We start from the raw sequence: 116,108 nt of genomic DNA on the forward strand, positions 1-116,108 counted from the left end.
TGATACCACCAAGGGCTGGATTAGAATGAGCAATGGCATGGGTTAGTGGAGACCTTAGTGGACCAGAACTAATAGGGACAAAAATGGACAAAATTGACACAAACACTCTTGTTTGACACACCAGGTCAACAACAGTTGCGACAACAGGTCGAAAACAATGGAGTCCTTAAAGAAAGTTACAGCGCCTTCGGAAAGTCATGTCTTTGGATGATTTTCTGTGTTATAAATAGGAGATAGGTGTTTGCCATTCATATAAACACAATGCCCCATTATGACATACCCAAAACACACTATTAAAAATGTGACACAACACAAGAAGATAAAAAATAAAAACAGAAATACCAGAACTTAAACTTACGCTGAACATAGAAATGCAAGAATTGTTACAGTTATGGCAAAAACATGAAATCCAAGGTAGACCTCTGACATAGATCTCATTATTTAAAAAAAATCTAAAGCATTGAAGTTCCCAGGAGTTTGGTCTTTGTGATCAAGGTGACCAAAAACAAAATGAACACTCGAACAGAGCTTCAGATTTTCTCTGCTGGGATGGGAGAACCTGCCAGAAGTATAACCATCCAAAGCACACAGCCAAGACATTTCTGGAGGCCACTCAAGAAGAGTCTTTGAATGTCCTTGAGTGGCCTAGCCCAGACCCCATTGAACATCTGCATAAAGACCTGGGGATAGCAGTTTACCAACACTCCCCATCCAATCTGACAGATCTTGAGAGGATCTACAAGGGAGAAAGGGGGAGCCTGCCCAAATCCAGGTATGCAAACTTGTAGAGGCATAACCAAAAAGTCTAAATTGTCATTGCTGCCAAACACGCATCTACAAATTAGTGAATAAAGGGTCTAAAAAAAACATGTGTAAATTAAAGATTCATTTTTATTTTCAATAAATGTGCATATTATTAATGAAAAATATGTTTTGGCTTTGTAATTATATGTTATTGTGTGTAGATTGACATGAAGTCTCTGTTCTCATAGTCCTTTGTGCTCAAAATACACTAGCCGGACCAAATGGACATGATGATTATATCATACATTTTAAAATGTCTTAGTTCTGCTTCTGATCCACCATATAGCTAGCTAGCTAGACCAACATTTACACACGATTTCCATTAAAAATCATAAAAACACCACATATTTCGACATATCGTTATCTATAATAGCTAAACAATCTCTTACGGTACTATCCAGCTAGCTACTTTCCAGTAAATGGTGATTATCCTCGCTACTGGGACAATCAGTGGCATTCAAGTTTTGGAACTGCATGAGGCTTCAGAACAATGAACTTGGCAAACACCCTTTACTTTTGCATCACATCAGGGATAAAATTGTAGACCTGCACAAGGCTGGGATGGGCTACAGGACAATAGGCAAGCAGCTTGGTGAGAAGGCAACAACTGTTGGCGCAATTATTAGAAAATGGAAGAAGTTCAAGATGACGGTCAATCTCCCTCGGTCTGGGGTTCCATGCAAAATCTCACCTCGTGGGGTATCAATGATCATGTGGAAGGTGAGGGATCAGCCCAGAACTACACAGCAGGACCTGGTCAATGACCTGAAGAGAGCTGGGACCACTGTCTCAAAGAAAACCATTGGTAACACATTATGCCATCATGGATTAAAATCCTGCAGCGCACGCAAGGTCCCTCTGCTCAAGCCAGTGCATGTCCAGGCCCATCTGAAGTTTCCCAATGACCATCTGGATGATCTAGAGGAGGAATGGGAGAAGGTCATGTGGTCTGATGAGACAAAAATGTAGCATTTTGGTCTAAACTCCACTCACCGTGTTTGGAGGAAGAAGAAGGATGAGAACAACCCCAAGAACACCGTCCCAACCGTGAATCATGGAGGTGGAAACCTCATTATTTGTGGATGCTTTTCTGTAAAGGGGACAGGACGACTGCACCGTATTGAGGGGAGGATGGATGGGGCAATGTATCACAAGATATTGGCCAACAACAAGGAAAAGATCTGCAGAGAAAAGTACAAACACATTGTTAATGAAAACCCGCTCCAGAGTATTCAGGACCTCGGACTTGGATGAAGATCCAACAGGAGAATGTTACTATGACAATGGCTCCGGGCAGGTCTGTGAATGTTCTTACGTGGCCGAGCCAGAGCCTGGACTTGACCATGATGGAACATCTCTGGAGAGGTCTGAAAATTTGTGTACAGTTACATTCCCCATCTAACCAGACAAAGCTTGAGAGGATATGCAGAGATTAATGGGAGAAACACCCAAATACAGGTGATCCAAGCTTGGATTCTACCACTGGCGAAGGTGCTTCAACCAAGTACTGAGTGAAAGGGCTGAATACTTACGTAAAGCTGATATTTATGTTTTTTAATACATTTTAGAATAATGTTAACGAAATGTGAAAACGGAGAAAAATTCTGAATACTTTCCAAATACAATTGTAAATAGACTCCTGACAAGATTTTATGCACACAAAAATTTCAATCTGCTGTGAGAGCATGTTGAGATTGCATAGCACTGTAAGATGGAAACAGAATCAAAGCAATGAAATACAATTAAAGCCACCAAATTCCGTCCTAGGTGCATCTGTTCTATGCAGAAATATAATGCATATAAATGTAATTCTCATCCAGGTAACCATGACATTATTGCAGCTCTAAGGGGTGACACAATGTTTGTTAAAATTCTTTTTCGGGCTCTGTATGTTGTAAGTTGTAGAGCAGTAAAACTATGTGGCATTTACCAGAATCTATGGGTAAATTACCAAATGTAATACATTCATAAAATGTGTGTAGTAATTACTGTCTAATAGGCAATTACATTACATTTTAGTAACTTAGCAGCTGCTCTTATCCAGAGTGACCTACCATACAATTTCATTCTGGTCCCCTGTGGGAATCAAACCCACAACCCTGGCATTACAAGTGCCATGACTGTAGCTACTGGGGACCATCACGGCAATCCTGTGTTAAAATAGGACTGACCAAATACTTATGTATTCAGTATTGGCAACATTTGATCACTTAATGGGCAATGTTTCACCTCACGAATAACAAAACTACATTTGTATCAGTGTTGTCAACAATTGTGCATGTACAGCCTCTGTTAGTACAGGGTCAATGTCATGTCAAATGGTCTTAATTTATCAGATCAGGATTTTGTAGACGCAGCTCAACACAAAAACACTTGGACAGCAATAGGTTTTGATTCATTTCTGTGTTTTCATCCATAACTAAAAGAGATGCAGACGCAAAAGCGTTCATAGGTTGGTTATAGGGCTTTTAATGTTTTGTACCGTAAGTCTTGGTCATATGGCAATGTATTTCTTAACATCTTTAGAAATACGTTTACACAATATTCTACTGGTCAAGGCTGTAATAATGCCTTTGAGTCATACAGGTTTTCAAAGGGGCATTGATTGAATATAAGATATTAAAATAATGAACTGAGCATGTGAAAGCAGCCAAGGACTTTGATTCAAGAACGGAAACATTTGCCTTTTGTCCAGTGACAATTTTCCTTTGAATGTTTCCTTTTTTATTTTAATTAAAAGGCTTGATGTATAAGTACAGAATTGTATGGGCATTGCTAAAGCCTGTCTCACAAAGGCAATGTTTCAAAATGTTCGTGACTTTTGTGACTTTGCGGTCTCACAAGGTTGACACTTGTGTATTTAAATTTTTTTAATTGAATTGAACTTTTCTTTCAGTATGTTGGGACTGTATTGCCTTATTGTATGGTAAGCTTATTTTTTTGTGATTTTTGTAATTTCCTTTTACCCCCTTTTTCTCCTTTCCCCGGTTTTGTAATATAAAAATGTATCTATGGCCCTGTGTCATCGTAACAACTCCAGTATCTTCCTAGGCATTCAGGTCAAGCCTTGCTGCTCTTCCAACCAGGAAGTCACATGGGTCACCATTTCTGAGGGCATGCATTACCTTACTGGTGAGAAAAAGGCAGACTGAATACATTTTTCTCTGTGGAATTTGGTTTTGTAATTTAATTCATTAAAATATTTATTGGAGTGGCGATGTATTCTGTTTTTCATTTTGTCCTCCAGAATAAAGCTCCAAAAGGCTTTGCCCAGGTGAGGGTCTCTTTACATATTGTAGATTAAATTACATTAATATTGCTGGTACCCCTTCTTCCTACCTAGATTGTGCCACAGCGCTGACTCTTTGTCTGGTTTATAGGACTCTACACATTTTGTCTGTTTGTGACTTGCTACAGTTGACTATTAAAACCAAAAGTACAACACAATGAGACAATTACATGCAAAACACAGACAGGCAGTCAAAAGAGCTATTCAATGTTTTAATTTGTAAATACAAACACTAACTAGCAGGCACGCAAAACCCAACTGTCAAGTCCACTGTCCACTGTCAAGTTTCCTAAGCGGCTCTGAAGTGGCAGTGAAGGGTGGGACTGGCAAATTCTCTCCTTCAAACTGTATGGTTACTTGAATGATCATGGCTAAGCTGACGATCAAATCAAACCTACTATACATTTCCTTATATTTGGGTATAATATTTGTGGAGGAATTCTCATTTTCCTTCTTTCTCTGAAAAACGTCCTGGGATTTTACAACAAGGATTTCTGCAAATCCTAGGAATATTGGGAAAGTTACTAGAAATGTTTGACCCTATGTAGATCTCTGAATTGATGAACTGATAGTTGTTTTTGTATTTAACTATCATGCTATAAAAATCAAATGATACAGCATTGGCTTATAATACACAGGAGTGTGTTTACGTGACAAGACCTCCTCTTCGAATAACCTCCCTCAACAGATACCAACTTACTTTGATGCCTCATCAGGCCAAGAGAGCCTCCAAGATGTTTGAAGAGCCTGCCTTTGTAATCATGTTCTATAGTTCTCTTGATCTGACAAAACAATTGGTGAGAAAAAAGTACCGTACATTTACAATTATTTTAAAAAATAATAAAGTAAATTGTGCCTTGAGGGTCCATCTTAAGGAGTCTTTTAAAGGATCACCAAAGAGTGATTATGGCAAAGTTCTTTCATGTTACCATGGAAAAATAAGGTACATTAAAGTGTGTAATTAAAAGTCAATGAGCCCTATTGCCCGCATGAAAGTTTTTTCTTTAATTTATTTTCTTTTTCTGTTTTTCTTTCTTTCTTTAATCTCTTTGCTTTGCCTGTATAATTGCCTTCAAACTGACACTTTTACAATATTATTTTCAGGACAACCAGGGCTAAATGCAGATATTTTTTTTACATGAACAGTTGTATGTATGAATTCTAGAGACAGATTATCTAAAGTAGAGAAAAGGTTTGGTCTGAAATCCATATCCGATAAGTCAGTGACAAAGCGTGTGGAATTTGTTTCCGCTAATAAACAAACTTGTTGTACAACAATATGTCCTTTGATCTCATATGATCTTCTATAATTAAAGAGATACATGCTAAATACTATTGAAACTGTCATAGAATCACACCTATGTCATCAATGTCTTTTAATAGTTCATTGCTGAAACCATTAGGGCACTACAGATCAGGCATGTGCAGGTAAGGCTCAACCTTTGCGTGCCCCTTGGCTTTCTAGTGCCCTTTCCAGTTGACGTGTCTGTCCGCCTGGGTGATGTGCGTTGCGTGCAACGACGGGCATGCGTCATCCGTCTTTTTCACACGTGTCACTCAGTCCAACACATCGTCCGTCCGTGTGAGACGACTTTATCAAATTCAGCACATGCCCCTTGGAAGGTCTGTGCACAGTACTGCTACTGACATTCAGACCCTACACCCCTCACAAGAAAAGGCTCTAATTAAAACACTCTTAAATCGCAATAATGGCTGGGATTTATGGATCTGCAGGATAAATCCACTGTTACAACACAGTCAGAAGCATAAACACAGACTTTTTAAAAGTGGTTTAATAAAGGTCATGCCAACAGACCCATGATTAACATGTGTTTATTAGAATGTCAATCTCCCTCCCTGAGCCATAATAGCCAGTGGAAGATCAGCTCTTGACCACCTGCCTTTTTAAATGATGTATTCATTTAAACATAATGTATTGGCATGTATAAAAAATCTCATCAGTCAGCTCCATACTTTATTTGTATTGGAACAGTCCTACTCATGTAATATTTTTTATCAATAGAATGTAAGAACAGAGTTGGAAAGACAGGGAAGATAGGGGGAGGGGAGTCAAAGGTCAGCTGGAAGGATTTATACATGTGCCAGGGTTAGTGGCTGAGACTGGCCATTCTGCCTAACACTTTATGACTTCCTGATGTACAGTGATGTGAGTCATACAAAAGAAAATCAGATGCGCAGTAATTCATCTTAACTGGTGGACAGACTCTGGAAATGTAATTGTCGTTTGTGTTCATTAGGGCAAGCCATGGAAAACAGTTAAAAAATATTTTGAAACAGAAAACATAAATAAGCCTTCCTCAGTTGTCCCAGTTGTCTGACCGTTTAAAGACATTTTCTTCCTGTTGGTGCCTAATGAAAACAATCCAGTTAGGACTAAGACTCTCTCCTAACTGGGTAGTCAGCTAAGGACATTCCATTGTAGGTGCAGAGCAATGCATTACTATTAATGACCATTAGCCCAAACCTCCACCAGTTTGCACGAACACTAACCTTGGTTACCTAGAAATAAAATTATTTAGCGAAAGTAATTTCCTGTTTTACTTCTGTGGGGCAATGGGGTTAACATTTGTTATTATGTGGCTTAGGTTGGGTGTTTCAGAGGTTATAATTATTGCCTTTCTGCCGGGAATGAAATTAATCTCTTACCTCACAAGAAACTCTTCTGATTATTTTATTGTTTTCATTATTTAATATTTAAGATATGGAACATTTTGAATTGGGTCAGGTATTTTATAGAAGATGGGTCTGGTCTACGTAGCTAATTTTCCTCCATTCAAACCAAAATAATTGAGGTATAGAAGTCTCACTTTCTCTACCCTCTCCCTAGGGATCAGTGTACCTCAGAAGGAAACACTTCGAATGGTTGGTGTGCATGATGTTTGCCTGGTCCAGCCTGTGTTTCCCCTCCTGAAAATTCTAGGACTGATACATTTTAAATAAATGACTAATATATAAGTGTGGGCTTAAAATTGATGTTCAGTGATTCACTTAACATAAGGAAGAAATTAATGTAATAATTGAGGGGGCTCGTGTCCCTGTGGGTAGAAAGCCTCTGTGCACTCGCACATACAGATGCTCAAATGATCTGTTTCTATTTATCTCCATTCGACAAACTATACATCCTAATAAAAAACACAAAAGGAAGGGAAATGTTCATTATTATGACTTATTTAACGACATTAAGATGGCAATGATTCAAGGAATCTCCTGAGAGCCACACACACACACACACACAACAATGTGACAAACTTCCCGGCGCCCGTCTTAGGGTGACGCTACAGTCAATTTGGGAATTACAATAAGATTTATTGTGTGGCTGCATATGGCAGAATTTTCCATCTCCCGCTGGAGGGCTGGGACTACGCAGCGAGCACCGGCGCCACACACACACACACCACAACGTGGTGAGAATGTGTGACGCCTAAACATACACGCACACATGCGAGCATCGTCACAAACACAAAATATCTCATGATAAAGGAAACAACAATAGGCTACAATGAAATCAGTTCTGGATATTATATGAATAAAAAGGGGTAATAGACAATGTTAATGGACAGGGACACTGACAGGAGACGCTACACAACCGGATAAATTAAACACTATATTTCTGTACAGTTGCCATAATAAATAAGCCAGTTCCTCCATGAAAAGTTTATGTAAGGGAAAGTACCTTTTAATCAAGAAAGGTCTTACTAATTTCCTATCCTCAATTTATAAATCCTGCTTTTTATTTCTCAGAAAATATCGACCAAATGAAGATCCTTTATACAGCCGGTTAATTCTAAGTAAAATGTCTGTATGTTCAGAATGGGTGTGAGTCAAAATTACTAAAGGCTGTTGTTGCAACTAACATTCTTTTGTTTGTGTTATATTTTGTTGGTGTTATGACTAACAAAGTTAAAAACAATTACCATCAGTACATCTGAAAATGTGTTATTATTTTACTATTGATAAATACTTCATACTCAATGATTAGATGATGAAATTGTAAGGAAATCTCAGTCTTTATTTTTTTCTGATTGTCTTTCTCACCAAGTCATACTAACACTTTTAGAGCCAACACCGGCTAATAAATATAATGAAATGTTAAAGCGTACAATTGAATTTCAAATACAATACTCAACACAAAAAGTGTGTGAACAGGAAAAAAATTCTGCTTCTGTAGGTCAAAACCGATTGGTGGTCTGAGTGACCTTTGAACTTGTATCAAGGGTCAGAGCACCTCAGGCAGCACTGGAGCTAAAACAACAATTTCTGCCTTTATAATAAAAATGTTACTAAACTGGACATTTTCTCAAATCTGGCAGATGTGACGTTTTCCTCACATTAAGTCCAAACAGCTGATGTTTTGTTTGTCAAAATTTTGTCATTGTTGTTTTCCTAACAACAACTTCACATTAGACAGTACTGAAAAAATACAATTCATATCCAGTGCTTGTGTTGCTAATAACACTTAAAACAATGTCTATGCATGAGGCGAACAGTATAACTTTACTGTTTTCTGTAATGCAAGCAGAATCAATCTATAGTCCCGAAAAAAAGTTATTTTCCAACCTGCAAAAAATCGGTCAACATGGTCATGAAGAGTTACAAATCACATACAAATCAACCAGCAAACAGAGTAACCCTAACCCGCCTAAAAAAGAGGTTGTAAAAACAGACATATTTTCAAAGTGGAGATGAGCATATGAATACAGGACTTGGGTATGACCTTACAAAACAAGTGATGGGTTTAATTGACTTTAAATATTAGTTTCAAAATATACATGCACGGCAGAACAAAACGTACCTTTTTGAAATGCTAGAGGTAATATTGACCCACTATTTTTTTTCTTTTTCTTTTTTTGTCAAAGTACCAATTAAAAAAAAAACATTTGTATTTTGAAAACCACCTCTGATGACATTATTGTAAACTGATCTGCTGTACCTACAGTATAGATATAATAAAGAAAAAAACATACATTTTAAAACTCTAAATACATGGTGGCCCTTTCATATAAATTACTGTTGGGACCACTCTTTTGTAGTTTTCTGCAATTCTGAATGCCCATAGAACTCACTATGAAAATTCAACTTTAAGACTTACCGAGCCTATTAAGATCTAACGTGTCTTAATATATGCAGAGTCTATAGAACACGTTATATTCACAACCTCTAGTTACAAACTTTTGCCAGGGAACAAAACTGATTTCAAACCACTAATAATTTATATTCTTTTGGCCCCTATTAGTTATTTGTTGAACTAAAGGACAAGTTTAGGATTGTACAACTTAGTTACTTCTTAATCCCGAATATAATATATAAACGAGCAGAAAATGTAATCCAAGGTTTGTTTTTTCTATAAACAGCCAATGCTAATGTAATCTAAAACAAATCTTTGTGATATCCTGAGCTTCCCCTTCAATGTCCTGTAAAAGACTTGGGCTAATGTTGCCTTCGTAACCAAGTAGGAGGAGGGAATTTACCAGTTTAGAAGTCGTAAATACCAGTTGGATGCAATCAAACGCTTTGAACTCGTTGAGAATTTCTCACTGGATTATGATCAACATTTTGTGTCAGCCATAAACTAAACATACAGCTATCAGCTGCTTGTAAACAAATTCTAGAGTTAAGAAAACATTAATAGGTAGCTTTTTCATAAATAGTGTTTTGTGGTAACATTGAACTGCCATTCATGCTCTTACGAAGGTAATTTCTTTAACAGATGTCAGAGGTCAGCTTGTGGGAAAGGTTGGATCTCAGGGATGATAGACTAGCTTCCTACTAGTTATTACCAGTTGGAGGGCCATTCTAGTGGATTTTTCCCAGTTACTACTTAGTTACAAACACAGCTTGAGGAGGGAGATGGAGACACTTTGTGCACAAACACAGACTTAAATAGAGGACTCCAGATGGTGTTGCCCATTTTAGTATGGACGTTGCCATAGAGTTAGATAGAGGACTCCAGATGGATGTAGCCCATTTTAGTATGGACATTGCCACAGAGTTAAATAGAAGACTCCAGATGGATGTAACTCCTTTTATCATAGACATTACTACAGAGTTAATCAGAGGACTCCAGGTGGATGTAACCCATTTTAGAATAGACATCGCTACAGAATAAGATAGAGGACTTCAGATGTTGCCATTGAGGGCTTACTTAAACCATATTAAGATAGTCACTGGATAAGGATTTCAATTTGGTTGTCTATGGCATTTAAATGGGTTTAAGCCATATTACAGCCACAATAAATAAACCGCAGTTCTAAGCACGTGTAGCTATTTAAACAGAGATTTCTCACTGATGTTCTAGAAATGCTACCGTCCGTTCCCTCAATGTTCCCCTCAGAGCAGCTGCTCAGTTCTCATCACTCACTCTGTGATTATACTGGCAGTCAAACTGCACATAAAAGACAGTTTGAACAAACTCTGCTCTCTGTTGTAAAAATATTCTGTTGCAAACATCAGCGACAACACAAGCAGTCGAGCGATTTCATGTTATTTTTTTAGGTGGGGAGTTAGCCTACGACAAGCTATTTGGTATGGAACATGTCAGAAAAACAAGACATAGACAGGCTGCATCAGCGATTTAATGTGCAAACGTATCCTATTGGGAGGCAGTTCTTTTTCAGCACCACTGACTAATACGACAGCATACCTAAAATGATTTAGTCATCATATCTACACGCTGATCGTTTTGACCAATGCAATGTACAGACTTCATAGTATATTTGTGGAATGTTCGTTCAAATCACAGCCGAATTTGAGCTGTTCCAAAGTGGGGGGACAACAGCTTGAGCACTGGTTTCAAAAACGACAGAAGAACAATGACTGTTTTAAAATGGCAAGAGCGTCGATGTGAGTCCTCTTTCTAAATCTATGGGGCTAAACATCCTCAGACAGATCTCTACAAGTGAGCGTTATAGCCTAATTAACACGGCCCTGCAGCGGCCCCATGTTGTCCACGAGCACTGAGCCTTACACCTGTGGTCCGCTGAAGGGGGGGGGGGTCCTAATATGGACACATCAGCAGAAAAAACTGACTGTATAAGACTTTTTGCAGCATTGAAATTAAGACTAGAATATTTCAGAGGGATGTGAATGTAGGTTTGGCACATTTGAGAGAAAAAAAACTGTACAATATCATGGAAAATAATAATATGAATATGAATAATAATAATATGAATAATAATAAAAGGGAATTTTCTTCCTGTTTCATTGTCAGTCTGAACATTCCTACTGCTCTCTTGTATGAAATCAAAAACACATTCACAAGCTGGCACAGCTTACCTGAGCAAGGATATAAAACCCTATCATAAACAGTAATGTAACATATTGTAAGCATTTGTCGAGAAAGGTGTAGATGTACTCAAATTATAACCTAAGACGAGATCTAAGGATTTATATTAACTTTCAAATGTTCAAGCCCTGACAGTCCAAGGTTTTACAGGCAGTAACCTGTCAGAAAAATGACCATGAAAAAAAAAAACATCATAAAAACTTTGTCACGAACATTTAAGACCGATAGCTGTTCAAGACTGATTCCTGATGTCTCAGTCTAATCCATGCATGCTTCTTAAAGAAACCACACACACAGAAATGCCATGGTTATTTCTTTGTTCTTGTTCTCTTCTCACTTACTGACTCTTACTTGCTCTTGTCTGTGTTGGATTGTCATTGTTTGAGCATGTTAACTTTCCATCTGTCCAAAAATCTGGAGGTTGTCAAGAGGTTGTCTCGGCCCAATCACTCAGCAGTGTTCTCATCCAAAAGGGTATTTCAAGCAACATGGGCGTTCTGTTAGATCTGAGCATGCTCAGTTTATGTGAAGTCTTTTCCAGAATCAATCTGAGCACGCTCAGCGCACAGAGCATTGTATCCTGGACAGGAACTGCGTCGGGAGCATGCTCAGTAACTGCGTCGAGCATGCGTTTTTTGGAACGCCCTCAGTTGGCACTGACCGGCTCCCGTGTCTCGCGGTCACTGCTGTAGTCCGATTTGTCTTCGAAGTCCTCATACATGTCTGTCTCGTCCTCGCCGTTCACCACGTGGTCGCTGGTCACCATGGCGACTGCCTTGGGCTTGACCACGCCGAACGTGCTCTGGATGACGGGGATGACGGGCTCTGGGCTGGCCGACGCGCTGGAGCAGTCCGACGTCATGTGCGGGGACGGCGTGGCCGTCGCTATGTTGATGGACCCCGGGTAGAGTCCCCCAGCACTGTTGGGGATCTGAGGCTGTGGTCTGGGGGGGGATGAGACACACCAACAGAAGGTGACAGAAAAGGAAGTAGAGCGAGAGAGAGAATGCAGAAGACAGAACAAGAGAGAGAGGGAGAGAGGGAGTTCATTAGAAAAACTGATAAATTATTTCCATGCCTGTTTTGGAACGACTCATTCATTCTAAAGCTATCTGTAACAAGTTAAACGGGAGCTAGCTGTCATCGGTCTGGGCTAGCCTTAACACACAGTTTCTACCAGCACACAGTGGTCGTCAATGTCACCCCCTGAGAAATAGATGGAATGAAGGTAAATGCATATCAGTCAAGAAAGCCCTCTGGCTCTGCAAATGAAGCACATAAACCAAGAAAATGGCTGTCAGTTTCCTCACCTAACAGTTTACCCCCCCCCCATCCCCTTCTAAAAACAATTACAGCGGAGAACGTCTGACAGACTCGTTTTCACATTAAACGGCTTAAAAACGACCCTGTTTTCATTAGACGGAGACTGGTCGGAATTGGTTATACCCTTAACATGCAGCCCTCCCCTCCCGCTTATTTGATTCAGTCCTAAGTGAAACTCCAGCCGCTACGACAAATCAGGCTTTTCTTTCACTTGACCACACACAGCAAATGACAGAGTTAAGCCTGTGACGTCTGCCTATACCACCTCTCTTTCTCTCTCTCTCTCTCTCGCTCTTTTTTCAAACATCTGCTTACGTTTCATATCCTGCTAGTATAATGTCTGTGTCCAATTTCTACCGCCCGCAAGCGCCCGCCATTGTCCTAATTTAATAAATGACAACTATTAAAAATCGCTCCAATTCAAAGCTGTGCTCCTGGTAAATCCATTTAAACATTGCCCGTCGTGATGACTTTAAACACATCCATGGCTGTTTTCTATTAAGGCTAAGCCACTGGTTTTGGCATAGCCCCAAATGGCACCCATGTCCCAATAGTGCACTACCGTTAACCAGGGCCCACAGCTCTAAAACAAGGGCACAGTTTAGGGACTAGGACACCATTGGGGAAGCACTGACGTTTACATTTTGCTCCCACATTCTGTGCATTGCCCTCCAGTTTGACACAAGAAGATAAGAAAAGCCTTTTGATGAATGGTCATCGTTATCAGGGGTTGTTTCAAGTAGTAGTTTGGACGACAAACTCAGCTCGTAAGTCAGAGGACTGCTTAAGAAAACTTCTTGCGGAATTAGCCAAACAAAAACAACCTCTGTCTGACAAAATGTAAAAGTAGTTGATTCATATGTCCCACCTGAAATAAGGAGCAGTCTATGGAAAACATTTTCAGGAGGCAAAATGTATCACACCATCACTATTTGGATATACCTTTTAAGTTAGAAATAAATGTTTCCGAAGAAGATGTTCTCTGAATCCAAAATACGTGCACTGTCTTACACAATTGGTAATGTCAAGTGTGTCTTATTCATTAAAGTGTTCATTTTGGATTGTGGCGTAGAGCTGCCTCTGATATGGACATATCCCAACACAAGACAGCTATGGAGTTTTGAACACAATTGACCAAATCTGATGTTAAACTACCCCTTTAATTCAGCGTTCTAACAGTAGCCCCTCAGCCTACAGACTGTCCAGTGGTAGATCGGTTGAGGGTCTCTCTTCTCACCCAACACTGAAGAACTGCCTCATCTCCTGCCGTCGCGAGCGCATCATCTGCTTGTACTCGCCGATGCGGAGCTTCTTCCCGTCGATGATGCAGGTTCTCTTGGGCCGGGGCTTGTACTTGTAGTTGGGGTACTTCTCCAGGTGGATCTTACTGAGCCGGGCCTGCTCCTCGTAATACGGCTGCTTCTCCTGGTTGGTCATGGACTTCCAGCGAGAGCCTGTGCAGAGACAGAGGGACAAACACACAGACAGACGCATGGGGAATCAGAGGGGGAAACCGAACTACGTCATATTGACTCAGACAAACACATTCACCCCGATGCTTTGGGAGTTCATTTTGTCTCTCCTATGAGCACACACGGCAGATGGAACAAGGGGACAGGAATGGTGCGTGGCATTCTGACAACCCATAATACACACACAACACGTCCCAACCACATCCCTCTGTAGTGCACAACTTCACACCGCTGCTCATTGGGAAAAGGATGGACTCTGTTTACCCACGTTTACCCGAACCTCCCTTCTTTTTTACAGGCAAAAGTGTCCGCGTCATGTCCCCCACATCCAGCTGTGTTATTGTGTCTGGGTTGCACGCCATCCTCTCAGGTCTAGTGTTTCCCTGAACACAAACAAGTCATTAGGTAAATATCCTGAATGGTTTGTCTCCGCCAGATAGGGGAGAGTTGTGTCCGCCTCAATTCATTTCTTTGCTCAAATTAAAAAAAAATTGGCCTAGTGGAACACCGATTCATGACAGAAAACCTTTTCACTAAGAGATCCAAGAGAATAATAATCTATGCTTGGTGTTTTTCTTAGCTTTTTGTCTTGCACATTTTTACCCCATTTTTTTTCCATTCTCAATTTTGTGATGTCCAAATTGCAGTTATCGCCCTGCCTTGTCGCAGCAACTCAACAGCAGGTACAGGAGAGTTGGAGATCGAGAAATGCCCTCCGAAGCAAATCTCCACAAACTGTTCAGCTTCTTATCACATTACTCGCCCAACCACTATGTGTTCAGCAGGACATCAGACAGCCACTGTCTACACACTGCTGGACACCCCAGGCACCGATTTAAAAACCTGGCTATTAGGTACCTCTACCCGGAGGCAGTGGCCCACTGGGCCACTTAGCGGCCCTTAAATGTCTGTGCTTTCATTTCATTTTCCACTCTATCAATAGTTTTGTCACAAAAGCATTTTATGTTCAAAATTGCAATTGCGCCCATTCTGGTCTTGGCACTTGCATTCTATTCTACATGACGATGTTATTAAAGTTCGATCCATTTTATGAGTCAAACAGCCATTTCCTGGCTAATAAATTTTACAGACAAAACAAGATCATCCAATGTCAAACGGGCAATTTGTCTGTCGACATTAATAACATGTTTACAACAATTCCTCTTTCCCTAACACCAGAAGTGATGCTTCTTTTTATTCTGCATGATTTTACTTGCATAAAACTGTGGATGGAAACGTAATTAGTGTCTCTCTCCTATAAAATGCTTGTACACCTTGCCAAGCAACATTCCATGTACATTAATTTCTCCAGTCCACGAACTGCATCTCAAATAGCACTCCGTTCCCTACACAGTCCACTACTTTTGAGCAGATGCCTATGGACCCCCGGTCAAGTAGAGCACTAGACAGGGAATAGGGAGCTATTTGGAATAAAGACACACCGTAGGACTCCAGGCTGAAGACAGTGGAGCCCTTCAGCCTTTCTGTGTACAGCAACGTTCAGTGCTGTGTGAATAGCTATCTGTTGTCAGTCAGCTAGTACCAACACAAGAAGCACTTTTTTTCACTGCACACATCCATCACCTCAGTCAAGGACCTTACAGCAGAGTTCTCTGTGTGTGTGTGTGTGTGTGTGTGTGTGTGTGTGTGTGTGTGTGTGTGTGTGTGTGTGTGTGTTCTATGGATGTGGGTGAATTCTTACATTTACATCTTAGAAAAGGCATTCTTAAATTTTCATTTTAGTCATTTAGAGTGACTTACAATTCTTAAGTTAAAAATTCAGTAATGGAATTGAACCCAAAATCCTGGATTTGCAGGCACCAGTGTCTACCAACTTCACCACACGGGAAATCAATAATCATTTGAAGTTATTAGGTAAAACATCAGACAGTTGACTAATTTACACCCTTTTTAATACAACATTGAAAGTTCAGGTGATGGAGATGCATTAGTAACAGATCCACACCCCTAAGGACTGCGTCTTTGCCGGCTGCCCGAGAAAGGCACAGAGATTGGCGCCGCTGTAAGTTGGTGGGCGGGTTCCTGGAGGGGTCATAGGTCCTCACACGGACCATGTACCTGAGTTACGGTCCGAGTCTGTGTGCCAGACTCACATCTCACCACAAATGTAAATGCATTTCGTTGTTGTACGACTGAGGAAGCCTCGACCATTTACCTTGAAAGCTACTGGGACACAACCAGGGTATTTTTTAACTGTACATCCATACTGGTGGGGAGGGCATAACAGCCTCTGTCCCAGTCTGAGACCATCTGCAATGTTTTCCCTTTCTGAAACGCTAAATGAGCTGTATGTGGTGGAACACTTTTTTGCAAATGAAAGACCCTGTGTGACTGTAACAAGGCCACAGTGTATGGAGGGAATCCCGTTGAAATGTTCAGTATACATTCATCGCTCTTATCTGCAATTTTTGCAGACAGTCAGCAAACCAGGAAAGGAATATTACATTTAAAATTCCATGTTCTAGAAGTTCTCAAAGCTTAATTACTTTTCCAGGTCAGTAATTGCATGTTTGTCTCAATGTGGATGGCTGAGCTCATGCGGATGTCTCTCCAACTTTTTGCTATTTTTACAATGCGTAATTAATATATTACATTACATTTTGTACAGTGTTAATGCTGTTATTAGTAGCATTTGAAACATGTGATTGCAGTAACTTCAAAGAGACGGAGCCTAACGCCATGACATCATATGTGTACTGATGTTCATTGTTTCTGTAATAAATAGTTCAACCAAGACGTGGCATTTCCTGTCTGAACTAAGCTACATTATCATTTGCCAGTGGAAAATGTGTTTGTTAACATGGTATTCTCATCCTCCAGCAGGCACTCATCTGTTGAAAAGTGTAGTTCTACGACAGCAGAGCCAAGGGTCTTTAACAACCAAAGCTGGCCCTGAGCATGTAAGAGGGGGGGTCACAAGTTATAGGAATGCATCTACTATCGCACATTACAGGTGCATCTCAAGAAATTGGAATATTGTGGAAAAGTAATTATTTTTCAGTAATTTAAATAAAAAAGGGACACCATATATTCTAGATTCATTACACATAAATTGAAACATTTCAGGCCTTTCAATCTTGAAGATTATGGCTTTTAGCTCATGAACATAAAAAATCCAGTATCTCAAAATATTAGAATAAACCAGAAAAATAACCAGGCAAGCCTAGTTCAGCCGGCCCGCAACTAAAAGTGAAAAATGTTGTTGCCTTCCCTGGATTTGAATCCCAGTTGTGGGGTTGTGTGTGTGAAGCTGTGTCTTTAACCACCACACCACAGAGCTGCACACTTATCAGCTGTCTATATCTCAACATTAGCGTCTCAACATTAGATCATTTTGTCACGTATTAACATCACACAGTTTGAATATTTTGTTAGACACCATTCATCATTGTGTTAAACTGACTAATGTTTCATGTTAAGTTTACTTCCACCACAAATAGCATCTATGAATTGTATGGCTTTTGCCACTGGCCGTTTTAAAAGCCTATTAGCCAGTAATATTTAGCTAGACACCATTAAGCATTGTTTTAAACTGAGAAACGTTTCTTATTAAATTTACCTCCACCACAAATATCATCTATGAACTGTATAGCTTTGGCCACTGGCCATTTAAAAATCTTATTAGCCGTTAGCGAATGACATTGATACAATAACTATCAATATAGGTGATGATAACTGACTTTTTCATCAAGTGAAATGACGAGAGAATCATGTAGCCAGCAAAGTTTCTGTCTATCCTGAACCAATCCTCTTTTGACACTGGCCGTTTTAACAGCTTATTAGCCATTCCTTTCCTTTCCAAAAAAGTAGAAAAATTATGTTTTGAATGAGGAACAGAAGGGTTAAAATTAAGAGACCACTGCAAATTGAATGCTTCTGTTTCTCACTCACAACTTTCCTTTTTCCCTTTTTTGGAAAGGAAAGAAGCTGGAGCTGTAGGTGACCATAGCTGACTTTTTTTGTGTATCCTGAACAAATCCTAATGCATCTGCATCTCCATAAAGCTTGTCAGCAGATGGAAGCATGAAGTGATCTAAATTCTCCTGGCAGACGGCTGCATTGACTCTGGATGTGATAAATCAGTGGACCAACACCAGCAGATGACATGGCACCCCAAATCATCACGGACTGTGGAAAATTCACACCGGACTTCAAGTAACTTAGATTATGTGCTTCTCCACTCTTCCTCCAGACTCTGGGACTTTGGTTTCCAAATGAAATGCAACATTTAATTTAATCTGAAGAAAGGACTTTGGACTACTGAGCTCCAGTCCAGTTCTTTTTCATCTTCGCCCAGGTAAGACGCTTCTGATTCTCTGGTTCAGGAGTGGCTTGACACAATGCGACACTTGTAGCCCATTTCGTGAACACGTCTGTGTGTGGTGGCTCTTGATCCACTGACCCCAGTCTCAGTCCACTCCTTGTGAAGCTCCCCCAAGTTCTTGAATCAGCTTTGCTTGACAATCCTCTCAAGGCTGCAGTCATCCCTGTTGCTTGTAAACCTTTTCCTACCACACTTTTCCCTTCCAGTCAACTTTCCATGGATATGCTTTGAAACAGCACTCTGCGAACAGCCAGCCCTTTCAGCAATTACCTTCTGTGGCTTACCCTCCTCGTGGAGGGTGTCAATGAGTGTCTTCTGGACAACTGTCAGCAGTCTTCCCCATGATTGTGGTTGTGTGTACTGAACCAGACTGCGAGATAGAAGGCTGAGGGTGTTAATTAGCTGATTAGAGCTTTTCTCAAGTCAACATTTCTTTAATGTAAATTTCTTATTTTAATATTTTGAGATACTGGATTTTTGATTTCCATGAGCTGTAAACCGTAATCATCAAGATTGAAATAAAAAAGGCTTGAAATGTTTCACTTTATGTGTAATGAATCTAGAATACAGTATATGAAGGTGTCCCTTTCTTATTTGAATTACAGAATAAAATGTTTTTTTTTTTTTTAGATGCACCTGTATATGAACAGAAGACATAGGCAGAACATTTGGGTCATCGGAAGATAGTACATTTTTTATTTGGGTTGTGAGCTGAAGAAGTTTAAGAAACCATGGAGTCCATGTAGGGGCAAAAAAAGGGTAAATTTCTAAATTCATCACAAACAGCACAACCTTCAGAACCTCCCTCCAACATAGAGGGATGCATTGTGGGAACAGTACTAGTGAGACACTCTTTCACAGCACCTGAGCATGGGGACTGGTTCGCTCCACGCTCTTACGCAGTGGGGTCGGGATCACATCTTTCAGAGCCCCATCTAACACAACTGTCTGAGGCATGCTCACTCCTTGTCTCCCATTTAGATTTAGAGCCTCATAGTAATGTCACTCACTGACAATTTATTAATTCAGCTAATCCAAAAGGTCTAAGTTCCTAGCTCCCCAGGCTCTACAGGCCAGCAGTAAAGTTATTACAACAAAGACACCGGTCCCCAGTTCAGCAAGATGGAGGGCATCTTACCCAGTATCTTGCTGATGTTGGAGTTGTGCATGTCAGGGAAGGTCTGCAGTATCTTCCTCCTCTCGTCCTTGGCCCACACCATGAAGGCATTCATAGGCCTCTTGATGTGGGGCTCAGTACTGTTCCTGCCCCGGGACTCCCTGAAGACTCGAGCCTCAGTGGTGCTGGCGCCACCTGTGGGAAGGGAGGGACATTGCATTCCTCAACGGCTCACTTGGTCGCCTAAAAACCTGGAACACTGTAAAATGTCACAAGTATTTACCAGAATATGTACAACTGAAAGACAGGAGATGGAAAAACAATGTGTGTGTGTGGATGTGTATGTTACCAAATTTAGGGGCCTGCATCTACTCCTGACAGCTGTACTAATGTGGCCAAACAGATAGGGACGGACCAGGGTCACTGATAGGCGATGCTCCGCGTATCGGCCAGATAACATGTCCATTTAAGCTCCTGTGTTTACAACTCTGATTTCAAACTAAGGCGTGATGAATGCTTCCCAATCCACCGTAGACTGTAAACACTGGGGGTTTATGGGAAACAGGTGGGCTTCTGGGCCGGAAAAGAGAAAAGCACCCATCCCATTTTAACTGCCTTGCTTCTGTTTGCATACTCCGGCATGGTAGAATTGTCTGAGACCCAAACAGAGGCAGTGGGTTGGAAAGAGGAGAATCTGGAATACTGCTTCTTTTCCCCCCATAGACGGAATAAAAGTTATTTAAAGGTCCAGTCCTTCATTTTAAAGACAACTATACAAAATCCCTGCCACTCGGTTTGCTTTAAAGCTGAGTGGTTATTTTACGGAGGACCTTAATATATGAACAGCTGTAAATATCACAGAGTGCAGCGGTGGACTCTCAAGTGTCCACTACGGAGGCAGAGAAGAACAATAAATATTTAGGTCCTGTGAATACCTGTGTAGAACACTGTCTGTGCTCCCTTCACAAGGAACAGTTAAAACAGGTCCAAAAAGCAACGCCACGTAACCAAAGCCCCAAGTTAGGGGTCACTGGAGTCCATGTAGCCTCAAGCAGGATGTGTCCACTTTTACACGAAACCTAACCTCTTTTCCCGTCTTCTAAATATCCGTTCAACCCAATGTCCTCCCATCGGCCTCCTACTGTCATACAGCAAGCCATTCAACGGCGATTGCATCATCATACATGTTCTTACAGACACACGGTCACAGAGGACCCCTAGGACTTACGGTGGGGTACAGAGGGCACGTCCACTAAAGCAAGGAGAATCCAAAGAGACCATTACAAACTTCAAGGAGATTAAAGAAACACAAACGTATTTGGAGAAAAGGAAGACATGAATAAGAGAAAGAAGATAAAGAGACAGAGAACAGGACAGCCATCCGGCCGGACAGAACTCACCGTCCAGATCCTCAGGTCTGGTGAGGTCAATGACCCTGTGGCCCATCTTTCCGTCATCTCCCAGCTTGCCCAGGTGCTGACTCAAACTCTCAAAGTGCATTCGCTCCTGAAAAGCAGAGGTCAAAGGTCAATTGGCGTTGGGGCCCCAGCCAAGGCAAAGGAGTGGTATGATGCCCTTATTAACGTTTTCTCATAATTGTTGGAACCATGTTGGGAACGATTATGTGAAAATAACAGGAGATCCAGAACAACCCAGTACACTTCAGGTTAGCTTATAATCTCAAATTGTTATTAATATTTAACGAACTGTGTAGAGATCAGAGAGAATAACACAATTTTAAAAAATCACAGAATCCCTCAAACCCCCCATATAAATGTTTAGCACACACAGAAAACAAGTGTCAGTCTTTCCTATGCGCAGTGGTTTGTATTCTAATTTGAGCGTTGTTGGATCGAACTCTTTGTTCTCCTCTCAGATCACAGACCGGCTCTTCATAAGCATGTTTGTGCTAACGATCGTGTAACAAACTACACTCATGCTCGCTCACACACTCAAACACTGCGAGAGAAGAGAAGGGGAGAATAACTGAAGAAAATGTGGGAAAACGAAGAGAAAAAGAGAGTGAGAACCCCCCCCCTCCCCCTGAAAGAAAAAACAGCCACAGAAGAAGACAATAGACCAGATCTGCCTTCGCGCGGTGCTACCACGTTAGCTGACTAGATGCTCCCCGCCCATTCTGCCCGCTGTCTCTGATTATTCTGCGCTCCCTAAAATGAGTCCAGCATGCAGCCTGTACCCCTCCAGCTAAAATTACCCCGCCACGCTCCCAAACTGTGGTGGAAAACAAGGGCCTCCACAATCACCACACACCGACCCTCTCCCCACCCGCCTCCTCCTCTTCTCCCCGTTCTTCTGGTGAATGAGGCATTTGGTTTGACGGAGGGAATGGTTGCCGGGTGAAGTCATGCCTCGGTAGCCGCTGGCAGCGCGGGTGGAACTTGGGGCCTTTTGTTTTTCTAGATGTATGTATTTATATGTATATGTAGGGAACCAGGGGAGGGCCAATGTCAGCACGACGGTGAGGGCTGTAATCAGGGCAGCCGCAGAACATGTGCCCGGGCGGCGCGGCGCACACCACAGAGAGCAGCGGGCAGAGCACCGCCAGGAAGGAGTAACAATGGACCCAGTGAGGACTTGGGAGGACCAGCGAGAACCAGAACCGGCCCGAGAACTTGAACGGGAGCACCGGAGGAAGACGGGATAAACGTCTTAATCTGTGGTCGCTCGTAAGTGACAGCAGTGGTGAGTGGCGTTAGACATCGGCTACACAGTCGGAGGCCGCTAAAGACACCGCGCAACTTCATGTCACTTTACGGGCGCTGGGTCGGGTCCAACGCCCAACTCGCTCTGTTTTGGAGCCTATTCTACGGCCTGGGCTTTTCCCACCGCTCGTTGGCGGAGCGCGCGCTTCAACTGGTTGCTAAGGCAGCGCTATAAACACCGCGCCGGCCGAGTGGTTTTATCAGCGCCGTGTTGATCTTATTACCATGGTGGCGCGTACAGGCAAAAACCCCGCTCCAATCGACCCACAGCCGTTTACAGGCTCCTCCAGGAGCACTGAAGTCCCTCAGCCCTCCCCCTCTACCTCCTTCTCTCTCCACACAGAAGCCTTGCCCTGTTGCCCATTCAAACAGTAGGCGATCCCGCTGCTTCACCTCCACTTCTTCTCGAAACACCTAAGGCATTGAATCTGGACACCGCAGAAGTACTTTATATATGGTCAAAAAACGATTAGCTGCTTTTTACCAATAACAATGTCTGCCAGAACGGCTTTTGAAAACCCTGTGATTAGGAGCATGGACTTCCAGTAGGTACCGACACAAAGGCCTGCTGCGGGGTGAGTGGCCTGGCTTGACTCAGTTCGTCTAGGCTTCCTGTGTTCCCCTGGACGCTCTCCTTCCCTGCGGTGTGGCTCACTAAAGGGCCGGCGTAATGAGTTGAGTGGTCCTGACAGCTGATGGCAACGATAGACGGGGCGAAGTGTGACGGGGGCGTTCGTTTAAGTACTTGAGCTCTCCTGAGTGGGGCGCACTCAACGCTTTACACGAGGGCAGCTTGTTTCCTCCAAACCGGCCTGAAATTACTCCACACACACACATGCGCCCTCTTTCAGTCTTGCGCACAAGCACAGACACACACACACACACACAGACAGACACACACACACACGGTCTCATGCGTACACACAAGCTCAGACTATCGTGCTCGGGCTATTTCAGTGTGCTTGCTTGGCAGCCGCGGGCCCTGTTGGAAGCAACGTAAGCGTAAGGCGATACTCAACAATGCCACTTGCTGGCCGGAGCTAGCGTCTGTACGCGAGGCAAGTTCTAATGACATTAACATGGCCAAGGCCGGCCCATTGCCGGGACACGGAACTGGAGCCAGACACCCTGCAGCAGAAAGAGTCCAGGATTACTTTCAGTAGTGGAACCTATAGTAGATGGAACTAAACATTGACTGATGACTAAGGATAAGACGTCCTAGCACACACACACAATTACACACACATTTACACACACACCCACACACACACACACACACACACACACACACCCACACACACACACACACACACACACACACACACACACCTCACCCCCACACCAACCCCCCACACACACACACACACACACATACTATCTTCATACTATATAACTATAATCGAATGTATAACATTTTCCTAAATAGCAGGGAAATAATTTATTTCCAGAAAAATCTTTTTTAAAGCTGCTTTTTTTAAGTTTACATAACTACAAAGCGCAATGTCTAGCATCTCCATTGCATTGTACAGTTGTATGTGTTTTCAGAATGGAGAAGGTGAGTCACGGTAACTTTCTCCATAAATTGACCAAGACAGAGACAATCATATGACCGGTGAAGAAATGCTTCCTTCTACAGAAAAATAATGCATTTCAAGCTAGAAAAGCACGTCTGAGGGACCGTTGTTAGGTAACGAATAACACTGAATAAACACTGGCTTGTCGATTTTTAAAACCGGAAACAATTACTTTGAGAGTTTCCAAATGAGTGTTTTATTAGAAGGAACGAAGCCATAAAGTAAATTGCTGCATCGCTTGGTTTGTTCTTGGTAAGTCGGAAAAATGTAGCGTTGGTACATGTGAGAGGGGAACAGAGGAGCGCTTCATTTGATGAAGAATACATCTATAAGTAGTTCATAATCTACCAGGCTCGGTTTGATCATTTGATGTTATTGCTATATTTTTTTAGGATCATCTATACCCGTCCAAAAGGAAAAAATGAAAAGGCAGATAAACAGCAACATATTTTTCTGCACTTTAAATATTTTGACCACTTTATGCTAAACAAACAACTCCCTATCAAAACCACATATCCTAGCTGTGATTAATATGTACAGTAAGTGTGGCCTAGTTGAATCTGTGGAAGAGTGGGTTCAAAGTATCCATTGCTGAAATATTAATGATTCATCTTTGCCTTCCTTCTTGCCAACACGGGGATCAATCAATCCCTTTGGAAAATGGAGCCATCATTTCTTCTTTATAAAATCTATTTTCCCTCGCGCCTGTCCATGACTGACTGATCGGATTTGATCTTTTGAGTTATTTTCAGGATCTTTTCTTGTTTTTTTAACATGGGGTCCCCGTAGGTGGAATAGTTCCTGCTACAAAGTGTCTCATCTCCTCTCTTTAACCCAGTCGGTGAGGAGAGGGGCAGATGTGGGGGTGGAGGTGCCTGAATGCCCACTGCCCGCACTAGAAGGTTTTTATTGGGTACAGACCCCCGTGGCAGAGATCACCAAAGGGCAAAAGGTGCAGCTCGGCTCTTCACACACATACACGCGCTTGCGGGCACACCAAAACCATCCCTGTAATAGGCCCAGCTGCTGTCTGTTCAAAGTGGTGGGATTCTGGGTGGCCATGACCGTGTGAAAGGAGAGATAATCTGAGGAACGCTGGCCAGGGACACAAAGCCAAAAACAGGCAGGCAAAAACAAAAGAAATCCCTTTACATTACAAGCATGAATTGAGGAGGAAAAAGTGACCGAATGACAGAATCGGGCTTTCTCTGTGAACATTTTAGAATTAGATTACAGTTCCGAAATTTGAGAATAATCAGCGCACATGCCACTTTTCAGCCTGTCGGCAGACCGAGCCTTAGCCTGTCTGTTGGGCGCTAACGGTGTTAACTGAATGTGCCACTCGGCCAGTCCCGCGACTGACCTTGGCGCCGTTGCTGAGACTCATGCCGCTCAGGGCCGTGAGCTTGGCCTCCAGGCTTTGCTGCTGGTGATGAAGTTGCTCTCTCTGGATCTGTTCCCTCATCTTCCTCGCCTCCTGGATGGCCTTCATCACCGCATCCTGGTCCCCGAACAGCGCCGTGGAGTTTAGACTGGACAGGATGTCTGTGGGCAAAAAGCAGGCGCCGTTGCTGTGTGTGTGACCACCGAAGACGTGATCGGCCAAGCGCGGCTAATTCCAAATGGACTCTTAATCGCCTACTCTAGACACGTGTAAAGCTGAGAGGTCTGGTCTAAACAGTATAGTGAAGAATTTGCCTACTACCCTATTAGAAGGCAGTGCCCTGTTTAAATACCCAGCTGTCGCAAATGTACACAGGTAGCGGGTTAGGGTCCACGGTTTTACTTGGGTTAGACAATGAAAGACCCTTTTAAACATTTTCCAATTGCAGTTTCTCTAAAAGCACCCAAAATATCCTATCGCCCCTTGTTTGTGTACACTAACTTTGAAGGCTATGTGGATAAAAAAAAAAAAAAAACAGGGGTGCAAACTTTCTGTCGCCCTCCTTGTCTAATTAGCGGATGAAAAGGAAGTGCTGTATGCTTGGGTGGCCGCAAAAAAAGGGCGAAAAATTGCACATAGGAGGAAACCCAAGTGAAGTGGCGCGTCCTCAAAGCCACCCCAGAGGAGCCTAAAGAAATGTTTTTGGCATAATGAGAGGCTTTAAATGAAGCTTAATAACAGATAGCAGAGGTAGAGCGTCGAGGTTTATGGTACAGGGCAGACAACGTTGTGAGGAAGCCTCTTCAAACCCAGTAACGTGTGCTGCGCCTCACCGCTTCCGCTGCCTGGGTTTCTATCGGGGCTAAATACAGGGCTCCGGGCGCGTTGAAATAACAGGTCTCCGTCAGGGTTCAGGTCCCGTGCCTTCAACTACCACTGACTGGGTGCAATTTGAAGGTGTTTCTCTGAATGTTCATTAGTGTGTACCTGCTAAGTGTCTGTAAATGCATGCGTGTGTTCGCTGCACCCACCCAGTGAGCCCCTGCCCACACCGGAGAGGGGGCTGGGTACGCGACCCTTCCCCAGGCTGTTGGGGCTGCTCTTGTTCCCCGGGTACAGGCTGCGCGGCGGGGAGGACGGGGAGCGGTGAGGCTCACCGCTCTTGGGTCGAGCTGAGAGGTTGAGGGGCTGCGTCGAGCCTTCTTCCTGTTGGGGGGGAGGGGCAAAGGGACAGAAGGGTTAAGGGAAGGCTGATAACACACCAGGGACTTGTGGGACACCAAGAGGGGCCGCTTCAAATGAAGACCCATTGGAAAGCGGATCAGGGGTGCATACGTGTGAGAGGGTGGCACCGGGTCTGGACGGCCCCTTATTTACAGGTCGGAGGGACGAAAAAGCTGGAGCCTTCAGACTGCCGTTAGACAAATCAATTATACCCACTTTCGGCTTGAGAACAAATATAAATGCATTTGATCAATCCAATAAAAAATACAGGGCTCTGTTTTCTTCACCACTAAACCTCAAATTTAAAAGTCTAATTCTCTCAACTGTGTCATCATCCACTTCTGTTGAAAAGCCCAAAGGACTTTTGTTACCCTCTCTCTCTTTTAATCAAAGGTACATGACCACTTTGTATCACATTGACCTGGCGAGGAATCCCTGCAACGGGACGACAACTGGATTAGAAGCCAGCATAACAACAGCGCCTGACTGTTCGGCTTGTGTGCCAGTGGGAAGGCTAACGAACTCGGGTTTCATTTGGAAGCGGGTCATGAAGACAGGCAGAGGGACGTGATTTGGGAGGGCCAGGCCGGGGGAACTGGGTGGGACTGACGGTGTGCGGGGTGTGGAGACTGGGGTTAGGGAAGGGCGGAGGTTCCAGAGTGGGGGAATTACTGTGGAGTCTATTGTGATGCTGGTTGCAGCAAACCCCACAGAGACACATGGTTCCCATTACTGTCTCGTCGAGTCAATATGAGGCGTATGCTCCCAAACTCACTCCAGTGAAGAGGCCTGGATCGGCGCCAAACAGCAGCCAGCGTCAACGACTGTGCCTGTCTGTGTGTGTGTGTGTGTGTGTGTACATACAGTACCAGTCAGAAGTTTGGACACACTTACTCATTCAAGGGTATTTCTTTATTTTTCCTATTATCCACATTGAGGAATTTTAATAGACATCAAAACTATGAAATCACACATCATGTAGCATCTTTAACAAAATGTTGAACAGATCAAAATATATTTAATGTTGTAGATTCTTCGAAGAAGCCACCCTTTTGCCTTGGTGACAACTTTGCGAACTCTTTGCATTCATCAGTCAGCTTCATGAAGTAGTCATTTGGAATGCATTTCAACTGAAAGGGTGTGCCTTGTTAAAAGTTTTACCTTCTTAATGTATACAAACCAGACAAGCTAGGGTTGGTATACAGAAGTGTAGTAGTCCATATTATGGCAAGAACAGCTCAAACAAGAAAAAATAAACAACAGTCAATCATTGCTTCAAGACATGAAAGTTACTCAATCCAGAGAACTGTCTTCAAGTACAGCTGCAAAACCATCAAGCGCTGTGATTAAACTGGCTCTCATAAGAACCCCCAGAGGAAACACAGATACCTCAGCTAAAGAGGACAAGTTCATTAGAGTTACCAGCCTCAGAAATTGGCAGTTAACTGCATGTCAGATTGCAGCCCAAATAAATACATACATTTTATTAATAGAAATATCTCAACATCAACTTTTCAGAGGAAACCGTGTGAATCAGGCCTTTATGGTCGAATTGCTGAAAAGAAACCACTACTTGAGGAGACTAATAATAAGAAGAGACTTCCTTTGGCCAAAACACACGAGATTATGGACATTATCCTTTGGTGTGATGAGCCCAGATCTCCATTTGTATGAGTGGCTCCCACCGTGAAGCATCAAGGTAGAGGTGGGATGGTGTGTGGAGTGCTATGCTGGTAAAACTGCTGGTGATTGATTTAGAATTCAAGGCCCACTCAACCAGCATGGTAACCAGAGAATTCTGCAGCGATACGCCATCCCATCTGGTCTGGGCTTAATGGGACTTTTGTTTTTCAACTTGACATTCGATGACCTGGCCTCCACAATCACCCAACTTCAACCCAATTGAGATGGTTTAGGATGAGTTGGACCACTGAGTAAAGGAAATGCAGCCAACAAGCGCAAAGCACATGCATTAAGCATATGCAGACTGTTGGAAAAGCATTCCAGGTGACTACCTCTTGAAGCTGGTTGAGAGAATGCCAAGAGTATGCACATTTGTAATCAAGATGAAGGGTGTCTACTTTGAAGAATCTAAAACAATGTATTAAGATTTTTTTTTAACACTTTTTGGTTACTATATGATTCCATATTTTATTTCATAGTTATGACCTCACTATAATTCTACAATGTGGAAAAAAGTAAAAGAAATGAAATGAGTAGGTGTCCAAACTTTTGACTGGTAATGTACCTGTCTATATCCTTTCAATTCTGGATTTAGTCTGTGATTTATAGATGAACTCGGCCCGAAACACACTGGAGCATAACGAACAGGATGGCTGACCTTAATGTGAGTGACAGGACTCGACACTTTCTTCTCACTCTTCAAGGCAGAGGGCGAGAGGGGGCCTGAGGAGTTGGGATGCTGTGGCAAGGAGGCCATTTTGGCTCCAGGGGATATCTGCATGCTGGCCAGCTGGGCGGCATACAGCTGCTGCAAAAGGAGGAATACAGTGAAATGGACAGGTTTTTAAAATCAGCAGCCACTGGTTGGAGGCTTGTGTCCCGCCTCCCTCCCTGTGTGTCCCAGAGTGTCTTTCTTATCCCTGCCTGGCAAAAATCCTGGCTACGATTTGATGTGCGTTAGCGCTAACCACACACACACACACACACACGTGTATGCGAATATGCACACACCCACACACAGACACACACACAATTCAGAGAAAAACCACACAGAGCGAAAACGCCTGCCTTCAGCTGTGTCTTGAAGCCAAAATAAGAAAACTCACATTACTGTTAACTTTTGTCGGAGGCATGTGTTCCCTTTCAAAGACAAAGCATTTACCTCAAAATTATGGACAGTCTGCACCGATTCATTCAACAGATGCCGATCTTCAAGTCAGAGATATGCATTAGGATGAACGTCAGAGTAAAGTTTCAGAGAAAGATGTTCCTACGCATTAATGGAGAACAAACCTCCACTTGAGAGAAATCATACCAAGCTTGGGTCCAAGACACTTGGTACAAAATCCAACACCCCAATGTAGAAAAAGAGAAACACAGAGCTCCTGTCTCTGGTCCAGCAGTTTAAATCAAAGCTCTGACCACTGGCTTAAACCACCGTCAACCTCCATCTGAAGACTTGACAGCATATCAAAGCCCCGATTTGATAGGAAAACCACCCAGACCAGGAGCTCCCCTCCCTCCCCCCCTCTTTACTACCCTTCTCTACTCTCCCCTCCATCCCTCCCCAGGCACTCATGCCTCAGTGTTGTGAGATCTGATTTCCCTTCAGTCTAAACTGCTGGATCTCCTGGGAGCTCTGAGGTCCGGAAAAGAGGGCGGCAGACACACGAGACAGGCAGCGGCGGAGTGGAGGACCACTGCTCCTCCTCACTCTGTGGTTCGGGGCAGGGAGTAGGACGGCCGTCTCCCAAGCCGATATTAAACACAAACAGAAGGGGCCCTCGCCGCAATGAAACAAAGCCCTGATGTCACGCTGCTTATTTTCCTTGGAGCGTACGAGGAGCGCCTGGGCCAACCTCCGGCGATATGAGATTGGCGCAAGAATGTGCTTTGAATGACTGGTGGGGCCTCGCGCGTCAATCACTCACAGCCGCAAGAGCTGCCTGCTGCAGTGACGGCCGCTGTTCATGCGACCGGGTAGGATAGGAGCTGAGGTTGAGGTACAGACAAGGAATGTCTTGGGGGCCCGCGCACGCACACACACTATGTCTCACTGAGCAAGCATTATGCGAATGAGTTAGACACTGGAAGGCCCTTGTATATAAAGACACTCACACACTTAAAACCCACATTCGTACCCCCACACAAACCAAACAAGAGACAGGCCTGCCCCTTTCAATATGGCTGCCGAAAACTACGACAAGAACTTCGCGCAGGGGGGAAAAAAAACAGGATGTGCTCAACCGTAACTAGGAAGCCAAGCACTGAAAAAGACTGCCCCACACGTCATGAGCAACACAGAGTCATCTTTTATTTCAGAACTGTTCGTGCGACACCGTCCCTATCCTTTCCTGATTGGTGTGATGCGGTTAAGAAACTGTCAAACCAACAAAAGCACCGAAATAAATGCAGGAATTGTTCTATTGCGAAAAAACACTGCTAGATCGATGGCTGCTAGAAGCCAATGTGCAACGTACACAACAGCAGGCGTACCTCTCGTTGTTCAGCAAACCCTCGGGGAAGACAATGCGGCTATTTTCTAAATTACAAATTGACAAAAAGACCCCTCGCTGTCTGACTATTGGACGGGGGCTCTGGCAGTTAGTGCTAATTTGACTTAAACAAAATAATGAGTCTGTCATTTTCCTTCGTCAAGGCTGCTTTTGATACCCAGGTTAGTGCAATAATATACAGAGAGAAAGACATGTTGTTGGGCTTTATAGATTTGTGTAGGGCTGACTGGGAGAATCCCCTTACCTAGCTTCTTTTAGCCTCGGGTTCCTATTGATCAGGGAAACAAATGGCCGTTTGTCTTTTTCAGCAGGTTAAGCAGGGAGAGAAGGAGGAAATGGTTGATTGTCTGTCTGCCTGACATTCACGAGGGAAGGCTAAATTAAGAACTTGCTGGTGTGTGTGTGTGTGTGTGTGTGCGTGCGTGCGTGCTGGTAAACATTTCCAGAATGCATGTCTATATGTTTTGCAAAAGTTTGCCAGTTTCACAGCTGAGGCTAATCAAGAGCACATTCATCGCTAGTCCTCAAACTGTGCAAATGTACTAATCTCCTCAAAGAGTCGGATGTACTCCCTTACATCTGCCCCAAAAACATTTTGATTCGATTCTCCTGTTAAACTCAAATGAATTGCAAATGTCCTGCCTCTCCGGAAAAAACAGCAAGCAACTATAAATCAGTGAAAGCCTCGATACAACACGTGTCGATGTGTCACTTCCTCACCTTCAACACTATGACACAGACAGAACCGGAGTAGAGAGAGTGAGGGACGTCTTGTGATGACAACAAGAATGTCTGCTAAGCAACTGTATTGCGCTCGCATTACCGGGACACAAAGGGGGTTATTCTTCAATTGAACTGGACCGCAGATGCAAGGCACCGGCCATAAGGACTGGAAACAATTGTCTGACGAAGTTCCCACGGTGGTACAGGACATTTGGCGTTCGTCCCAAATGGAACTCGATTTCCTATAGTGCACTACTTTGAGCCTGACCCCAATGGGCCCTGGGCAGACGAAGTGCACTACAAAGCAGCTAGGATGCCATTTTGGATGCAGTTCGTGTCTCCTAAAACATTCTACCGCTTGTGCTGGTCACAAATGAGCAAATGCAATTAGTCAATGCTCTGAATTCAAGTTATCCCATACTATGACTTTACTGCCATGTCTGGTTGATGTAAAATCAATCAAGTGTGTGGAATGCAGGAGATGTGGAGATCTGTCTCGTCTTCTATCTCTTAAGTGCTTTAAATGGAGGCAGCGTTTGATAGGATTCAAATGTATTCAGTATCTCCACGTCTACTTAGTTTCTTTCTTTCACTCAGTTTCTTTATTTCTCTACACCTCTTTATTTCGTTACTGTGACTATCTCTATCCAGTTGTGTGTCTTACTGTAGGGGGCTCCCACCAGACCACAGCTGTACCTGCGGGGTAACCAGGCACTGCCCATACACCAGCCCCTGCCATGGCCACGAGCCATCCGGTAGGCCAGGCAGACAGCCCCGCGCCCGTCCAGCTGTCGGGATGTAGGGGGCGGAGCCATGTGCCGACGTCTGTCCAATCTGCCGGCATCTGGTTTCAGACATTTCCACTGTAGCCAGATTTCAAGCCAGCTGGGGTATGCTTGCATATCTCTGTTCTACCCCCCCCCCCCATTGCAGATTAAGTTTACAACTTAACTAATAACACTTTATTTTAAGGTCCTTAATCCGTTCTAAAGAGTTTGTAAAGACTTACTATTTAGTAACCATTGTTCATACATTTGTAAGTGTCAATAAGCAATCTTATAACTCACACTTGAACATTCCATCTTGTTTACATGGGTTTTTAAAGATACATGCACTAAACAATACCTCATTCGGTTATTAACGTAGATCCTTATAAACAACTTTGCAATCGCCAATCTAAAGCATACACTATATATACTTTACAACCATTCGTAGACAACCTTTAATTGATTTATGACTCCCCAAAACCTGTCGACATTAGTAGACCGAACTTGAAGAAATACACAGGAAGACGATTCATAGTACAGCCTGAATGAACGGAGGCAAAGCTATTATGTTCAGCAGCCATCAACAACAATAACAGAAACGATGATTGACATCGCAAAGTGATGTTATTTAACCTCTTCTTCCACCCAATGTGCTTTTGATGCTGCAAAGGAGGTTTAGGGAAGCCATGTTGTGAAATCTGGATATGCCCTTTAAGGTAGAGGCCTTTTTTGTTTCGTTCTTTCGTCTTCTCTGTACTTATGTTCTATGATAACTATTACCTATAAGTGCTATTCACTAACCACAGATGTCAAACAGCAATAAAAAGATGATGAATTACCTAGGCCAGGTGTTATGCTGGGTACTAAGTCAGGACACTGAAGTGATTTATCTTATTGGCCTTTGTTTGACTCAACATGTTCAGTGGTAGGTATAACAGATAGCATGTGTCTACAAGGGGCAAGGTTGGGAAGCATTTCTGCCGACGCCATGCAAGTCTTCTCTGGTTAGACAGTCTGAGAGATTTGTAATACGATTGTCTTACTCAGATCTACCTAGTGAAAGTTATTCCCTGTGGCACAACTAATTAGACCAAAGGTGGCATCTGTGCACCTGCTGAAGACTGAATAAACCTAGTATCTGTTTGTTAAAATGCCAGCACTGTTTGTACAGAGAGAAAGCTGAATGTAGGTGTGTACCATGAAGAAGCTGAATGTATATGTGTACCGAGAGGAAGCTGAATGTAGATGTGTACAGAGAGAAAGCTGAATGTGGGTGTGTATCATGAAGAAGCTGAATGTATATGTGTACCGAGAGGAAGCTGAATGTAGATGTGTACAGAGAGAAAGCTGAATGTGGGTGTGTATCATGAAGAAGCTGAATGTAGATGTGTACAGAGAGGAAGCTGAATGTAGGTGTGTACCGAGAGGAAGTTGAATGTAGATGTGTACAGAGAGGAAGCTGAATGTAGATGTGTACAGAGAGGAAGCTGAATGTAGATACTGAGAGGAGGCATTTCACAGGACCAGCACATGGACCTACCTGTAGCTGTAGCGGGCTCATTCCTGACGCAGCTGCAGCTGCCATTGTGGATGGAATGAACTGCATTGGGTAGTTATCACCTGTCAGGACAGAAAACAAGACGGACAAAACAGGATGAGACATGAGAGTTCACCACAGCATCAACACTCCCATTTCTCATATTCTGTCTCACCCTGTCTTTCCCTGTCTGTCTCTCTAGTTCTCAACTTAACTTCAATTTAAAGGGCTTTATTGGCATGGGAAACATGTTGGCGTTGCCAAAGCAAGGAAAAATAAAAACAATACAAAAAGATAACATTTTAATCGGGAAAATCAAAAATTACACACAAGTTTTAAAAGGAGGGAGGCATTTTAATTCAACTTATATTATTAGCTACCTACAGTTGTGTAACACTGTGAAAATAGTTACAAATATGAATGACAATGAAAATAAATTATGAGATGAACATGCATTATGTATACAATATTGTTTAAGCTCCACTGGTTGCCCGTTTCTCTTACTAAGTAGTCAAGGCCATACTCAGTGAGTCTGTACATAGATAAGGCCATACTCAGTGAGTCTGTACATAGATAAGGCCATACTCAGTGAGTCTGTACATAGATAAGGCCATACTCAGCGAGTCTGTACATAGATAAGGCCATACTCAGTGAGTCTGTACATAGATAAGGCCATACTCAGTGAGTCTGTACATAGATAAGGCCATACTCAGTGAGTCTATACATGGATAAGGCTTTTGTAGCATTTCAATTTGCTCTTTTTCATTTTGTTCACTCTCCTTCTCTGTATCACTCTCTCTTTCTCTCCCACTCTCCATCTGCATGGTCACTGCATGATGTTCCCTGCCTCTCCATCTGCATGGTCACTGCATGATGTTCCCTGCCTCTCCATCTGCATGGTCACTGCATGATGTTCCCTGCCTCTCCATCTGCATGGTCACTGCATGATGTTCCCTGACTCTCCATCTGCATGGTCACTGCATGATGTTCCCTGCCTCTCTATCTGCATGGTCACTGCATGATGTTCCCTGCCTCTCTATCTGCATGGTCACTGCATGATGTTCCCTGACTCTCCATCTGCATGGTCACTGCATGATGTTCCCTGACTCTCCATCTGCATGGTCACTGCATGATGTTCCCTGCCTCTCCATCTGCATGGTCACTGCATGATGTTCCCTGACTCTCCATCTGCATGGTCACTGCATGATGTTCCCTGCCTCTCCATCTGCATGGTCACTGCATGATGTTCCCTGCCTCTCTATCTCCCTCTCTCTTGCGCCCTTTTATTCACCCACAATTCCTATTGTCTAGTTCCTCCACAGAGAAAGTCCCAGCCCCTCAACAAGCCTGTCCAGGCTTGTAATGAATTGTGGCATGAGTGTTTGTCAAAGGTTACTAATGTGTTGTGTCTGTACCCATGGGGGCCAGTTTAGTAGATGTGCCGCCGCTCCGTCTGAGCAGCAGATAAGGACCTCTAACTTCCAACCATATGGTTTCTGATTGAGATGCACTCATGAATCCAGCATGCTTTTAACAACCTCGCGCAGAAATGTTCCACGAGCCCCCGCTGTGAGTCCTGAAAGGCTTTCCATGTCCTCCTCAGTGTTAAAAATACTGAATACTGTAAACAGAAAAATAAACCATATCCTCTTTGAGGTTCACCTTCAGTACTGTATTTATTGTTCAATTTCATGTTCTCTCTGAAAGATGTGTTTAGTTATTGTGTATAGTTTTAAAATGTTATTCTAAGTAAATACTAGTATCTACTGCTTTGAGCCCCATTAACTAATCATTAGCATATATATATATATATATATATATATATATATATACAGTATATATATATATATATATATATATATATATATATACACATACCCAGACGGGTGAGAAATGTATGGAAAACCCATATTTTCCAACCACATTTAATAATGTTTGTCCCATAGATGTAAAACCAGATGTAACGTTAGTCACTGTTCCTATTCAAACACCAGCCAGTTGAGCAGTGTTTGTGACTGAGGCTCCTGCCATCCATGCCCCTATAATAAACCCTCTTCCAGAATATATATATATATATATATATATATATATGTGTGTGTGTGTGTGTGTGTGTGTATATATATATATATATATATTTATACAACAAATAAAGCGTAGTCCATATGCATTTGGATAGTGAAGTTTTTAAATTTTGGCTCTAGATTCCAGCTCACTGATTTTAAATGAAACGATGACTAAGAGGATAAAGTGCAGACTGTCAGCTTTAATTTGGGGATATCCATCCATCAACTGTGAACCCTTTGGGAATTACATCCATTTCCTTCCATAGTCCCCACATTTACATGTCTGGGGCCAGACGAACTGTCAGTGTAGGAGGCTAAACTCTGAGCAGCACACTGACGTCAGTTTCATCAGACACCAGCACTCCAAATGCTACTGCATATCCTAGATTCAAGACCAGACATTGACGCCTGCGCAGTAATGACGCAAACAAACACAAGCAAGTGTTGAAGTGAAGAGCCAAAACAAGAAAACCTATGTCAATGTACAAATATTTACAGCAGCACTACATACATAGATACACTGTATGATCAGGTCATCATGTAGAAAGATAATTTAACTCCAGCAATGAAACATCCGGTGGCAATGAAACATCCGGTGGCTGCGTGTTAATAGATTTGCTAATGGGTTATATAACAGTATATGTAATAGATTGTCAATGCTTACAAATCCTACTTAGGCCATGGAATGTGTAAAAGAATGGAACACATGAAAGAAAGAAATGGGTAAAAGAACAGAACGTGTTAAAGGCCACAGCGATAGTGGTGACTAGAATGCTGACTGGGGAATACCATTTTCTCCAGAGAGTACTGCTGTGTGCGTGTGTGTGTGATTGTGTGTGTGTGTATGTGAATGTGTGTGTATGAGTGAAAATCCCAGTTGCAGATGTGTTCTATAACTAACGTGTTTTTGTCTAGGAGTCACAGCAGACTTCCCACAGCACAGTGATTTGGAGTGTTACACCGTATACGAGTGACACTGCTGGTCAGATAATGGCCGCCTCCTTGCAGTTTCATTGGACCGTCTAGGTCTGCAGCAGATTCCGAAATGCAACGTATTGTCCCTTGCGTTTCTGTGGGGGAAGTGTTGTGTTGTGTGGTTAATGAGGCAAAACCAAACCAAGACTTGTTTCCTTGATCTGATTTATTGGCTGAGCAGAGTTATTGACTAGGAAGGCCAAGCCTCGTTGGATCCTACTTCCTGCCAATGAGGAGTCTTTCGCCTCAAACATTCTAACAGAGTCATAAATATATTTCATATATGGTATTGGGAAAACTGTAATTTGGTTAGTTTGATGGTCATAGGTCACATTTGTATATCCAATATAATTCTGAATAAAACATTACTTTCTGTTGCTGTGTGACTTTGTTTCTTTGTGAATTTTAATTTATGTTACTATGTGACTTTATATTCCCGTGTGACTTTATGATTCTATGTGACTTTTACTGTATGTTACCATGTGACTTTATGTTACTGTGGGCCATCAGATGTGGGCAAATTTTTATTTCTGGAATAAGACATTGAGGAATAAATCTGATCTTTTCATCTTCAAGATTATACATTTTTTGACATTGGTAAACCTGTTACCTATATGTTACTCAGTAGGAGGATTTATAGGTAACCTTTTGGTGCCTAGGCAAAATAATGGCCCGTTCACAAAGTCTGCATGTGAAAGGAAACTTTTAAGGGCCTACATAAGTAATATTGACTTGTTTTAAGTCAAGAACGGAGTTGGGGAGGAATGTGAAAATAGGAAAGAGATTTACTGAAAAATGAAGTTTGACTCAAAAATGGCTTTGACATAATACCTCACAACACTGTAGCCTAATTAGATTCCTCCAAGAGGTCATATTTGTAAGTAATAACTACTTCACATAAGATTGCTAACACAGTGAGAGAAAGTTATCTTAGATTCTATAGTTGTCTGATTGTGATAGAACACAATCAAGCAGGGAATCCATCTTTAAATCTCTGCTATTGCCCTTTTGGGAATGTTACTCTCCTGCCCTTTTGGGAATGTTACTCTACTGCCCTTTTGGGAACTTTACTCTTTGGGATTCTAGAAACGTGGGTACTCGTGAGGTGTCATGTACTAAAAGGTCCGTACTGCGCCGAAACAATAATCTGACTCCAGTAAATGACTGTGTGATCTGAGTATCCCTTATAAACCCTGACATTACACTGTTCTCAATAATACATCTACAGTGTAGATGGCCACAAGGATGTTAATGTCCAACTTAATAACATTTCTGTACGATAAGGTCAAAGCAACCCTTTGATATAGTGGACATGGTTGGAATGCTTAAAAGTTTAAGGGATGGTATTTTAGGACAACTGTATGATGTCACAAGGCTGATTTGATTATAACAGACCAATGATTGTTTATCTGGGATTGGGGGCGGGCTGTAGACCATCCTTTCAGCCAATGAGGGCTACATTTCTGAATATCTTCGAATTAGTTTCCCAACACGTGATTGTTCCCTTTGGACATTAGACTGAGCATTTGAAGGGCCAAAGGAGGCTCAGGGTGATGAATTATTAAAAGTATACTTGGGATTTATGCGCAAAAAATAAACACACACAGTGATTTTGTAGATATAGGGCTGATTTAAAAAATGACATTAAAAAGACTGCATGGCCACTAAAAACTTCATGGCTGAAACGACAAACAACGTCAAAATGTTGTTAATGAATTCACAAACCAAGTCATCGCTACTATGCGTCATTTGTTTGAGAGTCGTTATTAATTCATATACAACACTGACGGTAAATAGCATCTCCGTTTGAAACACCCAGTGCTAGCAACACAAACACAGTTTAATAGAGGAGATGAGGGTGACCGCAACACCGTGTCGTCCAAAATGGAACCCTATTCCATAATGGGGCACCACTCTTGGGCCCTACGAAGGGACGGGGGGTGTGACATTTAGGAGGCCCTCCGGGCTGTACAAAGGGAGAAGTCTGTGACGTTTTTGGTGAGGTCAGAACCCTGTTAGGACCTTGTCTGACAGAGCACTGGGTGGAAAAGGCTTCTGCTTATCTGGTGGGTAACAGAAGTGCAGGCGAGATACAGCTGGAGAGGGCAAGGGAGGGGAGTGAAACCCAATCGTAACTTGAAACAAAAACATGTCTTTTTGTGTAAAAGACAGTTTGTGTCAACTTGTGCATGTGTGTGAAGGGTGCGTGTCTGTGTGTGTGTGTGTCTGTGCATGTGTGTGTGTGTATATACATTTGTGTCAGTGTGTGTGTGTGTGTGTGTCTGTGTGTGCCTGTGTGTCTGTGTGTGTGTGTGTGTGTCTGTGTGTGTGTGTGTGTGTGTGTGTCTGTGTGTGTGTGTGTGTGTGTGTGTGTCTGTGTGTGTCTGTGTGTGTGTGTGTGTGTGTGTGTGTCTGTGTGTGTGTGTATGTGTGTCTACCCGGCTTGTAGGACATGTTGGGCGGAAAGAGGAAGCCCTGCTGTGCGGCAGCGGCGGCGGCCAGAGATCGCTGGTCGTGAGGAAATACCGGGATCATCAGGGGAGGCATGTGACCCTGTACCTGAGAGAGGGAGAGAGAGTGAAGGAGAGAGGGAGGGAGAGTGAAGGAGAGAGGGAGGGAGAGTGAAGTAGAGAGGGAGGGAGAGTGAAGGAGAGAGGGAGGGAGAGTGAAGGAGAGAGGGAGGGAGTGAAGGAGAGAGGGAGAGAGTGAAGGAGAGAGGGAGAGAGAGGGAGAGAGAGTGAAGGAGAGAGGGAGAGAGTGAAGGAGAGAGGGAGAGAGTGAAGGAAAGAGGGAGAGAGAGTGAAGGAGAGAGGGAGAGAGGGAGAGAGTGAAGGAGAGAGGGAGGGAGAATGAAGGAGAGAGGGAGAGAGAGTGAAGGAGAGAGGGAGAGAGTGAAGGAGAGAGGGAGAAAGTGAAGGAGAGAGGGAGAGAGTGAAGGAGAGAGGGAGAAAGTGAAGGAGAGAGGGAGAGAGGGAAAGAGAGGAGAAACTATTAAACATTTTCATTCAAATATCTCAGAATGTTTCTTACTGGGTTAATGTTTCAATGCTGAACTGTTGGACATTCTAATGAAGAGTTTGATTAAGTGCATGAGAGAATACAAAAGCGACAGAGGAAGGGAGGGAGAGTTGATGAAGAGGAAAAGATCCGATGGAACCATCATCATCATCATCACATCGGAACGACACATTTCCATCAATTCATTCATGCGCACAAACACACAAACAATAATTATAATGGTAACCCCAAAACCTAACTTTAACCCTTAATCTAACCCAAACTCCTAAACGTAAAACTAACCCTAATTGTAACATTTACCCTGAACTTAAACATTCCCATGAGGAAAACATAAACATTTTCCTCATGGGGACTGGCGAAATGTAACATTTCTCTTGTTTTACTATGCTTGTGGGGATTGCATGTCCTCACGAGGAAAGTAAAAACATGTACACACACACACACACACACACACACAGAGTGTAGTGATCAGAGAGAGTCCTGACAGAGCCCTCCAGACAAACACAGAAAGAGAGGAATAAAGTGATCAACTTGAAGTAAAAAAGAAAATAGCCCTGGGAAAGTCAACATCATGCTGTGTGTGTGCTTGTGTGTGTGTGTGCATGCGTGCGTGCGTGTTGTTTCAAAAGCCTGTACTCTTTTATCTGAGGCTGAAAGCTCCCAAAGTGGGGGTTAAGTCTGGATGAACAGTTAAAACAGTGAGGTGGTTGGTATTAAATAGCGGACTCGATCATATCAAAGATGAACCCTGAGGGACATTTCAGTCATCTTGTAGAGAAGTACTGTACGTGAGCACAGTTAATGATCACTCTGCCTCACTCCCTCTCTCTGCTTTCTCCTCTTTTCCTCTTCATCACTCTATCCTCTCACTTTCCTTTCTCTCTTTCCCTTAAAAGAAAGCTGAACGGCGGCTCCCTGTCTATTCTGTTTCTCTCTCTCCTCGATTTCTTCCTTCTCTACTTTTCTGGTGAACGTTCTGGTCTGGTCAGACCGTAGTAGAACTGAGGGGATATGAGGGGAGCATATGCAACTGAGGCTAGATTAGTTAAATGAGTGTTGTGTCTCTAGAGGTGGAACTCAAAGAGCATTGGTGAAGAGGAGAGCTTGCAGCCTCCACTGGCCGTATGTGTATCTCTGGGTAAGTGCGTGTGTGCGTTTGTGTGTCTGTTTGAGTGTTGCACGCGCATACTTCTCTTGAAGCCGGCGGATTGCTTTTCTTTTATTACCACCGCTCCGTCATATTTCTAAATAGGAACTTATGAATAAATGTGTGCTTGTCTTCTAAGAATACAGTCACCATCATATTCCCCTGAACACTTGGAAGAGACATCCTGCTGTCCTATAACATTCTCACCGAAAGGGAGGCCCAGACACAAAGACACACACACGCACGCACACCCCCGTTCCGAAGACACACACACACGCACAGAGCGCCCCCCCATTCCAAAGACAAACACATCTTGTGACACCGTCGAAAGACCGTGGAAAGAATGAAGGCGGAATAAAAACAAGTCTGTGTGGCAAGTGTGTGGGGGGGGGGGGGGGGGGGGTGAGGCAGAATGCTCCATTCATTGTGCTCCTCTGGGAATGCCTGGAGTCCCCTCCACCAAACACAAAGCCCTGGCCTTCTTCTAGGGGGACAGAGTGCTGCAAGGAGAGGCATGAATGAACCGCCCTGCTCTCCCTGGTCATAAGAAAACACAGGGCCCCCTTCCTAACTGCCCACCACACACACACACACACACACACACAGACACGTATTCACACAAGCACACACCTACCTATGCACACATGCATACACACACACACACACACACACACACGACCTAACATGGTGTTAATGGTCCCACTGTGCAACTGGTGTGTGTGTTTAGGGTCGGGGGCTGCGTGTTTGCTCCGTGTGTGTGTCTGAGCGAAAGAGAGAAAGAGGTAAAGTATAAGAAACGAAGAGAGAGACAGTCTGCACGTGTTTCCAAGATGGATTCCTGTCCGTCTGCTTTTTTTGGGTCTAGTTTAGGCCGGTTTAAAGCTACTGCTTGTATGCTTTTCTCACACAGAGTCTGGTTAAAAGCTTTAAAGTTATACTCAGTATGTCATACTGTAAGTCAGTCTAGGTCCGGGGGACTTACTCAGTATGTCATACTGTAAGTCAGTCTAGGTCCTGGGGACTTACTCAGTATGTCATACTGTAAGTCAGTCTAGGTCCTGGGGACTTACTCAGTATGTCATACTGTAAGTCAGTCTAGGTCCTGGGGACTTACTCAGTATGCCATACTGTATGTCAGTCCTGGGGATTTCCTTTATGCTCTACAGCTGATAAACCTTTTTACTGTTCATATCAGCAACACAGGACAGGAATAGAAGAGCAATGGATATTTTTTTATTCAGTGATATGTTAAGTTTATTCAGTAAAATCAGTATTCAATTTTATTCAATTTTATTCAAATAATGCATAATTTCTTCTAGAAAACTGTTGAAATTAAAATATTTTGGTATAAACATATGTACTTCTTTGTTTTGCAGTTGAAAATAACCAAAACATTGGAATAACTTACTAAATCTTAGATAATTTCACAAAGAAATCCAGACAATCTTACTGGCACCTTGTAGAGGTTTTTTGAAATTATTTGATTTCAAGAAGGTGATTTTTCTTTACTTTGGAATTAAACCTCTGGCAATATGAAAATGATTCATTATAACAGTTTAAACAGAGGAGAGGACTCATTCTCCTGTTTTATAACACAGTGTGTACCTCAATGAGCATGGAGAAAGGAAAGAAAACCAAATAATTGTCTAAGGAGGTCAGACAAAAGATTGTAGTTGAGCATGGACACTCTCAAGGCTATCTCCAGAGACCTTGAGGTTTCTGCTACCACGGTGCGTAATATTATGAAGTAATGTTTGAAGTAATGTTATGAAGTAATGTTTGAAGTAATGTTATGAAGTAATGTTATGAAGTAATGTTTGAAGTAATGTTTGAAGTAATGTTTGAAGTAATGTTATGAAGTAATGTTATGAAGTACTGTTATGAAGTACTGTTATGAAGTAATGTTATGAAGTAATGTTTGAAGTAATGTTTGAAGTAATGTTATGAAGTAATGTTTGAAGTAATGTTATGAAGAAGTGTGATGCACCATGTCATCGTTGCCAACCCCCCTCGATGTGGCCACCAGAGAAACTGATGTAAGATTGCATTAAAGGATTGTCTGAATGATGGAGAAAGCACCCAGATCAACAGGCCAACAGATTCAAGCTGATCCTCAGACACAGTATGTCGGTTGCCAACTCCAGGAAATTGACTTGTATGGCAGGAAAGCCACTACTGAGAGACATAACAAAGTCTCACTGCAATTTGCTAAAACACACCTGAACATACCACAATCCTTGTGGACAACCTCCCGGGTACAGAGGCGACCAAATTAGAGCTTTTTGGTAAAGAACATCATTGCTATGTGTACAGAAAACAAAATGAAGCCTTCAAAGAAACAAACATCTTCCCCCTCAGTAAAACTGACTATCTGAAAACCCTGTTGAACCTATTTTAAAGCCATGGAGACAAAACAGCAGTTGGGGGGCAGCCTTCAAATGTGGGAGAACTGGAGCAGTTTCAACAGTGAGAGAAACTGCCTGTACAGAGGAGCCGGAAGCACACTTATGTTTCACCCATGTCATATTTAGACTAGGGTGTCAATATTTTCATTAATTTGCTAATTTCTTGATTAGGTTTGGAATCAAAAACAAATGTTCTGTAAAATTTATAGTTAAATAGAGAATTCTGGAGACCAAATATGTTGGTCAATTACCAAAAAAATTTAAGGACAATGTGAGTTATTTTGAAGAAAGTAAAAGGTTGCCAATACTTGTGAAAAACCTGAATATTTGGTATAAAACTGTGATTCTATTGCCTAACATGCGGCATGTTTGAGCCAATGTTTGAGCCAAGTGTACAGAAACATTCGCTCTAGTCTAGACTAATCTCTTACAAGCCAATCACCATGACGGCTCATTCCAGTAATGTTCCATAGTTGCTGAATTTGTTTTAACATTAGAGTTGGCCTAATGGCTTTCTGAACCATTCTGTCCGGTCCTGGTTGCTGATGTGTCGTCAATTGGCCGTTTGCGTGCACCATTAGGTCTTAACATGGCTTTGGTGGACTAACTGAGCAGACTACAGCTCGCGTCAGCAATTCTCTTCTGGCTGACAAGACAGCTCAGTTCTTTTTATACCTGACTGTTAAGGACCAGCAGCGCTGAGTTTTTGGTTAGAATGGAGAAGGTCAGGATGGAGGGTATAAAGAAAACAAAAAGAAAAGGAAGAAAACACAAGGAGGATCAAGAAAGCCTTTGGAGACGGCAGTGAGCCTGATGACAGGGAGAAGGACGAGAGGAGGGGGAAATATGGAAAGATGGCAACAGTTGATAAAGAATCGCAAAAAAAAGCTAATGAAAAACATCAAGAGGGCGAACATGAAGGGTGGAGGGGAGGAGCAGAGTGGAGACTTGGGCAGATACACATTACCACAGAGAAGGTGCACAACAAAGGAGGAATTAACAACAAAAATGAAAGCAGGACGAGGTACAAATGAAGAAGAGAGGATAGAATGGAGGGATGAAAACAGGATGAGGAAAAGGAGGAGTATGGGTTGCAGTCATTAATTAGACCTGTTAGCTTGCGGTCCGGGCCTGCCTTAGCGGCCCGGAGGATATGGAAACACATATGAGACACATTAAGGACACACTTAACAAAGACACATGACAGTCACCCACGGCTGGGACCAAAGGTAGGGTCACCCAGGCTCACACTCAGTGTGTGTTTGTGTGTGTGTGTACATGTGTGTACATGTGTGTGTGTACGTGTACGTGTACGTGTGTGTGTACGTGTGTATGTGTATGTATGTGTGTGTGTGTGTGTGTGTGTGTGCGTAGCCCTATCTTTCACAAGGAGCCTGTCGGAAGCTTTTCTTTAACCCTTGGAAGTTCCCCACTGTTTCTACAGGCTATTTAAAACCACATGACAGGAAACTGGTGTTACTTTGAACTGGGTTCTCCTTCACAATAAAGCACAGCACTGAAAGCCACTCATTATACATAGAGATGTAAACAACATCTTCACGCTACATAAGTGCTCGTGCCTTTGGAGCAACAAAAACCAGGGAAAATAGGCTACACTTGAACTGATCCACATTTCTAGGAGTTAAACAATTAATAATCCTCAATCTGTTGAAGAATTAACACCAATCTGGGAAGTAAACCAGGTAACATTGAAAACACAAGTACAGCACTGGACGTCCCAAATGATCCCCTATTCCCCATGAAGTGCACTAATACTGACCAGGACCCATTCAGTAGGGCTCAACAGGGAAAATGTCTTCCACTATAAAGGGAACGGTATTCCCTTTAGGACACAGTCCAAAGCAGGAACCCCAAACAGGAGCCCTGGGTCAGTCCCTTAGAGTATTGGGCCCAGTAGCCTGGAAGAAGCAGGTCTGGAGTTGATAAGTAGAAGCAGACCGGCTATTCTTGTGGTGCCACTCTGCCGGAGTGTTTAAGGTCGAAACGCTTTCAACACAGCATAAACAGCCAGAACCCCAGTGACCAGGCTCTGAAGTAAATCTACAGTTCAAGGCATTGTCTGGAGCGGAGATCGTAGTATATTGGACACTGTGACATAATAAGAATGCTCTACTACTTATTCTCTTGATGACAGAATAATAGATAAAGAGAGATTTAATGCTGTGCTTTTCTTGGACCCCAAAATGTTTTTACTCTCAACTACGCATGGGTCATTGAATGTTTTAAATATGTTGAAAATGTCATTTTCCCTAGTTATTCCTTATTATAAAATAATAGCATTGTCTCTATTGGTAGAAATCGCTAATGATAATCATACATGAACTGTCAGAGACATTGCTTTGTATACAACAATCCAAGCTTAGCTCATTCAAATAGCTGAATATTTAAGAGCCAGTCTGCTGTAAAAGTATTTAAACTAGGTCTGTAGTCATTGTATTTATACTAGGTCTGTTGCAATATTATTTTAACCAGGTCTGTTGAAATAGTATTTAAACCAGGTCTGTAGTAATTGTATTTAAACTAGGTCTGCTGTAATAGCTTTTTAACCATGTCTGTTGTAATAGTATTTAAACCAGGTCTGTAGTAATAGCTTTTTAACCATGTCTGTTGTAATAGTATTTAAACCAGGTCTGTAGTAATAGTATTTAAACCAGGTCTGTAGTAATAGTATTTAAACCAGGTCTGTAGTAATAGTATTTAAACCAGGTCTGTAGTAATAGTATGTAAACCAGGTCTGTAGTAATAGTATGTAAACCAGGTCTGTAGTAATAGTATTTAAATCAGGTCTGCTGCTTGACCATAATGTTTGCCCTTCTTACCAGATGCAGACAGTCAACACCTAACTACTCTCAAAAACACCATTGCCTGAGGACACAGTAAGGTTATGTGATCATATAGAGTGGTTTTATTGTGTCACAGACAAACACACACACACACACACAAACACACACACACACCCGAGGCCTGGTCTTAATGAACTCAGATCTGTGGTTTATTAAAAGCAAGGGGGGGCGTTGTAAAAGAAGGAGGCCTTGTTAAAAGTGGAACACATCCAGATCTCCAGAGCACAAGGGACCCTGGCTCGCTGCCTTCCCCAGTAAGGTTGAACCTTTTCTGGGGTGTGGGAGAGGGAATTGCTCCACTGTGGTGGTGAAGAGTTTATTGAATAGGGAGAAAGAGAAAACATTTTCACGAAAGAAGTAAAGAGAATGAAATAGGACGAAGTTGGATAGTGGTAGCCTGGTGGCTAGAGTGCTGAGCCACGAATGGAAACATTGCTATTTTGAATCCCAAGGTGGGAACAAATAAAAACAGTATCTGTCATTCTGCTGTTAAGTGAAACCCTGAACCCTAATTTGCTCCTAGATTCGGCATTAATAATGATTGATCCCCTGGCCATGAGCCCACTCAGAGGGTGGCAGACCCAGTGATCAAGCTACGAGGCTAGTTAAATCCACCTAAAAACTTTCCAACCAAAACACAGAAAAATCCACAGGGGCAGCTAGCTAGCAAAATACCCTCTTTGGAACACTAACTTCCACAATTTCCACCATTATGAATATCTTTTTCGGCATTAAAGCAATGAATTTCTCTTAAAAATGGCAACTGTGGTTTTCAGTAGATTTTGGAACGCCAGACAGATCACATGTCCAAAATCTGCGCTTTAATTGAAGGATTGGTAAGAAACAAATACCCACTAGATGGCATCGCAACTCTTTTGTTCCCCAAATAATAGAATGTGTCTAATTGTCACTGTGAAAGAAGAATGGGAAATCTGTATCATGGCCTTATTAAGAGAGTGAAAGAGGTGTGAGAAATCCAGGGGGGTGGGCACATATCAACCATGCAGTTGAACCAGACTAAAGGCAAGAGAAATGGAAGAGGTAACAGAGAGAAGCCGATAGTGGCGACCCCGTGGGTGCAATAGTGTATTGATCGTGGCGTGATCAATGACCCAAAAAATTATCCCATTATAAACAGGTCAATTACAGGGGTCACCATGTGTGTGTGTGTGTGTGTGTGTGTGACTAAGATAAGGTATGTACAGTGAGCATTCAGCACTGACCTGTATCTGCTGCTGAAGAACGTTGATTTTGTGCTGCTGCTGCAGGAGTTGCTGCTGTTGTCTTGCAATCTGGGAAACAATTAGAAAAATAAGATTTCGGGGAGACGAACACGAGATGAGAGGGGATCACATGCAGACATCCTCTAAAGCTTGAATTTAGAGTTTGAGCATAACAGACTGTTAAAAGAGTGAGACAGGGTTGAGACAAGAATGAGAACGTAATTAATTCTCTGCGACCCCTTTTGGCTCCAAGGTTCCACTTTCACAACCATTGGCCAAAGATCCCAGAAAGCATCCTAAAAGCACCTCCCCTTTAGGTGTATGGATGAGGTGTTTTATTCAGGACCAGGTGAAATCTCAAGTGCCATTGTCATGAACATTTCGTTAGTGACAATAGAAAAAGCTGAAACAAGTTAATATTAGTAGAAGATGGCTACCTGACATTAACTAGCCAGCAAATGACAAATTGTATGTGAACATCAGCAACAACAACTACTTAACAAATCACTTGGCTAGACTGGCTGTCCTATGGACTATAAAGAGGGTACCTTAACAATACATAATAAATATTTATTAAATTGTCATTATTAAAAGTTTTGTCTGTTATTATCATTATTAAACATCTTCTAAGTAGATTGCAAATATTTGTTTTAGAAGAGCGAAGTGCTATTAATTAAATGAACAACTGGTTGAAAACATGCCAATAGAATGGACAACCAGACAGTTTGGCTAGAATCTCCATAACGCCAGTGCTAACAATTGGCTTTTGCCCAAGTTTTGTATGAAAATGTGCCGTTATCTTTTTAAAACAAATATGATGGCAATTATATTATAAAAGTAATTAGGTCCTTACATTGGTATCACAACAAATTTTTTTATTTTTATTATTGAGATTACATTGTAGAAGACAAAGACAGTATATTTAAGGTAAAACCATAAGAAATAAGCAACAGAAAGTAAATAACAACAAAGACAAAAATCCCTAGATGGGAGGAGCGGAAAATTATAAAAATAGGAATATATTGGGAGAGAAGAGTGAACATAGTGGATTATATAACCCAAATGAACACTGGCAGTAGCTGGTGAGATTTACATATTTACGAGTGTGACTGGCATAAGCCTTCTCCTTGGCTAACTACCGTCAGGGGTGGAGCCTAGGCAAAAACAGACAACTGGAATAGCCCAATTACACTATGCCAAACTCCCAAAGGCAGTGTGTTTCCACCATCCAGTCCGTAAGAAACAAATAGAATACAAACAGCTGCATAATTTATTATTTTGGGATGTATATAATTACAGGCTGTCCATTGTGGGACGTTGCCCATCCGAGCATGTGTCAAGTTTCATTTAGGCGAGGCCTCTTAGTTGCTTCAATATAAGTCATTACTCCATCATGTATGAACAGCTGAATAACAGGCTAACAGTAAAATCCGTCTGTTTGTTGTTGACGCTCACTTGTCCTTTGTGATGTGGTAGAATGTAAATTCCCTGGTATTTTCTCACCTGGTCCTGCTGCTGGCGGGCCAGCTCCATTTGCTGCCTCTGCTTCTCCATCTGTGAGGCGGCCATCTTCTTCTGCTCATCATGGGCCGCCAGGAGCTGCTCTCGCAGGCTGATGAGCTGGCTGATCATGGTGGACAGCTGCCTCTCTTTCTCCTCCAAACCCTCTGGGGTACCTGATGGAAAGACAGAGGGGTCGAGAGAGTTCAGAGTTAGGAAGAGGAAGACATTTAGTCCATGAATCAACGTCAAATAAGGAAACTATAAATGTACACTACCGTTCAGAGGTTTTGACTCAATTAGAAATGTCCTTGTTTTCGAATGAAAAGCAACTTTTATGACCATTAACATAACATCAAATTGACCAGAAATACAGTGTAGACATTGTTAATTTTGTAAATGATTATAGTAGCTGGAAACTGAAGCCGATTTTTTATGGAATACCTACATATGCGTGCTGAAGCCCATTATCAGCAACAATCAGTCCTGTGTTCCAATGGGATGTTGTTTTTGCTAGTCCAAGTTTATAATTATAAAAGGCCATGTGATCCCTTTTGCAATTATGTTAGTACTGCTGAAAACTGTTATGCTGATTAAAGAAGCAATAAAACAGGCCATCTTTAGACTAGTTGAGTATCTGGAGCATCAGCAATTGTGGGTTTGATCACAGGCTCAAAATGACCATAAACAAAGAACTTTCTTCTGAAAGTCGTCTGTTCATTGTTTTTTCTGAGAAATGAAGGCTATTACATGCGAGAAATTGCCAAGAAACTGAATATCTCATACAACAATATGTACAACTCCCTTCACAGAACACCACAAACTGGTTCTAATGAGAATATAAAGAGTGGGAGGTCCCTGTGCATAATTGAGCAAGAGGACAAATACATTAGAGTGTTTTGTCTGAGAAACAGACACCTCACAGGTCCTCAACTGGCAGCTTCATTAAAAATACCTGCAATGCACCAGTCTCAATGTCAACAGTGAAGAGGTGACTCCAGGATGCTGGCCTTCTAGCCAGAGTTGTAAAGAAAAAGACATATCTCAGACTGGATAATAAAAAGAAACGATTAAGATGGGTGTGAAATGATTAAAAAGTGTGATGTGTTCAGATCACAAAAAACATTTGTGAGGGTCAGACCAAATGATAAGATGCTGGAGGAGTGCTTGATGCCACCTCTCAAGCATGGTGGAGGCAATGTGATATTTTGGGGGGACTTTTGTGGTGGTAAATTGGGAAATTTGTACAGGGTAAAAGAGATCAAGAAGGAAGTCTATCAATCCATTTTGAAACGCCATGCCATACCCTGTGGATGGTACTTTATTGGAGCCTGTTTCCTCCTACAACAGGACAATGACCCAAAGCTCCAAACTATGCAAGAACTATTTAGGGAAGAAGCAGTCAGCTGGTATTCTGTCTATAATGGAGTGGCCAGCAAAGTCAACGGATCTCAACCATATTGAGCTGATGTGGGAGCAGCTTGACCGTATGGTATGTAAGAAGTGCCCACCAAGCCTATCCAACTTTTGGGAGGTGCTTCAGGAAGCATCAGGTGAAATCTCTGCAGATAACCTCAACAAATTGACAACTAGAATGACCAAGGTCTGTAGGATTCTTTGATGAAAACAAAGTTTGAAGGACACAATTATTATATCAATTAAAAATCTTTTTATTTCTTACCTTATCAATAAATATATTCCCTATTCATTTTGCTATATTTCCTATTCAAACTCATTTCATGTATGTTTGCATGGAAAACAAGAACATTTGTAAGTGACCCCAAACATTTGAACAATACTGTATGTTCATTTTCCATCTGCAATATTACATTCATCAACAACATCTGAATTATGTCACTTATGTTGCCCAGACTTCTCTTTACAGTAGGTCCCAAATGGCATCCTGTCCACTACATAATGCACTCCTTAGGATGGGACCCATAGGGCAGCCTATATAAACCCCTTGCTCTAATAATAAAAGCCTGAAGGTGGGTGAAGCCTGGTGGGTATTTACGTCATTCACTATACCAGGCTCAACTTAACGTAGCCCGGGACTGTGAGTGTCTGAGTGTGTGTGTGTGTGTATATATGTGTCTGTTTGTCCTAACACTTGCTGCATTCTAACAGAGACTTTATTGTAGTCTTTTGGAGCTGTATTAGCCAAGGCTGCTCTCTCTCCTGCACGTGTCCCAAATGCCCCCCTACAGAGTCGACATGGCTCTGGTTACATGCAGCGCACTATGTTCAGAATAGGGCGCCGTTAATGTTTGAAAATAAAGCATCAGTCTGCTGATAAACCAAAGACCACAGGTTTCTCTCTCTTTCATTCTCTCTCAGTTCTTCCTTAATGTGTATCTATTTGTTGACCTTGTTAGCCTATAATTTGTCATTAGCCTAAGCCATGAAACAACGTGAAATACATTTTTGCTCTGTTATATTTTATTTCCTAATCCTAGTGGGATAATCCACAGAGAGACTAGTACTGGGTAAAAGAGAAGGAAACCAGAAAAGAACAGCAAAACCGGCTAGCAAGGTAGGCTAGGACTGACACTAAATGGGTAATTTGCTATACTACCTCTGATGCCAAATCACAATAACTACAGACTGCATAAAAACCTATACGCACACACACAATTGGGATTGGATAATCAACCTACTTTTACACACAACTGACATAATTCATAAAGTGAGTAATAGACACCAGGCAAACACAAAAACATTAACACAGCAGAGACATAGAAAACACACAGACAATTGCAACCTGTTAGTGATAATACAATGAAGACGTTCTTGTCAGAACACCTTGGTCCCCTAGCCAAAAACATAATCACCATGTCAAAAATGCGTTTCAGCTTATATTCATCTTATTGCGTTCCATTGTTTGACCTGCCTACCCTGAGTAAAATCCCCACACAACGACACCTGGCCAGCGGAACATCACTACACAATGACACCTGGCCATATAACATCACTACACAACGACAGCTGGCCATATAACATCACTACACAACGACAGCTGGCCATATAACATCACTACACAACGACACCTGGCCAGCGGAACATCACTACACAACGACACCTGGCCATATAACGTCACTACACAACGACACCTGGCCATATAACATCACTACACAACGACACCTGGCCATATAACATCACTACACAACGACAGCTGGCCATATAACATCACTACACAACGACAGCTGGCCATATAACGTCACTACACAATGACACCTGGCCATATAACATCACTACACAACGACAGCTGGCCATATAACATCACTACACAACGACACCTGGCCATATAACATCACTACACAATGACACCTGGCCATATAACATCACTACACAATGACACCTGGCCAGCGGAACATCACTACACAACGACATCTGGCCATATAACATCACTACACAATGACACCTGGCCATATAACATCACTACACAACGACATCTGGCCATATAACATCACTACACAACGACACCTGGCCATATAACATCACTACACAACGACATCTGGCCATATAACATCACTACACAACGACACCTGGCCATATAACGTCACTACACAATGACACCTGGCCATATAACATCACTACACAACGACAGCTGGCCATATAACATCACTACACAACGACACCTGGCCAGCGGAATATTATTACACCACGACACCTGGCATAGCGGTACATCACTACACAACAACACCTGGCCCGTATAACATCACTACACAACACAACAAATCCTGAATGGTAAACTAACGACAACACTTGTATCAAACTTTCTCAGACCAATGGAGGAGAAATCGGGGACATTTGTCTAGGCAATAAAAAGAACTGCGACCGAACAAACACAGTATTTTGACATGTTAATATGGGAGTGGTTCGTGTCTAAATGGTTCTATCAATCTATCTCAGTGGTTCAGCCCTCTTCCATGCCTGCCGTTACAAAGTGAGTTAGACATTTGGATTGAGTGTTAAAAAGTGTTAAAAAGTGTTAAAGTGCGAGGATGCAGCTGGTGGAACAGAGAGCTCTCTGTGGGGATAGAGAGAGAGGAGGCAGAAAGGGAAGAGAGGAGACAGAGTACAAAAAGTGCACGAGTGCATGTGTATGTTTTTGGAGAGACCATACAGTCATTTCCTATGCAAGTTGTGGACAGACTGACCTTAAGTCCGCAGCAGATATAAATATACTGAATAGAGTTGACATGATATACTACAACACCGTTTAGAAAATGTTTGGGATGTTCTTTAAAATGTAGATAAAAACAGAATGCAGCGATGTGCAAATCATTTAAAGCCTATAGTCAATAGAAATTTGTACAAAGACAACATACACCAATCAGCCATAACATTATGACCACCTGCTTAACATTGTGTAGGTCCCACTTTTGCCACCAAAACAGCCCTGATCCGTTGAGGCATGGACTCCACTAGACCTCTGAAGGTGTGCTGTGGTATATGGCACAAAGACATTAGGAGCAGATCCTTTCAGTCCTGTAAGTTGCGAGGTGGGGCCTGTTTGTCCAGCACCTCCCACAGATGCTCGATTGGATTGAGATCTGGGGAATTTGGAGGCCAAGTCAACACCTTGAACTGGTTGTTGTTTTCCTCAAACAATTCCTAAATATTTTTTGCTTTGTGGCAGGGCACATTATCCTGCTGAAAGAGGGCAATGCCATCAGGAAATATTATTACCATGAAAGTTTGCACATGAATTGCAACAATGCTCAGGTAGGTTATACGTATCAAAGTAACATCCACATGATTGGCAGGATCCAAGGTTTCCCAGCAGAACATTCCCCAAAGCATCACACTACCTCCACCGGCTTGCCTCCTTCCCATAGTGCATCCTGGTGCCATGTGTTCTCCATGTAAGTGACACACACGCACCCGGCCATCAATGTGATGTAAAAGGAAACGTGATTCATCAGACCAGTCCACCTTCTTCCATTGCTCCGTGGTCCAGTTCTGATGCTCACATGTCCATTGTAGGCGCTTTCACAGTGGACAGGGGTCAGCATGGGCAGCCTAACTGGTCTGAGGCTACACAGCCCCATACGCAACAAACTGTGATGCACTGTTCTATCAGTACCAGCATTAACTTTTTCAGCAATTTGAGCTACAGTAGCTCATCTATTGAATCAGACTACACTGGCCAGCCTTCACTCCCCACGTGCATCAATGAGCCTTGGCCAACCATGACCCTGTCACAGGTTCACCGCTTTACCTTCCTTGGACCACTTTTGATAGGTACTGACCACTGCAGACTGGGAACACCCCACAAGGGTTGCAGTTTTGGAGATGGTTTAACCCAGTCGTCTAGCCATCCCTATTTGGCCCTTGTCAAAGTCGCTCAGATCCTTACGTTTGCCCATTTTTCCTGCTTCTAACACATCAACTTTGAGAACAGAATGTTCACTTGCTGCCTAAAATATCTCACTCACTGACAGGTGCCATGATAAAGAGATTATCAGTGTTATTCACTTCACCTGTCAGTGGTCATAATGTTATGACTGTGTACATACAGTTGTGTGTATATACAGTTGTGCTCAAAAGTTTGCATACCCTTGGACAATTCGTAATATATTTACCATTTGTAAAGAAAACATGAGTGAGTAGGCAAAACATAACTTATGGGATTCATATCGAACTGTAGGTCAGAACAGAATGGCAAAATCACAAAACAAACATGGCAACAAAGAAAAAAATGAACTGACCCTGTTCAAAAGTCTGCATACCCTTAGTTCTTAATACTGTGTATTGCCCCATAGCATCAATGACGGCGAGCAGTCTTTTGTAATAGTTGTCTATAAGACCAATAGTTGTCTATTGCAGGTGGTATAGCTGCCCATTCCACTTGGCAAAGATCATGCAAAGTCTTTGGTCGCCTTGCATGAACCGCACATTTGAGATCTCCCCAGAGTGGCTCAATGATATTAAGGTCAGGAGACTGTGATGGCCACTCCATAACCTTCACCTTGTTCTGCTGTAACCACTGGAGCGTCAACTTGGCCTTGTGCTTAGGAACATTGTCATGCTGGAAAATCCAAGTGTGTCCCAATGCATAGCTTTCCTGCAGAAGAATGCAAATTGTCTGCCAGTATTTTCTGAAAACATGCTGCATTCATCTTGCCATCAATTATCACAAAATCCCTGTGTCTTTAGAACATACACACCCCCAAAACACCAGTGAGCCACCACCATTATTCACAGTGGGGATGGTATTCTGTTCAGTTTAGGCCTTGTTGACCACTCTCCACGGCGTGAACGAGAAATAATGAAACGCCCGTTTTAAGGAACTGACCTGTGTCAGTGTTGTTGTGAAGAGAGCTACATAAACAATGCAGCTCATTTTTGTTCAAGTATCGTCGTATTGTGCTCCTTGAAACAACCATCTTTTTCCAGAGCAGCCTGTATTTCTCCTGAGGTTACCTGTGGGTTTTTCTTTGTATCCCGAACAATTCTACTGGCAATTATGGCTGAAATCTTTCCTTGTCTATCTGACCTTGGCTTGGTATCAAGATATCCCTGAATTTTCCACTTCTTAATAAGTGATTGAACATTACTGACTGGCATTGGCAAGGCTTTGGATATACTTTCATATCCTTTTCCATTTTTATAAAGTTCCATGACCTTGTTATGCAAGACTTTTGACAGTTATTTTCTGCTCCCCATGGCTCAGTATCTAGCCTGCTCAGTGCATCCATGTGAGAGCAAACAAACTCATTGACTATTTATACACAGACACTAATTGCAATTTCAAAAGGCACAGGGATGGGAAATTCACCTTTAATTGCCATTTTCACCTGTGTGTGTCACCTTCTGTGCCTGTAACAAGGCCAAACATTCAAGGGTATGTAAACTTTGGATCAGGGCCATTTGGGTGATTTCCGTTATCATTATGATTTAAAAAGAAGCCAAACAACTTTGTGATAACAATTGGCTTCATATGAACACTAAAAAAATTGCATGATCAGTCATACTTTCAAAATCAATACCAGAATTTCACAATTTCTGCCAGGGTATGTAAACTTATGATTACAACTGTATACACTCTATATATACTGAAAAATACAGTGGATATAAGTAGTCTATACAATCCTGTTAAAATGCAAGGATCTTTTACATATATGCCGGTCCCATTTCTGGGTTGATGCCCTTCTACGGCCCTGTCCAGCTTTCCTCGTGTAACAGTCCGTCTCCTGGGATCTCCTCTATGCTCTTGACACTGTTCTGGGAGACAGAGCAAACCTTGCGACGGCACCTATAGATGTATCATCCTGGAGGAGCTGGACTACCTGTGCAACCTAAATGGGCAGCAGGTACAGCCTCTTGCTACCAGTAGTGACAAGGACACTAGCAAAATGCAAAACAAGAGATGAATCAGTCAGGAAGGATAAGAAGAGAGCAGTCTGTGTCCACCACCTGCAAAACCATTCCCTTTTTGGGGGTTGTCTTGCTGTTGCCTCTCCAGTGCATCTGGTGTCACTTTTATTTGCACCAAAACAGGTGACACTGATTGACAATCGTTTATGCTTCCTACCTGGACAGATTGATACTGTATCAATCAATCAATCCAATATATTTATAAAGCCCTTTTTACAAGAGCAGTTGTCACAAGTGCTTTTACAGAGACAACCGGCCTTAAACCCAAGGAGCAAACAACAGTAGTGTTGATACTGTATCCCTGAAGTTTAACTGACTTGGTGTTATACTGTGATGATTACGTGTTCCCTTAATTATTTTGAGCAGTGTATATATATATATATATATATATATATATATATATATAGCAGATGCTCTTATCTATATATATAAAAAAAAGTATCCTCAGCGACTCTCAGATTGTATTGAGTGATCAGATAGTATAACCACTAGTCTACAATCATGAGTCTACAACCACAAGTCTATAACTGCTAGTCTACAGCCACAAGTCTACAACCGCTAGTCTACAACTGCTAGTCTACAACCACAAGTCTATAACCGCTAGTCTACAACCACAAGTCTATAACCGCTAGTCTACAACCACAAGTCTACAACCGCTAGTCTACAACCGCTAGTCTACAACCACTAGACTACAACCGCTAGTCTACAACCACTAGACTACAACCGCTAGTCTACAACCGCTAGTCTATAACCACTCTTCCACCCACAAAATAAATCTGAGAAATACACATCATCATACAAGAGAAACAGAGAGCCAACAGAGTAAGAGCTGCTTCAGCATCGGAGTGGAGAAGTGCGGAGACTCAGTGTGGGTCCTGTTCCAGTTCGGGGGCATGTCAGTGTATTTCTTCCCACAGAGGAAATGTTTGCCATTTCTAAGGGCACAATCTAAATAGCGCTTTTCAGAGTGCCACTAAGAAGGAGCAGATTGATGAGGAATGAGAGAGTCGGTTCAGAAAGAACCCAAATGGAACCCTATTTCCCACATGGCTGTGGCCAATAGCAGGGCACGATGTAGGAAATGGGGTACCATCGGAAACACACAATGTTACCTAAATAAATCTCACCCCATATATTAAAATCAATGAGGGTCAGTTACTAATAGCCTTTCACTGTTGTTTCAAATGTCATATGGTTGTCTGGACAGAGTTAATCAATAACACAATGAGCAGACCCAGTATGGACATCTAAAACTGTTTCAAATGAACGTTTTCCCATGACGTGGAAGTGTGTGTGGTGTTACATTTCCATGTATGTGTTATTCCGTCAGAAAACTCACTTATAAATATAATGTCTTAGGCAGCAGTCTAATTGAGAGACTTATGGGACACGTTATGGTTCCGAGTCTTGCTATTGGACAAAAACACAGATCACCTTGACAGCTCAGAGATCCAACCTAGCAACCTTTCAGTCATTGGTCAGATGCTTTAACCTGGCACCCACCATAAATCTGACTTGAACATCTGAACCTACTTTTTTACACTCTGAACTGCTCTGCAGATCTACGGCTTATTTTGTTCTAAAAAAAAACTGTATGTCACAGAAAAAGGCGCAAGTTCACAGGCATGGTTGAAAGGAAAATAATAAGTCCCAAACCATTGATTAAGAAGACTGCTTTATACATCTGAAAGCACTTAACATTGCATAGCATACAGTACATCAGGGAATCAGCCCTGAGGTAACTTCAGGATTCATCTTTAAATGCACCCTCCCAAACGGCACCTGGTTCTGTGTTACATTATTTGATCAGAGCCCTCCGCACTACAGACAGAAAGGGACCAATGTTAGGATGCACCCTAAATAATTAAACTCTAAAGTACAACCAAATTTCAAATTTCAAGCAAACTTTTAAAAGTACAGAGGCTTACAGCCAATCATTTAACCATGTAAGAAAAGGTATAGATTTTAACATACAGCAACACTAAAAGCTCTTGTTCATTCATCCACCGACATGCTGTGGATCTTTTTGTGATTCACTGAAGCCATTTTGTTTGTATGCTAATTAAACAGTATACTTTGTGCCTCACAAACTAAAAGAACGATGAGGCATTTTGAGTGTTGTGTGTCTCTCTCTGTATGTCTCTGTGTGTGTGTGTGTGTTTGTGTGTGTGTGTGTGTGTATTTGTCCAGCGAAAAGTCCTAAAGTAAACCAATCCCATTAAACAGACCTGTGTGTGATTCAATGTTCTCCTTCTTCAACCAGTGTCCAGTCAGAAGCAAGTCCTGAACAATTTGGATCTAGACAATGAATGGACCTTGGAATTTGATACATCAAGCTAAAATCAGTTTGCCTTCCTGACATAAATTTCATTAACTGCATATAAGAGCATGTTCACCCTACCTTCTTTATAGGCTTCTAAAATGTGTATAAACTTAATTGGATGCTTAATCAAAGTTACAATTTCTACCTGGAGAAGAAAAGGTTTACTGATTGAAAGAAATATCCGATATGTTAATATCCGATTTCAGAGTATTTGTGAATATATGCATATCGTTAGCTAATATTTGTCCCCAGGACACAGGAGAACACCACAAGGATCTTTTGACAAAAACGTTAGATGTATGCCAACACACCTCCCTTCTCCCAAAGCGTTCATTACTGTCACAGACTTGAAAATGTATGCTGGAGACTCTCACTAGTCACATGTTCAAACACCCCAATGGAAGGAGATTCTTACTGGGAGGCACCCCTGTGAATAGCAGTCATCTTTGATGCATCGTCTCACCTTTGACCTCTACTAGGAGCTCACTGGAATTTAGTCGGTCCACTCTGTCTTTCCAGTCTTTGGACAGAAATCTCTCCACACAGGTCGACTCTATGGCAGGAAAGGAAGACAAGTTAGAATCCTGGTCCATCACTGAATCAAATGCTCCCCTGAGAAGAATGAAACAGACCACACTGAATAACTGAATCAAATGTTCTCTGGAGCAGAATGCAAAATATGACACAGAATCACTGAATCAATTCAGGGAAACCTGGTGCGTGTGTCCAGGAGCCTGTACTCCACAGATCACGCTCCTAAACCCCCTATTAACAGTTTAATTCCTCAGTGAAATTGCAGACGTCAAGCAATCAAGATGGCATTCTTCACTTTTGGTACAGAAAACCCCCCTCCCACCCAACCCCTCCAAGGCCTTTCTGGATTAAAAATGGTTAACCAGACAATGGCTCATTTGTGGGACTTGATCCTAACAAAAGGACAAGCAATCATAAGCACATGGTCATTGTGAATGGCTTAATGTTTGGTTTGAGAGGTTTGTGGCCTCGATGCCCTCCAAGGCTGAATGAAACGTACTTCGCACTACATTGAACCAGAGTCCCATATGCTTCGGTCAAAAGTAGGGCACTATGTGGGATAGGGGGTTCATTGGGAAAGACACTTGGTCCCATTAAAAGCCTAGCATGTTTACAGTGGTTTACATAAGTTCACGTTGAGTAGGATCACATGGGATAAACATGAACAATGGTCAACAAAGAGAGGGAACGGAAGCCTCCCGAACTGCATCCTGCTCCCTAGATAGTGCACAACGTTTCCCTCACAGAGCATGCTTCTTTTATAGGGAATAGGGCGCCGTTTTGGAAGCAGCTCGTAAGAAACGGCAATGGACAGTGAATGCTTACGAAAGAGGCCGACTTCAAAACGTTTCTGAAATTCCAAAGGCCCCTCCCAGGCTGTGGGGCCCAAAGGGGAATTTCCAAGTCTGATTCGTAATAACAAGATGGTTGATACAATTTGCCGTCAAAATCCCCCATCATTTGTTGATCGTTAGCCTCCTCAATCTGAAAGCACGCCCCAGCTCAATATGTCCTGTATATATTTGGTAGTACTTTAGACTATTTACAGCCAGCGGAAGAGAGTGTCTGTCTCTCGCTTTGAGAGATAAACATACACGGCCTGCTGGGCCTCGCATTAAACTGAATTAGAGCAAGGATTTATTGACGCACTTAGGGAAGAAAATACAACCTGTAACTCTACTCTGAGTCTGTGCTTGGGCGCTGGATGATAGAAAAGTGTACGTGTGTGAATGTGTGTGTGTGTGCATAAACACGCAAGCTCGTGTGTGTGTGAGGGTTCCACGCGATTTATAACCCTCCCGACCTGATAAACATATCTGAAGAGAAAAGGAGGAGGTGAGAGGGACTGGCAGAGAGATGGAGAGGGGGAGAGGAGGAGAGGAGGAGAGGAGGAGATGGGTTTTACCCTAGATGGGTCTTTATCTTCGTCTTTTCTTCTGCAGGGAGGATCAAGTGCTGTTTAGATTGGGGACTGGATAGAAATTCCACACTGTCCGCACTCGCTCTCCTCCCCGAAGTAGATAGGATATTCAGATGATGAAGGACTTGTGTACAGTCCAGAGAAGTGTACAGGGGGGAGAAGCGGGGGAGGGGGGCTCTGAATAGGAATAGACCAAGAGAGCAGGATGAAGAGGAGAACGAGGAGGAGGATGAAGAGGCGACAGGAAGAAAGCACACTGGAGATTTTACGATTCCCTGCTCACAGAGATGTGTACCTGCCTTCTCACCATAGGCAACACACACACACACAGACAAGGAGATACACAGACAAAGCTGTCATTGTAAATCTGTGGGCCCAGACAGTCGGCCAAGTATCAGAGATAGTGTTTGGTGTAAACAGATGTTTTATCACCTGGCTGTCTTAGGGTTGTACCGAGTGTTTATGGTGTTTTACCAAAACCACAGGCCTGTGGCATTGTGGGACGGCAAGCGTCAAGCGTCCTCAGGGTCAAGACACGGCCAGGAGCGTTTAACCCACGCAGGCATTCTGGCAAACACACAGACGCAAACCGCAAAACAGAAACGACAGTGAGAGTTTAAATGTCCCTGTGCTGAAAGTTAAACACCTTTTTAAAATATGTTTCGTGTTTTCCTTCAAATGGTTAAGCACTGAATACAGGAGAAGTAGAAGAAGTTTAACTTGATTTTAGATGGTTCTTCATCGTATAAGTAACCTATGGGCGGGGGGGGGGGGCTGTAGCTCTGTTACTTTAGCCACCACTGAATGGTTGGGGGATGAGAAAGAGAGAGACAGCAGAGACACAAAGAAAGAGAGCGAGAGAGCGAGGGAATAGGGAGACAGACAGATAAAGATGAAGAGAGAAAGGAGAGAAAGAGAAAAAGAGAGCGACAGAAAGAGACGGAGAGGGAGAGCAGCTGGGCTGAACAGCTGTCCAGGAGGATTTATGACAGAGTGAAATAAAACTCAACATATGTCCAAACACAAGTAGGAAAGCAGAGATCCCCTCTTTAGCTTACAGAGAATCTCAACTGGTTTCACTCAACCCCTCTCTTCACTCCACTCCCCGCCTGGTTTCTGAAAAAGGTCAAAGGTAATCGAGGAGCGGCGGCAACGGGAGAAGATCTGGAGACAAATGAGTTGGCATGAAATGAGACTCTGGTCCCCATCAGGCAAACGACAATTACCGGGGTGAAACCCCCAAAATAACTGTGTAGTTATCTGAATGATATCGGAGGAGTAGCATACCGTCTTCTTTACAAAAGAGTGCATGCTTTCCTCCTTTCGGACATGACCCTTTGGGGGGGGGGGGTCTGTTGGACTTCAAGGGTCTATTTGTGACAGACGCTGGAAGGATGCTCCCGGGCATTCTCTCATCAGGTGCGTCATGGAGGTGGTGTGCATCATCCGCTGTGCACCCACCGACCAGCGCTGACCATCAGTTATAGGGTCACAAAGTAGAGGATGATGGATGGCCCCCGTACAGCACAGGCACTGACACACACCCAAGGAGTCTCCGGGACTCCAGTAAAACCACATCAGCTACGCAGGTAGCACTGCAAGCGTTAAGTGCCGTAAAACCATTAGAGGCCAGGTCGGATGCGCGTTACCACGGTGTCCGTTACTGCACGCTATTTTCATCCGTCAGATGACACCCGCTCAGCCACAGGCTTTGGGATGATGTTTCCCCTGGTACAGACCCAGAATCGGCACTCCCCCGATCTTAATCTAAACCTTAGAGGGGGGAGGAGTACTAAACTGACCCAAGATCAGGGTCTTGGAGCCATTTTATCTTGTCCGTGATTGGAGAACGCCCGCAAGCGGCTCATTTAGAGAGGATGGATGGGGAATGGTTGACAGGGTTACCATGACATCATCAAATGACCAGCAAATGACCCACCTTCCCCCATTCTGGCTTTCATTGAAATGACGGACTGTTAACATTGTAGGTTATTGGATCGTGTTCCCCTGCTCGGGCACTTCAAGCATCAACCAATGAATGGGTGCCACGTCATCGATTGTGTCGTCATCAACTGACAGATTGGTTTTCCATGTAAAGCACTGATACTGAAAAGTCGTATCCAGGCGCTGTGAACTGGCAGGGGTCGGCGACGTCTGAGAAGAAGGAACATATCCGGACAAAAATGACTCCTGGGTTCCATCCCATCGGTTGCAGCAACATAAGTTGTTGCAGACAGAAATGCATATAATACGTGGTGTAGCAGTCTAAGTCTCACCTCACATGCACTGTTGCAGCACGGTTGCGAATTGTAGTAAAGAGAGCTCACCGCTCTCTCAGCAAAAGTTCTCTCTATCTTTCCACACAGTCTCTCAAATAAAGCATAAAAAAGCCTGGAGGAAATATGAAAACAGCTCAAAAGAAAGTATGATTTATAGCTGAGGTGAATGATTAGTCCATCTGTTGTAATAACAACTGTACAATTCTCTCTGAACATTCTGTAACTTTAAACCACACTGAGCGAACGTCACCGCGTTCTGGTCAGACCTCAGATATTTGTGACAGTCACGGCGTCAGTTGTACCGTACAATTATAGTTACAAAGAAACTTAAAACGAATGAGATACCCATACCTTCTCTGCACCTTCCAATAGGTGGGTTAAAGATCACTGGCTTCTGTTCCCACTTTAGTCACACGCCTCCCCTCAACACCCGTCCCCTGACGCCACGTGAGGCAAAGACAATAGAAGCCTTGTTGTTGGGGGTCAGAGGTAATGGGGTGGGGCAGGCTGGATAAGCGGGGGGGTGGGGGGGGTTAAAGAAGGGTGGGGTGTTCTTGTTGCGTTCTGACAGCTGAGTGCCCACGGAGAGTGAGAGGACGAGTGTCCATGGCCCTCCACCGCTGTCGATGAGTCTGAAAAAGAGAATCTGACGGGGGGGGACTATCCGGACGCGCGAGAGAACAGCAAACAAGCAGCTGGCTCGTTCTGTCATCTGTAAGGGGAGCATTGAACTTCGGCCTCAGTTACAGACTGTCCCGCTCTGCGACCAACACTGACTCGCTGGATCGGACTCTATTACAGCACGGCGAACACGGAAAGAAAAGAGGAGAAAAGAAAGGTCCGGTGCATTCCAGGTACCTGGTACTCAAGGGGTGGATGTGGACAGAATGAGATATGGCGAAGGACCATATGGCCGTTTGGCCAGCTGCCAAGCCATGAAAAAAAAGCTGCTTGGCATCCCATGTGGCTTGATGTAGTTAAGGCCCTCTGCCACAGATCATTACAGCAGAGATCCCTATTCATGACAGAATGCCAGGGGGAGTTAAAGTCTTGGGGGCACACACACACACACACACACCAAATCACTCTCAAGCTGGTAATCATATAGAGAAGGACTAACACAGCGGCAATGCCAAAAGCCATGAGTCAAATACCGTGCTTAATTAGGCTTAACCCTTAGGCTAACCCTATTCTCATATAAACCCTCTGCACCAACCCTATCACCATTAATACAGGTCCAACTCCTCCCGGCACCCGGGAAAACACACGCCTGCGCGCACACACAGCCAGGGATAACCAGCTCTGTGTTCTGAGTGGCAGTGGTGGAGATTCTAAAATGACCTATCAGCGCTGGGAGAGAACAAAGTGGAGAAGAACAGAATGCGCCTATTGTCAGACAGGGGAAGTTGGACCCCTTGCATGTTGCCCTTCAGCTGGTTAAGCCATTAGATGTTGTGATCGGATCCCCAGGCCTGGTATGTGTTCAAACACAGTGAACAGAAGGAACAGATGCCACTTGGGACTAAACCTAAACTAGCTTTGGATGAATGACAGGTTGGCTAGCTGTACATTTCACTGGTGGTATATTATAGCCAAAAGGCGCATGGGCCATTACAAACAAGGATGTTCAAACCCAGAATGCTAATTGGCTGAAAGCTGTAGTATATATTTGACATAATACATCAGGTAGTTTGAAGCCTAAATGCTGGTATATGAGAAGGGTATTACATCACATAGCCAGGCCACGCAACACAAGTGAAATAAAACTGCAGCAAGCTACAACCAATTTGGAGGTGTGGCCTCGCGAGACCAAACAGCATGTAACTCTTCACTGTTTTAACTGCGTTCATAACCGGGTTACAATAGCAATGAGGCACCTGTAGGATTTTGTGGTCTATACCCAATATACTAAGGGCAGTATTCATGCGTAACACACACCAATGTTCAGACATCATGCCTGATCTTAGCAATGACAAAACCCCTAATAAAGCACTTATCTGGGGTATATTGGCCATAAAACACGAACCCCTGAAGGGCTTAATTGCTATTATATATTTTGCATGATATCTGGGGTATTTTGGTTTGTATGCACAAGACTCGATCGCTGTTTCAGCCAATTAGCATCCAGTCCTCCGAACTTCACTCTGTGTATCATCATGGTTAAGGGAAACTGTTTCTCCACATCATATCGACATATTATATACAGTGAATATACAGTACTTTAGCCTCTAGCCAGTGGTTTTTTTAAAACATTCATTTGGGAGGTACTGAGAAAAGGTATATCAGCAGGTATCTAAGCACTCTGAGCATCTAAACATTAACCGTCAAGATAGATGGAACGCCTGGGCCAGCGACACGAAACATTCCAGTTCTGTCCCTGAGTCAGTCAACACCTACCACTCATCACGGCACCTCTCCAGTGCAGAAGGGTTGGGTCGAAAGTAAAAGCCACACCTCCACTAGACCTTGTGTGCAAACCGGCAGCTTCGCAGTGTGTCCGTCCAAACGGCAGGGGATATTTAAGTCCAACAGACACATCAGTGTCACTGATAGAGGGCCCATTCTAACAGTGCATGTGTGTGACAGCGTCAGTCAGCACATGGCCACCGACCGAGGGGTGTGTGTGTGTGTGTGTGTGTTTGTGGGTCGTCCCCTTATAACTCTGCCCATCAACTCTAGGCTGAAGCAAAACCTATTCACATGTCTGAAACTAAGTGACAGGCTTTGAGGTGACTTGAACCGGTGTTGCGTAAAAAACAATGCAGATATTTTACTAAACATTTCAAGTTGTATATATACCTGAAGGCATGGGTAAAAGGTGAGAGCACCTCCAATCCACCTAAGAGTAGCTGAGCTGCTTCAGAGTCACGTTGAAGACCAAAGCATTTTTCATTCGGCACGGTAAATCAGCCTTGGCCGATTATAGGTATAAGGATTTGAAAGACGTTTGCCAACCACCAAAGCTGTTTCGGGTACATGAGATTGCTTGAGTTGGCACAAGAGCACTGCGTCAATGCCAGGGCATGCATACACTTGAACCCTGGAGGCTGTGACAATGCCATTTGTAATTATCCGCAATGACACGAGATGAGAGTTTTACAACGGTTCCACACGTTTTGATGAGAAACTGCTCTCTATTCCCTGGTTAAAGTAGTACACTGAGTGGAAAAACCTAACCCTCTAAGATGGGGTCGTGGAGGGTTTAGGGTTACAATAACTCCATGAAACCTTTTAGACCGACCGTTATATAAGTAAAAAGTTATCACGTCTTGTGTTTTCATCCATTGTGATACATGTAAATCATGTCGATTTGACAATGAATTCATGGGTTAAAATATCGAATGATAAAATCAAGGCCAGATCATATAATTCACTATACATATTCACAGCGTTAAACATAAAATCTAGCTCATGAATGGAGTGTTCATATGTGTGAATTTTTGTCCTACCTTTTATACTTTAGAATCTTTTCTTGCACAACATGACTGCACCAACTGTCTGCTGGGTCGCTGACTCAGTTATTCCACTTTGTCTTGTGAAATTCCCAGGAAAAGCTTGATTACAAAAGCTTACTGGACAGATAATTTTTGTATTTTCTTTACTAAAAGCCTATTAAAGGAGAGGTGCAAGCTTGCTCTTCCTTGGTAAATAGATACACTGTCAACATGCAAAAGCATTTGTTTAAAAAGCACCAGAATTTGAAAGGAGAAAGACGAACCACGATGGCATGTGTTTAGGCAGTGATGAAATTAACCACAAAAGTAATAATTATTGTCGTTTAAGAAAGTGCAGAATTCTACAGCAAAGGTAGAAAATGCCTTTTCCACTTATAGTTTGACTATTCTGTTTCTGTAAATGATTAGGTCAATATGATAACAATGGCTCTGTAATGCTCTTTATACAATTCTTGCATTTCAGCATACTGTAAATAAAAACCTGGACATATTCCAGCCTGATACATTGTTCTGAGTGAGCTCTCTGGATAAAAATAATCTACTTAGAGAAAAAACACAGACTGTACAATCGGGTAAACTGATACAGTCTTCGTCAGTCTGACACTGGCTAATCGAGCTTTTACAGCTGAGGCGGCTGTACTGTGAAAACCACTACCTCCTCCACAAGGTAAGGCCATTTTCATTCATTACAACTGTCACAGGCACTTAAGGCACTCAGAGAAGCCGACGGCTAACAATGAGCTGAGAGGCGTTAGATGCTGCTTAACTACAGCAGCCGCACTTTCGCCCCAGGCTACGGAGCACACCAGGGTCAGGTCAGTTCAGCCAAGTGGTCACTGTGTGGCTAACAGGGTTTATTCCATTTGATCATAACGTAAATCTCATCTCATGAAGCCCCCTGTCAATGAGCCCTTTTAGCGGGACGTGGAGGCAAACAGGGAACAGGGCGTCATTTGGGGTGCAGACGGGGACGGGTTTGGAGGGAGGAAGGTGGGTGTGTTTCACTGTATGAGATGGCTTCTAACAGGGCGTCATTTGGGGTGCAGACGGGGACGGGTTTGGAGGGAGGAAGGTGGGTGTGTTTCACTGTATGAGATGGCTTCTAACAGGGCGAACAACCTGGACCTTATTTAAGGCTTCTGATACAAAGGTGGTGGCCCTACACAGCCAGCCATAAAGACTTCCTTGTTCTCTGTCTTTTGAAACCTGAATGTATATAACACAATGTCGAAAGCAACACTGCCAAGACCTCGAGTGTGTTTCTTCTTTAAAAATATTAAAAAAATAAAAATAGGACCATAGTTACAGATGTCCTTAACATCTTTTTGCTGGACAGTGTAAGCGGAGTCGGCTCAGTCTCGCTAGAAATTGCTCAATTCTTATGATTATTCCTAGGAAGTTTGTAGATACTAGAAAGCCTATTAGTGGCTAATAAGCTGTTAAAACAGCCAGTGGCAAAAGCAATACAGTTCATTGACGCTATGGTGGAGGTAAACTTAATAAGGGCAATATTTAAATGGGCAATATCTCAGGCCCACATATACATTCTGTAGAAAAATATAATTTGAAACATTAACTGCAGTTGTCTACTGTTCATTTTTTATTGTACTTATACCAGCAGTACTGGAATAAATTAAGAAATAACTGTACCTTTTTCTTTCCTTTCCAAAAAAGTTGAAAAGGAAAGTTACAATTATAGCTGGCTGGCTGGCTGGTATTGTATTAACATGTTACATAGTTAGCTAGCAAGTCAGATACAATGACAGCTTATATTAGCTATCTATAAATTCCTCCATGAACAAAGCTAAATACCCACTTGGAACCAAGAAATATTAAACAGAATTGATAACAAGACAGTATTCTTGATGATTTTACAGAACTGTTACAAACGGGGTAAATTCCATATTCATTATATAATCTAGGTAGTCCGGCAGAGGGCTGCAAATTGTTCCCAAATTGTTCCGGTTGGCTGTCTGGCGCTAGCCAACCGGAACTACCGGAACATCTGTGTTTACAAACATTCTGATCTGGAGTGGAAAATGAAAGACATGAAAGAAATTGACCCCAAAAAAATCGGATGTGGGAACGCTGACGCTGCTACAGTACAAGACATTCTCAGCTCTGGGAGCGTTGTCTCCCGGACTTGGCGTCAACTCAAATCCCTTCTGTTTGATAGGAAGACGTCACGACGGTGATGAAACCGTATGCTGAGCACATACACGTACGCGCCCAGACACACGCCTCACATCCACGGTCAACAAAAGACTGTGTACAGTTCAGTACAGAAGACGGTGTACATAATCTTTAAAAGCCGCCGGCTATCTCCCCACACCACCATATCAATAACAAAGTGAAGCATTTAAGACGAGATCAGTGGGCCCTCTGATATCACTGCAATTATAACAAGTAGCCTAATAGTACAGAAAGATGTTAGATCTCCGTTGCTGCGGGGTGCCGGAGCGTGCTAGGGCATGCAGCGGGAGTCAACCGCCGGCGTGATATGAGGACCCAGATCTGAGAGTGAGGAAAGGGAGACTAGTGATTTCACTTCTCCCAGATCTATCATCTATGGTGAGGGATTTGTCACATGTAATTGAAGGCCTCCAAAGTCCTCCGACGGGGATGTGGACAAAAGGCAGAGGCTGAACACGGCGTACGGAACACGAGGCCACGCACACATGAATGAAAGTTAACACACGCCTGTACAGGTGACCGCACGCGCACACACGCACGCACACACACACACACGCACACACACACACACACACACACACACACACACACACGGTTTTAGTATTTCCTACCATCCTGCTCGGTTTTAGTCAACTCCACCAGTTTCTTCTGCTTCAGCGTGTCCACCACGTCCGCTAGGCTTCCTTTGCGGCGCTCTGGGGTTCCAAAGGTGGTTCCGCCTAGCATCTCCCTGGAACCCTCTTCAGGCTTGAGTGGAGAGGTTGAGTTAGTCCGGTAGGAGTACAATGTGCAGCCCTTGGTGCTGACATTGTCCTGTAGGAACAAATAGGACAAGGGTGTTTCAGGATTAGAAAAACATACATAACCATTGCTTTCCCTGGAAGTGCAACTTAAATTACAATAATATGCTATATAATGGCTTTTTACTCAGTTTTATACATTTATTTTGTATTATTATTTTGTCCCTGTGTGTTGTTTTTCGGTCATCATCTTTGTACAGCGGAATCTAGACTCAGGGCTATTTCCCAAATCTCTGGGTCTGTACTGACAGCCAGAGCATGTCAACTTGGCACAGAGCGAATGATCTGACAGTGAGGAAAGGTCATGGTAATACACCTTGTCTGAGTCCCAAATGGCATCCTATTCCATGAGCACTGAATACTACACTACCCACAAAGCCCCGTCAGAAGAAGTGCACTAACATAGCAGGGCAGCCGTCGTTCTTCCAGGACCGTGGGTTTTTGTGCTGTTAGTTAACATCTTCCTGTCTCACACGTATCGGCAGTGTTTTAGCTACCGTACCATTCAACAGGAAGAGCGTGCTGTTTGGGTCCCTTTGACATGTAGTGCGTCGAATATAATTCTGAAGACTGTTTTAAGACGGGCAATACGTTTACCACATTAATAATTCTATGAATCAGATATTTTGGGATTTAAATTACATTTAGGCAAACATTTAGAATTTCTATTTTTATGTCCCGCCTGTTATACTTCTTCTCTACAGGCTCCGGTCAACAGGGGTGCTCGAAACGTCTTCATGAAGTTTCATTTGGAACCGTCCATGCCGTTCTGCTAGTGAAGCCACATTGTCTCTCAGCAGACACACTAGCACAGGTGGCCAGGCCAGAGGTTTATTTCTGTATGATTTCTCCTCCTCTTACAGAGTGGGGGGATCTCCAAGAACTTTAGGTGGCTTATGTTTCAAAGACAAGAGGCTTTGGCTAACAGCGACATCTTAAGATGTCCTTGAAACTGTTCCAGGAGGCATTTGTCTTAAAAAGGAAGATTCCTCAGTAATTGAGCTCACTGACAGTGTATCAACGGAGTTTGTGTGCTTGCGTCTCTCACCATCTGAGTAGGGCCTATACTCTCCCATTCCGACTCAGGCTGGGTGTCTCTGATTGGCTGGTGCTCATCTGGGAGGGGTTTGCCATGCAGAGGGGGTGTGGTTGGCTGGTCCTGGCTTTCTCTTTCCTCATTGGCCCAGCCTACACTGTCCTGACCAATCACTTCCTCTTCCTCTGCCGCAGGGGGAAACGGAGGCGTGGTTCGCTTAAAAGACATCCTTCTATAAGGAAACAGTAAAAGGGAAACAATAAATGACTTTCCTTAAAGCCCACGCATCTTTAAACAGGTATTTATATATAAAGGTTTTCTCCTGTTGGGAGAAAACCTTTATAAACATCTCAGAAAATTTAATATCAGGGCTATAGTGAATGGTGGGATGGTAAAATATTCTTACAATGAAAGAGAAATGGAAGTTTGAACACAATGTCCTACTGAGATTTGGCATTTAATCCAACCCCTCTGAATTGGACAGGACTGGGGAGCTGCCATGATGATACCCCAAGGTGCAGCTAGGGTTAAGTACCTTGCTCTGGGGAAGAGTGACTGATTACTTGTTCCACCTTACTGGCTCTGGGATTCAATCTAGCGAGCTTTGGGTTACTGGTTAGATACTCTAACTGCTAGGCTGCCTGATTAATGTCCATTAATTAATTAACCACTTTTCTTCAGTACTAATTTCCACTGATTGACTAAGGGATGATGGAGAAATTGTGAACTACAGGAAGACTTCTTGGATGTTTTTTTTTACGTTTTTTTACGTTGCTGATGTCAGACTGTATTCAGATTACATTCTTAAAACATCCATTTTGGACTGGGTTTGGGCTGGGTTTGGACTGGGTTTGGGCTGGGTTTGGACTGGGTTTGGGCTGGATTTGGACTGGGTTTGGGCTGGGTTTGGGCTGGATTTGGGCTGGGTGTAGACTGGGTTTGGGCTGGGTTTGGGCTGGGTTTGGGCTGGGTTTGGACTGGGTTTGGGCTGGGTTTGGGTTTTCAAAACTCAACACTAATACACACTACTACAAACTTTACCAGCTGGTTTAAGGCGCCCTGTTGTGGATAAAGTATATTTTTGTCTCCAGTATTACTGGCACACACACACACACACACAAACACAAGCAGGTCCTTGTAAATAATCACTTGTCTTCAAATGACTTGAATGCTTATATAGAGGATACATTAATTAATAAATTGCAACTCATTGTAATACACACACGTTTGGCCCCATAATACTTGAGACAATATAGCGTGTCGTGTACTGTAGATTACTCATCGCCATGCAACAGGAAATATGCAGTAGGCTTGACTGTAGTGGGCTTTGTGTCGTGTGTAAACCGGCCTTTTCTAACACAAAGCCTCGGGCCTCCACCTGACCTCAGTGAAGAACTGCAATCAAAACACTTTACACATAAAGGAGACAACTCCTCCGTTTAGTGTCCATGCCGACACAAAGGTTGCATACCACTTGGCTACTCTTCTCCCAAAGTGTGCACTTGCACACTTTATGTCATGGACTCAACAACGACGTAATGCTTACGCCCACTTTGTGATATTGAATGACAGGGGTTATGCAAGTGCACAGGCTGGAGATGGAGAATCGGGACAATGTGAGAGTAGCGTTTTATGCCAAAGAGAATCAACCCTCAGAATACGAGAAGTAAAATGGATCGCCAATAACTATTAGCACTCCATTAATCATGCCAGAAGAGCTGTCTCTGAAGTATTCCTTCTCTTGGGCTCCTTAATATGTAAAACCAACACTTACTCCAATATCTATCATGTGTGTGGGTGTGTGTGTGGGTGTGTGTGTGTCTTAGGGGAGGGGGGGTTAGGGGGCATGGAAATAGACATTACTGGTAACATACACATGATCATGGGCCTGGAACTAGAGGGTTCCATCTGTAATGTTCTTCTGATTCAGGTCCAGTTGGTTCTGATCAATGCGAGTTTGTTCTATATTCAAAATAATCTGGTAAATATTGTTAAATTCAAAAGAACATATTAGAAATATAGCTGACACCATTCAAAACACCATTTGTAAATTAAAAGCCAAAGATTTGTTACACAAATCCTATTTTTATAGATTGAACGTTCTTGTCTAAAACAGATTAAATGAAACACATGGTTCAGGTTCCTAAACAATATGGTAAAATAACAATGAGAGTAAGTGGAGAGGGATGCTGGTAATGGTGAAATAATGATGAGAGTTAGTGGAGGGGGATGCTGGTTATGGTGAAATAATGATGAGAGTTAGTGGAGGGGGATGCTGGTTATGGTCAAATAATGATGAGAGTTAGTGGAGGGGGATGCTGGTTATGGTGAAATAATGATGAGAGTTAGTGGAGGGGGATGCTGGTTATGGTGAAATAATGATGAGAGTTAGTGGAGGGGGACGCTGGTTATGGTGAAATAATGATGAGAGTTAGTGGAGGGGGATGTTGGTTATGGTAAAATAATGATGAGAGTTAGTGGAGGGGGACACTGGTTATGGTGAAATAATGATGAGAGTTAGTGGAAAGGGACATTGAGAAAGAAAGCAATGGAAAGAAAGTGAAAGAGAAAAGGGAGAGCGAGAGGCGAGGGAGAGTAGCAGGTGTCTGGTGATTCGATAGGAACATCTACAGTGGAACAGAGGTGGGGGGTCTGTAACTCTGTCAACTGGAGAAAATTATACATCACAAGTGCTGAAAGGAAAGGGGGTAGGGTCAGTATGAGCACTGTGTGTGTGTGTGTGTGTGTGTGTGTGTGCGTGCGTGTGTGTATTGAAGTACATAAGTAGTTATGAGGCAGCTTGATGTATAAGCACACCCTCTGGACAGATCTCGAGTCATAGGACCATATCATATTCACCAACTTCCCATCTCATAGTTGACACTAACACAAGGCCACTGGGCTTGTATATTTGTTGGGGTTGGGGTCAATTCAAACTAAAAGTCATTTCAAAAATAAAAATGTAATAATAGAAAAATGAATACAAACTTAGAAAAGGAATTAAGCCATTTGTTTTTACTTTACGGGTTACAAAATTAAATCACTTTGACGGACATCAGTTAGAAATGACCCCAACCCTCGCATGTGTGTGTGAGCGCTAAAGTACACGGTTGTGTTAGTATGTGTATGATTTCATATGTGTGTGTGTGTGACCGCTAAAGTACACGGTTGTGTTAGTGTGTGTATGCTTTCATATGTGTGTGTGTGTGAGCGCTAAAGTACACGGCTGTGTTAGTGTGTGTATGCTTTCATATGTGTGTGTGTGTGTGTGTGACCGCTAAAGTACACGGTTGTGTTAGTGTGTGTATGCTTTCATATGTGTGTGTAGAAAGGGGTATGAAATGTTGTATAATTGGGAACAGAATTGGACAGAGAAGACCTTTGCGTAATGTCCTACAGGGATTCTTCCAAAGATGCCATCTGACACCATTCCTAATCACACCGTGACACCAACAAAAGCATCACAGTTCATAACACCACCAAATTCATATGCTGGATTCCTATGGAATGCTCTCAAGCTCACAACCTTCTTTCAGAAAAACCTTCTCTCCAGAATGTCAACACACAGGAAAATGTCCCGTTTCCGTGTGGTTAAAAGATAAGTGTTTCTGCTGACATCGTCAGGGGACATTGATGACATAATCTGGTGTTCGTATTATGTCGTTTAGCTTTAAACATACAAAAGTTGGTAAGTAATGGTTACGGAAGGACCATAGGCTAGGATATGGATTGTACACAAACCACCAGACATCCAGAAGCATCTGTCATCTCCATCCCATATTGGATCACAATACTTTGTTCAAGGAGCCAGATAGTGAGACCCCACCAGCCAGAGGTAGCTAACACAGACAGTGAGACGCTGGCTAACACACCAAGCGGCTCGATTAAGCGCCTTGTAACACCAAGCCTTCTCTGACCAAAAAGTGAGCACCTCACCCCGGACTAGAAAGACATGGGAATCGTGGTGGGGGAGAGGAGGCAGGGAGGGGGGCAAAGGGATGAAGAAGTTGGAAGGGTGGAGGAGAAAGGAGAGAAGAAAGAAGAGGTCTATATTTAGCTGACAATATTGCTGCGCACTGTTTTTTATGGGGGCTTAGGGGTTAGCTAGCTTCTTGGAAGTGAGATCTCATATGACCCGGAATGCTGGGACCTCATAAATTGCTGCCACTGATAAAGTTTCATCATGCAACAGAACCTAGGCTGTTTGTTAGCGAGAGCAACAGCCTGTGTGTGATCGGTTAGCATTAGCAACATCCAAAGAAAATCATTCTCAATGGCAATATCAAGCCAAATAGGAAGTGGGAAGCATTTGGTTTGCGTTAACTTTAGCGTCACAAAGGTGCGAACACTGGGAGCTCATGCGTTTTCAAACACCCGCCCGTCATCTTCCCCCATCCTCATCGCACCCCCACTATCCTGTCATTGCAAGCCCTCTGCTCTTACCAATTGAGCTACATGAGACCTAGAAACACAGCATCTGCCCCCGGCCACAGAGGAGCACAAATGGAGTGCCATGCACACCTCCGCAGCACTTAGCTGTGCGACAAGGCTGTTGATATACAGTGCATTTGATGAGGCAAAAGAGATGGAGAAAGACCATGAGATGTCAACCATCACTTCATTGCAAACTCAATATTATGAATACAGTGTAGCCAGATGGCTGGACGAGGCCTCGGGAGAGAAATGGAGAAATGAGTGATTACAGTGATGGCAGCGGCAGCCATTTTCCTTGAAGTAGCGACGGTTCCCCGCTGGGAGCCCAACAAAAGAATGAGTCTGGCGTCCTGGAGAGACCCTGATGAGACCCTGATGAGCCCATGATGAGACCATGATGAGACAGTGGTGCTAACAAAACCCTCTATTCATCTTTTTCACATGATTACTGAGCCTCGGGCTCCCAACCGACCAGCCCAACCTATGAAGTTCTGCTCATCTCTAGGAACTTTCTCGGAATGTCGAGCCTACGGATCAAATGCATTATTTCCCAATGGCACGAGAGATTTCAAGTTTGATAAGGAAACAGAACAGACACTGTAAGATAGAGTTACCCCTTTCATCACTTTTGAGCGTGTCATGTTGAGGAAATAACAGATGCAACAAAAGTGTTTCCGATCAAATGTCATTGTGCGGATAGAAAATAGGTTAAAAAAAATGTAGTTAAATTTGAACCGTTTTCTTACCTTCTGGTCAAAGTATATTTTTCTACTCAGAATGCTTCTGGTTAATGTTGTTTCTTCCATGACCTACCACAGAAAATGTCTAAAAGCCAAAATCAATGGACAGTGTTTGACCAGAGGACAGGGGAGCATTTGAACTCCCCCCCCCAAAAAGTCGAAGGTAATTTATAATCTCTTCGTGAACTCAAGCAAAAGAAATTGGGGGTCGGAATTTGGCAGGAGTTCATCATTCACTACTTCTCCTCTCCTGGAACCTGGCTATTCCGGATAAACAATCGGCCATTGTGGAGCGAAGAGGCAGAGGGACCTGTGACAGATGAGAGGGAGACCAAGGGCCCCTCTTAGGAAAACAGTACACAAAGCACCATTCAGCAGCCAGAGTCCTCTCTGCCTCTTGTGGAGCAACGAGAGCAGCAACAAAGGCCTCTGATTCGCCCAATTGGGTGTAAAATCTCCCGACAATTCCCTGAAGTGCGCTGAGGAAGTGGGAACTAGCAGGAAGAGAAGAGAGCTAGAGAGGAGAAAGAACAAAAACAGAAAAAAACAGAAAGAGGGAAGGAAGAAAAAACAACGTACGATAAAAAGAGTGTGAGAGGAAGAGAGAGAGAGCGTAAGAGAGAGAGAGCGCAAACTTTCTGAATCTTCTTGGTCTCCTGGACAACCTCAGTAAGCATAAGGTGTAACAGAAGACAATGAGGGTAAGGATGACAGCGCAGTACTAGGTTCACAAGACGAAGATCTACGAACAAATCCAAATATACTAGGTCCAATTCCTATGTTCCACAAAAAGTTCCAGACAGAGAATCCTAAAAGGCATCCAATTCCCTGTATAAACTACTCTATATAGATTTACCATCTATAGCGCACTATGAAGGGAAAAGGGGACACATGGGACACACATGCTACATTCTACACGTCTTTCATTGGTCAGTGAGGCCTTTAGCTTACTGGTCAGTGAGCAGCCCGAACAGTGGCTACTGTCATTCAGACATGTTGGAATGCAGACAAAGACACAGGCCCTGCGTCTTCGGAAGAGTTTACCCCATTCCTCTCCTTCTCCCCGAAATAGAAACATTCCACCAGTCAGTCGAACTGAAAAGGGACAATTTTGTTGGCTACCGCCTTAATGACAAGAAAAGCGGTTGGGCTTTCCATCATACCGAATCCCGTAAATGGATTTCAGCAGGGAGGGGGAATGTGCTGGATGAAATGAACTTGACCGGGGCGTCCATAATGGCAGCTCTCTGGGTGATCACTAGGTGGCTAACAGGTAACACCGCTTACTCACTGCATCTTGGCATGGCATCAGACGGAGCCGGGGCTAGTCACGACACAATGGAGGAGCTGGCGAGGAAAGCCAACGTTGTCCGCTTCGGACACGTCAACTGTGAGGAAATTGTGTGTGTTTTCGTGAGTCAAACACTTCAAACCTTGAAGAGGTATTCGTCATTCCACATGTCAATGGGAAGTGTGTGTTGTACCTTGAAAAGTGTGTCGCAATGGTGCCTGTACGTATTTACCTCACCGGAGTCTCGACCTATCGCTAGGACCAATTTGTCTCGCTGCTAGTGAATGGAGGGTGTTGTTATCAGTGAGGTTGAAAGCTGACAGGATGGGTGACTGGGGGGGGCATTCATTCCCCAAATATCCTCTGCAGTACAGAATGCCTCACACATGCATTGTGCAGAACCTTTAACAAGCATCTCAGAGCAAGGAAACTGATCTAGGAACTAGAATCTGTCTTAAAGCAGCTTGAAACCGTCTGGCTCAGTTCCTCAGGGTGCCAAGTTCAAATAAAATATTGGATACTCGCCCTGACCACCCAACTAAGTGTAATGGGTTACTTAGCATTTTCAAAACTGGCCATCAGTATGAATGCTTAACCGTTTGTGTTACAGTGTGAAAACCCATTTCTATGAGCACGACGCTGAGTCACAATTTACAAACACCTTGGTCTAGTCTGAGTTCTGCAGACTCACATTGGCCCAAATGGAAAATCTCAGAGAAAACAGAACAGAACACGTTAAAGGACTGAATCGACTTTTTTCTTCTTTCTCTTTAATGCAGGGTCTCTGTACTAGTTATCCCAAAAACCGCAGAGACCCCACCACCAAAGAACCAAGAATTCAGGAGTGGTCTTGTTGACCAACACCCTCCCCTATGGGTTTATTTTCCCTGGCATTGGAACACACCAAAGCTAACACAAATACAGTACGCACACACATCTGCTTTATAGCAGGGCTTCAGAGTAAAACCATTCAAGACCAAAGTCAACAAAAATTGTCTGAAAAGGCCTGTTTGTCCGTCGTTCTCTATTGATGAAGTCAGTAGCAGTGGTCAAGGGTGTGATGATATAAGCATAATATTGTCTGCTGATGTCAAGGTGGCCTCCATTGTCTCATATGGTTTGATATGGTTGGAACTGAATGTCCACACACCCAGTCAACAGTCTACATTTTGCTGCCTTAAATGTAAATGAAATCAATGTTATTTTCCCTACTGATCTGCTCAACCTACTTAACTTTTTCAAAGCAAGGGGAAAAAAGCCATGGTTGGTGTTCCAAATCACTAGAAAATACAAAATTAAAATGTTTTATTGTGTGCATCTCAACACATCTTGGAAAACCATTTTGGTGTCTCTTGTCATTTGTTCAACAGTCCTGCAGAAAAAAATTAGCTTATCCCTGAGTTAGGTTTTACCTGAGAGAATTTAGAAAATGTTTTGTAAAAATTATTTCACTTTGAAATATACTGAAAGCCATGTAGGTCTTGTATACCCCATAAAAACAACAACAACAACAATATTTGCAAAAAATAAAAGCTATTGGGACAGCCAAAAGTGTTGGTTGTAACTTCAATATTTCTGGGTTAAATCACACCATTATGTAACCAAATAGCCAAATAAAACAGAGCAGGGTAAATGACAGAAAGGTCATCGAGATATTAAGTAAATGATATAGCTGCACTGTACTGGTAGTGTACTCTGACTCCATACTCATCCACTCCCTCTCTCATTCTGCCTTGGGCGACTCTATCTCTCTTTATATCTCTCTCATTCTCTTCACCTTTATCGAGCAGCTTAGCAGTGTATGTGTATGTGAGTGTGTTTGTGTGTGTGTTTATGTGTGTATGTATGTGTGTGTATTCCTATTAGTGATGACTGAAGGTATGGACATTCGATCTGACTGTTGTGCTCTTATCTGTTCACTAGATAGACCACTGCTCTTATATTATATATATAATATGTGTATATGTGAATGAATATATGTGATATACAGTGGATATAAAGTCAAAGTATGAGACAAAGATAAATCATGTAGGAACTTTTAATGTGACCTATAATGTGAACAATTCAAATTGAAAAACAAACTGAAATCTTCGAGGTGAAAGAAAAAATAAATAAATACTTACAATAACCTGGTTGCAAAAGTGTGCACACCCTCTTATAACTGGGGATGTGGCTGTGTTCAGATTTAACCAATCACATTCAATTAACCAATCACATTAAAACGTTAAATAGAAGTCATTACACACCTGCCATCATTTAAAGTGACTCTGATTAATAACAAATAAAGTTCAGTTGTTCTAGTAGGATTTTCCTGACATTTTCTTAGTTGCATTATATATACCATGGAACACAGTGAAGACAGTAATCATCAAGTGGAGAAAATATGGAACAACAGAGACATAACCAAGAACTGGACGTCCCTCCAAAATTTATGAAAAGACGAGAAGAAAACTGGTCAGGGAGGCTTCCAAGAGGCCTACAGCAATATTAAAGGAACTGCAGGAATTTCTGGCAAGTACTGGCTGTGTGCTACATGTGATAACAATCTCCCATATTCTTCATTTGAATGGGCTTTGGGGTAGGGTGGTAAGACGGAAGCCTTTTCTTACAAAGAAAAACATCCAAGCCTGGCTGAAGTTTGGAAAAACAAACATCAAGTCCTCCAAAAGCAAGTTGGAAAATGTGTTATGGTCTGATGAAACCAAGGTTGAACTTTTTGGCCATAATTTCAAAAGGTATGTTTGATGCAAAACCAACACTGCACATCACCCAAAGAACACCATACCCACAGTGAAGCATGGTGGTGACAGCATCATGCTTTGGGGCTGTTTTTCTTCAGCTGGAACCGGGGCCTTAGTCCAAATACCAGGCAATTTTGGCACAAAACCTTCAGGCATCCATTAGAAAGCTGAAGATGAAGTTCACCTTTCAGCATGACAACGACCCAAAGCACACATCCAAATCCACAAAAGCATGGCTTCACCAGAAGAAGATTAACGTTTTGGAATGACCCAGCCTGAGCCCAGACCTGAATCCAATTGAACATCTGTGGGGTGATCTGAAGAGGGCTGTGCACAGGATGTGCCAGGCTAATAGACTCCTACCCAAAAAGACTGAGTGCTGTAATAAAATCAAAAGGTGCTTCAAAAAGTATTAGTTTAAGGGTGTGCACACTTATGCAACCAGGTTATTGTTGAGTTGAGTAAAAAAAAAAAAAGTTTGCCCCTCAAAGATTTCAGTTTGTTTTTCAATTGAATTGTTCACATTATAGATCACATTAAAGGTGGAGAAAGGTCTGACAGGATTTATCTTTGTCTCTTTTACATCACAAGAACCTGGCATGTGTAGACTTTTTATATCCACTGTATATATGTATATGTAAATATAAATTGTGGGTCAACATTTGATTTACCTTTAGGTTTAGAATCAGGCTTAGAATTCAGGTTATGGTTAAAAGCAAGCTTCGAACTAGAGTTACGTTTAGCGTTAGAATCAGGCTTAGAATTAGGGTTTAGGCATTAAGGAAACGGTTTCACAGACACAAATTAAGCCTAGTCCTGAACTAAAAAATCAAGGTCAATGGATATCAGATTTTTTAGTACAGGACAAGGCTCAGACTTTGCATGGAATACCGTTCCCTAAGGGTTAGGGTTAGGTATAGGTCATTGAGGGGTGGGTGTGTGTATGCTCTTCATTTTTTGTGTATGTGTGTGTATGCAGGCAAGTGTGTGCAGGATAACTCTCTGTTTTGGACTGAAGCTGAACATAAGCTGTCCCTCATGTCCAGTGAAGGCTTCTTCCTCCCTGTGATCACTGACCCCTAGAGCGAAGGGTCAACAAAATGCCTTGTTACACAAGTTTAAGCCCGTTTGAGCGACCTTAACTCATCGTAACGTAACTTAACAGTGGGAGTAAACAAGGAGCCAATCCTATTACTGTAATCACAGAGACCAAGCCACCAAGAGCTCTCCATTCTTAAATAACCCAGGGAGGTTTCTGCTGGATATATGCCAATGTGTATCCTGCAGCACTGTAAATGCCTCCTCAGAGGGACTTATTGATTCTAGTCACCTTTCGGGAGCTTCTGCTAAATGACCCAAAATAAATGATTGCAACTGTATCTGACAAACTGGTTAGGAAAACAGAGGAAAGTGTGATCCATTAGAAAAACACTGATGACTATTTGATCAGAGAAATTAAGGTGCACGGCGTATGTGCTGTGGTAGAATGATTAACAGGAACCTGAATTCTACGAAAGACGAAATAATAAAAATACATAATATTAGATGGGTCCGGGCTAGCGAGAGATACAGACATGAGTGCTGGTTCAGATGGTGGCTCAGAGGACGTCAGACTGCAACAGCTGCCTCCACACATATTTCAGAAGGACTGCATTAGCCCTGAGGCTAAAGTCCAAACAAAGTGAGCTTTAATAAATCATTAGACGCCTCCCTCAAGTTAAAACAATCACCAAGTCTCCACAGTGAAACTAAGTCAAAGAGGTTTATGGCGCACGCACACACCCACCCACACACACACACACACACACACACAAGGTAACGTATAATTTGGGACACATTGAATAGAACTGACATGAGTGCCACAGAGGGCCCACGTCCAAGCCAGTCAACAGAGAACCAAAGATAACTGAAGTTGAAACATGTCAATTCTCACCGCTGCTGAGATTCAGCCGCGGAGACACGTTCACCCGACACATTCACAGACCCAGAGGGAGAGGGTTCACTTGGATGGCAGTGATAACAGAGGCAAGTTTTTTCATCACATCTCGTACATATTTACCTCACTGCAAATCCTATCAACACTAAATAAATGTTTCGGGCGAATCAAACCGTACTGCACTGCACAAATGAACGTAACAAGCAAACAGGTGGCTTTTAGCTCTAGAGGCATTAGAGCAGTTTAATCCTGGATTAGGACTGACAAAAAGTATTCACGGGACGAGGGATACACCTCCATTGTAGTCCAAGGTCTGTCTCCAAACCGACTAAGAGCAAATTTCATTCGCCACAGGAGGAAAGTGGGGGTGGGGGGGGGGGCATAATGACATTCCTGAGTTTGTTTGCGTCAGACGTTTCTATTATTCACCACAAAGCTGCTTTCTAACAGTCAGAGATGACAAACATTTGTATTTATTTACTGCATGCCATTAAAAAGCAATGTTCACAGATGGCCACCTGACTGTCTGGCTGTCAGAGTCGAGACATCGTACATTTGTTCTTGTTTCAGACGTTAAATAATGAACCAGGTCGGGGAATGAATAGTTTACATGGGAAGAGCGACGCAGGCTTTTCGGGGAACAGAACACACACTGCACTGTCATTGGGGAGACTGATGCATGTTTTAAAGTGCCTCGCTACAACCAGTCTGACAGTCCAAGATAAATACATGCATACTCAGGGTTTATCTTCCTAAAACATCAGCGTTCATCTAGGAACCCATCCTTCTCTTATTCTTTATTATTTAAAAGACAAAACTTACCCTATATCAGTTCTAGGTAATACTGCTCATTTAGTATTATAATAAAGTACTACTCTCACCAAGAAGAGAATACTGATTCATACATAGAAGAGACTCAAATAATTTCTGACAAAGCAACAAGCTCCAAACAGACGAAATATAGAACATTTGGTCTTAATTGACTTGCCCGGTTACATAAAGGTTACATTTATAAAAAAGTCACATACTAAAACATAAGTAGAAGGGGATGAAAATGGTAATCGTCCAGATAGCCTAGACATATAACCTTGAATAACTACTGTATTCCAAACTCGTGAATTTCTGGGTTCATGCTTATTAAGAGATGAGACCCATACAGAAATCTAATTAATGGCCATATACAATAAAAGACTTAACATATATTTTAAAATACATTTTCATATTTGTTAATTACATATTTCAATCTGACATATATAAAAACATCCAATTCTTGTATATTTTGACATATATGTATATATGTGTTGATCAAACTAAATATTTGTTTACAACATGGTATATTGGCATATATTACTTTTTTGTATAGGGAACCGCAAGAAAGAGCTCCACCCCTCCGTCTTTGAAAGTAACAGGCGACTTAAGGGGCCAAATGCGCTCCCCTCCAAAACCATAAATTGTGATAACACCTGCGAAACCGCAGTTCCTCCTGAACCCGAATCTAAAGCCGTTTGTAACCATGTGCATTCCGACACATCCATGACACGGTATAGGCTTACTTTGGGTCAGTCCGATATAGACAAGTGTAGACGATGTCCATTCACCAATTTGATGTGTATGCCGGGTTAGAATAATGCTGGGGCGCCTGGAGGGGAACTGGAGGAGGGTAGGGATCAGGGAATGCTGAAGTAGCACTGAGAGAAGCCCCTTAGCCCCTGAAACTCTGGTTCTCTCCCCTTTCAGAGCAGTTGTTGTCGGGTTGCAGGCACGTCAGTAGTGTCCCCTTGGCATTGCCAGCTGTCAGAATGCAAGATAATTCATCCGAGGCATCCCCCTCCCTGGCCGGGACATGGTGTGCCCCCCCCCCCCCCCCCCCCGTTGCCCTCACTATAGCCCGTCTTGTCTGTCCGTCTGGCGGTCGGTTAAAGGTTCATTACGTGGCATCAGCGAAAAACTGGCACACTCAAGCATGTCAATTGCCTGGCATCTGCATACAGCGGACCGACACAGACAGACCAGCCAACGGACGGAGCACGCCCACCCTGACTGACTCCGGTGCCGCCTGCCGTTGAAGGGTGGGAGTGTGGCACAGCATGCCAACCGGTCCTGGCTCCTACACAGGGCGGTCATTGTCCACGGGGGCCCAGGCCTGCCGTACACCGGACAGCACACACAAGACCTTAGTTTAGCCTCCGCCGCTCGCAGGCGCTAATCTGAACGAGGGCGTTGAATTGGCATGGGGCTAAGACCCGAAATCACTGTTGACTTTAGGGAAAACTCGGCGGGCTTGTTTTATCAAAAGCCCAGCGGTACCGAGGGAAAATGAGACTTGTGTGTGCGTGTGGAGTAACACCTGCGGCTGACCCAGCGTATATTAATAGGCTGTGTTTGTTGTCTTTGACTGTGGCAACTGTCCTACAGCTGTTGGGTTTTCTATCACATTAAACATAATCACATCAACAATGTCCTCTCTGGCCCGGACGGGACCCGCTGAGAGGGGAGGAATGGCACTCGGGGCGCGTCCCAGCGATGCACCGCCTCCCGACGTAGGGAACTGGTTTTGACCGGGGCCCAGTTTAGGGAATGGGGGGCCATTTCGGGCATGACCCCGGATGGAGGCTGTTCTCAAGCATCTAGTTTGCTGTCGTGGAGAAGAACTGGTCTTTATCTCTGGACTGTGGTGAAGCATCTCTCAGTCAGCAGGGTTTCTCGCTCTGACTCATCCATCCATTAACCCAACCAATCACCACTCTCCCTTTCATCTGACCGTTGTGCTCTTGTCCGTTCACTAGATAAACCACTGCTCTTATATTATATATATACTATATTTGTACATGTGTATGTATATATACACTCACCTAAAGGATTATTAGGAACACCATACTAATACTGTGTTTGACCCCCTTTCACCTTCAGAACTGCCTTAATTCTACGTGGCATTGATTCAACAAGGTGCTGAAAGCATTCTTTAGAAATGTTGGCCCATATTGATAGGATAGCATCTTGCAGTTGATGGAGATTTGTGGGATGCACATCCAGGGCACGAAGCTCCCCTTCCACCTGATAGATATTGGGCATGAAAAGTAGCTGAATTACACAATGTATGAGAGTATTAATGATCTCTGTACGAAGGACACTAGGTAGGAAATGTGATGCCCCATTTCTGATGGTTTCCACACATCCTGTCCATACCTCCTGATAGGAGTTTTTCCATCTGACTGTCATAGACTCTATGAATAGACCCATGGACCGTAGGTTGGAACATACCATTGTGAGGAAACCTGTCTGTACCTGATGATATGCATGTATTTTAGTTCTATTCTCTTGTTCGCGGAGTGGTTCGTTATCTTGTGCTATATGAGGTACTGTATCACAAGCAGTTGGTATCTACTACTGAGGGGCCTCACACAACCTGATAAGCTGTGGAGCCAAGAAACTTAAGAGGGGACACTATTAGGCCATGTAAGGTCAGGATATAGAATACACGTATGTGATTGGAAGACAGACAGATATTGGAGGGGATGTGCTGGGGCATAAATACTGTGTCCACTTTGTAATCATTGGAGAGAGATTGAAATGAGAAATGGAAGGTCAACATCATAAATTCATGCTGAATAAAGATGGCTCTCCCCTGACTTCCCGTTGCATTTATTTTGTTCATGGATCAAACTTGGACAGAATCTAACACACCACATCCCAAAGATGCTCTATTGGATTGAGATCTGGTGACTGTGGGGGCCATTTCAGTATAGTGAACTCATTGTCATTTTCAAGAAACCAATTTGAAATGATTCGAGCTTTGTGACATGGTGCATTATCCTGCTGGAAGTAGCCATCAGAGGATGGGTACATAGTGGTCATAAAGGGATGGACATGGTCAGAAACAATGCTCAGGTAGGCCGTGGCATTTAAACGATGCCCAATTGGCACTAAAGGGCCTAAAGTGTGCCAAGAAAACATCCCCCACACCATTACACCACCACCACCAGCCTGCACAGTGGTAACAAGGCATGATGGATCCATGTTCTCATTTTGTTTACGCTAAATTCTACCATCTGAATGTCTCAACAGAAATCGAGACTCATCAGACCAGGCAACATTCTTCCAGTCTTCAACTGTCCAATTTTGATGAGCTCGTGCAAATTGTAGCCTCTTTGTAGTGGAGAGGAGTGGTACCTGGTTGGGTCTTCTGCTGTTGTAGCCCATCCGCCTCAAGGTTGTGCGTGTTGTGGCTTCACAAATGCTTTGCCACATACCTCGGTTGTAATGAGTGGTTATTTCAGTCAAAGTTGCTCTTCTATCAGCTTGAATCAGTCGGCCCATTCTCCTCTGACCTCTAGCAACAACAAGGCATTTTTGCCCACAGGACCGCCGCATACTGGATGTTTTTCCCTTTTCATTCTTTGTAAACCCTAGAAATGGTTGTGCGTTAAAATCCCAGTAACTGAGCAGATTGTGAAATACTCAAACCAGCCCGTCTGGCACCAACAACCATGCCACGCTCAAAATTGCTTATATCACCTTTCTTTCCCATTCTGACATTCAGTTTGGAGTTCAGGAGATTGTCTTGACCAGGACCACACCCCTAAATACATTGAGGCAACTGCCATGTGATTGGTTGATTAGATAATTGCATTCATGAGAAATGTAACAGGTGTTCCTAATAAATCCTTTAGGTGAGTGTATGATATAAGGGAAAATGTCCAAATTGGGCCAAATCAGCCATTTTCCCTCCCTAGTGTCATGTGACTCGTTAGTGTTACAAGGTCTCAGGTGTGAATGGGGAGCAGGTGTGTTAAATTTGGTGTTATCGCTCTCACACTCCCTCATACTGGTCACTGGAAATTCAACATGGCACCTCATGGCAAAGAACTCTCTGAGGATCTGAAAAATTGAATTGTTGCTCTACATAAAGATGGCATAGGCTATAAGAAGATTGCCAAGACCTTGAAACTGAGCTGCAGCACGGTGGCCAAGACCATACAGCGGTTTAACAGGACAGGTTCCAGTCAGAACAGGCCTCGTCATGGTCGACCAAAGAAGTTGAGTGCACATGCTCAGCGTCTTATCCAGAGGTTGTCTTTGGAAAATAGACGTATGAGTGCTGCCAGCATTGCTGCAGAGGTTGAAGGGGTGGGGGGGTCAGCCTGTCAGTGCTCAGACCATACGCCGCACACTGCATCAAATTGGTCTGCATGACTGTGGTCCCAGAAGGAAGCCCCTTCTAAGGATGATGCACAAGAAAGCCCGCAAACAGATTGCTGAAGAAAAGCAGACTATGGACATGGATTACTGGAACCATGTCTTGTGGTCTGATGAGACCAAGAGGAACTTATTTGGTTCAGATGGTGTCAAGCGTGTGTCGCGGCAACCGGGTGAGGAGTACAAAGACAAGTTTGTCTTGCCTATATTCAAGCATGGTGGTGGGAGTGTCATGGTCTGGGGCTGCATGACTGCTGCCGGCACTGAGGAGCTACAGTTCATTGAGTGAACCATGAACGCCAACATGTACTGTGACATACTGAAGCAGAGCATGATCCCCTCCCTTCGGAGACTGGGCCGCAGGGCAGTATTCCAACATGATAACGACCCCAAACACACCTCCAAGACGACCACTGCCTTGCTAAAGAAGCTGAGGGTAAAGGTGATGGACTGGCCAAGCATGTCTCCAGACCTAAACCCTATTGAGCATCTGTGGCCCATCCTGTGGGATCTTTGGGACATTCAGTTTGGAGTTCAGGAGATTGTCTTGACCAGGACCACACCCCTAAATGCATTGAAGCAACTGCCATGTGATTGGTTGATTAGATAATTGCATTAATGAGAAATGTAACAGGTGTTCCTAATAATCCTTTAGGTGAGTGCATATATGGTGGGTCAGCATTTGTATTATTAAGCCATTCATTTATCAACTGTGGTTTGCTTAAGAACCACAGCCAGTCCCTAGGCATTAGCCATATATAAGCCAACCATCAATTCTGTGATGGAGGTACATAAAACACCATTTGTCATAGTTCATATATCACCGACAAATTGACCATTTAACATTTTGCAAAGATCACTACTGACATACCAATTGAATATGTTAATGTTTTTTTCGGTTTTGTTATTGCAAACACTGCTTTTCCGAGATTGTTCGTAGAAACAAAACTGTTTTACACAGGAACAAAACTAGTTAACAAATTAGTACACAAATTAGCCCACACACTTATAATGAACTACTTAAAAGGAGAGTGCAGCGATGTTGCTAGGGTAAGACTTGATGTAAATCAGTCAGACCGCTGAATGGTTTGTTTCCACAAGGCTTCACTCTCTTGTGTGTCTCTGATGGGGTGCCCATCAGAGACACACAATCTAACCACAAGGCCACTGAGTTGGTACGAAAGGTAAAGAAAGTTAATAATATATCAACAGGGAAAAATCTCAAAAATATCCCTTTAATAATAGACAGTTATTCATTACGGATCACAATACACAAACACTTCAGAGCTGTTGGCCCACCCAATCTCAGACATTAATCTGTTCAGTGTATGTTCTGCAGTCAGTGCACCAACACGATAGCTCAGGTCAGTTTGGAGCCCTTCGGTTCCTATGCCCCCAGGTGGAAAGTAGTGCGCTACGTAGAAAGTATGAAAGTATAAAGCAGTTTAGGATACATCTTCGGTCTAATCCCAGCACATTTGTCATTCACTACTCTACTTTTCTCTTTCATCTTTTCTTTTTCTAGCCTTGCTGTAGCTGCGCGGGTTCTGTGGGTCAGACAGGTGGGTGACATGTCAACACTTTGTACTAAGGTCCCTTAGTGAACCATTTATTAGCAGTTTGTAAAGAGTTGTCATCCTTCCAACATTTGCGAAGGTCAATAAGCAACATCTTAACGGTCCTTCATACCTAGGTGTCAATTATTTAGTGTTTGATCATAGTAAGTTCACAATTTGTAAATTATTAACGGTGTACGAATTAAGGTAAAAATAAGTTATAAATTAGTCATTGTCAAATCAAAGGCATTTGTTAATGGTTGATATATTGTATGACAATTGATTTATTGTATGGCCGACATTTTGCAAAACATTTATTTGTTAATGAGTGAATATTGTTTGGCCGGCTGTATAGCACCTGAAGCTAAGCAGGGTATGTCCTTGTTGGGTTGAGGGTGAACAGGACATTGCTCTGTGCAGAGGGCTGTCTTTTAGAAAGGTGTATTTGTCCAATGGAGATCTCATGGTAGTTATCATAATAGCAGGGGTGTTAATCCAAGCAATCTGGCAACATTTCCAGATTGTTACTCATATCATCATCATCATGGACACCTACACATCCACAGCTTTTTTGTAAAGTAATAGAGTAATTTCATGTAATCCAAGTCCAAGCTAAATCACCAAAAAATGAAGACATACTATATACTGTATATATACACACACATTTTTATAAACCATTTACTAAATATTAGTAAAATATTTCAGCCCTAAAACTGTGAACTATATATACATTACATAAATTATATACAAAACATTTATAAATGTATTTTCACTTCCCAGAGTCTGGCAATATTAGTAGACTGTACCTGATTCTCCGCTGTTGGCTAAAAATAACTTAAAACATGCAATGGTAAAAGAAGTACACAACTTTCCATTAGCCACACAATCCTTTCTTCTTTCATTTCTCTTTCCATGTTCCCCTGTTCTCTTTCCCCTTGTGTGTCAGTCAGCATGTGCCCTGGTGAGTGTTCTGACAACTACAGTGCCAGGATTAGGTACCAATTATAGGAGTTAGGGTAAACTGGTCTAAATATAGTTGGTGAAAACTCTATTGTGTAGAAGAGATGGGCAACAGAAGAGAGCAAGAGAGACAGAAAGAGAGATAGACAGTAAAAGACAGAAAGACACAGAGAGACAGAGAGAGTCATTGTATATTATTGTCACATTAGCAATGTTGTTTTGAAAATTAAATGAATAATTTCTCCCTGGTAAATGTGTCTATATGTACACTGGTACTATGCAAATACACGTGAGTTGAAGACAGAGAAAGAGAGACAGAGAGAGAGACAGAGCAAGAGACTGAGAGAGAGACAGTCAGAGAGACAGTCAGAGAGACAGAGAGAGAGACAGAGAGAAGACAGTCAGAGAGAGAGCGAAAGACAGAGAGAGAGACAGTCAGAGAGAAAGAGAGAAGACAGTCAGAGAGAGAGAGTGAGAGACAGAGAGAGACAGTCAGAGAGACAGAGAGAGAGACAGTCAGAGAGACAGAGAGACAGATAAAAAGACAGTCAGAGAGAAAGAGAGACAGAGAGAGAGACAGATAGAGAGACAGTCAGAGAGAGAGAGAGAGAAAGAGAGAGAGACAGTCAGAGAGACAGAGAGAGAGACAGTCAGAGAGACAGTCAGATAGACAGAGAGAGAGAGAGACAGAGATAGAGACAGAGAGAGAGACAGTCAGAGAGACAGAGAGAGTGACAGTCAGAGAGACAGAGAGAGACAGTCAGAGAGACAGAGAGAGAGACAGAGAGAGAGACAGTCAGATAGACAGAGAGAGATACAGTCAGAGAGACAGATAGAGAGACAGTCAGAGAGACAAAGAGAGAGAGACAGAGAGAGAGACAGTCAGAGAGACTGGGAGAGAGACAGTCAGAGAGACAGACAGAGACAGAGAATAGCCGTCTGCTGAGTCTCTTTGGCATGTCAACCATTCTGTTCCTAATATACTCTGATCCCAATGGAAGATATATTAAACAACTCTTAGCTACACACTTCGCTATGGTCTGTTCGTAAAATTAAACAACTACTGTGTGCTGACGTACACACACACACACACACAGGCATGCACGCACACACACGTACACACACACATACATACACAGGCATGCACGCACACACACATACACACACACATACACACACAGGCATGCACGCACACATACATACACACACACATACACACAGGCATGCACGCACACACACATACACACACATACACACACACACAGGCATGCACGCACACACACATACACACCCACACACACACACACACACAGGCATGCACGCACACACACACACATTCACACACACACACATACACACACACAGGCATGCACGCACACATGGATACACACACACACGTTTACCTGGGATCACAGTGTCCATACATGTACACGTCCATATGGTTAACTGACTTAGACAAACAACAATGGAGACGATTAGGGGATTGAAGGCTCCACACAGGTCAAGGGGACGTGTCTCCCTGTCCAGTGATAACAAGACCTCTGGGCCTTGTTCATTTGGGCAAAACATTCTAAATGGCTTTACAAGCAAAAGCAAAAACAGGCATTTCTGAGTCCTGTCAATCCCTCTCGGTTTCAGTCCATTTTGATGCCTAACAAACAGGACCCAGATGATACGGGGGATGCTGCTTCACTGTCCCTTCATGTGTGTCTAGAGCCACCTGTCTCCGCTGTGTTATTGTCAAGGCCGATGATACTAATATTTACACTGTTATGCATTGGTGCCAAAAAACACTAGCTATAGGCTTACCCTATATTTGGGTCTGGCTTGAGTGAAGTGATTAGATAGGGAGGCAACATTTACATCTACCATATAATTTTTTGTGCTCATCAATGGGTTGTAGAACTTGATTGTGTAGTGCACGTATTATTTAGTTTTCAAAGAATTTTACTGTAAAAGTCAACATCGGTGCTAAGTGACATGGTTTCTATAACGAGGACCAATAGCTTGCCTCCACTCAGACCACAATTGCAGCTATTGGATTAGGGTTTTACGCACGCTTTGTTAAGCAGCAGCAGACACCAATCTAATCAAGGGAACGACTCCAATTAGACTCAAGTGTACTTAAACAATCAGTTGAGGGGGAGTCGAGGGGGGGGGGTCGTGGGGGGTGAGATCGAAGCAAGGGACCATTAAGACCTCTTTTGTTTGGCTGACAGCAGTTTAAAAAAGAGATGCTATGGTTTTACTGTAATGAGAAAGCATTAATTAAGATACAATATCTTACCATCCAGGAATGAGCCCCAAGTGGCTTTTCCAAACACCACAGCCCTCTTTAGGGCTCAAATACAAATGAGGAGCTTTTGTTTTTCATAGGATCAATTGACCAGGAAAAGATGAGTCCTACATTTAACCAGTAGTCTGAAAGGACTGGCATTTATACAGACAACATATCAGAGGCGCTTGAGACGGACCCCATTCCCTCAACAATGAGTGTCTTCACTAGAGTCCCTACGGCAGGGGAAGAGGAGACGGGGCCCTGTGGGACAACGTGTCTTACCCTATCCCGTCAGAGGCGGCCAGCCAGGGAGACAATTCAAGGCGTCCACTGGCTAGTGTTGACGCCCAGAGAACGGTGACACTGACAGCACGGTGAGACGACGCAGCGGAGCTGCCAGGCCAATGTACAAGACCCTCAGCAAAGGGGTCTGTACTGGTATCTACTGGGATGTTTCGCCCCGGGCCACGGGACTTGGAAAAGAACAGCTGGGTTCGACCCGGACTACTGACCTTTCACCCCGTCGGTTAAAGAAGGAAGCACTTATGATCCTGAGCGGCGGCTGCTGTGCTGGTGTTCTCCAACGGGAGCCTTTGAAAGTTGGTCCGCAGCGAGAGACCCCGGGTTGATCCCCAGCATTGGGGTGAAAGTGAGTTAAACGTGTGCACACACGCCTCACTGGTTTCTGCACAAAGGGCAAGGAAAGAGCATTTTACCTGAACAAAACACTCCCATCTCCTGCCTTCATGTTTCGACGACGCAAAGTCCCAGTATGAACTTAGAACATGTTTGGTGAAGAAGGGGTGACACAGATGAAACGCACTCGGTTGAGATTGGGGCATCTCGGTCCACCTTAGGGGAGATTTATTTAATGTCACATATGCCGCGGCACATCCGACATCACCAAAGAGGATCAGAGGGGTGACTGAGGCAAGGAGGGATGACGGAGAGGATGTCAATTGTCACTGAGGAGAGGAAGGACGACGGGATGATGGCGATTACGGCAGGGATGACAATGGATTGGCCAGAGCGTTTAGTGCCACTAACCCTCTCAGCACCATAGCGGTAGTGTTAAGTTTGATTACTCTCACACTATCCCATCTACTCTTCCCTTTGTTACAGTTCTCCATCTCTCTCCTCCCCTCCTTCTTTCCCTCCCACCCTCCCTTTATCTCTCACTATATGACCTCATGAAATTAAGACCCACTAAAGCCACAGTGGTAACAGAACAGACAAAAGTACTCATCCCCGGGAAGCTGCAGTCGCTTGAGGTTTGGAGCCCGAGAGGGGGGAAAAAGTGACTAACTTGTGTGGCTCCTTTCTTCTCTCTGCTCCTCAATAAACGGAGGGATAAAATAGAAGGAGATAATATTCAGAACAGGCCCCATTTCAAAAGTAATATATGAACTAGGGGTGGATCGGGGTGGTTTTGTCAAGAGGCTGTGGGCTGAAGCTGGTGGAGTGTTTCGCTGGCGCTGAGCCGCTCGCTGATCCAGCCTGGGTTAGGAACCACATCCCGGACCCAACCTACAGCTTCTCCATCTGCAACCAATGAGCGCATTCAAAACCAAACCATATGGGCCATGGGCGGTATAGTGACACAGACTCTGTACACACAAACACACATACACACAATAACAAACACACACTCCCTTGAGCAAGCACAGACATCTGACACTCATTCACACCACCAGCTAAATGAGTCCCTTAGCACTCAGTTGAAATGCGTCTTTATTTGTGAGGCTTAAAGAGCCTATAAGTCAAACAATTGCAAAACAATGACTGGATGATAGCTTCCACGCTGACCAACAGTGTGCAAGGCTTTGCCCAAGACTGTTACCTCGTTAACATAAAAACCAAACACCAATCAAAACCTGATGACGAAAAAGGTCTGATTGGACTTTCAACAGTAAAGAGAAACTTTCATCAACTTCCACCGTCCTCCAAGAGGCGATGAATTTCGCCTTTGCTCGAGTTGGCCCCTCAATCGACGCAGCTCGTGTCAGAGACAACAACGCTTACAGAACAGTGTAGGACGTGGACTCAGTAGGAAAGAGTGTATTGTTTTGTTCTGAGGAAAGTGCCCCGGTGAGAAGGGTGAAGAAGGATTCAGACGCTGACGTTGGTTCGGTTTAGCATTTTCCACACTACGGTTACTTATCGGCGAAGGGAATCTGATCCTAGATCTGTACCCTGAGGAAACAACTCGGAGCAAGCCAAACCGGCATCCTCATAGGTCTTGTAAAATCATTAGCTTCCATAAATCCATCCAAAAGGGATCTGGCTGGCCTGGTCAGTTCTCTCAAACTCTTTTAAATCACTGGCATAATAGACAGCGCTACGCTTTAACAACTGAGAAACCTGAAGGGATTTAGTATGTGGCCCAAATGGACCCTATTACCTACATAGCGTACTAATTTTGACCAGGGTTCATAAGGCTCAGGTCCAAAGTTGTGGTACCATTCGAGAAACTGAGACAAAAGTTTTAAGGAGTTTATAAAGCGTACTAATTTAGACCGGGGTTCATAAGGCTCATGTCCAAAGTTGTGGTACCATTCGAGAAACTGAGACCAAAGTTTTAAGGAGTTTCTTCCAAAAAAAAGGAAAAAAAGTTACCAAGAGTCAATTAAAATAGATCTGCTATGAACACACAAATTACACAAATACAATCATTAGGGGGAAAAGTTACATCTAGATAGATAGATTTAGTGCATGTCATAGCTCCTACAGTACACTTCCAAAGCCATGGGACAGTGGTATGATCTGATTTTACCAAAACAGTAAGATTCTCAGAGCAGATCACTAATCTGGGACCAACTCCCCCCGTCTAACTAATCCTATTCATTGTGATTAAAAAGGCTTAACTGATCCAAAATCAGCAATCCTAATCAGAGTTGCTTGATAAAGGCCCAAAGTGAACGTGTAATTAAATACTGTATAACCGTGGTACCTGAAACACGTTCAGCCAGGGGTTTCTGTGGGAAAACAGAGTGGGAAGTCATATCCTATGGAGGTAAATTGTTTGATTCCATGATTACACAGTAACCATATGGAACAGAGCAGGGGGAAACACACTGTGGTCTGCCATGACAAGACTCATGTAATTGCGTTAAAAGCGTTCACTTTTGTCCTCCGCCGTGTAATTCAATTGGAGAGGCAATTGGCATCTTAAAAGAGATAATAATGCAATTTCAAGTTGCCCCGCTAAATCTGATCCAATTAGGAAATTAGGGGTCAACTGATGAAAGTAGAATTCAAAGTTAAGGGGTCATGTTTCCACCATGTCACACGTCCGTACTGTCTCAACAACGTCAAAGGTGGAGACAGCGAGATCCAGGCAAGGTCTGCGCAGGTTCATAACCTTTTCAGATAGCCACCCAGAAGCTGTGCGATCCCATTAGGCGGTAAATCCAAAAAGAATGGAAGAAATGTACACTGAGTCAGCTTGTACGTCTGTAATTCAGTTAATCCTCTATTAATTTGTGTTGAGGCCTAAAGCTGATCCACACAACACAATGGATGCAAACTCATCTCTACATCAGACTACGGTGATGATCTGAAAACGTCGGACCAATACTGACTTTGGAGCATAATATCCATTTCAGCTATCACACAGAATGCCTTTCAAGACTTTCACCAGGTGTAGATAATCTCAGAGCCTTCTCTGCCAGATTAAAATAAATATTGTTGACTTTGGCGTTTCTCAAGTGATTTCAGGGAATGACTGAAGCAGTATGCACTGAAATACTACTGACCTTCTAAACAACAAAGCCTTGAACTAGAGTTTCCTCCTCTGGCCAACAAACTGTAGATATACCAACAAACAATAAATCCAGAACGATACAGTAAAGGTTCTCCTTTTTCATATAATATCATGGGCACAAAGACAACATTTATTACAAATTGAACCATAATAGTAATTTAGGATTTCCATCTAAATAGAATTACTAATTGAATGGTTATTCTTTTAGCCATAAATAATAATTATATTTTATATAATATAACTAATACACTAAAAATACAATTTAGGGATGATGGTACACATATCTGTAACTGTACCGATCGGTACAGGGGGCTCCCTGCAATTTGCAAGGAAAGAAGAACACATTAAAAAACACATTTTTAAAATAGATAGCTAGCTACACTGTGTTGAATGCCTCTTGAATAAATGAGCTGGGGTGAAAAACATATTAGGCTATTCTATTTAAACAAGCGCAGCTGGTCACTTTGTAATTGAAAATATAATAACTATTGGCGCTTTTCCAACTGTTTGAGCCAAGCTCCAGGAGAAACTGGTGAGTGGTGGTTTTCATAAACCAACATTGCTTTTTAAGAAAGTAGAACAATTACAGCTTTCTAAATCTCCAGTTTGGCAGCATTTTGAAATTCCAGTAGACTACAACGGTGACAGACAGAGAGGTGTTGATAAAACATGAATTGTGTGTTGCCAATGCTTGATGAAAGTAGTCTACGGAGCTGGTAGTAACAAACAATAACTTTTTCTCTCAAATGCATTCATGCAGCCCTGAGCCTCAGTCTAATTGAGCTAAAGAAATGACAAGAGCAATGAATGTGTGTGTGTGCACCTGTCCTTAGGTTGAAATGAGAGGGTTTCTGCACTATGTAGGTTGCTTGAGCCACATTACAAATGTCCCTCTCTTACCTATTTCAGTACCCCACTGTTTGATTGTTAAACAATATTTGTGCCATGTCTACATATTTCATTTTATTTCATTACAGATTGTGCTGTCATCAGGCATTATATATTCTTCCTGGGTTAGTGTTGCATCTTTTTCCAAGTAAACTAAAAACTGATCCGCAGTAACTGTTGAAAAAAGTGAACCGTGACCCTCAAACCTCCAAATGTACCGTACGTACCATAGGCATATCGTTGCACCCCAATACTATAACCAATGTAACCAATAGAAACTGTTCATTCTTCTACTAAGTTCCTTGGTCTTTTCTTTATGTTTAGAGCTGTGGGTCCACCTGGGAAAATCACACGAGTTGAACCACTATTGCATTTAGTTGCGACTCGCCTTTCCATTGCTGTATCCTAGACAGGGCCTAGATCTGCAGAGCCAACCCCAAAGCATTGGTGTCAGATTTCATATGAAGCATTGCAGCCGAGAATGGAGGGTGGCATTGAAAACTGGACAACCTGCAGTTTCACGGAGTGAAAGGTAATTGATGTTTACAGGACACTCTGCACACAATAACGTTGGTAGGAACTGGTCCAGACCAGCTTAAAGGTGACCCAGTATTTGAATCCTGATTGTACATGTACTATACTTAATTGATACATTCAAAAAGCAACTGCCTTCTCGAAGACCCTAATAATGTCAATTAAAATGTCAGACATCTGTAGCCCATAAACATGGATGTTCTGCTCATCCAAACAGGTGTTGAACTTAGAAAATGAAATGCATATTTTTTTTTTAGATGTCCAGAGATGGCTGTGTACATTTTCAAAAAACAAGTATTCGTTTTGGGCTAAGAATAATTAACTTGAACAACACAGTTTGTGTATTACACACCAAAAATTATATGAAAGATTATATCTTTCTGAGATATCTCATCTAGATTTTCCCTTGAGACAATCCTTGTAACATCTACATTTTCAGGCAATTAACATTTTGCCCAGGTAGCTATGTAATAAATTTGGTATTAAACCATATGGCACTTTTCTTTAACATCTCCAATCCCTACATCCATTATGAGTATCTTATCCCCTTGATAAAACCATTTATATCTATGACTTCAATAATATTGGCTTAATTTGGGCTAGTGTTACCAGCAGCGACATCTGACTCTAGATATGATCTTTATTGCGAACATAGAGAAAGCCCATTAAAAGCCATACTGTAGTGTAGCACTGAAAGGTTCCTGGAGAGTTGCCTGCCTGTGTGTCTTTAAAAGAGGCCTTTCTACGCCTTACTGAAAGCCCCTATTGACTGAATACAAAGAAACACACTGACCAGAGTAGTGGTCGACATCAGTATGAGGGAAGCTATCAAAAGCACTCTGTTCGTTGAACGATGAAGGCAAACTAACGGACACGCACCGAGTCAGGTACAGTTTGTTCACCTGAAAACTGACAAAACCCAGACATCAAAAAGTGTGTGCACTGCTGGTCGCCGTTTAAGACATTTCCTTTCTAGCGTGACGTATACGACTACATTTCCATGCTTTTTTTGTGTGGTGATTTTACCCAATTTGATCCTCCCCTCCCAATTTGTTGAAGCCCAATTCACAGCCGAGCCTCGTTGCAGCGACTCCCAGCCAGCTTGGGAAAGTCCTCCTAAGCGCATCCTGCCGAGCCGTTCTGCTACTTCTTATACCACCCACACAACCAGGAAGTTCCTCAGCCAATGACTACAGCTGATTTTGCTGGCACCAAAACCACAGCAAGGAGTCGCTAGAGCGCGACGAGCTAACGCTGTCCAACGTTCCTAAGACCCACCCTGGACGGCGCTAAAGCCTATTCATACTCCACACCACGAGAGTCCCAGGCCCTGTCAGTGTGCTGCAATTGAGATCCAAATTCCTGATTGCGATGATTCAGCTGTACTGCGAAGGAGGAACCTATGGCACTTATTCAAAGCTTTTAAGTGAAAGCTCCCTTTTTCATGTTTGTGGCTTATTTTCGACACCCCTGTAGCTTTTTAATTTCCTCTGTTTTTAAATTCAGTAGCCAGTTATTTAGCCTTGTTACAGAGATAGAATAACCTCAACACATACAGCAGAAATAGTCAATATAGCCTCAACATTTCCATCAGTGGAGGTTAGTTTAGCCTTAACATTTACAACAGTACAGTAGACGCCAGACTAGCCTTAAGACTTACATATGTAGAAGTCAGACTAGCCTTAAGACTTACATATGTAGAAGTCAGACTAGCCTTAACACTTACATATGTAGAAGTCAGACTAGCCTTAACACTTACATATGTAGAATTCAGACTAGCCTTAACACTTACATATGTAGAAGTCAGTATAGCCTCAACACTTACATATGTAGAAGTCAGTATAGCCTCAACACTTACATATGTAGAAGTCAGTATAGCCTCAACACTTACATATGTAGAAGTCAGACTAGACTTAACACTTACATATGTAGAAGTCAGTATAGCCTCAACACTTACATATGTAGAAGTCAGTATAGCCTCAACACTTACATATGTAGAAGTCAGTATAGCCTCAACACTTACATATGTAGAAGTCAGTATAGCCTCAACACTTACATATGTAGAAGTCAGACTAGCCTTAACACTTACATATGTAGAAGTCAGTATAGCCTCAACACTTACATCAGTTGAGAGACTAACACCTCAGCTCACTTGTGTGTCAGTGTCGGATTCATGAACGTCGCCTAAAAAAGAGCAAAAACAAGAGATCACTGTTACATTGTTGTCTGGACAGTTTATAACTAGGTCAGCAAAATGTATTGGCTTTATGTATTTTATTCCTCCCCTCCACACACCCTAGTCATTAGGTTCTGTATAGTTAGGAGTCACTCAGTGTCTCCCCCTAAAGCAAATGGTCATGGCATTATAAATAAACTACAATAATTTTGTTTCTAATCTAATGTCTCTATCTTCAGCGTAGCACTATGTCCTCCCAACTTACATGAAGGCATGCAATGTGTTCCTTCAATACCAGCTTGTCGAACATAGTTTCTATGTGTGAGAGACTGTGCAATGTAATGAAACACAAACAGCACCCTGTCTTAATGCACACAAAACCAGCAACACACGAAACGTTATAGTGATTGAACGCAACTTTGAAGTCAGAAGTTTGTTAAGCTTCGGTGTAACACAATTACTGTTGATGCCACGAGGTAAGCCATTTTGTCCTCCTAATCCTGGAGAGAAATGAAGGGTCCCAAACGGCTCCCTATTCCCTACATAGGGCACCGCTATTGACCTGAGCTGGTCAAAATAAGTGCATTGTGTCGGGGACAGGGTGCTATTTGAGTAGAGTCACATCCGGACACTGCCCAGTGGAAACAGAGCGGCGAGCTGTGTGCTCGCGGACTACTTAGCATCCAAACATCCTCATGCCAGTGGCTCTGCCGATTACAGCGAGTTACTGGGGTCAAACCTAATTGACCCCCATGCATCCTTAACTACCTGCATTTGTGGCGCCACAACAACCACAATACATCAAAGACATAGCTGTGAAACTGTAGCTCCAAGGACCAGCAGGTTGGAAAGTAACAGGAAATGTACTGTTTAGTTCTGCGTTCATTAAGAGCATAACGGGAGACAACAGGGAGGATCTCAAATAGACATTTTTGCTTTCCTTCTGCAACACTTTTAAAGACGCTACGTGATACATTCTTAATGAACGGGACCCAGAGCTGAGACGTTACGGGTTGGCCCTAATTAGGTGTAGGAAATGATCATGACTGGATATCTCATTAACAAAGAGAAAGTGGTGGGTTTGAGGCCAATGGTTTGGTAGGATTAAATCGGAAATGACTTTAATGATAAGGACAAGTGAATTGAACTAACAGAGTGAGGACAACAGAGGGAGAGAGGTGGGGATGGTGCATGTAGCCAATCATGGAAGACAAAAACACAGACACACAGACACTCAAACACACTATCAACAAGCTAACATCATCAAAGTAAACATTATTTCGTAAGTGCCTTTATAACTGAAACTAAGAGCAATGCAGTGGTGTAAAACGGTCGAAACAAACATGCCTTTGATTCTACAATTTGAAGCTAATTGAGAACAATGAAGAAAAAAGCAAATACAGGGCACATATGATCTTTTATTCATGGCTTAATCAGGAAAATGATTCTCTCTTTACAACCAACTTATTTTCTCAGAGGGCACAATTAAGACCAATTCCAACAAAAACAACCCAGAACCCTTGTATTCTAAGAAGTTCTCCCACTTCTACTAAACAAATATTCAGCAGAAAACACCACTTCTGAAGTAGAATCATCCACTCGTCTACTCTTTTCCAAGAAATAGTGTGCTGTGGTCCTTTAGTAACGGACCTTGGGTGAGTTGTGCAAATTCTACCATTAATGGTATTATCAAAGGAGACAGAGTTAAAACGAGATGCTGTATGTACCACATCCAAACTTGACTCTTTAGCCTGTTTCGCGTCAGTCGCAGAACAATCACTGCCACCTCATAACAGTTAGTCCAAATAACACAGAGTCAAAGCCACCTTAAAATAAATCCTTTGAACTATGACAAAAATCCCTCGAGTGCTGTTCATACCCTCGACCTGTCAGCTCGTCTGAACACGTTCCAGATATCTGCAGAACTAGTTATTCTGTCGCTCTCCTCTCCTACCTTCTCTCTTCCTCTAGCACCCCGCACACCCTCGCCACTCCCCCATCTGCAGCTGGCGGCCTCAAACACCTGGAGGACGCTGGGTAATCAGAACGACAGCTGGCTACCCAGGAGAGGACAGGAACAAGCCACGGAACACACTTCACACACACACACACACACACACACACAGGCTGGCTTACGCATACGCGGGCAGTAGCCAACACGCACACACACTCCACACACTCACACACACACACACACACACAAACACTTTTCAACATAAAGACCTTCATTTCACAGGATATGGAATGTGACATGCCAACGCACTCAAGACGAAACCCTCAAAGGCATCTCTGTGTGTGTGAGCATGCTTGTGTGCTGGCATGTTTGTGTATGAGTGTGCGTGTGTGTGTGTGTGTGTGTGTGTGTGTAGTCTTTCTCAAGGCAGTTATGAAAGTCAGTGCTCAGTTCATGCTTAGAGGCGTGGGTGAAAGGCTCACAGCCTGCTATGATAACCTTATTAACTGAGGTCTATACATTTGCTCAGGAAAACAGGGAGGCAGAACGCAGAGGCCCAGAATAACAAAGACAGGCCTTCTCCTCTGAGAATATCCACCAGATCATTGAATTACAACCCACTGGACCCCATCCAGTCCAACTCAGGCATATCTGGTGGGAGCGCTGGCCTGACAAGGAGTCTCCACACCACACACACACACTCATGTGCACCTAGGCACATGCTCACTCATCCCATCTCATCTCATCCCATGGACATACACACAGGCAAACAGACACAAACAGTCTCCCCTCCACACAAGCAGAGACAGACATATGTGCAGTATGTTTTGACAAGTGAGTGAGAGATAAAACTGTCCCCATCTTCTTCTGACAACTGGGAAATGGCTGCTACCTGTTTGGCAAAAGTTCCAGCAGCTGTAAAATTTCAACGTCTGAGTTAGTTGAAAAGTCAGGGCAGCTACGGAAAACACCTGTACAAGGGGGAATGGGGAAAATGGGCAAATTAGAAGGCAGCTAGCTACTTGTTTGGCCCAGGCTCAGGTGCAGTCCAAGTGAAGTTACATCATGCGAACGAAGAGAGACTGACGAGAGATTTTTCAGGCCCAACGCTCTCAGCTGGTAGGCAACACATTACCAATCGTCTCCCTTTTGCAGGCAGTTCTTTCTGTCTGAAAAAAATTACCAAGATGTGAATTTTCAATAAACTGTAATAAAGGGAGGGGGTTTAGGTAGGGGATGCTTTGCATGACTAAAATGCTTCAGTGCTTCCACACAAAAAGACATGGTTAACACTGGATGGACTTGACTAACAGCCGGCATTATTGAGGCCGTCGTAAACCTGAAATATTGAGTAGGTGACAGCAGGAAGGGGGCAAGTGGCAACACATCAGTCTCAACCTCACCCATGCTCGGTACACTTAGGCCAGATTACATTATGCTCGCTGCCATTGTTCCCCCTGTCTTCAAGACAAAGCCTGTTCCACTCGGCGAACGCTCCCTGAACACTGTAAAAACAAGGAGGGAATGTCTGAGGGAGCCGTGAAAAGGATTTTGTCTCTTTTGTTGGTTTTCGTAGAGGTATGCACAAACACGTCACTGCGTGAGAGACAAGAAAGGAGGCCCTGTGAGGGAGTTGCTTTGGAGCCCGACGGCCTTTGCATGAAAAGACCTGCCGTGAGAAGAACTGCCTTCTTGGGCCTAACAGCATTGTCTTGAAGCCCCTGATAGACCCCTAAAAGGTAGACCATCAGAGGTTCATCAGTGTTGGTATCATTACCAAAAAGAGAAGCACCTTAACTTGAAACCCTTGAAAGTAAAAACGCAACGTCGGAGGGTAAAGATCTGCCCAAGAGAAACAGTCACTGACCTTTGTAAAGATATCAAAAGGACAGCAAAATCAAAAAATACAAAAATAAAGCAATCAGATCCCATGGCAGAATAGTAACTCAAAAGACTGACAGTGCTTTATTGACCTGAGGTTACAGAGCATCAACTGGACGTCGACTGTGTCATGTCCCGATAACAATTTCAATTCTCAGGGCAATTAATGTAGAAACCACCAGGGTTGGATTTACAGGGCCAGAGCAGGGCCTGTAATGAATTGCAGCATGCATAAATGGAAATGAGTCCAGTGGGGAGCTGGGGGGAAACGACTGTCTACTAATCCTCCAGTGGGCTTAATCTGCGAGAAAGGGAAATGATTTAGTGGGGGAACACAAATCTACCATATGATGTCGCTCCTGGGTTTCTCCCGGTGCTCAGACCGGGGTGCTGAAATTGCCCTCTTAAATCAGGCAGGGGTGAGTACTGGGGTGAGTACTGGGGTGAGTACTGGGGTGAGTACTGCACTGTGCTCCAGGTTTTCCCAGCATCTCAACGGGCCCTTTACCATCTCTGCTTTCTTTTGTCCAGACGACGGCTAGTATCACGCTCACCACCACTTCAATAGAGCCAAGTGCTAACTTGCAGTTCTGTAGGATGGGCTGTGAACAAAGAGGTACTATATCGATCCCCCGATCCTCAAGGTATCCACAAATACCTTGGTCATTCTCACGGATCCAAACGGTTTGTACATGCGAAGCAGTGACTTATTTCCCTTTTGACAGAAGACTGAACGAGAACAAAACCTTGAAGGGAAAACATCATGATTCACCGTTTGGAAAGATGACAATTGCCTATGGCAAACCTGTCTGTCAGAAAGGGGGTGTATGTGTTTTTGAAGTTGTTTGAGACCATCCAAAGCACTTCTCATTTGCCTACTACCTTTCAGCTGGCCCCACCTCCTATAGAAGTGAGTTACACAATGACAAAAGAGCACTAGAACATATAATCATTTGTGGCGTGTTTCAATGTTTGTTCTAATTCTCAACTCTCTCTCAGAAGGCTTGGTGCTTAACCATTTTCCAGCGTGCAACAAGAAATAATGGGCACAGAGTTAATTGTGCACTGACACCAGTGTCACACTAGGAAACAAACGCGCAGGAAACATACATGAAGTTAAACAATGTATGGCATGAGTAAAGAAAGCAACATTTAACACAGAGGCCCTGGGCTGCCACAATAGTGACTTTAGGTTATTTTCACTATGGCTCTTCAGAAAAGCAAATTAGATTTTTTCCTACAGCATGCATCCAGCAATAACAGTTGACATCACAAGCCAGCCTATATACGCCTTATTAAAAAGGAGGACACAGTTCAAATTCCCACAGACACAGCCTGCTGAGGCAGCAGTTTTCCACTACTGCCGAAAGGCGGCCATTACAGTGGACACTGAAAGGTTTGGAGCCCCGAGGAAAGTACTTTTTCCTGGCTACAACTGTTAGTAACACCCCGAAAATGTAGTCTGACCGACCGATCTGACGGCGATGGCTGAAAGAAGGCAAGTGTAGCTGGTAGCACTCGAAGTCCTGGTGACATGAGGTTAGCGTTAGCGCTGCTGAAAGCACAACAGGTGGGTCCCATGAAATGCTAGTAATTTTCTTCAGATGGGCTCCTGTACACACTGCTACTGTTGCGAGAGCAGATGATGGGGAAGGGGGGGGGGGTGCTGAGAAACCCTTCGATACAAATTTCGGTTAGCCTCGACGTCTATCTGTCATAACGTATACAGTGCGGTTGATTACATGAGGTCACAGTGAAGTCTGACTGCACTCCTGCTTAGTCAACGGTACTGGTGCCAGTCTCTCTTCAGTATACTCCATCATCCAGAAAGAGTTTGGCCCAGCAGTTTAGCCAATTGGATTCCTGCTTACACAACACAGTACACTAGAGTGTACACAAATAAGCCATGAGAGGAAAAGCACCCCCATACAAGTTGTATGCTACATTATCATCCATTCCAAACAGACTGCAATATGACATCTTTATCAGGGTCCACAGGAAAATGGGACACGCCTTCTTGGCACTGAACAAAAATACAAATAGTTAGCCTTTTTATTTTACTCTATCCCAAACCTAACTTTTTGGATAGTTTCTCCATTAAACGTTCAATGTCAGATTGTAATATGTCTGAGTTTATTGAAACTCTGAAACTGTGTCCCATGTCCTTACTCAGATTACTATGTATCTCATATTGGGAGAGTTTGAGGGATCTCAACCAAAGCTTGTGCATTTCTATTCTGGAGCTCCCGGGCCATCCCTTTTCCTATGGCAGAACTCCAACTCCCAGGTCTCATCTCTTTCTCTGTGGTCCAACTCCAACTACCGGTCCTCCAAACAGACCCAGTCGTAGTATGGGCCTGGCTCTCACCGCCTCATAACTACGATAGTGTGATTAAAGGACTCTCCGGGCTGCAACCCACAGAAACAGCCTGCGTCGACTGCTGCCCACCGACGGTCCGCTATAGGGTCATGGTGGGTGGGACCACTGTCCTTCCACTGGGGTTCTGACCGCACATTTTCTGAGTCCTTGCACACCCCACCGCGGTGCCGCCACACCCGATTAGGAGTGGCTGATGTGCGAGTGGTGAAGAATAGGCTCGTGGAGCTGGAGCTTTTCATTCAGGCACTGAAACATGTTGCCCAACATCTCAACATCCCTGCTGTGATACATATCAATATACAAGAACCCGATCCACAAAAGGCCCCATATCCAGAAGACCCAGAATACGGGTGTTTGTGTGTGTGTGTGTGTGTGTGTGTGTGTGTGTGTCAGGCCAGCGTATCTGTCGGCGAAGTGTGTCAGTTTCAGCAGTCCTTTCAGATGGTCAGAGAGGCTCATGGGAACGGTATGGGAGGCCAAACCACACACCCTCACCACAGCATTTCAGCACATTTCCCTTTTTTCGACCATATCCAGAATAAGACTAGCTGTAGATATAATTCATGCCAATAATGCAGAGAACAAATCACATGATCCCATAAAAAAAGAGCCAGATATTCATGGAACACATTTATTAAATGATGCTTTTTACTCAACATATTTTTTTGTCTTCAAACCGTGGTTAACAGCAAGTTCTGGTAGTATGACTAGTAATAATGTAATGGTAATAACTACTAATAACTAAAGACAGTCTTGCAGCCGGTTGAAACGGTTATGTGCAATGATCAAGCCAAATGCTCCTTGCAGGTGACACTAATGTATCCACTTGGAAACATTGCGACAAAGACAAATGTCAACACGTTCCAGGCCATTGTTCGGCACAACTTGTGTCAACTTTAAGAGAGTTTGTAAAGCACACAATGAAATGCCTAACAAAAGCTAGTCTGGGTTTTGTTATTTGATATGGTAACTCGTTCACAGCTTTCTTCTATAGCGCCTCTTTTGTTTGAGGAGGAGGGCCATTTTTCTTTTTTAACACAACAGAAAGAAACCCAGGCTTAACTTCATTATGATTTGTTTTCCATTTCGATTTTGAGTCAAGTGTTCATATTTTCCGAGCTACCCTTTTAGCATCCTGGCGGCTGGCGAACGTGCGTTACAGAGTTGGGGAATGGAAGCTTCCTGGTCTGAAGACCATTAAGTGCCTGCTCATACAACCAAAGCGAAATAAATTTGGTTGTCTGGCACTCCACCTCACAAATAATATGACTTTAGTGGCCCCCCTCTTGTTGGTGGAGGAAAACATTTTGTTTGCTCCCTGTAATTCCACCCATTTGTCTTGGAGTTGGTGAGAGACTCCTAAAAGTAAAAAGGACCTAAAATGTTACACTTTTTGCCGACCATGAACTGTGTCATGTTCATATGATATCTGGGTGAGAATAACTAACTAAATCAACGCTGGCCAACTGCAGATCAGCCCCACAGGGCACATGTCCTGCCAGCTGAGGGAGGATTTGACCATGATCAAATGATCAATTCAGGTTTAGAAAGCTGTTCACACTAACTACCAATCAAAATGTTGGCTTAATATGATTATGGCCCAATGACAGCTATTGAGTGAGTGACAGTCATTTTTAATTATTCTATTATTCTTTCCCTAAAAAAAAAATATGATATTTTTTTGGGGGGAGAATTTTATTTTGTTCAGGATCCCCCTCGCAGCAGCGTATGTATGTCAGTGATGCCTGAAGCTGGACATGAGACCATTACAAGCCCATTCAAAGTCAAAGTATTTTATTTGATAAGTGCACTGAATAACATGCGTCATTCAGATCAATGAAAATCTTGTGACATGTCACGCGACATCTACATAGTAATAAAGAAATATATGAAGCAAAAATAATAACAGAAAATACTAAATATACATAACGATAGTGACTAGAAGCAACTTAAAATAATGTAGAAATGGGAATATGGAACAATTTCAAATAATGTAAAAATGGCAATATGGACAGTAAATCATAAATGTTATAGATAGTAGTGTCTATAAATGGATACATTAAAATGTGCTAATGTACATGAATATACATAGAATGTGACCAGAGCATATGAAGTGTACATCTGACCAATAGATTAGTGTTTCTGGTTGGGCAGCCTTATGGTCTTGAAGTAAGAACTGTGAGTCTGGTGGTGCGTGTCCTGATGCTCCGGTAACGTCTACCAACTAGTTTACAACCTGTGTCAGGCCCATTTATGTTGCATGTCATAATTACTTGAGACAATATATAGCTTGTTTATAACTTGTTCATAGCCAATTAATGTGGTAGGTTTGATCATTAACTATTGCTTTGTCTGTCAGGTGAAGACAATTCTCAGAACTTAACCTGCTGCCACCGTTTGCCTGCCAAACAGCTAACAAGGTATTATTAGCCAATTATCTGCTTATTAAGGTTAATTAAGGCTTTTACTCACGTACTAGACTAACAAATCTCTGATGTAAAACAAGGTAAAGTGAAACCAGGTAAGACGAAAGGCATAAGAGAGAACGAGGCATAGTAGTATATTAAAGGGCTTAGAGTCAACTCTGAATTGATTTGCAAGTGTTCTTTAATTCCAATAATTATTCAGATTCTTGAATGTATATTGAATTGAAATCCCACAGAAAACTGAATTTGAATTTAATTTGAAATGGTCAATTAATGGAAATCAAATATAATGAAAGTAAATTGAAAAATCCAAACATCACCATGGTCAGAAATGTGTATATTGATGTTAAGTATAATGCATCTGACTTCTCCTAAAACAAATAATTACAGTGGTATGAAAATATTTTTAGCTGATGTAGAGGGTTGTATATAATAAATAATTCATAGGATCTTAAATATTAGTAAAGTCGTGTATATATATACATATATATATATATATATATATATATATATTTGTCTGAATGCATTTCATTACATACTGCTTTGGGGAACATATTGTGGCATACAGAAATATTGTCTGACATCTTTGAGTTATAAGCAAACTCATATTCAAATCGATATGTTTATGACTTTTATTTATTAGTAGAATATTAATTTGATTTTTCTAATGAATAAAATGTTGCTGTTTGGCTAATTCAAATGTTATTATAATACATTTTTTGGTATCTACTTTAAAAACAAAATCCAGATTTCCCCAACCTTGAGAAAGAGTGAAAGAAAAAGAGAAAGAGAGAAAAGAGAGAGAGAAAATAGAGCTCTTGTACATCAGCAAAGCTGCTTGTCTAGCTAGCGCTCTTTCCCTCTCTGGTAAATCATCAAGGCTTCCATAATAGACAAGGCATCTGCTGCAGTGCAATAACAGGGCTTTACGGTGGACTGAGGGCCATGGAATGACTAAAGCACAAGTGTCAGTCACTACTAGGCCATCTCCATCTGTCAAAAATCTAAAAGTCAGCACTCCTTTGGCTAAAACCAAAGAGACTGATCAAAAATGCAGCGCTCCACTGGCAAAACCAGAGGACAACAACAAATGCAGCAATTTACCTGCAGTTTGCTTCCAGAGGAATGTTTTTCCAGAACTCCTTGACTCCTTGGCCTGTACCAACAGTGATTCCACTGTTAAAACTACACTAATAAAATTACAATGATAGAAGTTCCAGGCAGTACAGTGGAGAATATAGATGTGACGCTGATCTATTTCACACTCACATACAAGCATTAAACTGCTGTCTGAACAAGCTTGGTAGACCTGCTTGTCTAGGAGATATTTGGAATGGGCAGGTTCCCATTCAGAGTGTTTGAGTTCCTCTAGGTCTCCCACAGATACAAAACTAGAACTGGAAGCCAGTTCCACTGTTTGTTTGTTTTATATGCCCCTTCTAATCAGGGATGTGAGACACCAGGTGGTTGAAGTTAATTATCAGGTAGCACAGAAAACCAGGAGTATATGTGGTGTTGGTTAGTCCAGCGGTCTAAGCCACTGCCTCCGGCAAACAACTGTAATATGTAGCCTCGGTTCGAGTCCAGCTGACTGCTTCTCAGCAAAAACTCTCCTCTGTCTTTCCACACGTTCCTGTCAAATAGAGCATATATGCCTGGGGGAAAAAATCTTTAAAAAAATAAAACCAGCAGCACTCCAGACTTAGTAGGGTAAGATTTGATTAAGCCTGTTCTAGGTTTAATTGAAAGCCCTGGACGATGGTAAGACGTAATTTCAGGACAATATAACACAATGACTTTCCGAATTATCATTCGATTGGCTTGGAGTTCCTTCACGGCTGCCTTGTGATGCCATTTCCTGTGGGCTTTATATGGAATCCACCAGGTATTATCTTTGACAAGCCTAAATAAACATGATGGCTGATGATTAAGATGGCTGCCGGTCCAGCTGGGTTTTGTCCCTGTAGGGTGGTAGGGATGTTACGGTGAATAGAGCAGTAGCTCTGAACAAGTGGTTTTAGACAACTGGCCTAAGCAAAAGGGTCCTGGCAGTATCCACAAAACCTCCACACAGCTAATGCTAGCTTCAGAAACGCTGGGAACATGTGGAAGGATCCCATTGAAGACAAGGTTTCCCCTTGTGTGTTCCAAGGTTTTCAAAGGGGAAAGAAAGAGAAGAAATGCTTGTGTTAAAGCCTGGAGACTAACTCCTGCTACATGTTGCAAAACCCTAAAACACTGGCCAATCCTTGCACAATGTCTGACAGTGAACAGCATTTAGTTTGAGGGGGAGCAAACACACGAAAGTGGATTTCGCAGGAGGAGTACTAAGCATAGTTTATGTAATGGCTGTTACTTGTTTGTCAGGTATGATCCCATGTTGATGGATAATTGAACGGTGGTGGAGCAGGTGCCACAGCAGCACCACACATAAAGGGCATTTCCTCACAGCCACTGACAGTGGAACAGAGAAAATGGACGAAATAGGAAATCAGACTCCAAGGTTATATGGTTGAGGGAAAATAGAAAGCAATACATCCCCCCTCAATCAGCTGTCGCACTTCAAGCGCCATTCACCAGAACTTCAACCTTTCTTTTTCGGCAGTAAGACTGCAATTTGGGTGTGTCATACAGCTGCAGATAAGTATAGGATGGCCAGTATGTACTTACGATGTGGAGCTAAATACTTATGGCTAAAAGTTTAATGTCCGTTTGTACAACTCGTATCCAATTTGGGTGCTGGTGTCTTTCAAAAGACCTAAACAGCCAATAACGATGACTTTCTAGCTTGCGCACTCCCTAGAACAAAACAGCCTGTTTATTTCAAATTTCAAGGGGATTGAAATCATAAAACATGGACAAAATTACAAATCATGCAAGGCAAACGTTTCAGGAATGCATGCGTAGTTTTCACAAGCAGAATGAGCTTTATCTATAAAAAAGGCAATTCAAACAAGATGACAAAAAAGAGAACAGTGCCAAAACATGGATAAAATGCAGTAAAATTAATAAAAACGTATTCTTTATCAAATGTGTTTGAGTCATTACTGAAATAAATTTGGTTTGTTTTGGAAATAGACCTGTAGCCATTGCTATGTTATTACTATGGTAGGCTGCAGGCTAGCTTCTAATAACTGCAGCCAAATGTGATAAAATGCATAACTCAAATTCTCTCTCACCTTCTTTCTCCCTCTCTCTCTTTCTCTCTGCCAGCTGTCAAACACCCTCACCTGTAAGTCGCCAGCAACTGCTTGCCCCCTTGTGTGTTGCCAACAGAATGTCACTCTGGATGAAAGAGAAAGCTAACAGGGCAACTATTCTCCCCAAAATCTCTTTTTATTCGGCTGCAAATAGCAAATAATTCACATCAGCATTCATCGTAAAAACTAGCAACTGTTTTTTATTGATTTTACAGTTCTGATAAATTTGGGGTGAACAATTTGAAAGTGTTCTAGGTTAATTGAAGGGAATGCACAAGAGAAAAAATAAACTGTCGTTTATTGCAATATTTTTTGCACAACCAAAATGCAATTGAATCTTTCAGTTAGATTGGATGGAGTACGCTAAAACCAAAGAATGACATGTAAAACTTGTTTTTGGTATCTATATCACAACTTTTATGTCATATGATTTACACAAGGGGATACAGAATAATGAGAAGAAATTGAAACTATAAAGGCCAACAATTAAAGGACAGAACTACTCAGGAATGTTCATGTGACGAGTTAAAGAGGTGTTTAAATAAAAACATTGTTAGGCCTAACGAACCATCTATTAAATTGGAGAGGATCCTCTTTGCGTGTTCTCAAAATCAATAAGGCTTTTACATCTTATTACTAATTTCTGTGAAAATGATATTGAAATATATGTCATTTTAAAACCTTAAAAAAGTACCGTCTGTTCTAAATAACTTCATGTTGAATGCGTAAACAGGTTCCTCAATAGCAAACAGTGTTGCACATTTATCCATACAATTTATCTTCAAACCTCCCCCAAAAAAAATCTTGTTTGAGCAAACAGATACGCAAAAACAAAAAAATAGTTTGATTGTTAAAATAAATCTGAGAGTTACTGTTGTGTAAATAGTTGGATATGATAGTCTACACTTAGGGAGATTAAAACATATAAACCTATATGCAGTTGTAGGGGACTTCAAGATATAATTACTAGAAAGCCCACAGTAAAGATTGAGTGTGAAAGATAAGCGATGTTTAATTTGTTTGCGCAGATCATATCAGAATCGAACGCTGAATTAACACACACAGTCAACAGAACAGTACAGGCTGGTTATATGCAGGCGAGTTACAAGTGCGCAGCAACTATAAGGTTTCTCAGACAGTGGACAGCACAGCCCTTGTATAACTGCCGTCCCGGGACAATGTGCTGAATTGGCAGCCTATTTATAAGTCTGCCATTTGGACGTGGACCGCACTCTAATACCACTTTACCTTATGAGGGAACTTCAACACACAGCACCTGCTCAAAACAAAATGCCATACGAGATCAACTTCACCCCCGCGGAGGGTCCCGTAGTCGGATTGTTTTTCAAACAGACACTCGCTTACAACGGGAATGTGCTTCTCAATTCTTCAGCTAGCAAGCAAAGACAATAAACTTGGCTGGTGACTACAGGCGCTATTTCAACCCGGATAAAGGATCCTAAATGTGTTCAAATAGCAATGCAACCATAGGACATTTAACGAATTGGGTGAAATGTTGTTGTCATTTCAGGCTATAGTCTTCCAGTGTCATTGCAGTGTCAACAAGTATACTACAATCAACTTGTTTTAAAACCCCTCATTGGCGCTTGAAATCGTACTGGTTGTCAGTGCGTGCAATAACCTTATCTGTGCGCGTGCAGAACTCCCGAACGCGATATCTAATAAGTTCCGAGTGTCTAAATTTGGGAAACACCCTACAATGATGATCTATCTCCCTTTTGCAGGAAATCGATGATGCTTGTGCGCCTCGTCCTCCTGTACCCTGACATGTAAATGTATCAAGTTAACCACACGAATCCTCATAGTGACCTCAAGAAAACGGTTAACCTTTTCACAGGATAGCCTTCCCAAATGAAACCTCTCCTCTGGGACCACCAGCTGTTCCGTGTATTTGAACTATTTCAGAGCTAGCACACCTAATTCAACATGTCAACTAATTATCACGCCCTTGATTGGGTGAATCAAATGAGCTAGGTCAGGGCTACAACGATATTGTGAAACGTTTGGCGGTCCCCGAGAAGTTTGAGAACCTCTGGGCTATAAGTTACAGTCAAATGCAAGCCAAAATAGGCTTCAGGCTACCCTACACTTCTAAGCAGACTAAATTAACGTCCCTCACAATAACATGCATAGTCTTTAAACTAAAATTATAACATGCATAGTCCTTAAACTTAAATTATAAATTAAATGTTGCAATTGCCTATACTTTAATATTATGCAACCGTAATAATTCCTGTAATGATTGCTATAATTAAAAACAAATGTAGAAAAAAAAAAATCTAGTCTGAAGATTAAAGACTGTTATCAACTTGAAAAGTAAAAAACTAAGTAAATTCGAAATGTGTCGCCTATAAAGTATTCTGATTTCCAATTGAAGGTAACTTACTTCAATAATTTCACCTTTCGTCTGGCCGTGTTCTCCGCTGGGACCAAAGTCTTGTTTCTCTGGTATTGTCTCCCAATGGATCAGTTTTAGAACGAAGGGTTAGCCTGCGTCTATTTTGATTTATGACTCACCACGCATTCTTTTAGGGTCAGTTTCTGTGACCCGAGAGAGAGAGTAAACTTGTGAGAGAGACATCCCGTACACAGCAGCGTCGACAATATTCCCATTTTCCAGTTGATTAGAACTGTATCAAATTCATTCAGATTTGGACATGCCGCGGAAGCCAACCGGACTCGCGTGCGCACAGCGAACCAACTCGAAAAGGCTCGACATTTACTGTTGTGGTGGCCAGAAAACTGCACGTCGTTTTCGATGAATAGTACCACTATGTGGCCGAACATGAAACTACCTCCTACCTTTTTTTCTATTACAATAGCTTACAATAATACCACAAGCCATCTGCAAGCCGCAGGGCTCGATCGCAAAGCAAGTTCAAGCGGAATCCTGGAAAAACGACTTTTATTAGACTAGCTGCCGGGCTATTACATTGAAATGTACTGACATAACCGCGGTTGAACAGAATTAGTTAATTCAAATTTTTACAGAAAACATTTGATAACACTTAAGTTCACAAAAGTTATTTTAACGTCTTCCACTAAAACACAGGCCTAACAAACATATAGGCATAAAATGCACAAAATATTGCATCTGAATCTGCAATTGAAAAGCACTAGTAATGACTTGATTACTTAGCAAATCTTTGCACATCACTAGCCTACGAGTCACGAACCCATGGCGATACAATTTAAATGTTCCCTTAATAAAATACAATAATAAACATCACCTAAAAGGTAATAGACATATTCATAAATTATAAAATGTTAATATATTATGCTAGAACCTAGCCTTGAAAACGTTATAACTGGAAGACAACAGCCAGTCAAAGTTCCATATTGCTAAATGGACATGTTAAGATATAACGACACAATATTGCTTTTCCTACCTTTGCTTGATGTATCCAGTCTGGGTATCCGCTTGACATCAAAGAACAATCATATCACTGTTGTCTGTATAAGTGTAGAAAGTAATAGTCAACTTGTGTGGCCACTAAAAACTCCGGTGCGCAAAGTAAGTTAGACTTGTCAGAATGGCGAGAGGCGCTTTGGTAACTTTGTTTTCCCCTGTTCAGCTAGAAAGTCACTGTTGTCAATCAACATAGCAGCCAATATATGTTAAGTATTTTAAGCATTTCTCGTCGTGCAACAGTCTAAAAGTTAGGCGAAGTGAGTGTCTGTTCAATGTTTTCGGGCACTGGCAGAACTCCCTCTCCCTGATGGATGCAAAGAAGAATGAAACCAAAGACTATTCAGAAGGAGCGACCGAGGGAGGAGAGTGTAAAATGTGTGTGTATGTGTGCGTGTGAGAAGATATGTGTGTGTGTGTGTGTGTGTGTAAATAGGTTTATTAGCATTTTTATTATTTATAAAGTTTGTGCTTCAAAACACAATAACCACAGCACAGAAATGCTTAGACTCGTTCGCTTTATATGTTGCTAAATCGAGTTTCTTTTTAAATACGCGAATTATATAATTAGAATCGTAGGCTATATCGAAACAATCATGATGCGTCACAAGATCGCCCTGCAATGTCAATGCCATTTAAAGCACAATCTTGTATGCCTATAGAGGCTATCCACAACACATAGCTTCCCGGTTGAATCGAATTCGTTTGTATGATGGGGTTCATAGCCTCAGACAATCAAATGGAGGACCTTCCGTTTCTATGTAGGACATTTATACTAAATCAATGTGCGTGCACTGTTTAGAAATAAGAAGAGTTAAAATACAATGACAATGCTATTACATGATTAAAGTATATTTGGCAATTTTCTAAATTGTTCTGAAATGTTTGGGCACACTGAATAATATAAATAGGCCTGGTCCAACATAAGAGTTCACGGCCAAAGTAAGTCTGCAGACAGCGTATGGGAAATTATCAAATTGACATTAATTAGTCAATCAAAATTTGAATATTTCTTTGTGTATTTTAAAACGCAAAGAGTGGGCTATGTGGTTGTGATCCTATTAAATAGGCTAATCTTTAAAAATAGGCTCACACGATATGCGTCTGGATAAGACCGATATAGGCGTTTTTTTTTGTCAGAATAAGGATAGGCAGTATTGTTTTTGATAGCACATTTTACTTGAACTAAAACATGTTACTGTTATAAGAGATTTAAATGTGGTAAACGTCACCTTTGGTAACTGATTGTTGATTGACCCATAAATATATGTATAACATTATTTTGGAAAGCCAAAAATGCATATACGCCTACTATAATTATTAAACATGTAGGATTATTATCCCGTCATTTAAGTTATATGATTTTAATAGCAACACTACTTTATTTACTACAAACTACAAACGTTTTGGATTAATAGCCTAATTATATGGAGTCGAAAGTTGACTTTCAAAAGTACCTTTTTAAGATTGTAATTGTAAATATGTTACTCTTACGCCACCCTCTGGTAAAGTTGGTCACTTCAGCTCAAGCTTACCGCTGCATTGATGTCTGGTTTGATGGTTGACCTAGCCAAAGTCTATAGACCGTTTGGGAACTGGTGCAGTATAGCATTTAGCCACTGTGCTAATAAGTCCACGCACATGCCCGGGATTTGACATTATTGCAACATCCGTGATCGGTAGACGTTTTTAATGGAAAGCACATTTTGCATTCGGCCTGCAGTACCCAAGAAAGCAGGAAATTCCAATTGTTTGTTTCCTTCACTCCATGTCAAAACTAAATATGAATTCTAAGTTGTGTCCTAGTTATCACGCACACCTGTGTTTCTTACACCCTACTTTGTGTCACACCTGTCTCACTAATCAGCATTGCAATATAGAAAAGGAAAGTTGATGCATCATATAGATGCAGACAAAAACCCTGGTTAGATGTCTTTGTATT

The 116,108-nt window shown here is 42.6% G+C and overlaps 1 protein-coding gene across 9 annotated transcripts; it reads right to left on the reverse strand.

Moving 5' to 3' along the window:
* Positions 1-10,666: 10,666 nt before the first annotated feature.
* On the reverse strand, positions 10,667-114,487 carry LOC105018466 (transcription factor SOX-6). Of its 9 annotated transcripts, none has more exons than XM_029115146.2 (16): positions 114,147-114,487; positions 98,842-98,903; positions 70,415-70,634; positions 69,178-69,379; positions 59,149-59,238; positions 48,983-49,155; positions 47,480-47,548; positions 39,261-39,381; positions 33,788-33,867; positions 28,900-29,049; positions 26,366-26,540; positions 25,314-25,495; positions 21,054-21,159; positions 19,675-19,848; positions 13,957-14,173; positions 10,667-12,340 (listed from the first exon to the last, which is right to left on the reverse strand). In XM_029115146.2, the coding sequence occupies exons 3-16, from the start codon at positions 70,628-70,630 to the stop codon at positions 12,043-12,045; spliced, it is 2,253 nt and encodes a 750-aa protein (XP_028970979.1). In that variant the 5' UTR covers positions 70,631-70,634; positions 98,842-98,903; positions 114,147-114,487; the 3' UTR covers positions 10,667-12,042. The 9 variants fall into 9 exon arrangements, with proteins under 9 accessions (XP_028970979.1, XP_028970980.1, XP_028970978.1 ...); XM_029115147.2 differs by having other exon boundaries at positions 98,809-98,903; XM_029115145.2 differs by lacking the exon at positions 114,147-114,487 and adding an exon at positions 113,144-113,456.
* Positions 114,488-116,108: the final 1,621 nt, after the last annotated feature.

Source organism: Esox lucius, chromosome 19 (genome assembly GCF_011004845.1).
Source record: "Esox lucius isolate fEsoLuc1 chromosome 19, fEsoLuc1.pri, whole genome shotgun sequence".
In the NCBI taxonomy this organism is placed as follows: domain Eukaryota; kingdom Metazoa; phylum Chordata; class Actinopteri; order Esociformes; family Esocidae; genus Esox; species Esox lucius.

What these genes read in the sequence shown, in the direction of transcription:
- LOC105018466 (XM_029115148.2), bottom strand. Translation starts at nt 70,630, where the DNA reads ATGTCTTTTAAGCGAACCACGCCTCCGTTTCCCCCTGCGGCAGAGGAA. An exon ending in TGAGCCCGCTACAGCTACAG is followed by an intron (nt 29,050 to 33,787) that starts GTAGGTCCATGT and finishes CTCCTTTTGCAG; the next exon opens with CAGCTGTATGCCGCCCAGCT. An exon ending in GTCCTGTCACTCACATTAAG is followed by an intron (nt 26,541 to 28,899) that starts GTCAGCCATCCT and finishes CCCCCCCAACAG; the next exon opens with GAAGAAGGCTCGACGCAGCC.